At 39.4% G+C, this 144,179-nt stretch overlaps 1 protein-coding gene across 3 annotated transcripts; it reads left to right on the top strand.

The window, feature by feature from the left end:
• The first annotated feature begins 38,327 nt into the window (after positions 1-38,327).
• SI (sucrase-isomaltase) lies at positions 38,328-86,886 on the top strand. 3 transcript variants are annotated; one of them, XM_068405787.1, is made up of 47 exons: positions 38,328-38,451; positions 39,996-40,069; positions 44,304-44,424; positions 44,513-44,622; positions 45,237-45,388; positions 49,017-49,188; positions 50,560-50,659; positions 51,264-51,376; positions 52,151-52,276; positions 53,107-53,238; positions 53,417-53,536; positions 54,087-54,200; positions 54,774-54,858; positions 55,457-55,574; positions 55,956-56,127; positions 56,833-56,949; positions 57,508-57,662; positions 58,250-58,334; positions 58,654-58,710; positions 59,001-59,125; positions 59,506-59,594; positions 62,384-62,433; positions 63,761-63,931; positions 64,854-65,003; positions 66,327-66,533; positions 67,357-67,511; positions 68,772-68,940; positions 69,806-69,902; positions 70,013-70,125; positions 70,226-70,351; positions 71,161-71,289; positions 71,407-71,514; positions 71,797-71,859; positions 72,118-72,252; positions 72,759-72,843; positions 73,547-73,685; positions 77,088-77,221; positions 77,656-77,690; positions 77,783-77,899; positions 79,283-79,431; positions 80,525-80,609; positions 80,703-80,759; positions 81,403-81,527; positions 81,812-81,900; positions 83,343-83,392; positions 85,398-85,568; positions 86,824-86,886. In XM_068405787.1, the coding sequence occupies exons 1-47, from the start codon at positions 38,328-38,330 to the stop codon at positions 86,884-86,886; spliced, it is 5,433 nt and encodes a 1,810-aa protein (XP_068261888.1). The 3 variants fall into 3 exon arrangements, with proteins under 3 accessions (XP_068261888.1, XP_068261887.1, XP_068261886.1); XM_068405786.1 differs by having other exon boundaries at positions 66,324-66,533; XM_068405785.1 differs by having other exon boundaries at positions 38,328-38,457; positions 66,324-66,533.
• The last annotated feature ends 57,293 nt before the right edge of the window (positions 86,887-144,179 follow it).

The raw sequence follows: 144,179 nt of genomic DNA, 5'->3' as shown, positions 1-144,179 counted from the left end.
CCAGCATGTCCTTCACTGTGATTTGAAGGGTACTGATAGTGCTGGTGATTTCAGTGCTGTCCCTTAAGGAATATGTGAAGACTACTGTTGTATGGGGAAGAATTCTGGCATTCTAGGAACTTCTTTTAACAAAATCAAACAAAGACCCCCAAAAGGCTGATGTGTTCACTCCTAGGTGATCACCAGGCAAGTACAGGGATGGGGCTTGTTTGGTATAAACAATAAAACTGTCTTCAGACTCTTTTAAAATCACAGTCCACACCTGTGACAATCACATCTGGTTGGAAAAACCCCTCTGGGTCTTTGCTGTCAATGAAAATATTCTCCTACCTCAGTATTTGAATTGATTTGAAAGGTTAAGGGATATGTGGGCATCTCCCTAACTTAATAACCTTTTTTTACATAATTATGATCCAAATCACAATTTGAATGGGAAAGTTGTGCAGTAATTAACTCCTATTTGGTTATACTATGGATTTTTCTCCTTTAAAGCTATCCTGTATTTGTAGTAGAGGTACCAAAACCCTACCATATATAGCAAGCCTCTATTTAGAATGATGGTGTACCCGGTTGTATTTTTTTTTTCTTCGTGTGATTAGGATTTCCCTTCAATCCTATTTGTTTCACTATAACATCTCTCCTTGTATTTTCTTCGTGCAATTTGCCTTTCATATGTAGCTAAGTTTGACAACTTGGGTCTGGAGATTTTAAGCTTACAGCACAGGAATTAACAGATTGCAATGTTTGTCTGACCCTCACTAATCACCAGTTATGTCTTCCTCAAGATGCTCTCCACAGTGCAGACAGACAGGAAGCATTGAAGACTTTTGTCTTTACACTTCAATAAATTATTTTCAAACTGATTTATTTACTTTTTTTAATTGCAAAGGGATTGTTTCAAGAATGATAATAAACTACAACAACAAAAAAAAATAAGGTCAAGTGTTTAGCTTCCTGGGCACTAATAGAGACATAAAATGGTTGATGTATTTCTGTGTTACTGACATGTACAGGCAGGTCCAGTGGCTGTAGTTTCTATACCAAGCGGTACCTTACAAATTAAAAGGACTGAATAAAACAGCCTATGGTTTGCTGTCACAGAAATTTCATTTTAAAATATTGCAACTTTTTTCTTCTATCTATCCATGGACTTGAAAGTGTGACTTGGAGCGGAGAATGTGTTTTGTTTGGCTTTTCTTTTTCATGCAAAAAGAGTGCAATTGCTAATTTATTCTGAATAACCCATAAAACTGAATGAAAGAATTTATTTTTCAAGTGAGGACTGGAATATGTTTGTACTGAACCAAGACAGGATCTAGTTTTTTTCATGACTCTTTCTGCTTGAGGCCCAAAGCAGGACATGGCCCTCACAGAAAATATCATGTAGCTTGAAGTGTCAACATGCCCTTCATTCTCCTTTTAGTAATAATGACGAGACAAAGTAACTGATATTATGGATCCAACCCACGAAAATAGAAGTAGCACATCTGAAAGTACAGAAATAGCAGACAAATACAGAAAATGTACAGTGAAGTGTATTTGAAATAGTCAATGCCATTGGGCAAATATACTGATGACACCTTTTCTTTCAAAAGTCAGTTGATTTTACACTGCTTGGGCAAAGCCTGCAGCTTAATCAAAGGTTCAGACAATACAGAGGGGTCTTTTTTTCCCAGCCACCGTGCTTTCAGAGCAAGTACAACGCTGATGCTATGTAAGAGTCTTCATTCCCATAAATGATGCTTTAAATCTCCTTTATGGTTTTTGTGTTAAAGTTGGGCAGAGGGATATCTGAGGATTTCTGTTCAATGCTTGGTTCAAGGGTTAGGTCTCACTGGCTTACTATCAGTTTCAGTGTGAATGGAATGAATGAAAATATGGTCAGTGTTTGGTTTTGATAAAGCTATAAATAGGCTAATTTAAATGGTGATTTACTAATTTTTAATTATTATGATTTTTTTAAAATCATTGTAACCTGAAGGGCTTCTAGGATCTTTTGGAAGTTCTGCTGAAAACAGATAGCAGTTCAAAGGAAAAAATGAATATATAGTCATACATTTCCTGAAATATAGTCCTTAGGGAATTTAGGCAATATTCTAGGACCATTTTACAGAAATATGTCTCTTCAGATATTAGCATAATATTTCATTGGGAGCAGGCTGATATCTGGCATGAAAACAAGCTTTTTGAGTAGTGCCACCATTCAAACAAAGGATACTGTAATATCCTCCACTTTCTAAAGGGATCTTAGTTCATATGTTCAAGAGTAATTTATCTAATGGTAGCAAGAGTGTCTCCACAACAAGGTTACACCAGCAGTAAAGCTATTCCTTCCTTGGAGCAAAGTTTTCTGTGAATGTGAGAGATGCATTGTTAAATCTGTAGAGTTAGTAAAAGATTGAACCACAGTTTTAATAAAGTATTGATAAAGAGGCAGTATTAACTGTAAGGATAACTAAATTCCTGCAGAGGTGCTGCTGTTGTTTTGGTAATTTAAGGGGTATTTCTTAGGGTGCTTCCTGTACACTGGTCAGTGTGACAGTAATTGCCAGCTCACCTTGGCTCTAACATAACCCATAGCTTTCCTGCTCACTCAAGGATGTTGCAGACACCCCTTTCTTCTGCTGGCAGCGTAGCAACCTGGGCTCCTTATGGCAGCCACATAAGCACTTACCATAAAAGTTATCCTGCTCTCAGGAGAAAACATTATCAGTATGCTCCATGGCCACTTCTGCATCCTGTAGAGACACCGATTCAACAAAAATGTTGACATTAAGTTTTTTTCCTCAGTTTCACTAGTTCCCTGCTCCTGTCTTCCCATTCTCTCTTCGTGTCTCCCCTGCCTTTTTCTCTTTCAAGAGCCATTGTCTACTGCTGATCTTGTGGGACACGTGTGTGTCTGATTCTCCGCAGATCATGACTCTGTCCAGACCCTCCTGTGCACCGTGGGGTCACTCAAGAGCAAGATCATTTAACTGCAGGCTGCACTGGGACCTTTGCTCTCCCAGCAGCCATCAAAGAGCAGAGGATTGCCTGGTGCTAGTAGCTTTCTACCCCAGTCTGAGTCACTAAGGAATTTTCCTCCCTATTTGATTCTATTAAGTAATGGCAAGAGCTTGAGTCAAGAATTTTGTGGTGGTGTTTAAAGGAGAGGAGACTGTACGAGAGAGCGTCTTAGAATGGAAATAAAGTGGCCACAAGGTAATATACTTGTGCTGGGAGATTTGTCATGTGGAGAACGTAAACACATCTGAAGAACAAGGTAAAAAACAACTTATATTAATGGGATAGAGCAATGCAAAAATTTATGGTGCTGAGCCTTGCGGTGACAGTGGTATTAAAGAACCTCAAATGAGCTGCAAGATACATGAGTCTTCTGGTTAATGAATGATGGTGTTAATACCTCAAGATGAAGAGGGAAGGGGTGTTTGTGTCTTCCTTGAACAGGTGAAAACTGTACCTGCTGATTTTTGGAGCTGCTTTTAACAATTTTCAGCTACTGTTCCTTGTCTGGATTTTTGTGGTGTTTGCTGTACCCATGATGTGACCAGAGTGTCAAGAAATAAACATTACCAAGAGCGAACGGCAGCCCAGCAAATGCTCTGCACCAGGTACCTTGGTATTATTTGCTGCTTCTGTCTCTGAACTCACTTAGGACTCAAGGAAGGATAAGCGTACCTGTGGAGCTTGCAGAGGAAGATCCACTGAGCTGAAGAAATTCTAATCCAGACATGTGGAAGAGGGAAAATGAGTTGTGAACCTTCAACTGAGCACACCAGATCCTCAGCGAGGAGAAAGCAGTTCAGTTAAGCCAAGTCAGTTGATGCATAGAGATTTGCACAAGAGGAAGGCTGAGTTTTCTTTGCAGTGGGTGTAAATACAACTCCCCCTATAAGTGACTGTAAAAATATCAGGTGGTGGTTTTTTTAAAAAAAAATCTTCCCCCTGTTGTGTTTAGAGAGGAAATCTTGAAACCAGTATGACCAGAATCTTTAAGGATTTGTGAGGAATGCATGTGTAAACCAGAAGTGTCTAAGGGGATTATTTAACATTTCAGGATTTTAATCCTTCATAGTAGCAATGCAAACATTAGCACTAGGTGCAAGGCTACAGGTGAGAGGTCACTGTGTAGGTTAAATGACATGGAGGGGGCTATGCTAATGGGGATGGCATATGTAGTTATTCTATACCTATGCTTTGGAAAATAAATATTTATTTTTAAGATTAGATCTGGGGTGAGGAAAAGACAAAACCCAGTTACATATCAAGATTTCATATTTCATTTATTACTGAAACCTCTTTCCTGTAAACTCTCTTCCACAGTAATCTTTCATCTTTTTCTTATACTTTTGACATTAATTTTTAGAATACCATTAAATCTGTTTTTATATGTATTAAAATTAATAACTCATCGTTCATTCCTTTGTCATAAATTTGTCTTACAACAATTTTAATAGCTCTTTTCCTCATTTGGGTACGTTTAGTGACGTCTTATATCTGTCCCGTGATGAGGGAAGGTCAGGCCGGGGCTTGGGGGAGGCCCAGGCAGGAGCCATCCCCCCAGTGCCGCAGGCTGTGCAGACTGGGGGGGTCCTCAGCGGGGTTCGTACCACCATGAACTGCCTCGGCTTTGGGGGCAATGTGCCACAAAGAAGTTTGCCATGAGGATGGCTTTAAACTGGGAGTGACGGGGAGGGAGGGAGCAGGCAGCAGCCCTGTGAGGGAGTGACAGGCGGGGTGGGCCGCGAGCAAAGGCCTGGGGTGACGTGGGATCACAGCAGCAACAAAATGGGGCTCTCGCTGTGGAGAAGTGCCCAAAGACTGGAGAAAAGCAAATGTCACCCCTATCTTCAGAAAGGGCAAGAAGGGAGAAGCAAGGAACTACAGGCCAGTCGGCCTCAACTCAAGCTCTGGGAAGGCAGCTGGCCTGTGATCACACATGTGCCTCCCATTGTAGCAAACAGTGCCATGAACTGATAACAGCAGGGGATAAAGCATCGGTTTTGGTGTTGAGCTTTACAATCAAGAGCAGCAGATGAAGGAAGCAGAGGGGCTTTAAGGTATGTCACTCATTTTATTGCATCCAAGTTACCTTTTTAAGGCTCCTAGTCGACATGTATTCAGGCAATGTTAAAGGGAACTCAGGAGAGGAACTGCTGGAGTATAATTTCCTCATCATAAAGAACAGGCCTTAAAATAGATGCTTTTCAATATACAGTGTAGTTGCAGACTTCAAGTACAATATTCCCTGGGGGAGTAACAATAAACATAAAATTAAAAATGGCTACAAATTTTCATATTAATGGAGAAAATATGAATAGCACTATGCTATTTATAAAAGCTTCTTTATTAATCACCACATTAATCATGGAATTTCCATGAGTAGGGGCGCAGGTGGGGTGATGGGTTACACTTTATTGACCTGTGTGTCTGCAGGGTTGTTTCTCTCACATTTTTTTCCTCACACCTCTCTCTCTCAGCTGCTGTGCAGTAGTGTTTTGTCCTTTCTTAAGTGTTATCACTGAGATGCCACCAGCATTGCTGGTGGGCTCATCTTTGGCCAACAGTGGGTCTCCATTCTGGAGCTGCCTGGAACTGACTCTGCCTGACATGAGGCACCCCTGGTCTCTTCTCATAGAAGATGTCCCTGCAGCCTCCTGCTGCAAACACCTTGCTATGTAAACCCAATAAAATGCGTGAATGAGTTTTGATATGCCAGTGAAATGCACATGTATGCCCACCCTTTCTTGCTTTAACTAAAAAGAACCAATTTCTCTGTATTTAAAGCTGTTTTATAGGGTTAAATGTTCTTAAGCAAATGTAAAATGCAATAGCTGCTGCCAGTGTATATTGATCTGGATGCTGGAGATTAGTTTTAATTAGTTTTATGGCTGGTGCGCAGTTCAATGTTAATGGTACCGTGTTGTTCTTCGCACGGGGCTGAGCAGCTGCTCTGCAGCCAGCACAGCCCCCTTGGAGCAGCACGCCTTGCTCCACTGTGCCTCACAAAAAGCAACACTGGGAAAAACATGGCTCTTACACAGCATTTTAAGGCACTGACTCCACCTACATCCTCTCCCTCATTTCAGTTGTGATTTCAGCAGCAACCAGTGTACCTCTCATGGCAGTTTCTTCTGCTTTCATGATCAGCAGCACCTGTAAAATCCCATGAGCTTATACGCATGATCTGTTCTTCCTCCTTACAAATAAGTAACTTACCCTGTCACCTATGTCTTGCCTTTCCCACGTGTCACAAGCATGCTATCAGAGCTCATTAGAGGTTTTGTCAAGCGTGTTTTTAACACGCCAGATTCCTGCTTTATAAAACAGGACATAGTTTGTGTTTGTTCTAAAGAAGGAAAGAAAATTTCCAAAAAAAAAAAAAAAAGAAAAGGATTTTGTTTGTTTTCCATTTCAGTAACATGAGAAACACCATAGTTAATCTCAGGAGAGAACTGTTCTTTGTGTGTAAAGTTGTTTGCAGGGAACAAAAGATATTTCTCAGTGATTGCCCACTAGTGTAATGCAGTAATCTGCGCTGTGTGAATTATCCTGACTAGGATATTTATTGCACATAGTCCTTAAGGAGTGTTTTGTTTAAAACCTGGGACTAGGGGACATGGTTTAAAACCTGAATTGTTTATAAATGTTGCTAATTTAATACATTAAAAATGTAATTTATAGAGTTTTCAAAGCTGCTACTTGTGTTTTCCTTTTACCAATGTTATTTCTCTGGGTCTATATGGGCAAGAGGAACTTCAGTGGGCTGGAAATCACCCTGATTGTCCTCCTCTGACTGTGTCCTCGTTGGGCTTTTAACATCAGGACAATCAGGAGTCAAAACTGCAGGTAAGTGCTTCCCCTTGCTGCTGTAGGACCAGAGCAAAAACCCTGAGTGGGAACTGCTCAGCTCTGCTTGCTGAGACTATTGTAAATGCCACAGAGCTTCAGGAACTAACGGTTGGCATCATTTCTGTCACTGTTGGATTCAGACTTTTCAAGAACATGGATACTCAAGTAAAGACAGAAGAAGAAAATCTAAAGAAAAGCTAAGTTTGCCAAGAGGTCACCTTAAATTCGGTCCACAAACTTGAAATGTAATAGAGCATCTTAATGGAGCTTTATGGTGCTTTCACTTGATGCTCTAATTCAAGCTCCTGCAGGAGTAGAGTATCTCAGGGGAAGGACCACCTATGAGAGCAGCAGCAGAGTACCGTTTAAGCTAAAGAAAAGTCCTTCCAATTTTAATTTGGCATGTATTTTCACAAGAAGAAATGCATAGTGAGCTACAGGGCTGGGAATATCAGAACTGGACATTGACGCTGGAAAATGTTTGAATTAGACATTAGTTTTTAAAAGCCCAGTACTTATGTTGTTTAAATATGTACACATCACTGATCCTAAACCACACATATTTGAAGCCCCCCATGAACACATGGGATCTTTCGGAGGATCCGCAGCCTCCAATTTAAACTACAAAGTGGACGTGAAGCAGAACCCCTTTGGCATCGTGGTGACCAGAGTGAGCAATGGCAGAGTGCTGTAAGTAGCATTGGTGCTTTTTCTGAATAACATGGATGTCATTGGTTTTTCTCTGAAAGACCATGTTGCCATGCAAGCAATGTATGTTCAAGGTGCCATGTGTGATGTGCCCTCTTGGACATGTAATCTACTTCTTTTGACTGATGGATGTTCTTCAAGGACCCTTGCGAGGCCTTTGGAAGTAAATTCTGTGATATGGAGAGCTCTGTCTACAAGTTTTTCAGTCTGGCTCTCTCTTCACTTTCTCTCAATAATAGGGAAACCTTTACAGCTACTTTGTTCCATCAATTGAGGGAAGTTTTATTGTCTGAAGAACTCCTGGCCAGTGTTTCAGGTTGCATGGGAACAGTCTTCATTGTATCTTTTATCTTATTTGTCGCAATCATGCTGAAGCTCTGAATCACCAAAACCAGGTTGCCCTTTAGACCTATGATATCCAAGAATAGCTGGTTCAAGCCACTGATAAGCTGATTGTGTAATGCTGTGAGTAAAATATTTGACACACTTCTATATTGAATGCTTTAATCCCATTTAAGTTCTAAAAATAAACAAAAAAACAAACCTACAAACCTAACGGCATGGCTTTAAGACCCATTAGAAGGGGGAAATGTCACGATGAACATGCTTATTAAATCAGTCCAAGAATGATTACCTGTCAGAGTGCTAGGCCAGTTGGATTATCAGTGCTTCAAGTTTAATTAATTAGCGATTACTTTTGTGCTCTTATTACTATTGTTTTCTTGCTTAGAATCCTCTATAATGATTGATTTGCAATTATAGAGAGCACAAAAGATGGACTTGGTATTCAGAGGTCCATGGCTGATTGAACAGGTATATGGAGGGCGAATAAGAAGCCTAGTCCAACAGAACCATGTTGAAGCAGTGCTCTGGAAGATTGTCTGTATTTTCCTTCGGCTTTTGTTTAATTTGGTAAAAGTGGTTGCATTTCTGTCTCTAAAGAAAAAAATGACAATGATGCTTGACTCTGAGTTCGAGTATCTTAAAGAAAGCTGTTGTTAGCATGGGATCAGGGCAGCCCCTCACAGATAAATCCTTGATAAGTTTGTTTACACAAGATGAGTGCTTTCCCTCAACTTTTAAGCAAAACAGTTCATTACAAAAATCCTCATTATCCAGATAGTTATAAAGCCTATGACCTTCCATCACCATTTGTTGTATCTGAGCCCCCCAAAAGAGTTAGAGTTCTGATAGACTGTTTGTCTGTAATGAAAGAGAATGGTGAAAGGTGCAAAATTAAATTAACAGATGAAACTTTACTAATGAAGTTGACTTTTACTGCATGTTTTGCTAATAGATGTAAAGGAGAAATATTGATCAAATTGTTTGATCAGGTTTGATACTACCATAGGACCGGTGCAGTATGCTGACCAGTTTTTACAGCTATCAATCAAACTACCCAGCAGCAACGTTTACGGTGTGGGAGAGCACGTGCATAAGCAGTACCGGCACGATGTTAACTGGAAAACCTGGCCCATATTCAGCAGGGATATTGGCCCCTCTGGAGTAAGGATGGGTTTTATTATGCTTCATTCTTTGCAGATGACTTCTGTGATCCAAGCCTATTATGCAGTAGACACATTAATAACATCCATTGAGTTTTTCCCCAAAGACTTTTCAGGCACTGCATGTTATTACTAAAAGCTGGATGGTACTGATGAAAGTTCCCTGAGGAATTGCAAATATATAAATATTTTGATTTTTGTGTTGACATGCAGTTGAAAACTGGTTGATAAACATTAATATATGAGATTCTTACATTTCTACTGATAGAGAAAATAAATAACAATATGTCCTAGTGCATTGCTGTGTGCAACATTCAGGACAGATGACACATGCTGCTTCTGTTAACATCCTTGTAGCTCAGCAAGTGATGGAGAAGTTCTCTTTAACAGCTGTCTCTATACAAGATAAAATAAATCTGCTCGCTTGTTCCTATAGTTTGTATGGCTGTCTCTTTCCAAAATGATTTCCAGGGCACCCATTTTTCGATAATTATAAGAGAAGGCTCCTTCATCTGCACGGAGACTTCCTTAGGCTTTGATCCAAGCTCTCTTAACAGTGGTACACAGAGGTACACAGCGTCACTCTGTCAGTTCCTCACTGCAGTGATTTGCTAACAGAGATACTCTGAGTATATGTGGGTTAAAATTAGCTGAGGTGCTGATTCAAACAATGACACTCCTTGTCTGCTTGCTGCTTTTTCCGACTTCGTATTCCCAGAGATAGTCTGTTCTGTACTTTGGGGATGTAAACTCTGAAACCTTCTTGCTATGTTCATGAATATCTTTGCTTTGACTAGGGAAATATTTGCTAAAACTTGTAAGCCCTCACTTGAGCTAATGCTATGAAAAAATCATTGAAAACCCTGAATGTCTAGTACATAATCAACACATTATGGACATTTTGGAGAATGAAATCAATGTAGAGCATGAATGAAGGAATATTTGTCAACAGGAATATTTTTTGTTTGTTTTTTATTGGAGTTCCTGAAGTAATTTATTTATAACTAGCTAATGAGCCTCGAATAAACACTGTTTGTCACTATTACCTGAGCTTCATAAAGCAGCAATCCATTCGCTTTACTTTGAGAGAGCACTTCAGTGTTTTGCTGAAATAGAAGCTTATACTAACAGAAAATAGGGGTAGAGACCACTGTATGTAATTAATTAATAATTTAGAATTCGTACACCTTACCTTGAGACACCTTCTCTGGGGGTTTTTCCTGAGAAGGGATTGCAGTGTTGGGTTGATGTGTGGCAAGGTGAGCACTGTCTGACTGAACTCACTGGGGATGACAATGCTCTAGCGTTGGACATCGTTCTGAGCTAAGGTGCTAAAATTAATTAGGCATCTAAAGATGCAGGCAGATACTTCTGCAAGCAAGCCATGGAGATTTCTGTCTCCTTAAGCTGTCCCTCCTATATTTGTGGTACCTGTCTGTCCTCCTCCATTAGCTAGCAAGGAGGGGTTGCAGAGAGGAAGGTCCCAGCTAAGAGAGGGGGAGCATTAGAGCAGGCCTGTAGGAGAAGTGTTAAAATTGCTGCTCCTCAGCCTCCTCCTCTGTTTTTGTTTTCAGAACCAAAATATAAATTAGCTCACATTTGTCTCACTATAAACAAGCTCTGTTATAGAAATAATCCCATTTCTTTTCTCTCTCTACTAAATACTCTTCTTATAAACTGCCTCTTCTTAATAATTAGTACATTGAGGTTTGAAGATAGTTGTTACCTGAATGGCTCTATTGAGTGTAGACTCATTAAGTTAAACTAACAGTGAACAGAATCACGTTAGGCTAATTTCAAATTGCTCAAGTTCTGTTTCTCGTTAATTTGTTCTGAGTTTTCTTTTGCAGGGGAAGAAGTACAACTATTACAATTGTTAAAATTTCTAAGGTTTTTGTTGCTAATAATAACAGAAAAAAACATTAGAAAGGAAATAAAAAAGCAGCAAGGCACTCTCTTGTTTCCATAGAGTAGACATTAAAATGATTACCTTGCAGGATTAATAGAAATATTGATTAGATATAAAATCTAATCTGTGGTGAAGTGTGATGAAAACAACCTTCAAGTTCTATTGTTCGCCTGATGTGCATATATATTACCCAGAAATAGTACTGCAATATGTGCAGATTTGCCTGAAGATCCATCATATCTGCTTGCTTATGTTACCTATATATTTGGGGAAACTTTTGTTTTAATGGAAAATGTTCTCATAAAGGAGAAGAATGCCAGGAAAGGGAAAACAGAACTGTAGGAAAGTGTCAGGATTTTTATTTTTGTTGTTTGCTGTATTTTGAGAACTTTCAAGTTCTACCTGTGATATATTTTGAAATATCCCCGAACAGATACTGTTATTAGATTTTAATCAGCTTACAGTTTCTTTTTATCCTTTAAGGAAATGCATAACTTATATGGAGTTCAAACTTTCTTCTTGTGTTTGGAAGACAGCAGTGGAGCCTCCTTTGGTGTTTTCCTAATGAACAGCAATGCCATGGGTAAGAAAGCTTTCTCTGTAGCTCTGAGCCTTGCAGGTAAATATCTTTTTAAATGATCTGTGCGCTTGGGATCAAAACTGTAGTGTTTAGTGTATGTGACTCAAGGAGACACAGTTGTACGGCCAGTTTTGCATGAGTAAGTTTATTCATCAGCATTCGTGATAGTTTTATGAGGAATAAAAAGATCAGATACATTAAATGTTGTTAGGGACTTTCTAAACACTGAAGTAGTCTATAGAAATGCACGTTGGGATATATATAGACAACTTCTCAATTCATGAAATACCATTCTGGAGTAATCAGAAGAGTAATCAGAAACCATCTGTAATTTCTGCATATACGCATATATTATTGTCAGTCACTCTTAGGAGTTGCTGTGAGCTGTTACTGTCAGCTAATCAAATTATTCTCCACCATCATATATATATATATATATATATATTAGAATATATGTCTCCTTGCCTGGAAACTCTTGAATAAGCTATGTCAAGGACACACGCACACTAGACTTTCACACATGTGTAGAAAATACTAACTAAACTAGTAAGACCTTACCTTCTTGTCTTTAGATTCCGTCAGATTAAAAAAAAAAGAACAATTTTACTATGCCACTCTTCAGTCATGACTCTAAACAATCAGTACCTGAAATATTGTGATCGCTAACAATGGTATAGTTCATAAAAAAACGGTTACTGCCATATCCTTCCCATGTGCCCAGGTTCTACTCTGATGAAGTGACGTGGAGTGTCGATGGGCAGTTCCTGTGGGATCCTGGGCAGCTTATTTCCCCTGTACTTGACCCGGTAGGTTTGGCTGTTTTGGTATCTATCTCATAACCACTTCACGGGGTGCAGGGACACATTGAGTCACCAGTTCCAGCTTTTTTCTCTGCTGCAGAGGACTGCAGCATAAAATCCCCAAGTTACATTATTTGTGTCACTCGTTTATTGCTCTGATTAGAAACCACCTTGCAGTTCTGAACCTTTGTTGTTCAGTCTTGTGACAATTCTGTTATTCAGCTTAAAGTTTATAGCTCCCCTATTATATATGCATTTCCTTCTGAAATCATGCCCCTCCTCCTTTGTTACGCTGAACAAGCTGCACTGCAAAAGTACGCTCCGCCATTTCCCTGAGGACCCCAGGAAATTTGCTCTGGTCCAATTCTGGTCTGAACTCTTCTGCCTTGACCAGACCTGTAAATGCTATTGGCAAAGCAGTTGTGAAGGGCCCTGTTTATCAGCATTAACACAGCTCTATCTCTAATGCAAACATGATGGTTGCTAGATCCTTAGATTATATTTGTTTTTTTCATGGGTACATCACATTACTGGCTTATGGCTCTTGATGGATTCCCAACAAGCCTAGGTTTTGCTTCTTTTTTTTTTCCCCCTTTGTTTATTGCTTCCAGTGAGAAAGCCCACAGCATATTTTTATCACTGACGAAATGGAGAATCTTGCACTTTGTGCTATTAAATCCCACTCCTATATTCCAGTCCTCTAGGGAGTCAAAGTCATCTGGTCTGATATTCTGTTTCACCTCAACTTTGTATTATCTCTGCCTTTCCTTCAGAATCAGCTCCTCTTGCTGCATTTCAGCTGGTCTGTGATGCAACAAGAAAACAAATAGATCATGCCTTATTCTGTGGTAGAATCTTGTAAATAATGACTGTTAATGCCAGTAACACATATGCCATGGAGAAACAAAAAAAATTGGTTAAATGCATAAAATGAAAGCAAGAATCTGAAAGATGCCAGCCTAGAAAAATGTGAAAATAAAGAAGACCTAGAGATACTTGTGGACATGATCTGAGCCACTGGATTTGGAGCATTGTGTCTTTGGGTTGCATACAATGAGTTGGCACTTGTAGAGCAGTGATTCAGTTGTCTCTCAGTAGCTTTGCAGAAATTGCACTCAGATTGCTGTCTTCCTTTCTGGGCATCACCATAAAAACCATTAAAGAAAACTGAAGAGTAGAAGCATCAGTGATTTTCTCAATCTGAACTTTAGTGTTATTGGAAAATCTAGTTTATTCAATTAAGTTGCCTCCAAATATGAAAGTCTTTTCTTGGTTCACCTTTCAGGGTGTGGATGTAATTCAAGCATATATTCCTGATGCAGTGTGGTATGAGTATGATACGGTAAGTAAATGCAGAAGATACTATGGGGAGATTTTCTAAATGGCTTTGTGACAAAATAAGATTGTCATCCCCGCTTTGGTGACAGAGACCTAAAGTAAAGCCTGCAGGAAAGAAATGGTGAGGCAGGGAATGGAGGGTGGTGGGGTAAGTGCACAAACCAACGCCTCAAGAAAGGACACAGAGGTGTGGAATATGGCACAGGAGATGGGAAGGCAGTTTGAGTGCAAACTTGAACAAATACCATATTTGAAAAAAAATAAAATAGAGTAATTCTAATTATAATACACGAGAGTTGGCAATTATTATTTACTAATCTCATTTCTGCACATAAGTTTCCTGCTGCTGTGATAATCTTTTTGATGGGTAAAAAAGGACACTGTTCATGTCAGATTCCCGTATTCACGTCAGAGTCCCAACAGGACTTGCTTTCTGCATTGACTGATCCAAAATCAAGCAGTGAGAGATGTTGATTTATAACATTAGTCATATTTGTTTTTATAACATTAGTCATAGTTGTTTTATCTTTATGTGCCTATTGGCACATATTTACGTAACTTAAGCCTTTTCTAAAAGGAAGCATTAAGATGAAACTCAGGACTTAAGAAAAAAATTCACAGCAGCAAGTAATGCAACGTACCCGTTCTCTTTTACGTCCCTGTCAATAAGGGGGCAAAAATCTCGATGAGAAAACAGTGGACCAGTATGTACCTGCCAGCAGACAAACTGAGACTCCATCTGGGAGGAGGCTATATTCGCCCTACTCGACAACCAGCTAAAACAACAGTATGGTTCAAAACAGAATACTTTTATGATTACATTAGTATGAAGTATAATTCAAGACTGGGCTGAGGACTTTCAGGTTACAAATCAGTAGCAGCCTATTGCATTTAGCATTTTCACCTTGAAATAAGGGAACAAGTGAGCCACACCTCACTTCCACAACTATTTACATTACATTCAATGATTATTTACAGGTTTGTTTGCACAGGATTCTTTGCAACCTTGACATGTATTTTAATCTATTTACATGAAAGTGAAAGGCAACCAAGGGCTAATCAAAGGCAATTCTCAAAGTATTGCAACCCTGTTGGGTGTCACATTCTGAACATGAACATGAAGGATGTACTAAGACTGATTAGATATTTGTTATATATAAGACAGAAAGTCCCTCTTTCCACAGCTGCAAGAATCCAATGGGACTTATAATTGCCCTGGATGACAACAATGCTGCTTCTGGGGACTTGTTCTGGGATGATGGAGAATCTACAGGTGAGCAGTTATCAATAGTGAAGTATGATTAACAAAGCATTAATACATGCAAGTTGCAATCTTTCTGCTGATTTCATGGAGCAAGGATAAGGCAGTGTTGTAACATGCTATTAATACTTGCTTGTATGTCAGTAGTTTTTCATCACTTTTAAGTGGAAAACTGTAACTATGATTAGTTTACTTTTTTCTTGTTCAGGTTTCAATACAGACTTAAATATGTAAAGGTTTGGTGCATTAGCATGCTGACTGTTAAACCATGCTGTCAAGATTGATATATATTCTGGTATATATCCAAATTAGTTTCAACGGGCACAAGAACACACATAATTAGTGTTCGACACTAAGAATCGGTAGAAGCTGAAAAACTAGCACTGTTAGTAACTCTCTGATATTATCTAAATTGCTTGTGAAAACAGCAGAAATTTTGTTAACTCAAAAGTACTGTATTGGAGCCAACATTTTTCATGCCATCTGGTTTCCACAGCATACTGGTGCATAAGCACACGAGTAAGTGTGTACAGGCTGTGTTTGTCATGTTGCCAACTTTGCCTTCAGTAAAGCTGCCGGAGAACATGTTTCCCCCTGGGACAGTCACTATGTCTGTGCCAAGGCCTGTCAGCCTCATCTCTTGTGATGAACTGGCATCAATGCTACTTACCTCACCAGGTTTTTTCTGTCAAACAATTTTCAACATACATACTTTTTTGCTTAGTGTAAGATTAAGGTCACAATTTAATTCAACTGAAGTTAAAATTTAAAAAAAAAAACAAAACCAACAGACAACTACAACACAAACCTTTAATATAAGGTTAAATTTATTTTGGCTTTCAGTAAAGTTAATGCATTTGGAATATATGCATGTCTAAGGAAAGCAGAGTTCATTCTAGAGCAATGGAAAGAACCTTTCCATTATGTATCCGTAGATATATTCTTCATTTTAATTTTGAGATGAAGGAAATTTTGAAAAATGCAATATCTTGACCTGTGGGATTTTCTGTGGGATTTCTGAGGATTTAGTTAGGCATCCTGTTTCCATTAAACTAAAAGGATTTGGGGTACTTAAATCCTTCAGACTGCTTTTGCAGCCTTTGTCCTTTATTATATACTTTTTAGAAAAGTCAGCGAGCAGTTCAAAGGGTTATTCTGAAAAGATTTTTTGGAGAACTTTTATAAAAGTCCGTCCACAGGCGGTATCTGAATTACTGCTTTCTTTCCTCTGTCTTCTGATACAACTAACCATCTTCTAGATACTTCAGCAGTCCAATTTCTCTGGTTTATCCTCCAGTAGTTAAAAGCCTCCTTCATCCTTACTCACAATCTGTTTGTCTCATTTGTGCAGGGCCCGGGGTCTGACTAAACTTCCATTAAAGCAACCAGCTCCTGGGATTCCAAACTCCATCCCCCCTTTCCTAATTGCACAGCTACCTTGTCCTCTACTGGAGGTCACTGTCCTTCGAACAAAAGCAGCAGAAGGGAGAACGTGATTATGTTTCACTTCCCATGCTGCAGCTGACACTGCGATGTTTCACCCTGGGAGAAGTTCAGAACAGGCAGCTGGAGGGGGCAAGGCTAGGAAACACTTGACTGTTGACTGGAGCACCTCTGTCAAAGCCTTCAGCTTCACTCACCGGTCTCCTTAAAGTACCAAACTCACCATCAGATATTTCCTAGTAGGACGTGTACATCAGAAATCTCAGCTCAGAAGTCTGTAGTCTGAAGAGTTTCTGCACTCTGCAGGAGAAGATGCTGGTGGAGGTTAGTGTGCAGTCTGCTAGCAGGACAACTACAGAAAATGCTAAAAAAGTAACATACTTGTTCTCCAGAAGTGGTGGCAATATTAGAAAATTAATAGAAAAGAAAAAAATTAGAAAACTTTATGCATTTGACCTGCATAGCTCCCTTTTGTTATTTTAAATACACCGAACATATCTACCAGAAAAACTTTCAAGCCGCTGCTTTTTTAAATTTTTTGAAAGTTAGGGATGCTTTTAAGAAATAAAGCTGTGATTTGGCTGATTATTGCTGCCATAAATATTGAAGGCCTTGGGTGGTTGCTATATGTATGGGTGACAGCTATATGTACTCCTTTGCCAAGGCCTAAAATAACAAAGCTATTATTGTACTCACTGCTGTTGAGAAACAAAACAATCTTATGATTTTCTTTCCCTCCCAAAACTTACAGGTTGCAGTCTTTTCAGGGAAACCATTTACAATTTGCTTGTGATTACAGTATTTTTCTTTTCATACATGGAAAAAAAATGCAAGATTGCTTGACTCAACTTTTGCATTTCTTTTTCCCCGTGGTCTGTTATTTCCTCTGTTATGTTTCCATGGCATAGATTATTAATATTATTGTCATTTTTGCATGAAAAGTGATTATTTAGGGTATTTTAAAGGATTAACTTCAAACCATACATCTACATTTAAGAGAAGCTAAGAAGGAATAACAGTAAAATAAAAATGAGTATATTTTAGTAAAGCTGATTTTAATTAATTTTTGGAAAAATTTGGAAAATTTGGATCACCTGTGAGACTGGCCTAAGAAAAAAGAAGTATAAGAGAACTGTCAGTTTCTCAAAGAAACAATGGTAAGAACAAAACTGAAAACTTTTGGATGGAAATTGAAGTGAATGCTTAATGTGGCTAAATCATGAGCTTGTCTTTGGCTTGAAGAAGAAAACGTACAGAGAGAGCAAACCAGCTCAAGTTACTATATACTTAACCTTAATATACATAAATCTATGTGTAATTTACATTCCTTCCTTCCTGTGGAAAGTGGGTTTCTGGCCAGAAAATCTGTTCTTAAGGTTATAGCAGGAAAGGGAAAAGTAATCATTCCTCTTAACTTTGGTGGACCTTAGCCAGAGAGACCAATCTGCTTACAGAGATACCATATGGCAAGGATTCCAAGTAATATGATAACGTATTTTTGGTATAAATATCAATGAAAAGTTTAATTGTTATCCCAGTCCTGATCCAACACAAGAAAAATGTGAACAACTTGGCTGTGTCTGGAATGATTTCTTTAAACTAATGAGAAAGAAACATTTCCAGAATCACAGCCTTCTCTTTATAGCTGTTACAGTGGAAAAGGTAGTCTGGCAGATTTGTCAGATTCAAAGAAAACAGGGGCACAAACATCAGCTGGCCTGTACTAGTAGATTTTATTTACCTCATTAAAATAAGGTAGTTGGCAACTGTGTAAGCTATTCCAGAGTATATCAGAAATCGAGGAAAAATGTGGTATTTTTTGAAAGATGGAAAGAAACAATATTAGAGTTAAGAAAAAATAGGATAAACCTGAGATCAGCATCTTCAGCTGCCATTTCTGCTTCACTGGCACCATGGCCTGCAAGGCTTGTCCCCTTTGTCTCACCTTCGTAGTCACTGAAGCACATTTTAAGTCAAACCGATTCTTCTGGATGTCAATTTGAGAAGAAATACTTGAATCCCCTAGGAATTTTGGTTTAAATGTCAACTTAGTTGTTTATATCCATGTCGAGGAGGTATTTCCAAACCATAATTCCCAACATGCAGTTCTTTACCACTTAGTTGCATATCTGAATATCCCATGACTATAAACATACTAGGAGCAGCGTGGCCTGGCAGGATTGAACTTAAGACGGTCCCTCCAACTAAATTACTCCATGCCTCTCTAAATCTAAAATTTACAGCCTGCACATATATCCTAGGCATGAAGACCAAGATTTTCTGTCAGCTACTCTTGAACCAGTAACAGCTGCAGTGGTTGATGGACTGTCCTGTTTTTGTTGCACTATTAGGAGTATTTTTTGTAATTTTGGACATTTGGAAATGGCTTTTCCTGTGAAATCGAACTCTGGTCCTGTTATGGACTGGGTATGTTCTGAACACTTGCTCAAGTTGAAAGTAGCTTTGAATTTGATGACAACACATGAATAAATATTCATTAGCAATTAAGATGTGCAGAGCAGGCATAGTTCCATTTGATCAACTAGACAGGATTGATGGTAAGTATCCAGAGGTGGAAGGCTAATGCATTGAACTGCATCAGCTCATCTAACCTCAGAATACCTAGTTTGAGTGTTTATGTTCAAGTGTAGCAGGAAACTGGAAGTAATTTTGATCTTGCTGTCAGGAGACCTTAGATAAATAGGATGTAATTCTCAGTGGATATTTTAAGGATAATTTGTGTGAATAAATCTGATGGAAAGGTCTCATTTGGTGTTGTCTGATATGTAACGGGTTTTGAGTGCATCCCTTTATTATACTCTCATTAGCATTTATCTATACAGTAAAATACTTGAAATACTCAGCTTTCTTAGCTTGGCTTTATATAAGTACTGCTGTAAAGTAGTACTAATTAGTAATTACTTATTAATAGCTTATTAGCATATTCCTGTTGGTTACTGTTGTATTCAGTTATTGTGAATAGTTTCTCAGGAATTGTCAGGAAGTTACTATTCAGATACGGACCTTCCCCGCACCCCACCCAGTTCTTTGTTTATATGGATGATGTGGCATTGTTTAGAAAGGTTTGCAGTATCTTCTAAATTGGCATATACTGTTTATACAGTCTTGGTATTTTCAAAATATGTAGCAAATGAATGTTCTGTGTCTTCATTCTTATGGCCAAAACTTTCACCAGTTTATTTAACATGCCTGAGAAATCTTTCTTTTCATCCTGATGTCTTCATTTCTTCAATTCAGCTAGAAGTGGAGTTTGGTGTTCAGACGTTTGAGCAGCAGTGCTATAGCTCTTGCAGTTGGTATTATTTCAGTCATGTTACCACTCGGTGCAGTGATCTCGCCCATGGTGCAAGCAGGGTGAGCCCAGGTACGAACCTGAGCTGCTGGAAAGGATGTGCAGGAGAAGGTGAGGTGAGTCTGCACAGGTCTGAGCTGAAGCTGTGCTTCCACAGCTCACTGTGATAAATACCTTCTGCCACTGGAGACAGCTAGAAGAAAAAAACCCACCCGCTCAAGCATGTCTACTGATGCAGCTGCATCACTGACTGTCTCAGGACAAGCAGGCAAAGTCTTTATTTTGAGTTTAGCAGCTTTAAAATCACTGACCCTGAGCAGACACAATTTTCAAGGTATGTTTTAAAGACAGTTTACCCAAGTCAGATACTAAAGAAACTTATGGCCCACCGAGCTGGGGAGCAATTCTTGGTATACCAGCTCTAAGGACTTCATCCATATAAATGTTACGTTGTGCAAGCTTAATTGCTGACCTGTATTATCAAATAAGATGGCCATGGTGCTGTTTCTCATATAGTTTAATTTGGATGTAATTAACTCACCATCGAATGTTTTCTCGTGCCAACACAGTCAAACACAACGTGTTGCCTTTTCAGCAGAGATTTCTATTCTGAGCCAGGCACCGAGGCCGTCCCGGGGCTATGCTCTGCATTGTAAGCGAGAGGAGTCAATCAAGACACTGCTCGGGTATTCATTCACAAGGCAGAATGGAGAATAGGTCTGAACATTTTCATCAGCTGTTGGGAACAGTAATTACTCAATGACAGTCGCACATAATTACTGTAATTAAAATATAAACTACTTTGTGTTTCTAGGTTTTGCTGGGATAGCCTGGTTTACTCCTAACGGTGATATTGGTTTTGCCTTACACTACACATCTAGTGAGGGAAAATGAATATAATTTTTTAACAATGTTAATTTAAGAAAGGCTCACTTGTGTCATCTATTTAAAACAAATTTAGTGTGGTGAAAAGGGAAAACAGTGACTTTTAAAACGCAAACTGTGTGCATAAGGCTTTACTTTTAAGAATTTATTTTCTCAGTTCCAAGGCAAACGTCGTTATCTGTTCCCTTCTGAATAGTATCCCAGCCTGCTTTAGATAACGTCTGATCTAATGATAATATCTGTGCTGTTTCATTTCCAATTCAATGAGTAAGAAAGGAACAGTGTTTCTTTATAGATCTTAACGACCTTAAAGCCCTTGGTAACTTTGATATTACCATAAAGAAAGGAAATACCAAGGCTGCTTGAATTTTTGACTGAGTGGATGTTCTATTTGGCCGCGTGCCCTTGCAGCGCTGCCAGTCAAGGCAGGAGTGAAATTGCTGACAGGGCAGGAAGGGATGGCTGATACCTCTGCTGTCAGCCAAATCACATGCGATTGGGCATTGTAAGTAGACAATAATTTAACACTAGGAGGAATATTACCATCGTTTCTGTGTATTAAGTATGAACTGAAATGTACTGAAATATTTCCTTCTGTTTTGAGAGGTACCATAACAGAAATGCTACGATAAATTACACAGCTTATACAGATATTCTCGCACTTGAAATTTATAGAAAAATGTGAGTTGAAAAAAAAATATATGCATATGTATCAGCTCCCAATTTATTCTTTGGTATTAACTGAACGAGTAATTGGGCAACTGAATACATGTTGTAACAATAATTCATTCTAATATTAAACCATCCAAACAGGAAGATCGCTTGCATGCAAAACTCACAAAAGCCTGTAACTTCAAAGTGAACAGCAATTTTTAACGTAACTTGATGTCATTTCAGTTCTCCATCCATTAGACAGAGGGAGCTTCTGGATATTGGCTTAATGCTGTTCTTTCATAATGCGGCTTTTGCATAGACTTGAAAGCCAGAACCCTTAGTAGTGACTACAGGAACCATGGGGAGGTAAATTTGGGCTTTGTGACATGAGTAAGTGCTTTTCATGGACACAGCTGTGGCTCAGTCCTGAAGCAGAGCTGGCACCTCGCGTCAGCAAAACACTCGGGCCACGCTCGTCCTTGAGCACTTCTATGTGTGACGGCCACTTCTTTACATTTGAAATTTTAGCTGCAATTTCCAAAGCATTGTTGAAGTCGGGTAAACCAAGCAGAGGCTGAAAATGTTTGATAGTACGTTACAAAGAAAGGAAAGACACTAGAAAACTTACTGCTTGTCTTGGAAGAAATAATTACAGCACATTAGTCTAGTTTAATTACTGTGGTAATTTAAGTGACTTGTGTATTTTTGCTGTAATTATAGTGTCAGTAAAGCTGCAAATCCTGTAGAAAAATAAATAAATAGTGCCTTATTGAAGCAGCTGTTTAGGCAGCTACTGTGGAGCTGGCGGTGGAGAGCAGCGCGATTCCATCAGTGTCGCTTTCTCACTAGTGTTGTGGGTCAGTATCTGCTGCAACGATTCACAGTACGTGCGCACGGCTGCGAAGGGTGCTTCTGAGAGAGGGGAGCTGTGATGCAGCCGTGCCAGTCACACAGTGCAAACCAACAGCATAACTGCAGAGAAAGGTCCTTGTATCCTTGGTGGAACAACTACAAAGCATAAATTCCTCTCAACTCAGCTAGTTTTATTTTTTTTCCCTAAAGCTTACTTGGTTACCTTTGCAGGAACTTTGTGGCAATGGCCAAGGCTTTATTTAAGAAAATTAATTTTTTTTTTAATTATTTGAGGAATAGGGTTAATTTTTTTGAATACTTATTACCTATGTAACCCTTAGCATATTTATATGCTAGCTCTGCTGTAAGCCTCCCCCTCACCTGGGAGGTTGTATGCCCACAGAGGGGCTGCTCTGGGATTTAGACCACATGAAGGAAGCATATTCTAAGTTTGCTTTGACTGAATTGAACTCCTACGTATTTTTCCCCATGTGCTATTTTTATTTAAATGCACTACACCATCAAGACTGAAATAGAAAGCTTTTATGGCAAACACACTGAAAGGAGCAAAACTGACCTTGGTGCTCTCAGCCCTAATTGTCCATAATTATACAACAAATGGGAAATGGAACAGTGTAATAAGATTCTGGAGTAAGACTCGGCAATTTCTGTGCTTTGCACATTTGCCACCATTAGATATTGTATTTCTTTTAAGAGTAAAGGAAAAGAATTGCCTAAATGTAGGTCTGTGCTGGCTAAGGACTATATTGTAGAAAGCTGTAAAACAAGATAACTGGAAAAATAAAAAAAAACAAACCACGGAAACAGCACTTCTATGGCAGTTAAAGCTTCAGGTCTAGCAGAGTAGAGCGATTTATATGTCAAATATCTAATGGATTAAAGTCTCCTTTTCAAAAACTGTGTACTTTATCTTGCAGCAGCACACCTTTCGATAGGACTTTTAAAGCCTTTAAAAATGCAGATTCAGGGTTATCATGTTGCTTCCAGTCTTACCCAATTTGCCAAGGTATTGTTCAATACATTTAATAAAGATTGGAAGTGCTCCCTGACATCAGTCATTAGTGCTTTGGTCTCTTCTTGCAAGTCCTGAGTGCTGCCCTGCAGAAAAGAGGGATAATAAATTATGTACACTGAGATGTGTCGTGCCTTCAGGACACTTTGCATTAAACATTTTTTACAGTACTCCCCCTCAGGTTTTTCTCACCTTCCCTCTTTCTAGTTCCTCTCTTAGGGCTGACAGCGATACCAGCTGTTTTTAGTGCCACTTACTCCCTAATTCAAGAATAAATAAACGAAGGTGCTCTAGTTCGGCAGAGAAATTTCCTCGGCTTTGTCTTGCTGTGTTGATTTTGATGCACGTTGGTAACGACTGATACTAACAGGTTATGTGAAGTCTGGGGAGAAACGTAAAATGAAAGAAAAGAGATGCTAAATGTGAAGCCTCCTGTAAACATCAGCAAATTCTTTGACCTTTCTTTTTTAGCTTTTCTGAATGAAGCAATTCAGCTTGACTGTTTCCTGGAACTCAACATTTGAAGAAGAGATTTCCAGGAACGTGCTGAATATCAGACACACCCTGTTACCCGATTTCTACACATTAATGTATGACGCCCAGGTCCACAGCAGTACTGTGATCCACCCCATACTCCATGAGTAAGTGCAACACCTCTGCTTGCTTTATCAGGAATTTCCACTAAACTTCTGTAGTTACAACCCTCCTAACAATAGTTTTCTCTTAGTTACAGCAATTTTCCTTTCAACAAAAAAAGTGTGAGATTGAGAATATGAGCTTTCAATATCAAGTCTCACTTGAACAGCACTCTTAAAACCATTAGGTAGTTACTCCTGCAGTAAAAAGAGGATTTGCAGTTACAGCTCCTAATTAATCTGTCTAGCAAAAAAAAAGATAACTTCAGTCTAAAAGAACCTGCAAAGCAAAGGCAATTCAGTAGAAGACTTTTTTATTTTTTCTTAAATATGATGAAGATATTGGCTCCTTTCTTCTCCACTTTCAAAAGAGAACTTGGTTCAAATGTTCAAGAGTGGTTTGTCTCATGGTAGTGAGAGTGTCTCCATAAACCTCTATAACATTCCTGAGGTAGTTTTACCCTTTTCTGATTTGTTGCACAAGTTTCTAGACTTTCAGTTTTGAGAGTTTACCTCATTCTAATTGCAATAATCACCTAGGTAGTAATATTGATTTGACAATACCTCAAGTTTTTGACTCAGACAGTAAAAGTTATGTTATGCAATATTGTTTTAAAGTGGCTAACATGGTATTTCTTCAACCTGGTACAAATACATATACCAGACAACTATTATATTTTAAATTAGTGCTCTAAATAAAGTAGATCTTTTCTAGCAGGAGGGGACTGAAAATTCCTTATATCCGTGAGCCATCATTGTCTAACAGTATCCGATTGCCCTTTGCTTTATTATTTTTCCACTTTTTAATGGCATTACATAACCCTCTTCAGCAACTCTTTGAGACACTTATGTCAAGACATTTTTTTTTGACACAATATTCTTTTCCTGTCTTTCTCTCTCATATTTATCACCTCTATATCTCCACCTGAACACTTGTGGCCACAAATGCTCAGCTCATTTTCCATGATCCTGAGATGTTTTCTTGTGGGTGAACAATAATTTTTCTGTCAGTAATATCACATCAGTCTGGGCATTTTACTTACTATTTTGCCATTGAGATTGCCTTCCATTCCCTTTGGACATGTGTCACCAGCTGCACTTCTTCCAATTCACGCAGAAAAACCTTTCATTTAACAAGGTCCTTATTTAATACTAATTTAGATCTAACAGTCTGTAATGCATATCCCTCCATCACTACTGGACATGCATTCCCGTCATAACTACACTTTTATCCACCTGCAATCTCAGTTGTATATATCCTTTCCAGGTGAAATATCAGTAAGGCTACAGAGAGGATGCATTCCTGACCTTCTAGTCTTTTATAATTGAGAGAGACTAGACATGAGCTGGTGTTTACAGCAATGAGACTGGAAGGAGTTTGGTAGTGATCATTGGATTGGAATAAAAGGGAAGGAGTCAGAGGTGGAAGAGCATCCCGGTAGGAATCTGGGGAGAAAAGAAAGCCTAACTGAGGTGCAGCACCATCTGCAGGTCCCAGTAGAGTGGGATTTTGAGGAATTTCTGGATTTCATGGATTTATAAAATAATATATTTGGAGAGCTTGAGGTTTTTTCTACTGTTATTTGTTATTAAACTGTTAATAAACTAGGTACACTTTTATATGACCTTGTGCAAACTGACTTTTTTTTTTAAGTTGTTATGCGGGTTTTTAATAATCTACGGATTATTTAACAGGTCGAACCATTTTCAATGGATATGATCTGTCTTTCAAAAGCATTATCTTACAGAATTCAGAATTAACATGATAAGTCCAAGTAGTACTTTCCTTTAGGAGCAGTCCTTCCTTTCTTAAAATAGTTCCTTTCAGAGATCCGTGTTCTCCTTTGCCTTGTGTCTGTCAATGTCACGTAAGACAATGGCAAAGCTATTATAGTGCAAGGAAGTGTCCTATGTTACAGTCAGGTGTTTGATTTGAGATAAATTGGAATACAGCTTTGGGTAATAGTGCTGTACAGAAGTTGAACCAAAAGAAGTACTAGAAGTTATATAAAAAGTGACCCCATGTATTCTGAAGCTTATATTTTTTCCTCCATACTTAAAAAGATGTTGAAAAAAAATTTACAGAAGACTTGATTCATTCTACGCTACACATAGCTATGACCCCATACCTATTTTAAAAGACTATACTTATTTTTAAAGACCACCTTACCTTTGCTTTTCATACTTCTTATGACACAGCAATACCATGAAACTACTAGATATGACAAAATATAAACACATTAGCATTGGGAGATCTTCTTGGTGATGCTTCAGGGAGAAAAATGTCATATCGTATTCGTAATTTTGAAAATCTTTCTCATAAAATTTGCCACCAGAGGGGCATCCAGGAAATAGGATTTCAATAAGTGTTACAAAAAAGCCTTCTCAGGCTAAAATTAGGTCAAGTTACTCCTTTGTGAAAAGATGTCATGTACTGAATTCATTAGCTTTCATATTTCCTTCATGATAAATCAAGGAGTGTTATGCGAAGTCTCATATTACTATAGTAAAAATTTCATTTGCTTTAATTTCCCAAATCTTTATTAATTTAAAAATTAATTTGCGTTAATTATGTATGTTCACAAAACTGTATTATCCACTGAAATGAAATTCTTTATTCAACTCTAGTAAACTTTGTAGACAGTACAAGGTCACACAGGTAATAAAGCTACTCCTTCCTTGGAGCAAGTTTTCCTCGAGTGAGTGTTGCATTGTTAAATCTGTAGAGTTAGCAAAAGATTGCTTCTTTATCAATACTGCCTTAATAACACAGTTCAATATTAACTGTAAAGATAACTATTTACCAAGGACCTGCAGAGGTGCTGCTGTTGTTTTGGTAATTTAAGGGGTATTTCTTAGGGTGCTTCCTGTACACTGGTCAGTGTGACAGTAATTGCCAGCTCACCTTGGCTCTAGCATAACCCATAGCTTTCCTGCTCACACGAGGATGTTGCAGACACCCCTTTCTTCTGCTGGCAGCGTAGCAACCTGGGCTCCTTATGGCAGCCACATAAGCACTTAACATAAAAGTTATCCTGCTCTCAGGAGAAAACATTATCGGTATGCTCCATGGCCACTTCTGCATCCTCTACAGACATCGATTCAACAAAAATGTTGAAATTAAGTTTTTTTCCTCAGTTTCACTAGTTCCCTGCTCCTGTCTTCCCATTCTCTCCCCTGCCTATTTCTCTTTCAAGAGCCATTGTCTACTGCTGATCTTGTGGGACACGTGTGTGTCTGATTCTCTGCAGATCATGACTCTGTCCAGACCCTCCTGTGCACCGTGGGGTCACTCAAGAGCAAGATCATTTAGCTGCAGGCTGCACTGGGACCTTTGCTCTCCCAGCAGCCATCAAAGAGGAGAGGATTGCCTGGTGCTAGTAGCTTTCTACCCCAGACTGGGTCACTAAGGTATTTTCCTCCCTATTTGATTCTATTAAGTAATGGCAAGAGCTTGAGTCAAGGATTTTGTGGTGGTGTTTAAAGGAGAGGAGACCGTATGAGAGAGCGTCTTAGAATGGAAATAAAGTGGCCACAAGGTAATATACTTGTGCTGGGAGATTTGTCATGTGGAGAGCGTAAACACATCTGAAGAACAAGGTAAAAAACAACTTATATTAATGGGATAGAGCAATGCAAAAATTTATGGTGCTGAGCCTTGCGGTGACAGTGGTATTAAAGAACCTCAAATGAGCTGCAAGATACATGAGTCTTCTGGTTAATGAATGATGGTGTTAACACCTCAAGATGTAGAGGGAAGGGGTGTTTGTGTCTTCCTGGAACATGAAAAAACTGTACCTGCTGATGTTTAGAGCAGCTTTTAACAATTTTCAGCTACTGTTCCTTGTCTGGATTTTTGTGGTGTTTGCTGTACCCATGATGTGACCAGTGTCAAGAAATAAACATTACCAAGAGCGAACGGCAGCCCAGCAAATGCTCTGCACCAAGTACCTTGGTATCATTTGCTGCTTCTGTCTCTGAACTCACTTAGGACTCAAGGAAGGATGAGCGTACCTGTGGAGCTTGCAGAGGAAGATCCACTGAGCTGAAGAAATTCTAATCCAGACATGTGGAAGAGGGAAAATGAGTTGTGAACCTTCAACTGAGCACACCAGATCCTCAGTGAGGAGAAAGCAGTTCAGTTAAGCCAAGTCAGTTGACGCATAGAGATTTGTACAAGAGGAAGGCTGAGTTTTCTTTGCAGTGGGTGTAAATACAACTCCCCCTATAAGTGACTGTAAAAATATCAGGTGGTGTTTTTTTTCTGAAAAATTTTCCCCCTGTTGTGTTTAGAGAGGAAATCTTGAAACCAGTATGACCAGAATCTTTAAGGATTTGTGAGGAATGCATGTGTAAAACAGAAGTGTCTAAGGGGATTATTTAACATTTCAGGATTTTAATCCTTCATAGTAGCAATGCAAACATTAGCACTAGGTGCAAGGCTACAGGTGAGAGGTCGCTGTGTAGGTTAAATGACATGGAGGGGACTATGCTAATGGAGATCATATGTCTTTGAACTTTGAGGTTTCCCACATCTTGAATGGTATGAGCTGATCCATACTGCCTGCATGAGCCCTCCTGTCACTTATGCAGACCAGCCTACCTGCTGAGTGGTTACTAATTTACCATATAGAAACAGAGGCATAAGAAAATTAGATTCTTGGCACTGATTTTATTCACATCTTTCAGTTATTATTACAAACATGTGAATATTAAATATTCACCCTTTCTTAAAAAAGCTCCCAAGCCTTTAAGCCTTTTGTTTTCTTACAATGAACATCTATTATTTTTACTGGGAGAAAATGCAAAGCTGAATAATACCCTGTAATAAAACGCCTAAATAAGTAAAAAGCTGGCGAGGAATCAGTATGTAATAATGGTCGCTTTGCTTTGTTTCCTGCTCAGTAGCAGCAAGAAGCAGAGGCACTGGCTGGAGAACCATCTGCAGCAAGGACAAGGAAAGTCACAGAAACAGTCAGCAGACAAGCTTTGACAAAAAAAATGCAAAGGGTCAAAACAGTGATTTCATTTAGCAGCTACTTTCAGAATTATCTTTTCCTCACTCCAAAAGCTGGGAGACAATCTGTCATTTCAGCTTTTGTTCAATAATGACCTGAAAAAAAAATGTAATAGGTTAGGAATTGTGGATAATGAAGTTAAGACTTAATAAGGTACATTTTGAGTGTTATTTTCTAACTGGAGTTTTTTATTGCTTTTAGGTTAATGTCAGTATTACAGGTTCATAATTTCACCTTAAAATACTTGGTATCTTTTTTTTTATTCTTCTAATGAAGTGAAGATACTAGCCTTCATTTAAAAAGAATAACTAAAGTTTCTGGCCTTCTTGGTTGCCAAAAAAGACTAAAATTGTGTGTTTGCCACTTCACAGGCCAAGAAAGTTAGAGAGAGTCCCCAGTTATATATATATATATTTTTCTAAATGGCATTAGAAAATATATCAGTCACTATTTTGGATCTGCCTGGTGTATGACTCAAGAATCGTTGGAGTTGGCAGACTCTTGGGCTTCCTAATGGTCTGTGCATATGTGTCTTCAAACTGGCACAAGTAGGTAGTTGTATAAGTATTTATTTTATGTTAGTGTGCATTTTGACAGCCTAAATACAGACTGGAGTGATTTGGGCTCTTAAATCCAAGACTCTCTTATGCTTATGCTTGAATTATTAGACTGTACGTGCTTTAGTTAAGCACATATGTGAATTTATCAGTTTCTAGAAGGCAGAAAACTAATGACATGCTTTGGGAGGTTTAAGAGACAGTTTTCCTTTTTGGTAAGAACTCAAAAGATGGGGGGGGAACTCTCTTTTTGAAGAGATTTAATACCTGATACATGTATTTCTGTTCCGTGAAACCAGTTCTTCAATTTTTCACCAATTAGGTTTCCTATGAAGGGATACACTTTTTACTCAAAGCAATGAACTGTAACTTGAATGTTAACCTTCACGTGTCCATGTTCAGAAAATGTCTCTGATGTCTCTAGATCTGCTTAGCAGAAGTGCAGATTCCTTTCTCATGGTACATTTCAGATAGGAAGGAACACAAAAAAAAAATATCACATGAGGCTGAAGAACTTGAGAGAATGAAGACTTGAGAGTAAAACCTAACAGCTGTTCCCAGCAATAAGACTCCAAAACAAGCACCCGCAAGGGGCTCGCTCTGTCAGCTTACAACATGCCTCGTGAACAATTCAGATTTAACACACTGCCCTGTTCCACCCTTCAATAACGCCTTCATCTTCTGAAAAAGTCAGCACTTCTTGAAAAAGCATCTGAGCTCCGTTAAAATAATTTTGCTAGCTGACTCCAACTGTGAATTCAGGTATCTGAGGAGGAATAAGTACTAATGAATTAAACTTCTCTCTGTTTATTTGGGGTTTTTTTCAGCTTTGCTATGATGGGTGTTTTCATCAAACTGCAAATCAAGAATGCCTTTCCATGCTCTGCATATTGCCTGAAGCAGAGCAGAAAGATCAAGGTCGCTGCTGAAGACACTTTTTGACTCTTAAGAAGGTCAAGGTGGAGGAGGGGAGACATGAAGTTTAAGGGGGGATGGCATGGAGGCAGCTGTTGAACCTCATAGGCCTGCAAACGCTTTCAGTAGGCTTCAGTGTGAATGTGCTGCAGCAGCCCAAAGTTTCCTTAAGGGCATGGACAATGCTGTCCCCTTTGGAGCATCCTTGAGATGGCAGAGCAGAGCTGTGAGGACATAGCTGAGAGTTACTGGTGGTATACTTTTGAACTTCATGTACTATCAGGAGCCAGCAATTAGCTGGAAGCAAATATTAATTCTCCTTTTTTCCCCTTTGTTTATAGGCAGTGAAGTCTATCCTAAAGTTAACAGTCAGCTACAAATGACAGGATCAAATCGCTTGCTTGTAGGACACTTTACATTTTTGAATATCCCTAATGCTATCTCATTACAGCTTAAAAAATAAGAAAGCAGACAATAGATTTTGATCAAGTAATGCTGTCAAATACATTTTGATATTTCCACATCTTGATGCATGAATGGTCAAAGAAAAAATACACGTTTTTCAAGCAATCTTGTCATTCCTTTCTCAACTGAAAGGATAGATAATAAATATTGGCAATATATAAGATTTGCCTCTACAAAGACCTACCATTTGCTATCTCGAAGAACAGAAGTTCTTCAAGACATAATTTACAGACATAATCAAGTGATTTATATTCATGATTATGGTTCAAACCATCATAGCACTTGTTCCTTCTATATCAGATGCCTTCTCAGTTTCTGCTTTTTGTGTTCACTAGCTGTAAAAAAAAAGAATGAGAGACTTTGGGGTTTTTTAGAAGCTTTATTATAACATTTTTGCTCTGATTTCAGGTCTTAACAACTGAATCATCACAAGCACCTGAGAAACGCGTACTGCACTAACTCCAGTAAGACTTTCAGCAATGATTGCTATATTTTAGAGATTCACAACAAGTAATTTCCTCATTTGCAGTAAGAGCTGCAAAATTTCTTCTTTCTATATACTGTATGTTCAGTTGGAATTCTTATCTTTGTAATCACTATCATGGCTTGTACTGGTCTCTAACTTGACCTAATAAAAATTCATACATAACACTGGGGTTAAATTTTAGACTATGGTCAATGCCTCTGCCATACTTACCATACTGCCATACTTATTGGCTCCAATGTGTTATTGGAATGAGAATAAAGGCCCATGGTTTAGACACACAGAAACTTATTTGTCTACAAAAAGACAGAGTTTATACAATGTCTAATTGTATTTCTTTTAGAAGAACTACACATACTTTGAAAATGAACTTCAAACATGCTCCACTTTTCCATGACAATGAAATTATTCAATTGATGTTATTTCTGTATCTGGTTAGTAAAAAAAATCAAAATCTTTTGCCTGTCAATTGCTATAAAAAGAAAACTACATTTGTCTGAGACCAAGCTCACAGTATCTGATCTTGAATTGTGAGGTGCTTTGGGAAAACGAGACAACTTTGAATGAAATCAAATACATTCTCTCTAGTCTCTTTGAGGGAAAAAATATTTGCAATGAATTTGTGAGGCTTTCCCAGTTCTTTGTCTTGCTTGGCCAGATTTGCATTAATCTCAGTTTGGTGTCTGAAGGAGACTCCAGAGCAGGTATGTATTGTTTATTCCTATTTTTTTTCATGAGGCGTTTTCTTGCTCAGTTTCTCCTTAAAATTGATTCACAGTTGTTTTTTTTTTCCTAAATATAGGAATCTTCTGTGTCCTCTTCAGCAGCCTATAACATGTCGCAAAGCTGAGCAACAGTGTGCCTTCACACTCAGAGTTGGAACTGCAATAAAAATTTCCAAGGGAGCTCTGGTAAGGCTTCTGTCTAGAAATTTCTATAAAAAAGCTACCTCACACTGGTTTTCAAAGCTCTGTTCTAAACACTGGTTATTGAAGTTTGAGAGAGGAAAAAGATGTCTATGGTGTGGCAAGCATTTACTCTTCTATAACCATTAATGAACTTCCCGAAGGTGTTTTCTTCACAGTCCATCCCCTTACCAAGCTCTCCGGTGCTGGTAGAGTCCTGGAGGATGGTGGTACAACAGACAAAGCTGTGCTGTGAACCACATTGCTCATTCCAGATGTTCACAGCACTCTTAGAAGAGTGCTAAAGAACTGGTTAAAGTGTATGCTGAACCTTCTTCATGTTGAGTTCCACCAAACTCATCAAACCTTACGTTGCTTGGCGGTGTTCTGCAAAGGTCTGAGGGCTTTATCCAGGTTTACATTTACTCGTGTGATAAAGAAAATAAGGTACAATCGATAAAAAATGAAGAGGAAGAGGTATCAACCTAAATTTTCCTTTGCTCCTGTTTAGCAGTGCCAGGGTAGTTTAATAATTCAATGCTGATCAAGCCAGAAAGAACATGCAATGACTTCAGCTGAAAGGCTAAGACACTCTTTTCAGATTAAGGAGTCCTAGTCTCCAACCTCTGCTTCAGCATTACGTATTTTATTCACTGTTTATGTAAAATAGAGAAATAACCCTGAAAGCACACAGTCTTCTCTCCAGATGAATACAAGAATGGGAAAAGTGCAGTTATAGTTACTCTTAGCTCTCTCTTTGGTCTGGGATTGTTCTAACGGAGTTTCTAAAACCTGATCCTTTTCAGTATGAAGAGGAGCTGTGCTTCTATTTTTGAAAGTTTTTTTTTTTTTAGTTGAACACTGGAACAAATCTGTGATTTCAGTGTCAAAGAGGAAGATTTTGGGGGCAGGAGTAACATCCATGCGATCTGCTTGTTATTTGATGGTGGAATTTTATCGAGGGGTTCCCAGGAGCCCTCTAAGAGCAGTGCTGAATTTGGAGCAGTTTTCTGCTTGCATGGATCTGCCTCATTAGTTTGCCAACATGTCCTGATATTCTTGGGAGCAAATTCATCACCAGTATAAACTGACTTACAGCAGCAGAGTTACAGCAGGAACAGACTGGATCTCCTGCCAACAACCTGTTCGATTGTATCACATAGAATCTGAGACTTGTGCCAAAATGCTGATTTGACCCAGTTATTTAACTTTTGACATAGGATATTTGTTTTGTCTCAGGAAAAGTAAGTTATTACTCAATGTATGCAGGGTCTGTAATGTTCATATGTATGCAGATATATTTAGATATAAACTGTAATACAACTGTGCCCACGCCGCCAGGGAGACAATTGTGCATGGTCCCCCTGTCCCCATACCTGGGAGAGGAGCCCGAGTGCGGGGGTGCCATGGGATGCTCCTGCCAGAGCAGGTGACTGAGGACCAGCACCTCAGGGCACAGACCACAAGGCATTTGTTCAGCAGGGCACAGCAGCCAGAAACTTCAGGGGCTGTAAGGCTCCTTGGGATAAGAACCCGGTGGCTCCTTGGAGAGGCTGGACCCTCTTTTGTTCTCTAGGTAAAAAGCTCTATACATTCCTAATCGAACCATAATTTACTTCATGTGACCTCACAGTGACATATATGTTTCGTTGAGGCCCTGCAATATTCTATTCACACCGAACTAAAGCAAACCTGTTCAGGTCTGAACTATATAAGAGGTTAAAGCAGAATCTTCTCACAGCTCTCACTGAAGCTTTCCCATCTTTGCCTGGTTTTGTTTCAAGATGTGACTTGGTAAGACCGTTATCCTGCTTTCATGCAGTGCCTTTTTATCTAAAGACTTCAGAAGCATTCACAGAAATATTATCAACTTCATTACCCATATGGAAAAATCATGAAGCAAGCAGATGATGAGTGCATGATGATTGACAGCTGACACTCAGCTAATGAGTAGCTGATGTGGGAGTGAACTGCAGACCTATGGCTCTTTGCACTGAACAGTCACTTGTGTTTCAGTACACAGGAAGGTGATAAGGGCTGATATCTCCTCCTTCTTCTGAAGGAACAAGGGCTGCAGCTAGTATTTCAGAGAAGGAGGAGACCTCAGTTGGCATCTGCCTTGCCCTGTGCAGAAGGTAAATCAAGAGACTTTCTTTTTCCTAGGCTTGAGGGATGAGCCTTTGAGCACAGAGTTCCCCATTGCTGCCTCTAAAAACTGCTCAGCCCTCTTCCTTCCTTGAATATGACCATAGCTGCACTGAAGTGCTCTCAATTTGCTGAAATGTGATCGCAGAGTGGTTTCAGCCATGCAAACATTGCACGTGGGGAATGCAGCAGTGTGCTCCTGTTGGCTCTGTGATAGATGTCTTTCCATGACAGTTAATGATTATGTTCCCGACTGAACTGGTAATCTGCAAGCAGCTTCTTGCTGGAATTAAGGGCTCCAAACTGTAACTTAAAGTAAATGGTTGATACCAGAACAGTGAAAAAACAAATCTCAAGAAACTGTGGAAGTGTAAGCTATTTCTTTTTCCTAACTTGGTCCCTTAGCTGAAAACTCAAGTGTCAGCGTAACTGTCTGAATGAATACAACTGGGGAGCTAACTATGACCAGCTAACACGCTTTTCAAGTTGTATATGATTTAATTAAGAATGGACCTGCTAAAAACTAAGAGATAAATGTCTCTTTTTAAATTACTACATTTTTAACAGTGCCTGATTTCCTAGCTTATTTTCCTATGCTATTCTCTACAGTCTAGTCAATACTCCTGGGCTTCCAGTTATTCTGCTTACCAGCTGTCAGAAACGAATCAGATCTTAATTCCTGGAAACTAAAGAAGGGCACAGCAGAGACCATGCTGTTCCAGCCCTTGATTTAATAGAGTTCTTGGTTGTCTTTATGGTCTCTCAGTGTCCCCAGATGAAGAGCCTTCCCCGTTCCTCCTTCCTGGAGTTCAATACCACATCTTCACCTGAAAGCCCTGTTGTTGCTATCCTTTGTAGACTAATGAAAATATACTCAGCTAGGAAACCTGCTGGTTAACCCTCTTGTGAGACCTTTTTGTTCAGTGCTTTTACGCTCTCAAGTTGCATAGAAAATGTTCTCTAGGTGACTGATATATAACTTCGTAGCACTGTGAATTCAGGAAAGCACTTAAGCAAATGGTTATATTGATGGCAGGGTGATTGCAGACACGTTTAAATGAAACACATGGCCATATGCTTTGCCGGACTGAGTACTTTCCTGGAACAGTTAAATGAAGATATAAACCTTGGAAAACAAGTATACATCAAACAAAACCCCCAGGACTCCCAAACCATTGATATCTTCATAATCCATGTGAAACAGTTATTTCTCATTACGCACTCTTAAAGCAGCACATTTAGCAATACTGAGAGGGATGTTAGAATTACATTTCCAGAGCTTGCTAGCACCGATGCGGACATGCATGATATTACAAAGAAAGGGAGAGGGTGAGATAGCTAAATAACGGGCTGCATTTCAAAAACAGAGTCATTGAGAGTGGTGGCATTGATTTGTGTAAAGATGGATGGTTACAGGAGAGCCCCAGCGCTCTGTATGTATGATTGATTTTCTTTCTTTTAAGTGCTGACTAAGGAAAAGAGGACCATTCCCTTTGTGCTCAGAGAGGACACGTCTCATTCCTGCACTTCACAGTCGGAGGTGAGATACTGAGGAAATTGAACAAATTTGTGAACAGTTCAAAAAATACAAGTGGCACTTCTCAGCCATTTCTACATTGCTGAAAAATAACTTGTAAATACTTTAATAGTATGAACTGAAATCTTTCCTTTGGAAAATAAAGATTTAATGTTAAGATTCTATCTATTTGTTGTGAGAAAAAGACAAAACCCAGTTACTTATGAAAGTTTCATATTAAGATTATGATTGAAGCTTCTTCCCTATAAACTCTTTTCTACATTAATCTTTCATCTTTTTCTTCTGCTTTTGACATTTATTGTTAGTATCCCATGAAATCTGTTTATATTAATATTAAAATTGATACTTTCAAATTCATTCCTAAAAAAGTTTTGATGGTCATAAATTAAGTTCTCTCCTGCACCTATTTTAATAGCTCTTTTCCTCATTTGGGAACATTTAATGACTTCTTGTTGTCTGTTTAGTCATGCAACATGGATAAGCTTATTGGCATTTTATGGCTGCTTTTCTCTCATTTGCAGAATCTGATATGTCATATTGAACCAAAATATTATTAATTAACCAGCCATCACTTGGCTGCAATAATCACAGTAACTACGTTTAGTCCAAAGAGTTTCTGCAATCTGCCTGTAATCATGTATGTGCCTGCCATTGGTAGGTGGATTAGCAAACAGTGCCATGAACTGATAACAGCAGGGGATAAAGCATCGGTTTTGATGTTGAGCTTTACAATCAAGAGCAGCAGATGAAGGAAGCAGAGGGGCTTTAAGGTATGTCACTCATTTAATTGCATCCAAGTTTCTGGAGACCTTTACCTCACTGCTGAGTATACATCACACAACAGAACTTACATTTATAAATTATAAAGCCTCATTTCCAGCATCTCAGGTCTTGGGGGAGACCATGAGAAGGAAAGAACTGAAATGTAATGTTAGAGTTGAAGGTGGGGAGGGGGGATGGGGAGGGCTTGATGACAAGAACTTTAATAAAATTCTAGTTTTCAGAAAAAAGACTTTTTAGGACTCCTAGTCGCCCTATATTGAGGCAATGTTAAAGGGAACTCAGGAATGGAACTGCTGTAGTATCATTTCCTCATCATAAGGAACAGGCCTTAAAATGCATACTTTTAATATACAGTGTAGTTGCAGACTCCAAGTACAATGTTCCCTGGGGGAGTAACAATAAATATATTAAAAATGGCTACAAATTTTATATTAATGGAGAAAATATGAATAGCACTATGTTATTTACAAAAGCTTCTTTATTAATCACCACACTGAAAAGCACTTAGTTATCTAAGTACTGGCTTTACTCTTCTGGGGACTGTTGATGGGCCAGTATTGCTTTTATGCTTTGTTGTTCCTATGGCTGTAGGATTTCCATGAGTAGGGGTGAAGGTGGGTGATGGGTTATACTTGGAAGAAATGAGAGGCAAGAATATATAATACACTTAAACAGTTAATTCACACACAAAAAAAGCTTCTTCTAAAGTATTTTTTGTTCCTTTGGGTCATCACTAAAACATGTAAAAGTGTTTTGATATGCCAGTGCAATGCACATGTATGCCCACCCTTTCTTGCTTTAACTAAAAAGAACCAATTTCTCTGTATTTAAAGCTGTTTTATAGGGTTAAATGCTCTTAAGCAAATGTAAAATGCAGTAGCTGCTGCCAATGTATATTGATCTGGATGCTGGAGATTAGTTTTAATTAGTTTTATGGCTGGTGCGCAGTTCAATGTTAATGGTACCGTGTTGTTCTTCGCACGGGGCTGAGCAGCTGCTCTGCAGCCAGCACAGCCCCCTTGGCGCAGCACGCCTTGCTCCACTGTGCCTCACAGAAAAGCAATACTGGGAAAAACATGGCTTTTACACAGCATTTTAAGGCACTGACTCCATCAACAGACGCTCCTTCATTTCAGTTGCGATTTCCAAAGCTACCAATGTCCCATGAGCTTATACGCATGATCTATTCTTCCTCCTTACAAATAAGTAACTTACCCTGTCACCTATGTCTTCCTTTCCCACGTGTCACAAGCATGCTGTCAGAGCTCATTAGAGGTTTTTGTCAAGTACGCTTTTAACAAATCAACATCCTGCTTTATAAAACAGGACATAGTTTGGGTTTGTTCTAAAGAAGGAAAGAAAACTTAAAAAAAAAACAAAACAAAAAGAAAAGGATTTTGTTTGTTTTCCATTTCAGAAATTTCAGTAACATGAGAAACTCCATAGTCAATCTCAGGAGAGAATTGTTCTTTGTGTGTAAAGTGGTTTGCAGGGAACAAAAGATATTTCTCAGTGATTGCCCACGAGTGTAATGCAGTAATCTGCGCTGTGTGAATTATCCTGACTAGGAGATTTATTGCACATAGTCCTTAAGGAGTGTTTTGTTTAAAACCTGGGATCGGAGGACATGGTTTAAAACCTGAATTGTTTATAAATTTTGCTAACTTAATAAATTAGAAATGTATTTTATAGAGTTTTCAAAGCTGTTACTTGCGTTTTCATTTTACCAACGGTGTTTTTCTGTCTCTAGATGGGCAAGAGGAACTTCAGTGGGCTGGAAATCACCCTGATCGTCCTCTTCTGCCTGGTGGCGATCATACTCTGTGTCCTCATTGGGCTTTTGGCATCAGGACAATCAGGAGTCAAAACTGCAGGTAAGTGCTTCCCCTTGCTGCTGTAGGACCAGAGCAAAAACCCTGAGTGGGAACTGCTCAGCTCTGCTTGCTGAGACAATTTTAAATGCCACAGAGCTTCAGGAACTAACTGTTGGCATCATTTCCATCACTGTTGGATTCAGACTTTTCCAGAATGTGGACATTCAAGTGGGAAAAACAAATCACTGAGCGCTGTAAAAAAAAAAAAATGGTACTGTAAAGTACTGACGGTGTTACTGTTATGTTCTTATCGCTACCCAAAGGTGAATCATGGTCAATCCTTTCTGCGGATAATATGAGTAAAATTATCAGTTATGAACATAATAAACAGCACGACTCAGAATTTATTGCCATGAATAAAACTTTTATCCCTCCTTCACAAGACTGGACTTGTTTTGTAAACATAGAACTAGTATGATTTCAAAATTTTTGAATATAAAAAAGCGCTGAAAAAAAGAAAAGGGATCAAGGAGACTATGTGGGAGCAGCCAAATTGTGTGGAGCATACATTATAACCATAGAAACCTATAGTGTTTCCTGCTAATGTATTGGTACAATAGAAACCACTTGTCTTACAGGGATGTGACATAGAATACGCTGCTTTACACACAGTTCCATTTTGTGTGAGTACACAAAATTTACAGTATTTACACATGGGGATTGAAAAAAAAGCTTGGAGGTGAAAATGGTAGTAAAATAAAAATACTTTCTTATACAAAACAAACATCTTAGTGTTTTAGTAAAACTGCCCATGCAGACTAATATTTGCATATTTTCTGCCTGTTTCTGTTACAAGATGAGTATGAATCCGCCTGAGCATAAAGTGTGTATATTGCAGATAATGCAAACAGGCAAGTCTGCCTATTTGTGTGCATCTCAGCCTGAGACAAGATTTCTACACTTCATAGTGCTCATTCCAAGCATATACAGTGTTCCAAAATACATAAAGTAACTTTCAGTGTTGGGAGAAACTGAAAACAACAATCAGGTACCCTTTTGTCAGCTAAAGTTGCCAAGAGTTCACCTTAAATTTGGTCCCACAAACCTGAAATCTAATGGTGCATCTTAATGGAGCTTTAAGGTGCTTTCACCTGATGCTCTAATTCAAGTTCCTGTGGAAGGAGAGTATTTCAGGGGAAGGAGCAGCTATGAGAGCAGCAGCAGAGCACCATTTAAGGAAAAGTCTTTCCAATTTTAATTTGGCATGTATTTTCACAAGAAGCAATGCATAGTGAGCTGCAGACTTACTGAAAACTGGATTAATGTATAGCTTAAGAAATAAAATTATCAATGTCACCCATATGTTCAAAAACTTTAAAGTGAAGTTGTCCTACCTTTATCTGAAATAGTTGCATGGAATTTTTCAAGGGTAAAAATAAATCACACTAGCAATAGTTTACACTCATTTCAATCTATGTTAATGGTTAGAACTTCATGATGGTGAGAAACAACCAGCAGAAGCAATTAGTAAGTTAAGAGGTAATCAAGTTATTCCTACATTTTGGAAATCCTGGTAATAACCCATTAATTTATTTTCCTAACAGTATTTTTGCCAGAATGTCCGAACATATTAACAGCGGAGAGAATTGACTGCATCCCGGATCAAGTAGCAACAAAGGTTGGAAAATGTGCTAGAAATAATTAGAAAATAGACTTTATCCCATAAAGCCTCATGCTTAATTACAATAATTTAACTTGCCTCTACTATATCAGTTATTTTCTTAACCTTTTTTAATCTGTGATTACCTGAACACTTTGCAGGGAAGCGTAACTCCTGTATAACCCATCTCAGCCCATGACAGAAGGTTTGATTTTTCTAACCACTGTAGCATTTGCTGTCAATGGTTGAAGACCACTGCCAAAGTACTCCCCAGCAGCTTGGTTTTGGGATAAGTGGAAACAAAATTAGTCAGACATCAAGCAGTTAAAAAAAGTCACTCTGCTTTTAGCAGCTTTTCCTAAACAGTTTCTTTTTGTCTGATGGTCATGTACTAGCATTTATAATAGCTCAGAAATAGCAGGTGAAGATGCACTTTACCCAGATGCACAAGACTCTTATAAGAGACATGGTCACAGTTTCCTTTCAGAACCAATTTGAATCTCAGTGTCTTCCTTTCTTGGTTGTGGTGCCTCTTACCTGGGAGATCGCAGAGTTTAGAAATGACCTTTTGGCTTCAGCATCTATGAGATAAGATTCCCAGTGAAAAGTAGCATCTTAACTTTTCAGTGCTCTCACATTCAGACCATTTTTGTAGTGGTTTGTCTTGAAAGGCTATTATTATTTTTATTATCATTATTATTTTTCATCTTTATGGATGTTCTCATTTTCTGATGGAAGCTGGTGGATGCCTGGCATCTGTCTTTGGTTTGGGGGGGCAGTTTAGGAGAAAAAATAGTTAATATATTATGATGTGTGATGTTTATGTCATTCACAAAGGTATAAAAAATTATTAACCAGCTGTCTCAGTCCCTGAGGACATTCCCAGTCTAATTTCAGAAATGACAGTTGTTAAAGCTTCTGTCATGCCATGGGTTTTGTTATGATATATAGTTCAATACAGTCCTGTGGGCAAACAGGTTAGTAAAGGCTCAGCTCACAGCCTGTTCCTCTACTCTTTCGGTTCCTTCACCCCCGCCAGGAGCATGCACACCATGGTAGGAGCAGCCATGCAGATCACTTTAATCTTTAATTTCTACCTTTGAAGCAGTCAGCCCACATTAAGTGCTGCACTCATCATACAGTGAGGGAAATAGTTTTGCTCTGGTTGCAACTCTAAGCCTTATTGTAAGTCTGTCCCTTGCTTTTCACCATCACTGATTAGAAAGAATTAAAAATAATCAAATTGTAGATATCAGCAGAAAAGCAGGGCCAGATGCAGATTAGAACATTGGTATACCTGCTTTGGAATTAGAGGTAAAATAAGTGATTCCTGAATCTGTTCTTTCCTTAGTGAAGACCAGGCAGCAGATTTCACAGGGTTAGAGATAAGTATCACCTTTAACCTGTGCCCTGATGAGAGCTGGCAGGGGCACGCCTGACACAAGCCAGAGTCCCACCCCAGTGTGCCCCCTATTCCTGTATAGGTTTTCTCCTGGAAGCATTTTCGTGGTCCTTCTTTAGGCAATTCTAACACAGCAACCAGCAGAGCTGTAAAACTACAGGTACCTGCTTAGAATAACATAACTCTTCTGTAGTGGTTTCATCTAGTGGTTTTTAGAATAAACAGCAGCTGGGAAAATTCTGATTTGCCTAAGCTCCTACCGCAGGTTAGTGTCTGTCTTGATTTCTTTATTCACTGAAGATGTCCTAGATGAAGCCAGAAAATGAGTAGGATTGCAGAGGATAGAACTATAGAAAGCAAATAGATCTTTATTAACCGATCACAGGGCTGATGAAGATAGACATGCTGAAAGAAAGCAGGTATTTATTAACTGTTCACTGCTGTGGAAAATTGCTATAAAGTTTGATTAGACAAGAAGAACCCACCAGTGAAAAATAAACTACCACGAGCAGAGCTAGTGGTACTCTGACAGCTTGGGGGAAGGGTGTATTGTGGTTTTTGTTTTGATTTGTGTGTTTTTTTCCCAAAATATCTTGCTGGCAGAGGTTTGTTTGGGTACACATAAGAGAAACATTTTAGTTCAGCACATAGACAAGCTATTCTTTTAATCCTTGGTGCTCAGTTCAATGTTCAGAAGCCATCTCATACTGTATCCCAGCGTAAACTGTTTCCTCGTATCCAGGATTATTTCTAAATAAGCTTTGACTTTCTCTTCGGCTTTATTGGGTATTGGTATGTGTTATGCTGGTTTTATAGCTCAGAGGCTGTGATCAGCTCACATCTTTATTTACACTAAATGATACCTTTTATAACTGCCTCTCCAGTGTCTTTGGATGAACTCTGCTCCTTTCCCTGTGTCAGGCGTAACCGATCTTGCACTTCTCTATTTAATTCCTCATGCACCAAGCTCAATGTGCCACAAAAATACAGAGCTCTAGTTTACAAATCCACTAGAATAAGATCTAGCTAGAAGAATATCACTGGACTGTAAGGTAACTGCTGAAAATAGTCAACAAGTATTCATGAGGAGTAGCTGGGGAAAAAGAAAAGCATGCTTATGAACTTGGGAACAGAGATGCCTGAACTACCAGGCTTTAGGAAACATCTGTTGTTCAAGCTACTCTGTGTTGCATGGGATAGTAACTGGCCTAGGAAGGGATAAGAGGATGGAGGTAGCAACTCTGTTCTTAGGTATTTAGGATATTCCCCTATGTATGAAGGAAATGAGGGAAATGAAGTAAGGGAGCAAAACTGTGATTTCTGCACTCTTGGAGGGGATTGGTGCTTCTTCTCATTTACTCTGAAATAGTTTATAAAATGGGAAATAGGGAGCTCTCGTGGTGGGAGCTGGGAAGGTGGAAAGTGAGCATGGGTTTTCCACAGCCTTAGAAAGTGCATTGATTTGTGGATCAATGGCAGGGGGGGAAATGAGTCTCCTCCAACTGTGGTTTTTTGCTTGGAACCTAATGAAAATGACAGCAGACATGTTTTCTGAAGTGATGAGTCCATGTCAGAGAGACAAAGCTTTATCTGGTGAATGTGGGTTTTATCTTGGGTGGTTTTGCAGAGATTTCTGTACCCCATGCAATCGCTACCAAATAAACACACTAATACCTCCCAAGCCAGTGGTTCTGTGAGCTCCCTCTGTGCTTTCCATCAGCACTTGCATGACTTCTGGGCTGGAGCTGGCTTATCTTTGCTCTGTTCAGAGGCTGAGAAAAGCATTTGACCTGCACTGACCAGGTTGGGCTCTATAACACAAAAACAAGTGCCAGCAAGGACAGCAGCAATAGAGATTTTTGGACCATCTCCACTTGTTTCAAGCTGCAGAATATTCTAAATAAACATGACACAAACACCAAAAACATTTGAGAACAATCAGATGAAGGCAGAAAGAGCTTCTGTTAGTGGGCAGGTGGAGGGAAAGGTCTTGAAGATCTGCATGTTGGATTTGGATACCTGAGATCACTTATGTACACCGCCCTTTGCCCTCAGTGAAGCCTGTTGTATTACTACTGCCCTTTGCACTAAGAAATGAGTTGGGTTTTTAATGTGAGAAAATGTGTGGAAACTTGGTGATATATTACCCAAATCTTATCTTCAAACATAAAACTCATGCAAACAGCACGTGAATAAGTTGATTTCTAACAGCAAAGCAAAGGTACTGCAGCTTATTACACTACGGAAAGGTAGTGTAAAGGTTAGTGCCACTACACTGAGACATATGCTTTAAACAACAGGTTTATTTGCTTGGGGTTTTTTGAAAAAAAAAAGTTGAGTTATCTCAATTTGAGGTTCTGCAGAAGCAATCTGAATATTTCTGATATCGGAAAATTACATTGAAATGTCAATATTATACATGATAATCAATTATGCATATGTAGATGTTTAACCAGATGTTTACCAGATGTTAAGCCAACTATAACTTTTACCCCCTCTCCAGTGGGTGACTTTTGGTCAGACTATACTGCATCTGTCACAGATCAAATGTTTCAATAATTCTTTTTAAATGTTCATTTTGCTTGTAGATCTTGTGGTTTTAAGCAAGAATGAATGTCTAATAAGCAAGTTACTACTCTGCATCCAGGAAAAAATCCTTTGTATTTAATGTATTCTGTGCCATTGAATTCACTCAGTAGAGTTTCAGAGAAGGGGTTGATCTGACTGCAGGTATTATTAAGGTTTCTGGTGTTTGGGTAAAATACACTCCATGTGCATTTTAACTTTTTAGTATAGAGGATTTATTTGTGTAAAAACAGCTCATTTTTGCTGCTCGTATCCTTGAATCAGAGCACCTGCACCTTGCGTGGCTGCTGCTGGAGTCCTGAGAGCGATACCAGTGTGCCCTGGTGTTTTTTCTCTTCAGACCATGGGTACAAAGTGGATGGGTCAACAAGATCAACTCAGGCAGGTAAGCTGTGGGTTGAGCTCCCCAATTTATGCACGTGCCAATGTCCAATTCAACACAATAACATTGCAACATGGGTTTTTTTCCCAAGGATTCGAGACTACATTAACAAGGCTGCCATCACCTTCCCTCTTTGGAAATGACATCAACACTGTCCTCCTCACAGGAGAGTATCAGACGCCAAATCGCTTCCGGTTCAAGGTTCATCTTTTTTCTATGTTGATTTGAGGTTCATGTTCTGTGCAAGATTTTAGGCTGGCTGTTACTGTGCAGGAGGTTAGGAGAGCTGAATTAATCCCTCTGATGCACTCTCATGACTCTCAGTGAAGGGCTTGGCTCCTTTCTTTGTCCTCTCTGCTGTTGCAATGCATCAGGTTAACGAGGGTTTAGCACAGTGGAATTTCTGCATGAAAAATTACTTTATATTATCTACCTTTTTACCATATCTCTTAATCATTTTGAGAGACAACATTAGCTCTTCCAATGATTTCTGTTTTCTATGGAAAACTCAACAGTTTGTGCCATGAATGTGGGGTATTGATGGGTTCTGGGGTTGAGCAGGGCTTCTTCTGTGGGAGACCTTCCTCTTGTGGTGGGTACCTGATGAGCCAGGGAAACACAGGGTCAAGTATTATGAGAGAAATGGCTGAAAATGAGTGATGAAAGTTGGAAGGGAATAACAATGAAGGCAGAAGGAGGAGATTGAGACAGGGTGGGAATATCCTAAGTCTGAACTATGTGTGAATGCCAGAAAATATTTGAATTAGACATTAGTTTTGAAAGGCCCAGAACTTCTGTTGTTTACATATGTGCAGATCACTGATCCTAAAACACAAAGATTTGAAGTCCCTCATGAACATGTGCGATCTTTCACTGGATCTGCAGCCTCCAATTTAAACTACAAAGTGGACGTGAAGCAGAACCCCTTTGGCATTGTGGTGACCAGAATGAGCAATGGTAGAGTGCTGTAAGTAGCATTGGTGCTTTTTCTGAATAACATGGATGTCATTGGTTTTTCTCTAAAAGCCCATGTTGCCATGCAAGCAATGTAAGTTCAAGATGCCATGTGTGATGTGCCCTCTTGGACATGTAATCTACTTTTCTCTTCTTTTGACTGATGGATGTTCTGCAAGGACCCTTGCGAGGCCTTTGGAAATAAACTCTGTGATATGGAGAGCTCTGTCTACAAGGTTTTTAGTCTGTCTCTCTCTTCACTTTCCCCCGGAAATCTTTACAGCTGCTTTGGTCCAGGGAAGTTTTATTGTCTGAAGAACTCCTGGCCAGTGTTTCAGGTTGCATGGGAACAGTCTTCATTGTATCTTTTATCTTATTTGTCGCAATCATGCTGAAGCTCTGAATCACCAAAACCAGGTTGCCCTTTAGACCTATGATATCCAAGAATAGCTGGTGCAAACCACTGATAAGCTGATTGTGTAATGCTGTGAGTAAAATATTTGACACACTTCTATATTGAATGCTTTAATCCCATTTCAGTTCTAAAAAACAAACTTACAAACCTAACGGCATGGTTTTAAGACCCATTAGAAGGGGGAAATGTCACGATGAACATGCTTATTAAATCAGTCCAAGAATGATTACCTGTCAGAGTGATAGACCAGTTGGATTATCAGTGCTTCAAGTTTAATTAATTAGCGATTACTTTTGTGCTCTTATTACTATTGTTTTCTTGCTTAGAATCCTCTATAATGATTGATTTGCAATTATAGAGAGCACAAAAGATGGATTTGGTATTCGGAGGTGCATGGCTGATTGAACAGGTATATGGAGGGTGAATAAGAAACCTAATCCAACAGAACCATGTTGAAGCAGTGCTCTGGAAGATTGACTGTATTTTCCTTCGGCTTTTGTTTAATTTGGTAAAAGTGGTTGCATTTCTGTCTCTAAAGAAAAAAATGACAATGATGCTTGACTCTGAGTTTTGGTATCTTAAAGAAAGCTGTTGTTAGCATGGGATCAGGGCAGCCCCTCACAGATAAATCCTTGCTAAATTTGTTTACACAAGATGAGTGCTTTCCCCCAACTTTTAAGCAAAACAGTTCATTGCAAAAATCCTCATTATCCAGATAGTTATAAAGCCTATGACCTTCCATCACCATTTGTTATATCTGAGCCCCCCAAAAGAGTTAGAGTTCTGATAGACCTATTACCATCCTTATTTGCAAGACAACCTGAAATATTGCCACACTTTTATTGGAAATACAAACTTCTCCCCTCAAAAAAGCTAGTTCCAGTACAGTTTGTGAGCAGATGGGCAAGATATTCCTTGGAATCATTAAAATGGGACAGAAATATGTCGGATGAGGATTTACCTATGGAGCCTCTCTCAAGTGATAGGTTTTTTAACTTTAAAAAAAGAGGTAAATGACAGATTAAAATTGTAGCAAGCCCAAACTCCCCTGTTTTTGTTACTTGTTTCTGCAGTGTCTGTAGTTGCTAATGCACTGTTTATTTATTTAAGAGTTTAAGGACCTCTTTATGCATAAAAGAATTTACTGATAATGACATACTCATAGTGAGAAATGTAGTTATAGTGTACTAATACATCTGAAGTGATAAAGTCCCTTAACATTAATGTGGCTGTGTTTGCGTAAAGTCGAGATAAAGTTGTGTTACTCTCCTATATATGAATATCGTGACTGTCAAATGTCATAAATATCACATGAAAATACAGTTGTAAAAAGCATTTCTAATTAAAACTACATGAAGTGAGTAGATAAAAGCATATTCCTTTGAAATTGTGTATGATGTTAATACACACCGAGGTAATTTGCTGTCTCTAAGTAATTTTCTCTGCTTTGGGGGAAAGACTGTGCTTCTGCAGATCCCTTTAAGCTCTTGGTTTAATGAAGCTGAAGATAACCTTCAAATCTCAGGATCAGCTTCATTCCAATTGCTCTCTGCTTTAAATCTGGTTTAACTCACAATTACATTCTATTTATGATTGTTTCATTTAAAAAGTGATGAATGATGGAAACTCAAAGTACTTCTGGGTAGGGGTCAATTATGACACATTTGCCAATTGGAAATGTTCAAAACTTTAGAGGAATGAAAGAGGAAAATGAACACAATTAAGTACAAAAGGAATTAAATTTAATGTTTTTATCGATTCCATGAGTTGGGGGAGACCGTGACCCAGGATGATATTTGGTGTTGCTGAGGAAATGCAAAGCACTTCAACCATTCCTGTGCACTTGGCTTCTTAGGGAGATATTTAGTTGTATAGCTAAGATAAACATGACCAAAATCCAAGCATTCTTGTCACACGATAGAAAGTGACCACATTTTGAGGGTGTTGGGGCACATACCTGGTTGTATAAAAAAAAAAGATCCCTATGGATGGTGCCCTCCATCCATCAGGAGAGAGGATGCCTAAGATGCCCAATTAAACCTTTTTGGTACTATCAGGGACCTCAGATGGGGTCACAACCTGAAGCTTTGCTGGTCAAGGGAGTCCAGAGTCTGGTTCACCGTTACAGCTGTGACAGCTCAGCAGAGTTAAAGGAAGGAGAGCGAGTCGGTGAGTCCGTTGCCTTGCAGCGAGCTGCTCCTTGGTGCACCCCGTGGCAGGAATCGGGCTGCCTCCCACTGCTCTGTGCCTCAGCACCGCTCAGGTTTCCCCACTGTTTCCCAAGTCACAGAATCACAGAATCAAGTCTTTCCATAGAAGTCCTTCCCATAGAAACAAGGAGTGAAATTAGGTTTTGCCTAAGTTTTTAAAGCTCTCGTAATCCTAGTTTGGAAGTGGAACTGTTTGTCTGTAATGAAATGGAATAGCGAAAGGTGCAAAACTAACTTAACAGACGAAACTTTACTAATGAAATTGACTTTTACTGCCTGTTTTGCTAATAGATATAAATGAGGAATATTAATCTCTGGCTTGCTCTCTACAGATATATACAGTAGACTGTATCTATTTTCAAGACCACCAACTTCCATTCCTTAAAAAGCTTAGCAGTTGCCGTATGCAGAATTTGCTACAGGACATGGATAGCCATCAAATGGCATTTGAACCATACTGAGGATCACACTATCACTTTTATCTGTGCTCATCTATGCTTGGTGTATTCGAGAGCTAGCACGTAGCCATAGTCTGCCTTTCCCTGTAGTGACTGGCCTGGCAGAACTCAAGAGTGGGTCTTGTTTATTTTTCTGGCAAGCAAAAGCTGCAATTGATTTGCAAAATCTGATGGAGTGGATTATTTTTGTGTTTCTGTCCACCCATGGAAATTCTCCATCTGCCCCGTTACTGTGAGTGGCCACAGAGAGTGGACTCAAGACTAAGTGGAACAGATCCAGGGTAGGAAGCTTTGGTGGAAGAGGGAAGTGCAAATGTACCCCTGGAAATAGATGGGCCACTTGTATGAGAGGTTTCTATAGGATCAATAGGCACCGCTTATCTACTCGTCTGTGCGAGGGTTGCTCTGCTCCAGCCCCACACCATCCCGCCTCCCTCTCCTTCAGCTCTCTGGGTGGAGACCTGAACCTGCTATCCAGCTCTAACCAGGAGTAGAAACAATTATTGCAATGATTCTTGGTAAAATACTTCTTTTTTTTTTTTTAAATTGTCTCATCAGGTTTGATACTACCATAGGACCGCTGCAGTATGCTGACCAGTTTTTACAGCTGTCAATCAAACTACCCAGCAGCAACATTTACGGTGTGGGAGAGCACGTGCATAAGCAGTACCAGCACAATGTTAACTGGAAAACCTGGCCCATATTCAGCAGGGATATTGGCCCCTCTGGAGTAAGGACTGGTTTTATTATGCTTCATTCTTTGCAGATGACTTCTGTGATCCAAGCCTATTATGCAGTAGACACATTAATAACATCCATTGAGTTTTTCCCCAAAGACTTTTCAGGCACTGCATGTTATTACTAAAAGCTGGATGGTACTGATGAAAGTTCCCTGAGGAATTGCAAATATATAAATATTTTGATTTTTGTGTTGACATGCAGTTGAAAACTGGTTGATAAACATTAATATATGAGATTCTTACATTTCTACTGATAGAGAAAATAAATAACAATATGTCCTAGTGCATTGCTGTGTGCAACATTCAGGACAGATGACACATGCTGCTTCTGTTAACATCCTTGTAGCTCAGCAAGTGATGGAGAAGTTCTCTTTAACAGCTGTCTCTATACAAGATAAAATATGTCTGTCAGCAGTTATTTGTTGCTATAGTTTGTATGGCTGTCATGTTATGAAACAATTTCCAGGGCACCCATTTTCTGGTAATTGTAAGACTACGTCGCTATTACCTCAGTTTTGTAAACCAAAACCCCATATGCTTTCCTTTGAGAGAGCATTCAGTGTTTTGCTGAAATATGAGACATACTAACAGAAACTAGAGGGTGAAACCACTGTATGTAATGAATTAATCATTTGGAATTTGTCTTACCTTGACACACCTTCTCACTAGCTTCTCTGGTTTGAAGATAGTTGTTGCCTGAATGGCTCTGTTGAGTGTGGACTCATTAAGTTAAACTAACAATGAACAGAATCACGTTGGGCTAATTTCAAATTGCTCAAGTTCTGTTTCTCATTAATTCGTTCTCAGTTTTCTTTCGCAGGGGAAGAAGCACAACTGTTACAACAATTGTTAAAATTTCTAAGGTTTTTGTTGCTAATAATAACAGCAAAAAAAAGATTAGAAAGGAAATAAAAAAGAAGCAAGGCACTCTCTTTTCCATAGAGTAGACATTAAAATGATTACCTTGCAGGATTAATAGAAATATCGATTAGATGTAAAATCTAATCTGTGGTGAAGTGTGATGAAAACAACCTTCAAGTTCTATTGTTCGCCTGATGTGCATATATATTACCCAGAAATAGTACTGCAATATGTGCAGATTTGCCTGAAGATCCATCATATCTGCTTATGTTACCTATATATTTGGGGAAACTTTTGTTTTAATGGAAAATGTTCTCATAAAGGAGAAGAATGCCAGGAAAGGGAAAACAGAACTGTAGGAAAGAGTCAGGATTTTTATTTTTGTTGTTTGCTGTATTTTGAGAAGTTTCAAGTTCTACCTGTGATATATTTTGAAATATCCCCGAACAGATACTGTTATTAGATTTTAATCAGCTTACAGTTTCTTTTTATCCTTTAAGGAAATGCATAACTTATATGGAGTTCAAACTTTCTTCCTGTGTTTGGAAGACAGCACTGGAGCCTCCTTTGGTGTTTTCCTAATGAACAGCAATGCCATGGGTAAGAAAGCTTTCTCTGTAGCTCTGAGCATTGCAGGTAAATATCTTTTTAAATGATCTGTGCGCTTGGGATCAAAACTGTAGTGTTTAGTGTATGTGACGTAAACAATAAGTAGTGCACAGTTAACATTAAGATTGTGCTGGAAACCTGAGGGTCAGAAACCTATCTGAAGCCTGAGCAGCTCTGTGCAGATGTGTAGGACACTGGAATCAGAGCCTAAATCTGGAGTGAGCAGTACTTGAAAGTAAATGCCCTTTAGTCTCTTTAGATAAGCATGCATAATTGTATGCTTTACAGAGCTCTTTACATCTCTTGAGACTGGAAAGTTGTACTAAAAAATTAAAGATAAAAGGTTGAGCCATTGGATTTCTTCTTATTCTCTTCTCTGTAGGACGTAAAGGAATGGAAATAAAGATATTTAAAAGAGTCGTGTGAATACATTTCCCCTTCATTGCAAGTTCAATTAATGGTTTTAGGTTTCTTAGGTATTTTTGGTTTGTGTGTGTTTCTTAAGTAAATTTTCTAATAATCAATCAGAAAATTACAAAGTCTTTTTAGAATTAACTGGTATTCAGAATTGCTTTTGTGCACTCTTGTCCGGCAGAGTTTGTGGTGCAGCCTGCTCCAGCAGTGACCTACAGAACCATTGGTGGCATCCTTGATTTCTATATCTTCTTGGGGAACACTCCAGAGCAAGTAGTCCAGGAGTACCTGAAGGTACCTTTAGCTAGAGAGATTATGCATTGAACAGATTTTTAAAAGTGCTTGGGGTTTTTTGGTGTGGGGGGGTTTTTTGTCTCTTTATATGACAGTATGTTTTCACTATGTTATCTATTAACTGAAAATATGACTCAGTATACATTTAACTAAGAATAATTGTTAGTATGTCCCTAATGTGACTGCTGTCATCAGTAATACCTAGCTGGGGTTAAGCTGGTTGGCTTGTAGTTGGCCTGTTACAGGCAGCTGAAACTTAAGCACTACTTTTGCTGGAGATGCTGGAGCAGAGACCATGCAGCAGCTCAAGGCCCAAGAACTCCATAGCTGCTAAATCCATCAGTCTGTATGGCCTGACTGGTTTACACAGTGGTCACTGGAGCTAGAGGTGGTCTACGTGGAATAACTTATGCTTCCTTGCTGGGGCTCACTCTTGTTATAAAGACAAATTCCTGTTCATATGGCAATATTATAGGGTAGATAATCTGCTTACAGGTATGTCATGATTTTATGCTCATAAGATATGACTGAGATCTTTTGTACTTCTTGAGATCCGCTTTGGTTTCAGTGACACTTTAAAGGATGGGCATTGTCCCAAAATATTTGTATTTCTTAAAATAAAAAAAAAAAAATTGCATTTGGGGGTGGACTGTTCACTTCACACGCTCAAGCTTAGTGTATATTATTCAAATAGTTTTGAGAAGTATGGATCTAGGGAAATGGGCACCGAGGTGTCCACTGACGGTGCATGGGATTTTTGCTCTCAATTTGCAGCTCGTGGGACTGCCAGCACTGCCCTCCTACTGGAGCCTGGGCTTCCAGCTCAGCAAATGGAATTATGGGTCTCTGGATGAGGTGAAGAGAGTTGTGGAGAGGAACAGGGCAATTGGACTCCCTTATGTAAGTATGGGGTTTGAAGAGGGCAGCAACCCCATGACGGCAGAGCTCTGTGGGGTAACAACCCAGAGATCCTGACCATGGTGTTCTGCAACTGGTTCATTTCACATCAGTTTGAATTAGTAGATTTCTAATACACAGGCTTCTGTTGTCGAAGGGTTTTGTGCATTTTAATGGTAGACCCATCATCAGAATGTGGGACATGGTGGGGATTAATTACAGCAAGTTTTTTTTGAGCACTTTCTTGTAATACTTTTTCAGTTATACTTTCCATTTATCTTCTCATGTTACCTAATCCATGAAATTCTTTTTTTTAATTGTCCTCTGGACAATTATGGAACCATATGTTATTCTTAATTGACGGCCAAAAGTAAAGTACAATTAGCTTTTAAAATTAGTTTTCAGATTATATTAGCCTGTTGGCTTAAATAGAATAAAAAGACCCTAATGTTAAGCTAAGAACTGAGGAAGAACTGTTTGGATTTAAGGGGATAGCTCTTGAAGGTGGGCAACTGCAATGAAATAGCCACATGCCCAAGGACTATTTGAAAAGATGCCAATATACATATTCATTTAAATTCTGTTAATGTTGAATGCAGGGGTTTTTAGGCACAAAAGGTGTGTCAGTACCATTAATTAGGTCTGTAAGCATGAAATGAGATGCACATTGTTTGCAAGTGGTCCTGACAGCATACTTTCGGCCAGGCTGCGGTAAAGTCCCAACAGTGAAGTCACTATAGGACAAATGGGAATTGTCAGAAGAAACTGTGTTGGACTAATATACAAAATCTTCACGTATCACTTCTCCTGTTAAAGCTGAACTCCTCTTTCAGGACGCTCAGATCACTGATATTGACTATATGGAGGAAAAGAAAGATTTTACTTACGACAAAGTGAAGTTTCAAGATCTCCCTAATTTTGCAGCTTATATGCATGACTATGGACAAAAATATATTATCATATTGGTAAGCACTTAACTGTTTCTTTTTCCATTGTACATACTATCATTGTAACTATTTATTATTATACTTTGCTTATTCTATGTAATTATCCCATTTATTGCCTAACATTCTACTAGTCTGTAATAACTGATGGAATGTATCCTGGTTTCTTCTTATTTTTTGTTTTCCAATTTTTTTTTAGGATCCTGCTATTAGCACACAAAATCTAGTTGATGGTAGTCCATATGCAAGCTACGTCAGAGGAGAGAACAAAAAAGTCTGGATTAATGAATCAGATGGAGTAACAACATTGGTTGGGGAGGTAATTGCATTTTTATGAATTTGAACTTGGTCTGTTGTCACTGTTATGGTTTAATTTAGGTCAGGGACTCCTCTTAAACTCTCATTTTCTAAGTTACTTCTTTCAGTAAAATTATCTGCCAGTGAGAACTAAGTTTATAAGGTCTCATGTGGGATATGATACTTCTCAACCTTTCTTGAATTCTTTTTTTTGCAATTTTTTACATTAAACAAAAAGGAAAACTAAAGAGAACAGAGGCTCTCTCTTCACACAGAGCCATATCGAGAATACAAGTGGCAAACAGTACAAGTTGCACCAGAAATTTTTTACAGGGAAAACAATCAATCGCTGGAACAACCTCCCCAGGGACACGGTAGACTCCCCATCATTGGAGGTTTTCAAGATGCGATTGGACAGGGTGCAGAATGATCTCATCTGGGTTCCCTTTCCCATGAAAGGTGGGACCAGATGATCTTTCAAGGTTCCTTCCAGCCTGGGCTGTTCTATGATTGTAGGAACTCTTTTAAATATCATTAAAAGTTTAACTAATTATTCCCTTTTAATATTGCAGGTTTGGCCAGGGGAAACTGTGTTCCCAGACTTCACCAACCCAGACTGCACTAGCTGGTGGGTGGAGGAATGTAAACTGTTTTATGATGCAGTGCCATATGATGGGATCTGGATTGTAAGTAATTTAGAACTTACATTTTTATTTTTATTTTTAAAAATAAGCAAAGAGAGATGTTTATTAAATTCAATTTGCATTGAATTTGAAAGGGATGTTTACTATTACTAACCTGAAATCAGTGCAGGATGTGTATATCTTCTGGTGTTGAATTTGCAATTCAAATTTGAATTTTAAATTTTAATTTGACTCATTAATCATGGCATTTAAATGATCAGTGTGCTGTTTTTTGGATGTTCGGTGACACTTTAAAATGCTTCAATTGATGAACCACTGCTAAAGGCAAATGCTAGCACACTCCTGTACTCAGAATGGCAATATTTGGACACCTGCATACCTGATCAGTGAATGTGTGCTAAATGGGTCCTGAATACAGGGTATAATATATATAATCCATATATCTATGCTCCAAGTAGCTCATGGACCAGGTCAGTGTCTGAGTTATATCATTCTTGCCTAATGATCCTAGTTCTAAGTTATTATTCCTTAAAGGGTAAGAGTATAGAACACAAGGCTTTCTCAGGAAAACACACTTGAGGAAACTTTATTACATTCTGCATGTTATCTTTTCAGGATATGAATGAAGTATCCAGCTTCATTAAAGGCTCAAAAAAGGGTTGTGAGCAGAATGACTTAAACTATCCTCCTTTCACTCCCAGTAAGTCTTTAACCAGAAAGCAAAATATCAAAAAGTTTGAGTTACCGTGCAATTGGCTACAAGGATGCAAAGTGGTTTTAGTGTAGTTCTTATGGGTGGGGTTTGAATGTTACTATTGACAGAAAATACCAGTATATTTTGGCCCCTGACAAAGCATTTATATAACTGGCTTTTTTTCCCTTTTCAAATTATTACTGAATATTGTCATTGCCTTAAGTATGTCTGATAATATAACTCTCTTCTTTCGCTATCAGTAGTTTTTGAGATGTATGGAGAACTAAAATGGAGTTCATATTTTGTATCAAGCAGTAGGTCTAAGTAACCATTGCTAACGTGTAGTCAGATAAATATTCAGAAATTTAGAGCGTAGGTCTCAGTTATTCCTGCATGAAAAGCTCAAGAGTAGAAAAGGTCACAGAGCAAAGATGAATCGAACCAGCAGCCAAGAGTAGCATTTTGTTTTTGTAGGAGTAATACTGGCCTTAGTGCAAACGTTAAGGAGAAAAAAGGGCTTGAATGTCATGAATGTGCATTAAAGAGAAAATTGGAAATATTCATAATAAAAAATAAAAGTGATATTTGTGTTTCTTTATTGAAGATATTCTTGACAGGCTCATGTTCTCCAAGACACTTTGTATGGATGCAGTGCAGAAGTGGGGGAAACATTATGATGTCCACAGTCTTTATGGATATTCCATGATCATATCAACACAGAAGTAAGGAATGCGTCTTAAAATCTTTACAAAAAGGTTTCAGAGTAGTACCTGGCCTGCATTTTCCAAAACAGCAAGAGACTTCATTTCTAACGGAACCCAATTCCTGGAAAATAGTGTATTATATTTAAGCTAAGGCAAAATCTGCTAGCTAAAGTTGGTAGTAAAAGCCACAGATTGGTTGTCAAAGCTGTATAGAATTATTATTTATAATTAATGTCTTGAACTTTGCTAAAAGACACCTGGTTAACTGTAAAGGAGTCCACATCCCTGGGATGAGTAATTATTGTAAATCAATCAGTGTAAATTCTGCCTTATATAAAACTATTGATGTCCAAGTCGTCTTTTTTCCTTTGCATAATTCCAGTCTCGTTTCCTTTTAAGAGCCATCGAAGCACTGTTCCCTGGAAAACGAAGCTTCCTTATTTCAAGGTCTACTTTTATGGGATCAGGAAAGCACACAGGACACTGGCTGGGAGATAATGCAGCAATATGGGATCACTTAAGATGGTCAATACCTGGAATGCTGGACTTTAACCTCTTTGGAATTCCTTATGTATGACATTAGTTTGTGAAATCCTTTCAAAACTTATGGATAAACCGTAACTCTACCTCTGTGATAACACATTATCTAATCAAGTGCTATCTAAATAACCATTTTACTTTTTCAACTCCAAATTAAGCCCCTTTAGGAATCTGGTTTTAACATTTTTTTCCAATTACTGATTTTTGGTTTAGGCCACTTATTTTGATTATGTGGCCATGTGTGTATGGTGAGATAAATGTGTGCAACAAACATTTTATCTTATATATCCCAAACTACCTGTTAATTTTAGTATTTTTTAAACACTTGATCGATTTTTAAACACAATGATTGATGGGAAACACTTCACTGTTTTTCTTATCATTTCAAATTAAATAGATATATCCTTTTACAAGGGAAATAATAGCCAAATTCCTTTCCATTATTTAAATTTGTATGACTCTTGAGCTTTTTCCTAATGTATGCATGTTAGCACCAAACAGGAAGGTAAAGTTTTGGAAGAAATAGAATGATGGGCAGTGTTAGCTAGTAATCAGTTTAATTTTTTGTACAACACAGTTGAATTTGAAAGAAGAAAGGTACAAATGTGTTGAATGGCTCGGTCACTCTGGCTAGCAATTAAGGCTGAATTAATGCATCTCTGAAAACGACAAGTTTTATGTAGAGATTAGAGGTGTAGAGTACTGTACATCCAATGCATTCTGTTTTTATTTAAAGATTGGAGCAGATATTTGTGGTTTCTTTGACAACACCACGGAAGAACTTTGCAGACGATGGATGCAAGTGGGAGCATTTTACCCATTTTCCAGGAATCACAATGCTGAAGGATTAATAGTAAGCTGAACTTTCTCTTACAAAATGCTTTGTGTTACACAGCACATTCCCTTTAATAGTATCACTAGTAATCATTACTATCAATGACAATTATGTAGCTGACTGGTTTGAAAATGGCAGAACCTTAAGCAGTCTTTATGAAATCTTAGATCTAAGAGGTTCAGCTTCACAAGGGTTAATTGCATGTACTTGAGACTATGCTTCTTTGGCAACAGTTTCATGACCATTGGTTGTACCTACCACTAAGGGCAAGCATTGGCTGCTGTGTGACGCATCAGCCTGACTCTTGGGAGCCCTTTAGCATGCACCTGACTGCATGCCAGCATGAAACCCGGGCTAACCCTGATGTGCCCTCCCTGCAGGTGAGCAAGCAAGGATGTGCAGTGCAAAACACGGGGAACATGGAGGAGTAGGACCTCAGGTGACACCACCAGAAGGCAAACACTGTGCAGATGTGCACCATTGAATTTCAGCCTCTCTGAAACAGCAGCCACTCTTCACATGTTTGGCAGAGTGTTTTCTGCATGATGAAAATAATAATCTGATACTTGTTTTCAGCCTCAGGATCCGGCTGCGTTTGGACCTGATTCCATTTTGGTGAAAACCTCCAAGTATTACTTGAACATTCGCTACACTTTGCTGCCCTACCTGTATACACTCTTTTATAAAGCTCATACTCAAGGAGACACAGTTGTACGGCCAGTTTTGCATGAGTAAGTTTATTCATCAGCATTCGTGATAGTTTTATGAGGAATAAAAAGATCAGATACATTAAATGTTGTTAGGGACTTTCTAAATACTGATGTAGTCTATAGAAATGCACGTTGGGATATATATAGACAACTTCTCAATTCATGAAATACCATTTTGGAGTAATCAGAAGAGTAATCAGAAACCATCTGTAATTTCTGCATATACGCGTATATTACTGTCAGTCACTCTTAGGAGTTGCTGTGAGCTGTTACTGTCAGCTAATCAAATTATTCTCCACCATCATATATATATATAAATATATATATATATTAGAATAAATGTTTCCTTGCCTTGAAACTCTTGAATAAGCTATGTCAAGAACACATGCACACCTAGACTTTCACACATGTGTAGAGAATACTAACTAAACTAGTAAGACCTTACCTTCTTGTCTTTAGATTCCGTCAGATTAAAAAAAAAAGAACAATTTTGCTATGCTACTCTTCAGTCATGACTCTAAACAATCGGTACCTGAAATATTGTGATCGCTAACAATGGTATAGTTCATAAAAAAACGGTTACTGCTATATCCTTCCCACGTGCCCAGGTTCTACTCTGATGAAGTGACGTGGAGCGTCGATAGGCAGTTCCTGTGGGGTCCTGGGCTGCTTATTTCCCCTGTACTTGACCCGGTAGGTTTGGCTGTTTTGGTGTCTATCTCATAACCACTTCACGGGGCGCAGGGACACATTGACACCACCAGTTCCAGTTCTTTTCTCTACTGGCACTTTGTAGAGCAGTGATTCAGTTGTCTCTCAGTAGCTTTGCAGAAATTGTACTCAGATTCCTGTCTTCCTTTCTGGGCATCACCATAAAAACCATTAAAGAAAACAGTGAAGAGTAGAAGTATCAGTGATTTTCTCAATCTGAACTTTAGTGTTATTGGAAAATTTAGTTTATTCATTTAAGTTGCCTCCAAATATGAAAGTCTTTTCTTGGTTCACCTTTCAGGGTGTGGATGTAATTCAAGCATATATTCCTGATGCAGTGTGGTATGAGTACGATACGGTAAGTAAATGCAGAAGATACTATGGGGAGAGTTTCTAAATGGCTTTGTGACAATATAAGATTGTCATCCCCGCTTTGGTGACAGAGACCTATAAATAAAGCCCACAGGAAGGAAAAGGTGAAACAAGGGATGAAGGGTGGTGGGGTAAGTGCACAAATCAACACCTCAGGATAAGCCACAGAGGTGTGGAATATAGCGCAGGAAATGAAAATAGAAATTGAGTGTCACAAATGTTCACAGCAGTCAGTAATGCAATGTACCAATTCTCTTTTACATCCCTGTCAATAAGGGGGTAAAAATCTCAGTGAGAAAACAATGGACCAGTATGTACCTGCCAGCAGACAAACTGGGACTCCATTTGAGAGGAGGCTATATTTATCCTACTCAACAACCAGCTAACACGACAGTTGCCAGGTATGCTTCAAAACTGAATGCTCTGATGGGTGTTTTTTTCAAGAATGGGCTGAGGACTTTCAGGTTACAAATCAGTAGCAGACCATTGTATTTAGCCCATATTTCACACCAACTCTGAGCCACACCTCACTTCCACAACTGTTTACTTTACAGGTTCAATGATTATTTACAGGTTGGTTTGCACAGGATTCTTTGCAACCTTGCCATGTATTTTAATCTATTTACATGAAAGTGAAAGGCAACCAAGGGCTAATCAAAGGCAATTCTCAAAGTATTGCAGTCCTGTTGAGTGTCACATTCTGAACATGAACATGAAGGATGTATTAAGACTGTTTAGATATTTGTTATATATGTAAGACAGAGTGTCTCTCTTTCCACAGCCGCAAGAATCCAATGGGACTTATAATTGCCCTGGATGACAACAATGCTGCTTCTGGGGACTTGTTCTGGGATGATGGAGAATCTACAGGTGAGCAGTTATCAATAGTGAAGTATGATTAACAAAGCATTAATACATTCAAGTTACAATCTTCCTGCTGATTTCATGGAGCAAGGATATGACATTGTGAATGTTGTAACATGCTATTAATACTTGATCATTACTTTTTAACCACTTTTAAGTGGAAATCTGTAACTATTAGTAATTTAGCTTTTTCTTGTTCAGGTTTCACTATAGCCTTAAATATGTAAAGGTTTGGTGCATTAGCATGCTGACTGTTAAACCATGCTGTCAAGATTGATACATATTCTGGTATATATCCAAATTAGTTTCAACGGGCACAAGAACACACATAATTAGTGTTTGACACTAAGAATCGGTAGAAGCTGAAAAACTAGCACTGTTAGTAACTCTCTGATATTATATATATATATAAATTGCTTGTGAAAACAGTAGAAATTTTGTTAACTCAAAAGTACTGTATTGGAGACAACATTTTTCATGCCATCTGGTTTCCACAGCATACTGGTGCATAAGCACACGAGTAAGTGTGTACGGGCTGTGTTTGTCATGTTGCCAACTTTGCCTTTAATAAAGCTGCCGGAGAACATGTTTCCCCCTGGGACAGTCACTATGTCTGTGCCAAGGCCTGTCAACCTCATCTCTTGTGATGAACTGGCATCAATGCTACTTACCTCACCAGGTTTTTTCTGTCAAACAGTTTACAACACACACACCTTTTAGCTTAGTGTAAGATTAACTTCTCAATTTAATTCAACTGAAGTTAAAATTTAAAAAAAAAATAAAACAAAAAACAACAGACAACCACAACACAAACCTTTAATATAAGGTTAAATTTATTTTGGCTTTCAGTAAAGTTAATGCATTTGGAATATATGCATGTCTAAGGAAAATAGAGTTCATTCTAGAGCAATGGAAAGAACCTTTCCATTATCTATCCATAGATATATTCTTCATTTTAATTTTGAGATGAAGGAAATTTTGAAAAATGAAATATCTTGAACTTTGGGATTTCTGGGGATTTAGTTAGGCATCCTTTTTCCATTAAACTAAAAGGATTTGGGGTACTTAAATCCCTTAAGCTGTTTTTGCAGCCTTTGTCCTTTATTATATCTTTTTTATAAAAGTCAGCAAGCAGTTTAAAGGGTTATTCTGAAATGATTTTTTCAAGAACTTTTACAAAATACTCAAGCTTGTATTAAAATGATTTAAGGACTCGTACTTGAAAGATTATTGTTGTATTTGCAACAAACCATAACATTCAGAGCTAAGGACTTTGATTTATGGTGTTTGCCAGTTAATACTGTTGCATTTCAAGTAGACCCGATCTTCTCTAATTCATGTCCTAGTGTACCCATAGACTGCTCTCAGTGGTACAAGTGTCAGGGCTTTCTTTAGCTATGCTGGAATGAAACATAATTTCAAAAATAGGCAAAACTGCAACAGTGAGAATATACAGATAAGAATGAAGTTGAAGTAATATTACCATCGAGGTAAAAAATAAGTAACACTACAATATTATGTGCATATGTAATTTATACTCCTGAAAATCAGGTAGAGATCCTGCAGACAGTGATTCATGGACGTATTTTATACACGAGGTGTCTAACTATGCACGCATGTTTTCAGGAGAGCTCTTTAGATGTTCAGGAGATGACAGATTTTCCCCTGTGAGTTAACCTCAGCACTGTCCATCCACTGGCAGTAGCTGAATTGGTGCATTCTTACCTCTGTCTTCTGATACAACTAACCACCTTCTAGGTATTTAAGCGGTCCAGTTTCTCTGACTTATCCTCCAGCTGCTAAAAGCTACCTTTGTCCTTAGTCACAATCTGTTTCACTCGTGCAGGGCCCGGGGCTCTGACTCAACCTCCACGAAAGCAACTAGCTCTTGGGGTTCAAAATTGCATTCCCCTTTCCTAATTGCACAGCTGCCTTGTCCTCTCTGTTATGCATTCGACCTGTATAAATCCCTTTTGTTATTTTAAATACACAGAACGTATCTACCAGAAAAACTTTCAAGCCTCTACTTTTATTAAATTTTGTGGAAGTTTGGGATGCTTTTAAGAAATAAAGCTGCGATTTGGCTGATTATTGCTGCCATAAATATTGAAGGCCTTGGGTGGTTGCTGATATGACAGCTATATGTACTCCTTTGTCAAGGTCTAAAATAACAAAGTTATTATTGTACTCGCTTCTGTTGAGAAACAAAACAATAAAACATCTTATGATTTTATTTCCTGCCCAAACCTTACAGGTTGCAGTCTTTTCACAGAACCATTGACAATTTGCTTGCGATGACAGTATTTTTCTTTTCGTACATGGAAAAAATGCCAGATTGCTTGACTCAACTTTTGTATTTCTTTTTCCTGATAGCCTGTTTTCTCCTCTTATTGTCCTGGGGCATAAATTATTAATATTATTGTAATTTTTGCATGAAAAGTGCTTATTTAGGGTATCTTAAAGGATTAACCTGGAGCCATACATTTACATTCAAGAGAAGCTATGAAGGAATAAGAGTGAAGTAAAAAATGAGTACATTTTAGAAAAGCTGATTTCAATGAATTTTTGGAAAAATTTGGAAAATTAGATCTCCTGGGAGACCGGCCTAAGGAAAAAAGAAAAAGAGACATTTCAGTTCCTCAGAGAAACATTAGTAAATATTTGAACTGCTCAATGCAGCTTCTGAATGCAGTAATGATAATTAGCACTTTATTGGTCTCCAGCAGTGGCACAGTCCTGTTTTTAATGCCAATCCTTTCTGTACTGCAAATATAATTTCCTTCTTTACCTTTCAGGTACAGTTGAGAGTAAAGCCTATATTTACTACGTATTTACAGTCTCCAATGTAAGTATTTTATTTTAAATGATCTTATTTTCATTTTCTATTTTTATCAATAGTATCTTCAAAGGGCATTCTTTTCTCCCTCCTTATTCTCCTAAAAAATTAACAGAAAAGCAAAATATTAACAAAGTCAAAGCAGAGTCATGTTCAAATTACTGTAATTTAATTGGGATGAAAATCTGCTATTTGTCTTTTCTTCTTCTGGTTAATACAAGTATCCAAAGAACTCCTGTTTCCTTCCACATAACAAACTCAGCAGCAATATTTATTGAGGAAGAGAACTGTAAAGCATCTGTGGCAATTAAAAGAGTCAGAAAGGAGGCGAGTGTAGTGTTTGGGAAAAATATTGGAAATTTGAAAAAAATCTTTGTACACTGTACAAAATATAGCTGATTGTTTCCAAAGAGTGCAAGGAAGACCTACGCCTTGTCTGAACTCACAGAAACTACTTGATGACTAAGTTTTCATTTTTAAATTTTTTTAAACTGAAACTGCCTGGGCAGGGTTAATTTACGGCAGAGTGAAGTCCAGATAGTTTTTCTATTCAATATTGACCAGAGATACCATATGACAAGGATTCCAAGGAATATGATAATGTATTTATTGTATAATAATAATATCTGCTAAAGGTATTCATTCCCTTACCATGGTGAAACAGCAGGGCAACAGCTGAGAGAGAATGAATAGAAACATGGGAGTGGAAGCAAAGGAATAGAAAGTGGAAGCACATGCATTAATTTTTTTAATTATATGTAATCATACAATCATTTGTAGATAAGAAACCTGAGTTGCTATTGGAGTTTGAAACTCTTTTAGCCAGATCATCAGTTGACTGTAATGATGTTGAATTAAAAATTAACACAAACTTTCACATGGAGATTAATAAGAAAGTTATACACTGGCACACACGATAGGCATGGTACAGTTCTGCTCTTTGGACTCTTAATCTAATAATAACTAATGCAATTGAAGAGGAACTGGTATTTTTATATCAGGAAAAGTGAATGTGAACCTTCACTTGTTAGATCCCAGTGAGATCACAGTTGAGCAGAGGTTATCTGCCCTGTCACAGACACGTGTCAGCCTTTTCTTATGTCTGAAACAAGTGAAAAAAGGAAGCTGAAACACAACTATGAAGCATATGGTATATATGTTAGAAAAGCATTATTGAGAGAACAACGAGCAGGACAAAAATTAATATGTTAGGAAAAAGGTATTGGCTTACTTTATGCTGCAGTATGAAGATCCAATTAGAAAAAAAATGGTTAAATCAGGAGGATTTTTTGGCAGGTTTTTTTTATAAGAATATGATCCCTATATTATTTTTCAGAATGTTCTACAAATGAATGCTACAAACAGCAATTATGCTGATCCAAACAACTTGAAATTTGAAGAAATCAAGATATTGGGAGCGGTCCAGGAAATAACCACAGTTACTGTATCTCAGAACAACGTTGTGGAAAATTCTCCAGTTAATATCACCTATTATCCTCTAGAAAAGGTAAAACAATAACAGGAAAATGGGAAGTAAACATCATTGAAATTGCTTCACCTTTATTTTATATATTCCTAAGGACAGCACTCAGTACTAATGTTTCAACAGAATACATTGTGTATTTTATTACAGAACAAAAGGACAATTGCATTCACCTCAGCTGCATAGAAAGTGCATCTAAGTTTTGCTCTCAGACCCTCAGTGCAACAGAAAGTTTAGTTAGGCAGTTATCCACACAGCAAAATTTAATTCCTAAGAGGAGGAATAGCTTTGTAATTTTGTTTGCTATTGGAGAAGGATATAAAATATTTATGGTTTAGATGAGTATTTGTGCATTGATTTTTAAAAACAAAATCAAGCACACTGTTTAAACGTCCTTTATCACTTTCTACAGAGTTTTTCACAGGATGAATACAGGAAAGCAACAACACAGTGCATTTATGTGCAAAGCAAGTGAACATGCTGCTGCTAGAGAGAAGCTTTCATGAAAGTGCTTTCCCACACTAAGGATAGTGCTGACATTGCTTTGAACTTGCATTGTACACCCTCTTCAATTATTACAAGCACCTGATTACCTGTTATCTCCATTACTGAATCAACAATATTTTAACTTTTTCTTACCTCTTGCATTCGTATTTCGAAACATGAAAGAGCTGTGCCCTTATCTTCATTCCTGTTTGCTTCCAAGGAAGCCATGGGATTGACTCAATTTTTTTTTTAGATTCTTAATTTTTCAGATCTTATCTGCAAGAATATCAGTTGTGTGTATTTGTAAAAGTGAGACTATATCAAATGCTACAGGACAGGGTTTTTTGTGAGTTGTCATGTACCAAAACGTATTGTTCCCAACGACCAACATCTCTGCTGATTGATGGACAGATGGATGTGATGTGGGATTTAATAACTGTTTATTGTTTAATATTTATAGGTTGCTCATATAAGAGGACTTCAGCTTGAACTGGGAAAATCTTACACAGTAAAATGGACTCAACAACCGAGTTTCAATGGAAGGTTTGACTGTTATCCCAGTCCCAATCCAACACAAGAAAAATGTGAGCAACTTGGCTGTGTCTGGGAAGTAAGCAAAAATTATTTCTCTAAACAGAAATTTGAGACACAAACATTTCCAGAATCACAGCCTTCTCTTTATAGTTGTTACAGTGGAAAAAGTAGTCTGGCAGATTTGTCAGATTCAAAGAAAACGGGGGCACAGACATCAGCTGGCCTGTACTAGTAGATTTTCTCTACCTGACTAAAACTAAGGTAGTTGGCAACTGTGTAAGCTATTCCAGAGTATATCATAAATCGAGGAAAAACGTGGTATTTTTTGAAAGATGGAAAGAAACAATATTAGAGTTAAGAAAAAATAGGATAAGCCTGAGATCAGCATCTTCAGCTGCCATTTCTGCTTCACTGGCACCATGGTCTGCAAGGCTTGTCCCCTTTGTCTCACCTTCATAGTCACTGAAGCACATTTTAAGTCAAACAGAATCCTCTGGATCTCAGCTTGAGAAAAAATCCTTGAATTCCCCCGAGATTTTGATTCTTATTAGGAATATTTTTTTTGTAATTTTGGACATTTGGAAATGGCTTTTCCTGTGAAATCGAACTCTGGTCTTGTTATGGACTGGGTATGTTCTGAACACTTGCTCAAGTTGAAAGGTGCTTTGAATTTGATGACAACACATGAATAAATATTCATTAGCAATTAAGATGTGCAGAGCAGGCATAGTTCCATTTGATCAACTAGACAGGATTGATGGTAAGTATCCAGAGGTGGAAGGCTAATGCATTGACCTGCATCAGCTCATCTAACCTCAGAATACCTAGTTTGAGTGTTTATGTTCAAGTGTAGCAGGAAACTGGAAGTAATTTTGATCTTGCTGTCAGGAGACCTTAGATAAATAGGATGTAATTCTCAGTGGATATTTTAAGGATAATTTGTGTGAATAAAGCCAATGGAAAGGTCTCATCTGATGTTGCCTGAATATGTAATGGGGTTTGGGTACATCCCCTTGTGTGAGCCAGAGACCAATGGGATCAAAAGGGAGGAAGCTTTTGGAATTTCAACAGGCAAAGACTAAACCATGTTGTGGGATTGAGCTGAAGACCACAGACATAAGGAAATTTAATCCCCCTCCATTGTGCAAGGATTCAGTTTCCTGACTGAAGCAGTTGTACAGCCTTGACTATATCGTTTGATTATATCTGGTTTAGTGTAGAGATCAACTGGTTCTGTATTACTTCTTCATTGTTCACCAGTTGCATTAAGTTTTTCCCAAATTCTACATTTGACAGATATCCGATAAAAATGGAAGCTTTGGATTCCATGCTAATAACTAAGAAAATAAAGCAGGCCAGTGTAGCTCACTAACCTGTAACTTATTTCTGTTTGCAGCAGGTAACATCAAACTCAGATATTCCACCCTGCTATTACAGCTCCGACAATGCTTACTCTGTAGACAAAGTAGAATACACCTCGTCAGGTTTGGCAGCCAACCTCACCTTAGACAGTACCAAGACCAGAGCTAATGAGGATTTCACTACACCAATTAGCACACTACGCTTGGAGGTGAAATATCATCTCAACCACATGCTGCAATTTAAGGTAATGTCAGAATTTCTGTGAGTGTGCAATGACCCATTGTTAGAAATGGTCTTATTCATGGAAATTATAAGAGCTTTGGATAGTGAATTTTATATTATACAGACAGTAGCTCCCTTACCTTAATATGTTTTTCCTTCTAACCAAGTGGTTGTTATTGCTTTTAGCTTACGTCTTTTTTTTTGTTCTATAATTCTGTACTTGGTTATACAATGAAATTGTATAAATCAAAGGTATAATGTCAGTGTATATATGTAATGTCAGCTAGAAACTCTGGAACTAAAGACATTTTATTAGTACACAGGTAAATTTATCTATAAGCGGTATCATGACTATACAGTTTATTTTTGCATTAATCATTCTACTTCTATTCTAAAATATTTAATACACTTGTTTAGACTATAATTTATTACTGTGCATTTAGTAATACTGAAATAAGGGTGATGCCTTAAAATGGTCAGGTATCAAAAACTAGCTTCTGTCAGCTTTCAGAATACAGAAAACTTTAAAAAGAATCTCTCAAAGTTGGCTAAAAGGTGAATCAGAAAGATATTTACCATACATATAGATATACAAATTAAATTAATATATAAATAATTAGACAAGCCATTCCTGATCCAAAATAAATACTTAAGGTTTGGGTTTTTTCCCCAAACCAAATACTGTGAAGGAATTGGTTAAAGAATACATATTGAAAGAAAATACTCATCTCAGCAAGTGTTCTGAACAATTTTCTGTATTCATTTTAACTAATTCAGATTTCTAGCACTATAGGTAAGATTTCAAACAACTCATTAATTGAAATGAATTGATTCTTACCTCATAGATTTATGATTATCAAAATGCACGATACGAGGTTCCAGTACCACTAAATCTCCCGAGCTCCCCATCGAGCATGGACAAGGAACGACTTTATGAAGTATCAGTTCAGAAAAAACCCTTTGGTATCCAGGTTCGGCGCAAAAGCACAGGAACAGTCATGTAAGCCACAGTCATTTGATTTTATTTCACTTGGTTTTGTTAGCTCTTTCCAAGCCAAACCATTTTCTTGTGTATTACATTTTAAATACCTCTAGACTGGCTTTTGTATCCTTCCCCCTAAATGGCTCTGTCTGCCAAATGCCAGATGCTGCTCCAGCAGACATGGCTTCGCCATTGCATTGTATGAGAGCACTGACCAGGGAGAGGACGGAGAAGGTGCCCTGAGCAATATCCTGTTTTTTCCTGTAATTATCTAAGGTTTCTCCCCTGTCACTTCATAGTCTGACACTTGCTAAGAGTCCTCTATGACATATTGAAGTGTGGAACACAGACCACTTCAAAGGCCGTTTCTTGTGTAGTTCCCAAGTCTCTGGGAGGCACAACGACTTCCTACACTTCCTAAAATTTTCCTTAGGTGACCACAGCACGGATCATTAAGGACTGATCATTTGCTTCCGTTTTGGGGAATGGTTAGGGAAAAAAAAATAGAAGAAAGTAGTGTCTCAACTAACTTACAGATGGATATTGATAACTTGACAGATAATAAGTCTGACAGGAGCTTCATTTCTTTCCCTGGTTAAGCTTAAGTCAGAGCTAGAAGACAGAGAACAATGATGTTAGCAGTTGTGTGCGTTATATTTTTTTAATCAGAAAAACATTCTTATGTCATTTTTTAAAGTACTCAAAAACTTAATTGCAAGCTGAGTTCCTTTTTGCCAACCAGAGTAATCATTCAAACTGCAATTCAGCCTCCTAGAACGATGTAATTCTTTGGCAGAGCACCACCAGGTTGCAGTTTTGTTTCTGACTGTAAAGATGCTGGTTTACAACAAATGAGACCTATGAATACAGTTTCAGTGTAATCTGGACAAAAAGTCCAGTGAACTGTAAAAAAACACCTTATTTACTATATTCCATGTGGCACCAACAAGTCTGGGAGGAAAATATGACCATACTCTCCTGAAACATGTTTTCTCACTAAATTGCCAAAATATGATTTAACTTGCCGTGCATGATGCCTGTGCATAATATATGTATCTCTCAGAGACACAGAGGACTTTGTGTCTCTAAACTGTGTTATCGAATTCTTAGACATCCCCATTTCGTGTGCTTTAAGTTTTCTCGACAACCATAACAGTTTTATTCCACCTTTACTGAAGAGTGAGATTTTCAGCGAGAGAGAGTAGCCTAAAAAAAGTGTCTGCCAGTGAAACACAGCACTGAAGATACTATATTCTTATTTTCCTCTTTCCATTTTAGCTGGGATTCGCAGCTGCCCACCTTCACGTTCAGTGACATGTTCATTCAGATTTCTACCCGCTTAGCATCCCAGTATATATATGGATTTGGAGAAACTGAGCACACCATGTTTCGACGTAACATGAGCTGGCACACCTGGGGCATGTTCACAAGGGACCAGGCTCCTACTGTAAGTAGAAGCAAATGCGGCTTTTGGACCAATGAGCCTAATGTGCAGAGGTGTTCAGCAGGACTTTAAAGTCCAGTGGATGTCTGCTGGTACTGGACACACCTATTAGCTTTGATTGTGTTTATCATGGCTTAAAAATTAGATGATGCCTCAATGGCAATGGTCTTCTCTAGATCTATTCTTTGTGACCAGTACGACCAATGTGTGGAGCTCAGGCCTTGAGTCAGATGTTGGAAGACAACAAATGGCTTAGAAATAAGAGCACATTCCTGTTTTTAATTCTTCTCAGCTAATTATTCTGAAAGCTAGACATGAGTCAGGACAACTCCTACTACTTTGGAATTCAATTAGTAATTACAGAGGTAAAGCAGAAATCTTATGTCTGTGTGTATACTTGTGTTATTTTTCTAGGAGATAGCACAATGTTTGCTATTTGCAGGGAATGACCAATGAAATAGTGGTGGTTAATTATAGCTCTAATTTCCAGTTCAGGTTTCAATATATTTTTGAGTAAATGAAAGATAACAGAATGTCACCAGCATCTCCTGATCATATAGACACCTGCTACTATTTGAAAAGAAGGGAAAGTTTTGCCCTGGGGAAGCACTTTCTCATTAGCAAGCCTTAAAAGCAGTAATACCTTTGTTTTCCTTCTTGCCTGGCCAGTCTGGAAAAGACTCACTCAAATTGTGAAGTTGAAAGTGATCTTCTGTAGGTATGTTTTGTAGGGTTTAAGTATATCATTTTGGAGTTTATTTGTTGTATGTTTGGCAGTCATGTGTCTTGTCTTCTATTAAATTTATTAGTAAATGTAAATAAGTGAATGCTTGTGATGTTTCCCCAGTAAAATGTATTTTTTTTGTAGTACAAGTTGAATTCCTATGGTTATCAGCCATTTTACATGGCTCTTGAAGAAGATGGCAATGCCCACGGAGTTCTCTTGCTTAACAGCAATGCAATGGGTAAGAAACCCTTCACTTTAATTCTCAATATGTTCTGTTTCTATGGTCAGTCTTTTGCACTAGTAGCAAATCCAGGCATCCTTTTCTCATTTCACTTCCTCCATTTCCAGATGTGACGTTCCAGCCAACCCCTGCCCTGACATATCGCACCACTGGAGGAATCCTCGACTTCTACATGGTTTTGGGCCCAACGCCAGAACTTGTTGTTCAGCAGTACACTGCAGTAGGAGTCTTACTCTATCACAAACTAATGCTGGTTTTTGGTTGGTTGGTTGGTTTGTTTCATTTCCACCTACTCACCACAAATATTCTTTCATTTTTAGCTGATTGGACGACCGGTCATGCCACCCTACTGGTCTTTGGGATTCCAGTTGTGCCGCTATGGATACAGGAACGACTCGGAAATAGCCCAGCTGGTGGAGGGCATGAAGGCAGCTGGGATTCCCTACGTATGCTGGTGGCAGTTAACATTTGAGCTCATGCCTGAACTTTTGGCTTCATAGTATTACTAAGACCATTTAAACACAAAATCAAAAACCAACCAAAAAAAACCACCCCCATGGTAGAGCAGACTATGTTTTATGCAAGAGCTGAACAGCTCTGCACACTCCGGGCTGTGGTAAAAGTAGGCCTTAGGCTGCTTTATTTTCCTTATCATTCATACCAAAGAAGCACCCAGATGCCCATGTCAGTCATGGGCTCTCACCATGCTGGCTATGAAGGAGCAGTGATTAACAAGAAAAACAAGCAGAAAAGAAAATGAAGCAGCATCATTTCAATGGTGTATTGCCCTGGGTCAAGTCAGCTATGATTTGACACAGGTTGTTGTTGGGAAAGTTGGAATAGCACACAGATCTGACAAAATTATACTGTAAATTGAACGTGACTCTTCATTTTAAATGTAATTAACATCACTATTTCAATACAGAACAACTGTTTCCACTGTTACCTTATAGATATGGTAACGTGTGCAGTTTCTCTGTACATACACATACGTACAAATCCAGGACTTTTCTCTCTGTCATGTATTAATTTCTACCCTCAGACTAGATGCAGTAGTTAAAGGTTTATTTTGTATTGGACTTGCTGATATGTTGTCTAATATTCATTTAATAGCTGTAGCTTAAAGTTCCAGCTGCTTCCAATTTTACAGTTCAAAAGTTCAGCAGTTTAGTTATTTTGGCAGATTTTCAATAAATACATATTTGGGAAAAAAGAAAAAAAATTATTTTACGTTAATTGTTTTTGTGAACTGCAGGATGTCCAATATGCAGATATTGACCATATGGAAAGGCAACTGGACTTCACCATTGGCACACGCTTTGCTGGATTACCGGCTCTGATTAACAGAATAAAAGAAGAAGGAATGAGATTTATCATTATCCTGGTCAGTACTGAATACTGGATTTACATTTCAATATATCATTGCAGAATGCAGAATATATTCAACAGCATTTCTCAACTTGTTTTTTGAGCATAAGGGTAAAAGTATTTTTAATTGTAGGATCCAGCCATCTCTGGAAATGAAACCAATTATCCTACCTTCTCAAGAGGTGTCCAGGATGATGTCTTCATAAAATGGCCCAATACCGACGACATTATATATTCCAAGGTACTGTTCTCAAACCATTGATGACAGTGGGGGCATGCTGTATCCAAGTGAGCAACACGTCAGCCTAGACTCCAGTGCTAGCTACAGGGGAAAGTTTGCTAACGGTATACTCATGCCTGGCTGTAAATGACACGTTGAATAAATACCACAAACTGAATTGTCTTCAGTTTGTGTTGTCATTCACACAGGTATCAGGGAAGAATGGCTATAGCTGTCTGTTGTAGATGCTCAGTTTATATACAGTGTGGTTTGATTATTTTAAAATGTCCTTTGTCCTACTAGGTCTGGCCATTTCTTCCCAATGTACAAGTCAATGAGTCACTGCCTGAGCAAACCCAAATACAGGTAAGTGTTGATATGGTTTGGTTATGGACTCAAATATAGACAGAGCAGCACATTAACTAAGGAAAATAACAGCGAACTAGTTGATAAACATAGTGGGAGGAATAAGGTGCAGAAACTGCCTAGCCTTCCTAGCAGAGCCAAAAAAGTTAGTGAACACGTAATTTTTTTTATTTTTAATTTTTTTTAAAAAAAATTCCAACATTTTAACAGCAGGATGCTTTCAGTCCTGTATGTTTTGTTTTCCTATTATTTTTACAGATCTACGGAGCACACGCTGCTTTCCCAGACTTCTTCCGCAATTCCACAGTGGAGTGGTGGAAGAGAGAAATCCTGGAGTTCTACAACAATCCCACCAACTCCGCGAGAAGCATCAAGTTTGATGGTCTGTGGATTGTAAGTGTAGAAATGCATTTGATTTCTGGATTTTTTTCTCTGCCAGACACTAGCAGAGAGCACATTTCACAGTATCTGTACTGCTGCTGAAGCTCAGAGGGTACCTGGCATTAAATTGCCATTAAACAAAATTAAAAAACTAGGCTGGAGGGAAAGCGAGCAGAGCACCCAGCAGAACGTGAGCCCCCCCGCCAAAGGTGCCTCCTTGGCTCTAGGCTGTACACTTGCACTGCCTCGATGTATCGTGACTTTCTTCCTCCACTGTGACGCTCTTTGCACAGGGAAAAGGGAGTCTGGATTCACTGTTCTTCCCTTGAAACACTGCGGCTCCCGGTCCCTGCCCCATGCCACACGTGAACGTGCCAAGAACCCATAGAAAGGCAGACTGAAACTGCAGCTGGAAGGGCTCTTGAGGACTTGTACAATGCTGCTTGTTTGTAATGTAGAATTTAGTGTGTTTTGTAGGTTTGAAGCCAATACAATCAGATTTTGCTCCATGTTTTCAGGACATGAACGAACCAGCAGCTTTTCTGAATGGCGCCATCGGCGGCTGTAGAAATGACCTCCTAAATATGCCACCATATGTACCTCGTAAGTCTCATCACTCCTTAACACAGTTTTAGTTCATACTGGTTACTACATGAGTTCTGAGCTAGTATATATGTGGCATAAATGCCTAAAGTTAGGTATATAAAACCACAAGTCCTAACTGAACGTGGCCCTTTTTTTTTCGGAGATTATGGGCACACTTCCACTCCATCTATTTCAGCAGGAGCAGTAACTGTATGGCACTTTTTAAAAAATAAAGTTATTTTCAGCTACTTGCCTGCATATGGATTTTGATAGGTATTTTATATCTAGGTGCTTTGCTTTAGGCATAGTAGAGAATGTAGTTCTCTGCTTTGCCGTTTTCTCAGATGAATAATGAAATTAATTAAAAATTTAGAAAATATCCTTGTGTCTCCTCTCATTATCATTTATCTGTACAGTCAAATACTTGAAATACTTTCTTAACTTGGCTAAGATATACTCTGTTTACTCTTCAAGCCTCTGCAGTAGGAGCATCTGTGACCGAGCTATTAACACACTTACAGACCCAGATGCCTACATGGGAATATTAGAAATATTCCATTTTGGAAATGCTATTTTTGTAATTATAGATAAATAACTGACAGTGTACATGCCCAAAAGAGAGTGAACACCGAAGAGATTATGAAAATTAAGAAAAAGTAACTCAAAACATTTTTGAATGTTCATTATTAAAAAAGAAATACTTTTGTTCCCTTTCCATTAGATCTGGGATACCGGTCAGATGGATTAACTGTCAAAACTCCATGCATGGAAGGTCAACAATATCTTCCAGACGGTACCCCAGTTAGACACTACGATGTCCACAGTCTTTATGGATGGTCACAAACAAAACCCACCCTAGAGTAAGTGAAGTTTGCATACTTTCTTGTTGTCTCCAAAATATGTTACAAATGAACATTCTGTGTCTACATTCTTATGGCCAAAACTTTCATCAGTTTATTTAACGTGGTACTGACTGTCTCAGGACAAGCAGGCAAAGTCTGTATTTTGAGTTTAGTGGCTTTTAAGGACTTTTAAGCTTTTACCAGCTCTAAGGACTTCATCCATATCAATGTTATGTTGCGCAAGCTTAATTGCTGACCTGTATTATCAAATAAGATGGCCATGGTGCTGTTTCTCATATAGTTTAATTTGGATGTAATTAACTCACCATTGAATGTTTTCTCGTGCCAACACATTCAAACACAACGTGTTGCCTTTGCAGCAGAGATTTCTATTCTGAGCCAGGCACCGAGGCCGTCCCGGGGCGATGCTCTGCATTGTAAGCGAGAGCAGTCAATCAAGACACTGCTCGGGTATTCATTCACGAGGCAGAATGGAGAACAGGTCTGAACATTTTCATCAGCTGTTGGGAACAGTAATTACTCAATGACAGTCGCACATAATTACTGTAATTAAAATACGAAATACTTTGTGTTTCTAGGTTTTGCTGGGATAGCCTGGTTTACTCCTAACGGTGATATTGTTTTCGCCTTACACTACACACCTAGTGAGGGAAAATGAAGCTTTTTAACAACGCTAACTTAAGAAAGGCTCGTGTCATCTATTTAAAACATGTTTAGTAGTGCTGAAAAGGGAAAACAGTGACTTTTAAAATGCAAACTGTGTGCATAAGGCTTTAAGAATTTCTCAATTCCAAGGCAAACGTCGTTATCTGTTCCCTTCTGAATAGTACCCCAGCCTGCTTTAGATAACGTCTCATCTAATGATAATATCTGTGCTGTTTCATTTCCAATTCAATGAGTAAGCAAGGAACAGTGTTTCTTTATAGGTCTTAACGACCTTAAAGCCCTTGGTAACTTTGATATTACCATAAATATCAGTATATTACACAGTACTTTTTAATGTCATCAGTGACATAGACAGTGGGATCATGTGCACCCTCAGCAAGTTTGCTGATGACAACTTGAGTGGAGCAGTTGATGTGCCTGAAGGAAGGGATGTCATCCAGAGGGACCTGGCCAAGCTTGAGAAGCAGACTTCATGAGGCCCAGTGCAAAGTCAAGTGCAAGGTCCTGCACCTCGGTCGGGGCAACCCCCAGTACCAATACAGGCTGCGGCATGAAGAGATTGAGAGCAGCCCTGCAGAGAAGGACTTGGGGTTACTGGTGGATGAAAAGCTGGACAATGAAAAGCCAGCAATGTGCACTTGCAGCCCAGAAGGTCAACCGTATCCTGGGCTGAATCGCCAGCAGCGTGGCCAGCAGGAGGGAGGGGATTCTGCCCCTCTACTCCCCTCTCGTGAGACCCCCTCTGCAGTGCTGCATCCAGCTCTGGGGCCCCCAGCATAAGAAGGACATGGAGCTGTTGGAGCGAGTCCAGAGGAGGCCACGAAGATGCTCAGAGGGCTGGAGCACCTCTGCTGTGGAGACAGGCTGAGAGAGCTGGGGCTGTTCAGCCTGGAGAAGAGAAGGCTCTGGGGAGACCTTCTAGCAGCCTTCCAGTGCCTGAAGGGGGCTACAGGAAAGCAGAAGAGGGGCTTTTTACAAGGGCATGGAGTGATGGGACGAGGGGTAATGGTTTTAAACTAAAAGACGGTAGCACTTCTATGTGTGACGGCCACTTTCTTTACATTTGAAATTCTAGCTGCAATTTCCAAAGCATTGTTGAAGTAGGGTAAACCAAGCAGAGGCTGAAAATGCTTGATAGTACATTACAAAGAAAGGAAAGATACTAGAAAACTTACTGCTTGTCTTGGAAGAAATAATTACAGCACATTAGTCTAGTTTAATTACTATGGTAATTTAAGTGACTTGTGTATTTTTGCTGTAATTATAGTGTCACTAAAGCTGCAAATCCTGTGGAAAAATAAATAAATAGTGCCTTATTGAAGCAGCTGTTTAGGCAGCTACTGTGGAGCTGGCGGTGGAGAGCAGCGCGATTCCATCAGTGTCGCTTTCTCACTGGGGTTGTGGGTCAGTATCTGCTGCAACGATTCACAGTACGTGCGCACGGCTGCGAAGGGTGCTTCTGAGAGAGGGGAGCTGTGATGCAGCCGTGCGTCACAAGCGTAAACCAACAGCATAACTGCAGAGAAAGGTCCTTGTATCCTTGGTGGAACAACTAGAAACCATAAATTCCTCCCAACTCAGCTAGTTTTATTTTTTTTCCCTAAAGCTTACTTGGTTACCTTTGCAGGCACTTTGTGACAATGGCCAAGGCTTTATTTAAGAAAATGAAAATTTTTTTTTAATTATTTGAGGAATAGGGTTAACTGATGAATCGGTTCTCCATCCACCTCATTCACACCCACACCTCCAGGGCCTCGAGCTATTCTAAGTCACTGGCAAGCCGCAGTCTGCCCTCCCAATAGCAATGATCCTGAGCAAGGCCACAGGGTTTCAGTGCCAGAACATCTGGAAAAGTCCTTGACAGTCCTTGCCTGGTGGTAGGTGTTTCCTTCCAGCCCCCAAAACCCAAGCGCCTGTATGTTTCTCGCCTTGTAGATCTTTGTCTCTAATTTGGGAAAGAGAAATAAGTCCCACCATCCTCAAAAGGTTACTGATCTCTGGTCGAAATCTCTTCTGCTTATGAGGAAGCCAAATGTGATCAGACCAAGAGGTCAGGTAGCGCCAAGGTAATCACACGCATTGGTAGTCACTCCTTAGCTGTGAGGCCTGTTACCTGCCCCGAGCTGAAAAACTGCTGATTTAATACATTTGCTTTTAAACAAGCCCATGTTGGTCATTTCATATTGACATCATGTCATCTTGGTGTTTCTGAAGCAACTACAGATCTACAACTTATTTTTTTTTTTCAATACCTTTTTGGCAACTAGAGTCCAATATTCCTGGCACCTCTATTTTCCCCCTTATGATATTTTTGGTATGAGGGTTTTTTTAATTATTTTCAATTGTTGCTGCATGTTTTCAGGTACTTCAAGGAAGGAATGATGTGCCCCAGACCACATCGTGAAGCCCTTAGAAAATGTGCAAGCTGGGCTGCATTCGTATTTTCCCACACAGCCTGAGCTGGAAATCTATATTTTAGCACCTCGTTGTTTTGCTAGTTCTCTTTCCAGCTACAGGTTGGCTGACACTGCTGAGTTCCTGTGTATGTGTGAATCATAGTGAATTGCCCTACAAAGCACATCTGGATTGGATGTAGGCATATTCATGTAGACAACAATGCTGTCCTTCTCTACGAAAATACAAACCCTCATGTTTATTTTCAAAGCAGATCTTACATAATAAGTCTCATGTAGTATTTCTCATGTAATTTTTTGTGTCTATTTTCAATACCAGTGGTTTGCAGAGTGCCACCAAGGAGCGTGGGATCGTTATCACCCGTTCCACATATCCCAGTAGTGGAAGATGGGCAGGACACTGGCTTGGTGATAACACCGCAGCATGGGATCAGCTAGCTAAATCCGTTATTGGTATGTAGAAGGAAAACAATCTGTATTCAAGTTACCATGTACAGGTATTTCTTTTCCTTCATCTCCTGGCTTATAGTATCCATGTGGTTTAGCTGAAATAAGCCCTTTAGTTCAGCAACCAGAATTCGTGGTCAATTCCTTTTTTACTACTTGGCTTCTGCACCGGGTGCTGGGAGCTTTTGTTTATTCCTTTGGGATCAGCCACCTTCATGCCCTGTGTTCTGCTACTCATTTCTTTCTTTGCTCCTGACCAACCAGCTCCCATCTCTTTCTGTAGCACAAAAACATGACACATTAGAGAAATCATAGAGTTTGTGTTTGTTTTTTTTTTTTCTTCTCATTCAGCATTACAATACATATTTCTATGTAACTATTAGCATAGCAAAGGGGGGAAAAAAGCCCAGCTAGTAATGTTGAATTATTTTTCCTTTCAGGCATGATGGAGTTCAGTCTCTTTGGAATCTCTTACGTAAGCTAATGACTTATTACCTTTACATTTACTTATCTTGATGCTGTACAAGAATTTATAGTATTTCAATCGGTTCATTGTTAAACTTTCAGACAGGAGCCGATATCTGTGGCTTCTTCAAAGACTCAGAGTATGAGCTGTGTCTTCGCTGGATGCAGCTGGGCGCGTTTTACCCATATTCGAGGAATCACAATGAGAAAGGAACAAGGGTGAGTCGCAGTTTTGTAACAGTTGTGAATGTCTGGGTCTTTGCAACACACACGTAGAGACCAGCCAGAACATCGCACAAGCTGGCCTGCCTCAAAAAAAACACATACCAAGCAAAAAGGATGAGAAAAGAACATGTTTGGCTCTTTACCAAATAAATAATTGTCTTTATTTACATGCTAGCTCTGCTGTAAGCCTCCCCCTCACCTGGAGGTTTTATGCCCACAGAGGGGCTGCTCTGGGGTTTAGACCACGTAAAGGGAGCTTATTCTAAGTTTGCTTTGACTGAATCGAACTCCTACGTCTTTTTCCCTGTGTGCTGTTTTTATTTAAATGCACTACACCATCAAGACTGAAATAGAAAGCTTTTATGGCAAACACACTGAAAGGAGCAAAACTGACCTTGGTGCTCTCAGCCCTAATTATCCATAATTATACAACAAATGGGAAAATGGAACAGTGTAATAAGATTCTGGAGTAAGACTCGGCAATTTCTGTGCTTTGCACATTTGCCACCATCAGATATTGTATTTCTTTTAAGAGTAAAGGAAAAGAATTGCCTAAATGTAGGTCTGTGCTGGCTAAGGACTATATTGTAGAAAGCTGTAAAACAAGATAACTGGAAAAATAAAAAAAAACAAACCACGGAAACAGCACTTCTATGGCAGTTAAAGCTTCAGGTCTAGCAGAGTAGAGCGATTTATATGTCAAATATCTAATGGATTAAAGTCTCTCTTTCAAAAACTGTGTGCTTCATCTTGCAGCGGCACACCTTTCGATAGGACTTTTAAAGCCTTTAAAAATGCAGATTCAGGGTTATCATGTTGCTTCCAGTCTTACCCAATTTGCCAAGGTATTGTTCAATACATTTAATAAAGACTGGAAGTGCTCCCTGACATCAGTCATTAGTGCTTTGGTCTCTTCTTGCAAGTCCTGAGTGCTGCCCTGCAGAAAAGAGGGATAATAAATTATGTACACTGAGATGTGTCGTGCCTTCAGGACACTTTGCATTAAACATTTTTTACAGTACTCCCCCTCAGGTTTTTCTCACCTTCCCTCTTTCTAGTTCCTCTCTTAGGGCTGACAGCGATACCAGCTGTTTTTAGTGCCACTTACTCCTTAATTCAAGAATAAATAAATGAAGGTGCTCTAGTTCAGCAGAGAAATTTCCTCGGCTTTGTCTTGCTGTGCTGATTTTGATGCACATTTGGTAACGACTGATACTAACAGGTTATGTGAAGTCTGGGGAGAAACGTAAAATGAAAGAAAAGAGATGCTAAATGTGGAGTCTCTTGTAAACATCAGCAAACTCTTTGACATTTCTTTTTTTAGGTTTTCTGAATGAAACAATCCAGCTTGACTAACAATGGTCTGTTCTCTTTCAGAGGCAAGATCCTGTTTCCTGGAACTCAACATTTGAGGAGATTTCCAGGAACGTGCTGAATATCAGATACACCCTGTTACCCTATTTCTACACATTAATGTATGACGCCCATGCCCATGGCAGCACTGTGATCCGCCCCATGCTCCATGAGTAAGTGTGATTCCTTTGCTCTCCTTATCAGGAATCTCCACTAAAAATTCTGTACTTCCAACCCTCCTAACAATAAAGTTTTCTCTTAGTTAAAGCAATTTTTATTTTAAAAAAGAGAAGCACGAGACTGAGTATATGAGCTTTCAATATCAAGTCTCACTTGAACAGCACTAGTTCTCCATTTTTCACTACGTAAAATTGAACATTAGCTTCTCCAAGAGTAATATTTAAATTTTAAAGCTCACCCTTAACCTGTTTAGGAGCAAGCAACAAAAAAGTTTCATCTGAAGAAAAGGCTAGATATGGCACTTAGTGCCATGGTCTAGTTGACACAGTGGTGTTAGGTCAAAGGTTGGACTGGATGATCCCAGAGGTCTCTTCCAACCTAGTTGATTCTGTGATCCTTGGCATACATAGAATCAAAAAAAAAACAAATATTGCAAAATAAGCTGGACAAAAACTTTAAGCAAAAAAGAGGGAATTCTGCCACAAATTATGTGAGTTTTGCAGGGAAAAATGGCTTTTTTTGTGTGTGTGTCCAAGCTGCTATAGCAGATTTTTTTAAAGAAATGCTGTTAGACACACAAAGCCTTCTTTGTTCCTGGTCAGGAGGAGTAATACCTGCAAAAGCTTTAACTCCTTCTATTAAAAGATGTAGTGTGGTACCTACGTGCATAGATTGGCTGAGGAATACAGAGTTGTTTGCATGTATTGACTTGCTTTCTTCAAATCAACTCTCTAAGAAAAAAGTGGTGCAATTTAGAAAGTGGTTCTCGGTCTGTCCACTACCTAATCTTACTATGGCTAATACTGGCCAAGCACAATGAGTTTTGTGATCTAAATACACCAGAAAGCAAATGCGAAGAAATGGAAAAAAAGAAAGCTAAGTAAGAGCTTGCATTTCTCTTGCCTTCATTTATGCATTCTTGGCAAGCATTAATTGATCTAGGAATTATTAATACTAGAATAAAGATGAGAAAATAGTAGATACTATGAACAGTAGATTCAATTACTGACAAAAATATCCTAAAGAAGGAACATTTTTGGAAAGGTTGGGCACCCAATGGCTAATCATCATTCTCTTAACTTGCAGGTTTGTGGAAGACAGAACGACCTGGGAAATATATGAACAGTTCCTCTGGGGACCTGCACTGCTCATCAGCCCTGTGATGCACCAGGTACGTTTTTAAGTACTTATGAAAACATTAGTCACTCTAGCTAAACTTCACTTTTGGATTCAAGGTTCCTAAAACACGTATGTTTAATTCCAGAATGCTGTAACAGTGAATGCTTACTTACCCAATGCCCGCTGGTATGATTACTACACAGTAAGTCATTTTAAAAATTAGATTTTATATGTCTTTTTCACAGTGCTGTTCAGACAGCAGCAGGGTGTGCTCAGAGTGGTGGTGAGGTGTGATCCCTCTCTCTGTCTTTTAGAAACTGCCATTCAGTATCAGTTCTTAGCAATGTAACATCTTAGCTGATAAAAAAATCCTCAATTCCTGTATAATAATGTAGAATAACACGACCATAGCTAAGGTAAATTAAAAGGGGAAATAATACCTCTAATCTGAAGTCCTTCTATTGACTTTTTTAACCCACAAACGATATACATAATGTCTTTGTAAGGAATGCTGGAATTTAAAAACAAAAAACAGGTTTAGCTGCATCAGCTTTCAGAGAAAATAAGAAAAGATCTGGTAACAGGAAAATCAAAAATCACTTCATTCATCACAAGTTCGTATGTCACCTGACTGATCCCTTTGCTTTATCTGCTGTCACCTATGGCGAAGACAGACTTTTATAGATATAGAATTTCAGAGTTTCTCTTAAAAAAACACATTATGTAGCTACTCCTGTAGTAACAACCCTTAATTAATGTGTGTAGCAAAAAATTACCTGTTCATTCTAAAAAAAAACCTATAAAGTGAGAGCAATTTGGGAGAAGACTTATTTTTTCATAAATAGGATGAAGATATTGGCTTTAGGGGACAATTCAGAGTTTTACCAGCTCCTTTGGAACACATCAACCTGCACATTCGAGGCGGATATATCCTTGCTTGGCAAACGCCTGCTAATACAACTTTTTACAGGTAAGATTAACTGAAAATTTAAATTTAATTTTGCACAATTACCTATCAATACTACCAGTCCTCAGAGAAGCTACCTGTATGATAGCACTGGGGCTTTACGGCTGGTTTTTGTTTTTGGTTTCCTCCTAATGGGCTCCTTTAAATTTAATTGTATGGGCTTGAGAAGATGGGTATGGGAGATCAAATGAGTGGCATACAGTATTTCTTAAAAACTTCTAACATTTTAGAAATAAGAAATGTGATTAGCTGAAGAAATTGAGGAAACATTATTCTATTTTTCATAGCCGAAAAAACCCGATGGGCCTCACTGTCGCTTTGAGTGACACTCTGCATGCAGAAGGACAGCTTTATTGGGATGATGGGGTTCGCATTGGTATGTATGATGCTTCTTGCCCTCATAAAATCCTTTTTTGCTGTGAGGATGGTCAAACACTGCAACAGGTTGCCCAGAGAGGCTGTGGAGCCTCCACCCTTGGAGATATTCAAAGCCCAAATTAAAACAGACAAAACAAAACCCAAGGATATGAACTGGGGAGGAATGAAACAAACTTGAACACCAAATAATGCTCAGTAGCTGACAAGAGCTTTTCCACCTGCAGTTTTTAACAATAACACAGCTGTCAAAGTGGAAACTCCACCAGAAGTGCTGGTGGTTGCTTCTGCCTTAGAAGTCCTCAAGTGTATCGTGGGAAGTTCAAGGAGGAGCATTAGGAGCAGATGGAAATGGTGGACTCTGGCCAAAGCAATCATATTTCTGGAGGACATATCTGAACATGCCTTCAGAGACAAAACTCAAATTAAACCTTCAGATTAGCATTATAGCAAAATGATTTGTCCTGATTCAAACTGCATAATGCTATGATTTATGGAATTAATATGTTGTATAAATGAAATCATGCCCTGGGCCTAAGGCAACACAGATAACAAAGATTTATCCTCAAACCCACGGGAACCATAACCATAGATTATGTGGGAAGCTTTAACTAATTTCCTCAACATTACTACATTTAAATCGTCTTCAGATAAGAGATACTTAAATGTCATTTATCCCTTCCATCCAGAGTGTATCACCCATGTAATAAAAATAAGCTATCACCCGAGATTACTGCAAGTAATGCAGAAAATGGTGGTGTTTTGCATAATGATGGAAGGTTGCAGGATGGTGCTAGTGTATTTTGAGGTGCTTCACACACAGCACTGCCTGTTAGCACCGGAATTCAGAAGGGATGGCTATGTTTATGGAAGTCTGATGATAAACGAAATTAGCATAGATTACAAGGTGCATCTCACCAGGATGCCTGTGATCTGTTTGCAGTAGTGTAGAAAGGCAAGAACCCACAATGCTCATCATTATCAGCCCTACTTTGAGTGCATTTAGTGCTGAATAATAGGATTGATAAAATATACAACAGTGATTTCAGAGAAGTATCAACATCTGTCATGGTCATGTGTAACTGGACAGGGAACAGAGATGGATGTGGGAAATGACTCCCATGCCTTCTTCAGTGAGAAACACTTTTCTCTTGCTGGTCTTAACACCCTTGATCTTCCTAATGCTGTTCGTTTGTCTTCTTTTGTACCTTACCTCTAAAAACGTTCATATTTTGGCCTCATTTAAACAGTATACAGTCCAACAAGAAAGTATTTTATGCCTAAAAGCATATGTCTTCTAGAAATACATAACTTAATTTATGTGCAATTCGACATACCATATATTTGTGTATAGTATATGGACACAATCCTTGAACTGAAATTTTGATAGTGTTAACTAAGGTGAAGAGCGAATACATTCTATTTTATTCTTTTTTTTAACAGATGCATATGAAGATGGTGTGTATCTGCTAACGTCATTTACTGCTAATCAGGTATGTAATGCTATCAGTTTCTGAATAATCACTTTAGGTGATTATTATTATTTTTTTAACTATAGGTATTTTAATTTGGGACTTCCTCATGTCTAGGTATCCCACCCTAACATGAATTTGTGCTCATAATCAAATAGATTACAAGTAATAGGATAAAAATGTGTTAAGAACAAATTCAAGAATGATTCTGAAGACACCAATTTTAGCACATTGTTAAATACAGTGTACCTTTATGGCACTGTAATTTCTGACATAATTCTGAAAGTACAAGTTTATTTCATAAATGACTTCTATAAAGTGAAAGCACATATTAATGCAGAACATCTGGAGCATGTTGATGGGTCAGACCAGCCATGCCGGGAAAACCAGCCCTTGCTGGTGAGAAGGAAGCTGGAGGTTGCACATAGGAAGATTTAAGGACAAAAGGCTTTGACCTGGGCTTACAGCTACAGAGAAATACCTCTGCCCAGCAACGAATTTGCATTTCTTCTCAAGAATGGGCACCTAAAATTGTTCCTAATCCTTTTTGCAAGTTCAGGTCCTCCTTGCTGTTCTCTACCCTGTTGTTCAAGCTATGTCACTGCTCCAAGAAAACAGAAAGAGAAGTTCACAGGGCCAAAAGGCGGGCATCTGTGTTAGCAGTGCATTTGCCCATGTTCAGTGTAGAATGTATTTATTGTGTGCACTCGGTTCTGGAAGGAAGCAGCAGGATACACAGTCACTGGCAACCACGAAAGAAATCACTTTCTAAAACAACAAAGAGGGGGAACAGGACCTGCCCCATTCATGAGCCCTACTCGTGCCCTCCCATCGATGTCAAACCAGAGATGTATTTGCACAAGCCCAGCCACAGCTTTGCGCAGCAGCTGGTGCAGAGTCACCGTCCCAGTTCAGGAATGCTTTTTCTCTTTATTCTTCAACACAGAAAATCTGGCATGCAATCCCGGGTAACAAAGTCAATGAACAGGAGTGTTTATTTTAGGTACTGGCATTTCTAGGATGCCAAGTTTCAATTTGTATCATAACAAGTTGAATACCTGGAATTAGATTAGTTGTAATTATGTGGACTTTGCTTTAAAAGAAATGCTTTTTCTATTGTAACAGAAAACACACTTTGTTATGTCATTCGTTTTCCAGGGTGCCAGACCATCTTCTAATTTTATCCACACTATTCATTCTTCCCACTTAATTCTGTCTTTGTAAAGTAATTGGATGTTAATTGCTCAGGAAGAGAAGTTTGTTTTGCTAATATTCAGTATTTGCAGTTGCAAGGAGATTATAAAATAACTGCACCTTTTTCTGCTCTTACAAAAAGTTGGTAAGGAAGAGCCTAGTTAAAGAGGTCTTGAATCAACCAACAGTGAAAAATATATTAAAAGTAATACCCTCTAAGCACTAAATATGCAGCATTATATCACAGCACATTTGCATGGGATCACACTTGGCCTGTGAAGCAGCAGGCACCATCTCTGGGCTGCTTAACGTGGCATCTACTGTCTGGAGACCTGCTGGACCTAGGTACCTCCTAAAGAAACTGTGTGCCCATGGTCTACGTGAAATCACAGCAACTGGAAAGGAGAGGGGACCTGCGAGTGCTGAGGGAGATGATGGGGGCAGAGGAGCTGCTCTGGGAAGGCATAAAACAGGGAAAGCAGAGCCCAGATCAGGCCTCACAGAGGCCAGCAGACGAGGCTGTGACAGCGGAGGAAGGGTTTGTCCATGCAGCACTTGCTGCCCACGTCAGGGGTTAAGAGCTTCTGGTTGCTTTGCTCCTCACATCTATTAGCCGAGTGGCAATTAAAGACACAGCAGAGCCCAGGTGCTAGCCAGAGTAACTGTGAAGAAAACTGAAGCCTTCAACATTTAGAAAGTAAATAACAACATAAGGTATTTTAAAAAATAATTTGGAAAAAAATAGGAAGAGAGGAAAGCAATTTGGAAAGCGCAAGTGGACTTGCACCAGTCTAATGACAATCTCTGATATTTTTTTTCCTTTTCCTTTCAGAATGTGTTAGATATAATGGTTTTGCATCACGGTTACACTGATCCAAACAACTTAATGTTTACTGAAATCAAAGTCCTGGGGGTGCCCACCAGCGTTAACCAGGTGACCGTATCGCAGAACGGGGGGACAATCGCATCGCCTCACGCTGTGGACTACAATAACGCCAAGAAGGTGAGATGCCATTTGCAGGGTAATGCCACCTTCACAACTGCACATGTGCTCTTAAACTTCCAGAGATTCAGCTCTCAGCTGTAACACCACATTTAAAATATATTTCAGCAAGACACATAAGGTACCCATCAGGTAATGATTATATAATGCACTGTTTAATATATAGTAAATATTGTGCAGTAAGCATGGTAGAGCTTTTAAGTACAGAAATTACTGTCAAGGAACCCAAGATGCTTCTGACAGTGGAAAAGTGGTGGTTGTGCTTGGTATCTACTCTTCCTAATAGCTTGCTTACAACCTGTGAGATCTGAAGGAAAGAAAAGCAACTACAAGTATTTTCATAGTCTCTACATGACCCCATTGCTGTCAGTCTTGTCTGACATTTTCATTTCCCAGCCCCGTTTCCCTGCCACCATTTCTTATTCTGTCATATCACATTTTGGCTGTAGGCATTGCAGCACAGGGTTCCTACAGGTACAAGTCAAATCCCACTTCTACAGTTGTCAGCATCCCTTCCACCAACTTCAGAGCACCGGGGTTTCCATCTGCGTGGGTCGTGCTGTCCAGGGCATTTCCCCTCTCCCACCTCCCTGGACAATCAAGTCAAGCACCCCTAAAGGCAGCTGAAATAAATGTGTGTAACTGAATTGCCACTCGAGATGGCACTCCTGTGGAGCACCTTTCAAATATGAACAGAACTGCTGAGGCGTTCAGTCTTGCCAGTTTTCTGGTAGAGGGAGACGGCCTCACCTCTTCTGTTACTGGGATCTTACCACCCTTCCCTGGGAATTCAATATCCCGTTAAGTCTTAGCTCTTCCTCTCTTTCATGGAAAGCCAGAACTATATAAGTTTTGTACATAATCGAAAAGATAACTTAAAAATGTAAAAAAGAATGGAAGTATTTTGTTCTGCTGTTGACTTTTTTCATGGAAAAAAGGGAAATTCATATGCACAGTTGAATTACAATATGTTCCAAGTTTTGCTGCCTTTTTAAATTTCCTTTTTTCTTAAAATAACTGCAACCTCAGCTCTAAAAGAGCCTCTGAATGAAGGGAAGGGACTAGAGCCTCATAATCAGACATCTCAAATCTATGCTGGTTAAACTACATTTACAGTGATACAAACACAAAAGGAAGAGGAATAAATTCCTGTAACCTAAGAGAATGAGAAGCCACTATCTCTATCGAACACAGAAAAAGCAGTGGGTCTCCAGGGCAGAGTTACTAATTGTTTGTTTTGTCTGTTTTTTCACAGCTCCTGACAATCACCAAGCTTCAACTTGAATTAGGCAAAGAATACACTGTGCAATGGAGCTAAAATGCCTGTAAAATAGCAGTGGCCACACGGCTGAATTTTCTCATTGTTTCAAAACTATTTTTTAATTTTTTCAATTTTCAAAGTGCCTCTTTGTCAGCTCAGAATACTTGTATAAAACCATACTAGTTACAGTCAGTTCACGTTAAGGTGCGAGGTGTATAAAGCCGTCACGTCCCAGTGTTGTTGAAGGTTACAAGGTCTCCATGTGATGCAAAATCTGTATTTTAAGCAGTATGGCACTGCAGTTAACTTCGTCTTTTAAAACTGAGAACTGAATGTAAAACTCCGTGTTTTCTCAGAGCAGAATTGCTGGCTGACTTCATGTGTGCCAAATTCTGTAAAAAAGATACAGTTGGTGCTACCTGCATGGATTTGGGGCCATAATTCTGCCTATATTTAACTTTCATCTTAATTTTTTTATTATGCCTGTGTAAATCACTACAACGCAGAAGTATTTAAGGCCAAAGTAAGTGTTTTCAGATTACTGATTTAGAACGAAGCGGTTTCAAGTTGTTGATCTATAAAATACTAAGGTACTTGCAAAAGTCATTTGAAGTTTTTTTTTTGTATGACTTTAGCCAGACATTTGTGTTCCTCAGTGTTTTGATCTAAAGTTGTAAAATTAAACCTCAAGTTTCAAGGTTAACTAATGGATTTTGGTCTCTGTTTATTTCACTGAAGGAAATGTTGTTGTATGTTTACTATAATAGTAATTCATGTTAAAGACTCTTTGTATCCCAAGAGTGCAGCTTATTACCTAACAAATTGGTAAAGCGTGTTTACAATTAAATTTGATAATGAACTGCTGCCAGAGGTAGTAGTAAACTCTAGTGCGTGTGCTTAAGTTTCATTTAAAGGCTTCTCTCTGCTTTAAAATTTTGTAGCAAAACAGCAAAGTAGCCAACATCTCATAGGTGGATCAGTGCAATTATAGGGCTGAGTTTACTGAAACTTCCCCGTAAAGTAAGAACAACATTGGCAATCCAGAGAAAATTATCAATTAGGACTAAAGTTAACCATTTTAACAAATATTTTTGTCTGAAGGAACAAACTACACCGCTCCTCCAGAGCCAGCAATGACCAGCTGCAGAAGTAAGCAGATGCAAGGACATGTCCCATCGCTGCGGAGAGGGGAGGTGCAGGTGACCAAGCCTTCAACCCATTCCTTGTCACGTTATGTCCTACCACTCTGCGCCCACCCAAGTGACGTGTGAAATACTAGGTACAGCCAAAGGCTTCCAAGAGCTTATTTTCATAATTTTTCTTATTATTAGTTTTACTTGGGGCACCTCACTGTTCTGTTCTCTCGGCTTTGAGAGGCTCAGCATATCAGCTGAACTACCTGTGTTTCAGCCACAGGGGAAGGCTTTTACTGAGTCCCCAAGATGATAATTCATGAGGAACTCGTACAGACTGTACGAGAAATCACGGCTTCAAACATGTCGGCCACCTTAGGGAGGTGCTCCCTTCTGGAGACCAAAGCAGCTACATGCTGAACTTGGGGGCATCTTTTTGCAGGTCAGTAGTAGCTCTTCATGCAATGCTTCTCTTTGGGTCAGATACGTACACATGTTGTGATACATTTCCCGCTGCAGGAAGTCCCATCAAACAAAAATAGTGTAACAACACCCAGAGGTTTGACGTAATGCTGCTGCCCATTGCACTAGAAAAGTCTCACTGAAGGCACATCTTCCCTGAAAGCCATAATGTTCTGCTTTTGCTATCCTTTTTCTGAACTTTATTGGCTGCTGTCATAATAATGTTCAGGTTTCAGGGGTCCTACACCTGAGAACAGCCAGATGCAAACAGGACCTTAGCAGTACACTTCTTTTTTTTTTTGAAAAAAATGTTCAAGTTTTAAGTAGCTCATCCCAGAGACAATCCAAACCTCACAGGAATCAGTGAGTTTCTCTCTGTGGGCTTTGGATCAACTCCTGAAAGATTAGGTCTGGTTTTTAAACCCTGTGTCTCCTGGCCCTGGCATGGGTCCCAGCATGGGTACAGCTTCATTTACCAGAGCACAAATGGCCTCTGAATCCATTGTTGCAGACCAAGAACACAGACTGGAAATTAAATCAAGGTCAAGTAAGAGGTTAATGAACTTTATGAAACTGTCTCTCCAAGCTGTGTAATTAGGAGCTGTAATCAAACAAAACCTTTGGCACTCCAGTTGCTCTAACCTCGGCATGCAAAGGACTTGGGAAACTTAGTGACGTAGAGAGATGGCACTTCCAAGAGAACGGTAGTTGTGCAGATCTCTCCAGCTTTGGCTTACATCCTCCTGCAAGATGAACAAACGTGTTATCGCTGTGAGAGCAGCAGAGACAGAGGCAATGATGTCCAATGAATCCCCCCCCAGGTGACAGCTTCTCAGGTACCAACGGATAATCCCGACTTTTAAAGAAAATCAAATATTCTTTATCCACATAGCGAATGGTTATGCTGTTTTTTATCACTGCACCAGCAAAGGTGCCGTACAAGGCTGAGCTGTGCTCCAGCTCCCCAAATCAGCCGGAGTGCAAGGCCACGGGCCAGCCAGCGATGGGGGTGCTGGAAGCCAGGTCCGTAACCCCTCCACGAATCGAGAGGAAATTACACTTCCAATGACAGGTAGCACAACCTTCTATACCTCGCAGTACACAGAATCACAGATCAATGAGGTTGGAAGAGCCCTCTGGGATCATCGAGTCCAACCATTGCCCTGACACCACCATGGCAACTAGACCAGGGCACTAAGTGCCATGTCCAGTCTTTTCTTAAACCCCTCCAGAGATGGTGACTCCACCACCTCCCTGGGCAGCCCCTTCCAATGGCTAATGACCCTTGCTGAGAAGAAATGCTTCCTAATGTCCAACCTGAACCTCCCCTGGCAAAGCCTGAGGCTGTGTCCTCTTGTCCTATCGCTAGTTGCCTGGGAGAAGCATTTCATATCCAATTATTATTAATTCATCAGCCAGCCAAGCAACTGCTGTGTTTGCCCTTGTGCACTGAGCCCACGCAGCCGACCCGAAGGAGAACGTGCTCTGACGAAACGTGGCATGTTCAGGGTTTAAGGCCAAGGTGGGTTGTTTTGTGAATTCCCACCTGGCCTCTGTGTCCCCTGCTAAGAGAGCTCTGCTTCTGGTCCTAAAGAGACAGAAAGCAGAGAAACTGAAGAACTGGGGTTTAATTTCACTCCTTTTCCTTCCTATTTCTCAAAGAGCAAGTGTGTCAGAGCTCTCTGCAGTCTCCTGCACAATTAAGGAGTTTATCTTCAGATTTTAAACATGGTCATGTGGTTGTAGCAATGCGTAGTATTCAGATCTAATTACCTTCTTCATGCTTGGAAAGTGGAAGAATCCAAGAATCCTTCAATAACACAACACATGAAGGCTGGAAATAGCCGGGAGCTTTCTTTCTAGCAGCCGTGACGTGATGAGCACCATCGAGGTGACAGCTCTGTAAATTACATCCTTGCCAGATGAGTAGCTGGAGGACATTTTCAGAGGAGTGCCCTGTAACAACCAGAGGGTGACTTACCTTAAACAGATTCTGACTCAAAAACCTATGGAAACGATAATGAAATACCAGTGTTTCCAGGATGCTTCTGGGTCAGAACCCAGGTCTCCAGGCTGCAGGGTTAACTCCTGCAGTATCACACCTGATATTACTCCTGTCTGGGAAGATGACAGAAGCTACACATTTCAGCAATGGCTTTGTTATAGCATATGCTACACAAATAGTAGGTTTTATAAATCCTTCTGCTTCTCATGGACTAAAATGAGGTCGGGATGCTCACATTTTTGCCTTCTGGAAGATGCTGCTGTGTGGCTGTCCTTCCTCCCGTCTCATGCTGTGGCTGAAGGATACTAGCAGCGAGCTGTTCAATACCAGATCTCCTCCCTTAGCTTACATCTTCCTCCATGAAACTATTGCATTTTGAAATCAGCTCTTTTTTGCTGCTAAAAAGAAGTGCCCACTTACTCCAACTTACAGGAAAACTGCCCCTAATTGGTGCAGGAAGGAAATTATAAAGAATCAGCTCACATTTGCCTTCAGTGTCACTCCAAAGGGTTTTCAAATAATGCACTTACTCACTCTGAAGGACTTCTCTTGGGTACAACGTATACGAGTGAGTGGATGGGCTGTCTGGGGGTAGAGTATCTCTGCTGAACAGGAGCAGATATTGTTGTGCTAAAGAGACATTGAAGGTCCTGAAATTACTATTCCACCAATGTAAAAGACAAAACCATGTCACACTTGGCTGTGCTTGTTCTAATGAAGCTGCCACACACGCAACTAATTGGATTTCTCCTTGGAGCCTGGGAGTAGCAGCTGGATGGCAACATCTGGCAACACGGCGGGAACGTGGTCTGCCTTGTGAAAAGCAAGTGGTATTTCACCACTCTGGATAGTACGGTGGGGATTAAGTCAAGCTTGATGGTGTTATCCCTGCTATTAGTAATATGAATATATTGCAATACAAATTGTTATGAATATTTTGAATTATGATGAATTGAAATTGAAACTTTAAAAATCAATCCAGTGGGACATAACACCTCAAATTATCCTATGTGGAAAGGTTAAGTGTTCAAATACACATTTGGTATATGCTACATATATATAGTTAATAAGTGCATGTATAAGTGTATACACTTACACACACTATATATATTCTTTAAATTATTAATATTTTAAATTCTATTATGTAAAATACTTTTTTTAACTTATTATGCAGTTATTCTCAAATTCAGTCATTTCAGTTGAATTTCTAATGCATATGAGGCATTATGCACATTATAATAATTATGTAATAAGCAATTTAGAAATGCTCTCTGACCAGTGGTTCCCTTTTAATAATCTCAAGAGACCTTTCAGACGGATATAGTGCACCATTTACTCCCACTGATATAAGCCCTACATTCAGGGTGAGGCCATAAAGCAGCTGATACTAATATATTCCAGATATTTTTAAAAACTGAAGCAATTTGCATTGAGCACTTGATGCAAGAAAGGCAAGTAGAAGTGACAGCTCATCCAAGATGGCCAAAAAGTATTCGTTAAAAACATTATTTGCCATAAATTGCCTCTTAAACATACCATGGGATAGAGGAGAGCAAATAATCTGGTCCAGATGAGTCCCTCCAGGTCCGTGGCTTTCTTTGCTGGCATGGGAAGAGCCAAGCTGGAGAATTTGCTGTGTAAGGTAGAAAATGTCCAACTTCTACGTAGAGGTGAATACCCAAACCTAGGGCTCGTCAGGACACAGCCACGGGAGCTGGAATTAAATCAGACGTGCACAGGAGTTGATGCAGCAGCCTTCCAGTTCCCTGCCTTTGGGGATTGTTCCTGTGCCAGGTGTCACGAGGACAGTTTGATTCACTTTGAAACACACGGTTAAAAAAATAACCTCACATCTGTTTTTGATATTTGGAGAAAAGTCTAGGACTGACGAGTACAATCTGACATTCTGAATCCAGAAGAGCTGCTGCCTAAAAATTATGGAGCTTGGCTTGTGTTATTTTGTCATGAATATGAATGTAATGGAGAGTAACACCCTGTGACTTGCGACTGTCATGTCTGACATAAAGCCAGCAAATGGAAATATGAGAAAGAGTTGGGCTCGCTCTCAAGCCCAACCATTGTACTTCATTCACTAATACATTTAATTCTATTGCTTATTTTTTTTAACAGATTCATCAGAAAATAAGCAGCATTTCTTAACAATATCTACACTGACAGATATATATTTAATAAATTTTATCTGTAACTTTCTGCCTCCTCTGAGAAGACCGCACAACTCAGTACATTCATTTAAAATAACAGCTCCAGCATCTCTTGTGTCCTCTCTGTTGTCTCCTGGTTGATCTACAACTCCTCGCAACATCCCGACACCTGTATCTTATCATTTGTGCTGGGACATTTGGATTAGGACAGGAAAAAAAAATCTCTGGGAGGATCTGTCCTGTTAGGAAACACTGTTGGGTTTGTTGCTTAATGGTGACACTGTTATTCACCATGCTGGGATTAATGCACTCCATTCCCTGCCCCTTGTCATCTCTTGGGGACGAGTGATGCCGACCAGGGACTTGGCCAGCGTTTGCTGACTCAGACGTGACCAGAGGGTAAAGCTAATTCACCAGAGACAGGTAAAGGGAAAGGTTTTCCTCCTGTATTAATACCACTAAATAGTATCTCCTTGGGTAATAACATCATAGCACTGTTTGCAAATCCTAGGAGAACTAGTAACCCTCACTAAAATGATTCTCCAGCAACTCAGTGAATTTGGAAACTGCTCTTGATCCGCAGATTTCTGTGCCATCGTGTGCCTTAACTCCGTGGCACAGGGAGGGGTGCACGCCTCCACACTCCCCTCTGCTTCTGCCTCTTGGCTTCAGACCATTTCTGCTCGTTGGCTTCAGATGGCAGCGGATTCTGAACTCCTCAAAGCCACGACCCAAGGCTGCAGAGTGGGATATTTTTCTGTCGCCTGCTGATGATTCATTCTTTTAAAAAAGGAAAGCAGTCTGTGGGCCACCCTACCTGAGACCCTTTGCTGGCAAGCAACAGGAAAGCTTTCCCCTCTCCTCCTCCTCCTGCGCCATCGCACCCCTGCCAACTCTTCCTCCCAGCTCCCGGCGGTCCCTTGCAGCCCCGCTCCCCAGCGGTCCCCTGGCTCCCCCCACCTCCGCAGAGGCCGAGAGGGTGAGACACGGGTTTGGCAGATGCCTCGTGTTTGGACAGGCCGGGCAGCCCCGTCCCCGGGCTGGCAGAAGGACTGACCTCCAAAGGCTAAACCACAGGGAAACGCTTCTTACGGCAGGGCATCAAAGGTTTTTCTGGTGTTTCAAAACTACACATTTCCCTTGTACTAAACAATGAATGAAAAGAGAATTTCCTGCATACACAAGCTCTCAGATTAATTTATCGCTACCCAGCATTCCCAGATTCATTTTCCGTTGCAGCAGGCAGGGACGCTCAGGAAGCACGTTGGGTTATTTTTCATACCAAGCAGCTCTTGCTTCCTCTCTACAAGTTTCCATCTGATTCCTTTAATGAAATACCTCTCACAATTGAGCTAATCTCTCCCTCAGCTCCTCCTTCGCTCATTTTCACTGCCAGCCTCTGCCTTCTGTTCACTCTGTGCTGCTATCAGGGTTCTACCTATTCTATCTAACTTTAGGAAACGACATATTTTCATGCCACCTCTACATACTGCAATTTTAAACGGATCTAATCGGTTCTGCCCTCTACCTTTTACAACTAGAAACATTTTCAGATGAAAATTGAGATATCCTTCAGTGAGAGCCTAATCTCTCACTCTCTTCCCATATAACATTTCAAGCAATAAAAAGAAAGTTTGCCTGACTTTGAGAACTTACCTACAGCACAAAAGCCTTTTACAAGACTTTTAATTGAAGCTAGACATCAACTTAGGTTACAACGTCCTATCTTCAACTTCAATAGAATAATTGCTTTTCTTGTACGTAACCTTTGATCAGCTACCTACCTTTGAACTCTTGGATACCTCTTGTTATCCTTGTCCCATTTCTCCCATAACTCTTGCGTAACTGCACCCTATAAATCAAAATAGAATTCTCTTCGGTGAAATAACTAATTTTTTTTATTTCAGTTCCAGTCACTTTGTTCATCCTTTTGTTTTTGAACGTAACCACTACAGAGATCTGGAATATAATACTGGAGAATGTTTGAACAGTTTTAAATTAAAATCAGTATTGAAAAAAAAACCAAACCCCATAAACCCTGAATCTAACGTTGAAATTCCAGATTACGTCTGAAAAGACAACTTGACTGCGCTGGACTTTGCCCAGCCGACTCTATGGTCACTGACTGGACTCACCTCCCTCCTCCACTCACCCACTGCCCTCGGAGATGGACCCCAGCCGCAATACCAACCCACCGGGCAGGACACTGGGATGGGGCAAGAGGGATCACTCTCTCCGTCGTGAGCAGAGGGATCAAGCGTCCCGCTACTGCCTGTGCTCATGGGTTGCTCCCTCCAGGTGACAGACACCCTTAAGGATGCTCCACTTCCCTGCTGGGATTCAGAAACCTCAAGAGAAAATAAACCAGCAATAACAACTAAAAAGAAAACGATGACTTACTGTTCAGCTTGACTGGTACTTGTTTTGGAATTACACCTGCTTATGTCTCGCTCTTCTGCCTCCCTCTGATCATGCAAACGATCCCTGGTGACGCACAAGTGACACACGGGTTGTTTTGGGTTGCAGCAGCCTTTACGTACACAGCTGAAGCAAGCTGCTCCTACACATGTGGCTGGATGGCGGCTGTCGCAGCGAGGGGGAAAAACAGCTCTTGAATTGCTCAAACAGAACTGCTGGGGTAAGGCAACACGCAGCTCGGTTTGTCACTTAGTCACCTCACTTCTGATGTAGGCACCAACCCCAAGCTACTCGTGTCCAGCACTTATAGAGAGCCTGAGTTCCATTTCAGAATATATATATACTTGCAAATATATAATCAAATCCTCCCAAGTTCATAGTATCACTCAAAAGAACATGTGGTTACACAAGTAATAATAATAATTTAGAAATTTAATATAAATGAAAAATTAGCATGTTAAGAATTGTGGCATGGTCTGAGTTTTTTTTCCTATCAGCAGTGCATGACTTAGAATGTTCTAAACTATTAATTACCTTGTTTTAAGTGCTTGCATTAAATGATTTCTTGCTTCAGGATAGACGCAGGTAACAATCTTCCTTATTAATACACGTCTGCAAATGAATTCAGAACAGAGAATTGAATTTCCGTATTCATAAAGCACGGATCAGTAAACAGGCATCAATCCCCTTTCCCCAAATAGTTTCAAACTCTACAGATCTGCGTGATTTATGATTCATACAGCACTTACAGACTTGGCACACATACAAAGGGTTTTTTTTCCTTTTTCTTTTGAAATATCCTTTTTCATCACATACCCCACCCCATTTCTTTCACTATCGTATCCCGAATGAAGAGAAAATATTTTCTTACCTAGTGTGCACAGAAAAATAAATAAAAAGCTGATTATAAAATTGCTCATTAATCCTTCCACATTGGGAATGGTCTCCCAGAAAATCAGAGGTACAGTCGCACGTAAGGGCAGGATACCCAGAAGGACGAAACGATGTGGAATGAAACTACTGATGAGAGTCTTGGTACACAGTGTATTTTGACACTGAAGTTATTACAGGCAAGGCTAAATATTTAATTTCAAAAGGTACACTGAATATAGCTGGAGATACCACCATTCCCTCTGTGCCTATCTGCCTTTTCCCCCGCTTACGTGAACGTGTATCAGCCTCTGAAACACTCCCAAGGACAATTTCTTCCCTGTACATGTCTTCGTTAATGCAGCATTCACACACAGAGCTTCCAAACTTTGAAATAGGAACATGGAGAAGTTCTGCTACTGAAGTGAAGTGGGAGTTGGCCTCTTCTCCCAGGCAACTAGCACTAGGACAAGAGGACACAGCCTCAAGCTTCGCCAAGGGAGGTTCAGGTTGGACATCAGGAAGCATTTCTTCTCAGAAAGGGTCATTAGACACTGGGAGGGGCTGCCCAGGGAGGTGGTGGAGTCACCATCTCTGGAGGGGTTTAAGAAAAGACTGGACATGGCACTTAGTGCCATGGTCTAGTTGACATGGTGGTGTCATGGCAATGGTTGGACTCGATGATCCCAGAGGGCTCTTCCAACCTGATTGATTGATTCTGAAATAACCCAACAGCCTCGTTCATTTTGAGAGCTACTGCTCCATAGATCAACCTAATTTTCCTTCTATTGAGGGGCAAGTTCACAAGGAAACTGTAGCATTAATGAACGACGGTGATAGAGACGGCACTAGGCTGAGGTTATTCGCCATCCAGGAGAGCTGTGCTGGTCCCTCACTGTCAGGGTTCCTCAGGATGCTCAGCTCCTCGCAGGCTCTCTTCATCTCAGCATGTTCTGCATGGCAGCACCCAGCGAATAAAGCAAAAATAAATGGTTTTAATAGAATAATCTGAAATTAAATTATTTCTGAAACTAAGAGACATTACCGAGACGATCACAGAGGAGGATCATCTTATTGAAACTAAAAATACATGATAAATAATACTGCTGAGAGGGTAAGTGAGGTGAGACTCGGGAGAGTCTGGGGCTGCAAAGTTCAATTAAATCCTTTTTTTGAGCATCTTTATGCTGGTTCTATTGTGCATGAAAACCTCAAGAGACTGCTAGTTCACGGGCCTTATTTCACCGGGGCAACACCTCCGTGCTCAGGCAGTATTTTACAGTGTGCTTTAAATATGAACGCAGTATACTACCATCGCTGAAGTACGGTAGTGCTGGGTGACGTTTCAGTCAGAAAAACCTGCCTGTACAACCGAAGGCTGTAAAAAGTGCAGGAGAGTGTGAGGAATGTTCATTTGCAGTTATAAAAACACCCATAGTTAAAATATTTTACCTGACCCAGTGATTTTTACACCTGCAGACACGCTTGCAAACGTGACTTAGCCAGGCTCACTTTAGACAAAAGTTACGTGCTCAGGTGAACCAGGCTGGGAGCCCCCGTGTAGTGTTTTATAACACAGAGCTTGAAGAATACCTCAGATTTTTTTCTTTATTCTCCAAGATGCAAAACAGGCAATGTAATGCTTTTTCTCCCAACCATGTGAACACCCCAGGAACAGGACAGCACAAGCATGTTGACAAGTGGATCTCCTGGACCTTTATATCACTACGAGGCAGCCAAACCAGTAAAGATGTAGATGATTCTGGCATGGATCCTCTGGCCATGGACAATGAACTAACCCCAAAACAAACTGCAGCACATTCAACACACTGGAATAATTCATAGCACTGGATATTATGTCCATGAGAGAAAACAAACATTTGCGTAGTTCAAACTAACGAGACAATCGAAGTCTCAGCGCATTTTATTTTGCTTTGATGGTTCCATTAAAAACTAATTTGCAAATAATTTAAAAATATTATGCATATATATACAAACACACACGCCTATGCCACACTGATACACAAATACATCAGTATTATCACTCCCCACAACTATGCTGACATGACATTATATACCTGTTGCCGTGGCAAACGACTGAATATTGGGGAGATCATTTTCCTTTGCGTCCCTGCACTGGCAGAGGTGGAGGCAGGGCCCCGGGACACGGCGCTGCAAAGAGGGGTTCAGAAAGGCTGGTGGGAAAAGGCACCAAAAGTCATTCCCCAAAGCCTCAGCACGTTGTATTTCCCTGGTGTTCATAAAAGAGCAGCTAAATGCACGTCTGTCACGGGATCAGTAAAAGTATCTTCGCTTTTTCTCAGCATTTTTTGGACGTGGATTTTCTCGTGGGGTGTAAGTCAGGCAGGACTTCACTGAAATCTCTGGAATCACACTAAAAGCCCCCCCAGAAGCAGCTGCCCACGTCTTCTCTAGCAGGGGGCTGTTCTGCCCGTTTCTCAGTCTGTTGTTTCCCATCTGCACCCTGACAGCACTTTCCAGATCAGCATTCCCCTTACGGGGTGCACCTAACGCCCCGTTATACCAGCTCCCAACAAGCTTAAGCTTTTGATATTTCTTCAGACATTTTTATGCTTTTATGACTTTCAAAAAATGAATATTGCCACCAGTCAGCGCAGGCTTTTGCTGGCAGCACCACATGCATGGCCACAGCGATTATTTCAAAAAGACCCATTCATTAATATCTTATGAGCAGAATTTTGGGTCAGGCTTTTTGCCTCTCCATAATGCATTTTAATGCATTTCTTATTGAGTCTTCCATTACAGCTCTGGAGAGGTAATTCATACTTTCCTTCTGTTCAATATTTCCTTGCAAGAGAAGAACAAAAGCTGGAATTCTCTACCTACCCCATGGTAACTCCTGTGAGTTTTTTTATTTATTACTAACAGGTGTTAGATAGGGAATATATTTTCAGGGAATATACTTTCCACCATAACATAAAGCATATTTATGAGAATACAAATACATATATGGGTCAAAAAGGAAATTATTTTTTCCTAAAATAAAGGGGGAGCAAAACCAAAAGAAGCTTTTTTTTAATGACTACACATTGAAAATGTCAAACTTTGAGGCTATGTATTTCCAACACAGATGGATTCAAAGCTCCTTTACATATTGAGCAATGAATCATAATATTCTTTTTGTTGTTGTGTAGAAACAACACCCTAGAAAGGAAATATTTTCAGCTGCTAGAAATGTGTTTTTCACATTCATGTATAGCATATACCTACATAGAATGTACCTATTATGAGAAATATTTACACACGTAGACATGCATCTACATATTCTGCAGAACCGATTATGTCTACAGGAAAATACTTAGTTACTTGACACAAGATATTGTTTTTCTCTTTTTTAATATAAAATGTGTACAATAAAAATATAGCACACTGTGATGTGCTTTCCAGCATCTATGAAGAACATTGTTTTCATACTACAGTGACTCTGTAGGAAGTTAACACGTTTAGAGATTGTGCATATTTGTTTTTATGGATATTTATGCTTAGAAAATCCACAGCTACCTCTGTGCCCTGTATCCACATACATATCTTTCCAGCTATCTGTTCAGCTGTGTAGATGTATGGATATAAGCCATGTTCTTCCCTTGGGTTTTTTGAGATAATTTTAAATAATCATGAAATTGAATCAATCAATACATCTGTAGTAGCAAGGCTTAAAATAACACATTCTTAATATTTTGGTAATTATCGTCAAGAACGATAACAAAATAAATACTTCATTTCCTATAGCCAGATATTTTACAATTTAATCCCTCAGTCCCTTTACTGCAGGTATCATGCTTTTATTCTTATTTACTTTGTAGGTACCTTATAAATATTTAATTTTCACAGGATCCGCGGAATAAAATGAGCTTTTAGTAGAAGGTGAGCGAGAAGTCATTTGGTTTAGCTTTCAGGTACAACTAAAGCTTTTATTGCCATCCCACTGGAAAAGCCAAGACACAGTAAAATGTGCGAGACGAGGCGGTTGAGCCCAGGAGGAGCCTCCTGAAATCCCGAGGGCAGCCAGGAGGGATGTGGCTGGGAAAGGGAGCAGCACCGCCCTGCGCCCCGACAGCTGCGAACGGGGAGGGGGGAAGTTTGCATGTAGTACTGTGGAAAAGTGGGAAAACCAGTAAAACTTTTTTTCTTTAATTCCAAGTCATATATTTTAACAATAGGAAAAACCCCATCCTTGTTGAAACCAAAGAATTTCAACTTCCCAGTCATCTTTTTTGTTGTCACCTTCAGAAGTTCCCAAAGACTAACAGCATTACTTCAAAAGCTGCATGATATTACAATTATAATGTTTACAAATATATTACTTTTCTTGTTTAGACAGTATTAAAATAGCCCTCAAAGTCAGGAGCCCTGGTTTATTTATGGACTGGTGAACACCTTCCACTCCCTTCAGCAACCACCTTCACCGTGATACTGCAACATCTGATACATCTTAAAAAGAAAAGTCTTCTCTTGACTTTCATGCGTGTTTACACAAGTTAACGGTGATCTGCTCATCAAACAGAGCATTAAAGTATTCCCATTCTCTTGTGGGAATTTTCCACTTTTAGTTTCATGGTATTTTCCGCTGGCAAAGGAGGAGGAAAAAAATCATTCCACCGCTGTCCCTTAATAGCTTCTGAGCACTGGCTAAGCAGCAGCCTGCCTTGAGATACTCTAGCCCTTTCTCACTTTTCTTTTCCAAATAACTTCTACAGAGTTAATAAATAACTGCAAACATCAGTGACCACTAAAAATAGGAAAAAAAAAAAGAAAAAGCCACACATAAGCCCACCAAACAGCAACAAACCCCAACAGTTTTCACATATTACTGCAGAAGAGCTCCAAATCCCTTATGTACACAAGTGAGGACCTGCGCTCAGCCCCTATAGCAAAATCCATCACACAGCCTAGCTGTCCCCCAGGCATTTCTAATATGTGCAGGTAAATATTGATAAAACATCACTCGGAGGGCCAAGATCCTCTGTCAATCCCCTCTAACTCTTGCAGAAAGGCTTCCTGGGCAGTCGCTAGTGCGAAGAGTTGAGCAGCTCTCCTGGCCTGTTGGTGAGGGACAAGTTAGCAGCCAAGTGACTTGAGGGGGGTAGAAAATCGGTGAACAAATTAGTGATACAAACCTCAATTCCATCTCACAAAAAGGTTGAACTTGCACTTCGAAGTAGCATCACGAGAAGAGACGCAGACCTTGGAGTACACATCTATTTACAGGAACACTGGATTATGTGATCAAGAGACCTGCGCAGGCTTGTTACGCTGAGTCATTGGTTTTGGTAGTAATAAATCCTACTGCTTTTCTCCTAAATATGGTGATTTTTTTTTCTTTGCCTCAGTATTGTGGAATCAGCAATTATTTGATATGCTCGCTAGTGAGCTCTTTCATCATTCCACTATTACAGCTGCCAAAAGATTTTGTCTTCTGTAAATGACACAAAGTCTGAAAAATATTGGGTATTTTACTAACCCTCTTCTGATGCGTTCTCTATGCAATCATGAAACAGCCTTAGGTTTTATACGCTGCACTAGAGGTTTTGGTCAAAATGACTACCAATCAGATTAAAAGAAATTTAAGATTAAAGGCAGTCTCCTACTAGATATTCTGAAATAATAATGAGAAAAGACATTGAAGAGGTGACCCTCCGGGGAAACCAAATCTGGGAGAAAATAATGTTTTTACAAGTAAATTTGAATTTTTATCCATGCTACAGACCTTGTATGTACAAACCCCGTCAACAGACTGCTTCATGAGGACACTTGTGTTCCTGCTCTGCTGCCTGACTTGCTTCTGCCCCAAGTTGGTCAGCCCACTTGGCAAATTGAGAGACGGCTGAAATAATTCTCCTGGGGAAAGGCGCGACATTTATTAGTCTGAGTGGAGAAAACCTACAAGCAAAAAGCCCTTTTCCGAGCAGGAACGTTGCACAAGGTGTGATGTTACTCTCACGATAGCAACAGGGACTACTCCTCCTCCCTCCCAGCCTCTCGCCACCGGGCAGTGGCGTGTCCGCGCAGACGCCTGCATACAGACCTCTCTGAATTGGGTTCTATCTTCTGCTCTAACTTTTTGCATTTTCTCTCTTCAAACTTTTTAGTGAGGTAGATTTGTACAACTTTCTCTTACAAGTAAGTGTCCTTGTGCTCTCCTACGTGTTTTCCTTGAACTTAGCAGTAATACCTTGTCTATCTGTTTGAGAGAGTTCTTAAAATTTGTACCTTTTACATGAAAGAACACTGGTCCAGCAGCTTTTTTTTCCCCACTTTTATTTCTTTCTACCATAAAACCAATCCTCCACAAACTTATCACCACTGAAGACAATAACAGAGAACAAAATGCGCTGATGGCAACTTTAGTGCTAAGTTTCCAGCTACAACCAACCCTTATGGCTATGTCAGAAATCACAGAATCAACCAGGTTGGAAGAGCCCTCTGGGATCATCAAGTCCAACCATTGCCCTGACACCACCATGTCAACTAGACCATGGCACTAAGTGCCATGTCCAGTCTTGTCTTAAACCCCTCCAGAGATGGTGACTCCACCACCTCCCTGGGCAGCCCATTCTAATGTCTAATGACCCTTTCTGAGAAGAAATGCTATGAAATACACCTTGTTTATGGGAAAGCTGACACATACTATTTGTGCCTGTAATCTCTGTAGACCACAGCTGCCTTGAGCAGTTTTGATGATTTTGTCATGAGAAACTTGAAGGAAAAGGCCACCAGATCATATATTTTGCATCCAAAAATGACATATGGAGCATTCAAGTTTGCCATGTGCATTATTTGCTATAGTGATCACACAATTTAACAAATTATTACAAATAAGACAGTTACACACTGACTTCAGGGCATTTCCTTTCCAGGCTCAGCTATTATGCATTTTATTTCACTTTGCAGAGAATTGTTTGGTCTACTGCAGAAATATTATCATCAAGTATTAATAGTGTTTCCCTATTCATAGTCATAACAGGCTAAGTGTTTGACTGTTTTCCATCATTCTAATGAACTATTCTGAAAGGAAAGAATTATGATTTGTCTTAGACGATGAAGCAATATTACACTCACAGTCGAAAACTAAGTTCTGCATTTCTGAAAAGCACAATAGAGAGCAAGTCTACACGACTGATGAAGAAATGTTAGGGCTCTCGATGTACAAATGCAATTTGTCAATCATTTTTTTTTTTACATACCAGAACACTTCAGATATTCTTGTACCTTCTTCACACAATACAAAATCCACTTGAACTTCTGTGGGAGGCAATTAACAATAATGAAAGCTAACTTCAGTTTTGAGTACATTGTTTTTAAATGCCACCCACAGAAGTTCAGGTAGACCTTGAACACTTTAAGTGGATAAAAACTTCTCTTTCAAAAAGGAGATGGACAGAGTCTGTCATACACCAAGGACTTTTGTTTGCCTTCATTGCAAATTCAAAAAATTGCTCTCATAGCAGAAATCACAGTTGACTTTGAGAAGGTGAACGCATTTTACTTACAAAGACTAACTAGAACATGGATAGGAAGGAACTCAACCTCCAGATTCACCTCAAATTCTGGAGTATCCATCTAGATCGCATCTAGATTTCATGGCCTCTTTTCTTTTTTAAGTGGATGCCTCTAAAGACAACCAGCAGAAGACAGCTTTCATTTGCAGAGTGATGTTCTAATTTCTCACAAGTGGGTAAGTATTTCCTTTCTGAAATGCTTTTAAACAAAAGGTCCCTACAGAGAAAAACACAAAGACTTTGTAAAATGAAGACATTCTTTGTGTAATATTTTAGATTAAATTCATGATTTAGTAAGTGCGACTACTGCTGATACTACACTTCCACAGCATTTCAAAAAAAGTAGATAGCTAGAAAAAATGTGAAGAATTATGGCTAACAAAGACATGGTGTAACACATTTAAAGCTCTTGCCAACTACAAAAGTAATAAAGTTTGAAGAAGATAATACAACAAATGCAATGGTTTGCTTTGCATCTTAAACAGATAATGAAGCAACTGGACGTGATATATCTAGCAGTTAATGTACTCAGTACTGTATAAATAACTGGTTAAGGCAGTATTATTTAGTACACTAATAAAACTAACAGATGACCAAATTATGGCTCTTTCTCACCCCATTGGTTCCACTGGGTGACATTCTCCCACTGAAGTTAGTGGGGCTACTACCATTCATAAGACAACAGCAAACTTTGGACCATTAGAGCCAAACAGAAGCCCAAACGCTATTACTCCCCTTCACGCAGAACAGCTGATTTGGTGAATGAGGAGAGGGGGTCAGATCTTCAGGAAGGGTGCACCACATGTTCCCAGAGCCCGGCAGCATTCCCAGGTCCCATGGGAGCCTCGCTCCTCAGCCAGGGCAGCTCCGGCCCTGCAAGAACTGAACAGGGCGAAGATAAAGTCATCTAACAGGAGCAGTTAAGGCTTAGGCTGAAATTAAACAATCTGGTACCTAAATGCTCTGTTTCTGTTCACACTAAGAAAATCCTCTTGACATAATTTAATTATACCTAAGAGGACAGTATACCACAGCATAAGCAAGGAATTTTGAGAATGCTGTGTCATAGCTGATGACATTATCTGAGTCACTTTTGATGGGATTAATGCTGTTTAAGTAAGCTGAAGAGAATTTCACTGCACGAAACAGAACAGCAACAGAACAACAGGTCCAGAGGGTGAACAATGCTGTTACAGGCAAAGGCGGATAATTATGAAATGTAATTATACTTTGAGTTTCTCAGGGAAAAGAGCAAGACTCGATAAACATTTTAGTACATTCTTGCTGTGAGGAAAAAAAAAAGGACATCTCAAGGAAATTAAAACCATAAGCCAGCAGTTTTTGCAGCAAGAGTCTGAAATGCTGAATCCTGGGATTAGACAGGCCATTTAAATATAAGAAAAGATTATTTATTTGATGTAACCTAAACCTGTACAAATAAAAGCAAATAAAAGGTAATGTGAATATCATACATCTGTGTGCATATACATGTATGATGAGAATTTTAGGATCTAGAACTAACCATGGGCTACATCTAACACGGAGCCCCCTCTCTTTGCTGGTGGCTTATCTTCTCCACATCGCTCAGAGGAGATCCCACCACTGCTCTAGCAGCAGTAGGCAGAGACTGGATCTAGTCTGGATACGACGTGCTAAAGTTTGTATAATATTCTGAACAATTTTATATGAAAAAACTCATAAGAGAAAGGAATAGAAGTAAGGAATCCCATGTATTCTATTTCCCTATACCTTTGTACTAAAACGTGTGACATTGAGTAGTTCACACTGACATTGCCACTGAAATGGATTTAACTTGCCTTTTCTATTATAAATCGTGAAAAATAAGAGAATAATAGGATGACAGTGGCTGTGACTGCCAAAATAACCAAACACGTTACTGGATAAAGCAGCAAAATTTTTGTTCACTCGTTACAATTCATTGTGAATTAAACTTTTCCCACAGAGCAAATCATACATAATTTTAATGATCTGCTCCCCCTCCTTTTCTACATGCACAAAAAGTGGGATGTGCTTCGCTGAGGACCCTGAAAGTACAAAAAAGATGTGAATGGCAATATTTTAATGGAAATCTTTTTACATAAGTCTACTAATTGGATATGTAGTTTGGATTAAAAAAAAAACCAAACAACTCTCTATGGTGTTGCAAGATGTGGCCTCAGATGAACTAAAATTTTGCTATTTGGAGTTACTTGTGCAAAACTGTCATTCAACCTTATGTTTATCCAGTTTAGGACAGGTATTATGGGGCCAGAAACTTGTGATGGCTGCAGAAACAGATGTGCTACAAAATGGGAACATCTGTAGCTGCGTTAACTGGGATCCCTTGCCTTCTGTCAGTTCACATCAAGATTTTTGTGCATAGTTATGCATGGTTTTGGCTATTTTGATGAATCAATTTTTAAAATAATTTTGAATACATAGAAAAAAATCCAGCAGATCAAAATCTTCTAATACAATCAGTAACAGATTAAAAATCTGCTTTGTGAGGTTAATAGGGAGTGAGTAGAAGATACACTGAAGTGTGTATTTTTGTCATTTGGTGTCCCTCTTAACAATACAACCCCATAAGCTGTCAAAATGTTGAGGTGTGTTGGCTTCACAACAAGCAAGGAAATGAAAAACCTTATGAAATAGCACAAGAATAGAAATGCTGTAAGAGAAAAGAAAACTTTGGCTTACAGTACTTTTTTCAACATTTACTCAGATCAAGCATCTAGAAATAAAAATGTCTGCCTTGCCCACTAAATTAATCTCAGCCAAAGGATTTTGTCGGATGCATACATTATATAAAACCAAAAGAAAAGGGTATTAAAAATAGAAGAAAATATACAAATCAAAAAATAGAAAGCAAGCAAATATCTTGCTTTGAAATAAGAGATTTGCTTTCATATACATAAATACAAATGATTCTTTTATCATGGCATGTGTATCCTTAATTAGATGTATATGTACACCACTTTCAAAAACTACAGAGGATCTGTCAATGTAGTACATAACACACATCTGAACAGTCACGCTGCACGGAACTCCTGTGTGCAGCAATTTCTTTTGCAGAGCAACGTGGAGGCTTGTTTACAGCAATGCATTTATAAATGTGGTTTTGAAAAACAAACTAAAAAAAAAATCAAAAAGCAATCAATTCTGCACTATGTATTGCCTGAAGAGACCATCTAAATGAGTATGTTCACTATCTGATGAATTTTTTTTCCATAAATTTATTTCTGTATCTACCAAAAATCATTTTGAAACCTATTTGACTTAGTGCAGCATCTAAGTGGAAGAAATTGTTACCATCCTGGTAGACTCCTGTCCTCTGGTACACTCACATCCTCATTATCCATGAAGCTGGTTGGTTCTTTTGACCCAGGAAAACTCATGCACATATTGCACACTCTGGCACTGATCTCCCAATGGGACTGGTAGAAGGGAAAGGGAGAAAAAAGGCAGGGAGAAAGGGAAGGACAGACAGACGGAAGCATTGCTACACGTCTTGATTTGAGAACTCGGTCAACGGGGTCACAACCAGAAGACTTGCAGAGCGCTGCAGAACACGCAGAGATGTAACATCTCTAATTTCAGCTACAGTGCTATTTTAGAGGATCCAGAAAGGAGAAAAAAAAAAAAAAAAGAGAAGGAAAAGGGAAATGCAGGAACTCAAGCACCTTGGATTACTCAGAGCTCCCGCGATTTCAAATTCATAAGGCTGACAGCACTGGGTGCCTACGTCAGAGGGGAAACCACAGCGGGAGAAAACCCACAGGTCTGACTCAATCATTTTCCTGCCTTCCTGAGACATTTTTTCAAGTAAAACTGAACATCCCACACTGCACATCCACTGACCGCTTTAAAAACTCAGGATTAAATCTAATGATCATCTAATGATCAGTGACTAATACAACTATGAACATGTGAGTTGCTTCAGTATAAAATCACAAAAAAATTGCCATTAGAGCTCAGCGGGTGGCCTTGTAAGAAATCAATCAATCAGGCAAGAACGGAAATCACTAGCAGTGAGAAAGAAATATTTGGGCACAAAATAAGATGGAAAATTATTTTCTTAGAAGTTCTGTATTAGAAATCCAACAGTTTGCTTGCAGTAATTGAAAAATAATGGAAAAATGGAATTAACTTTCTATACTGATGCTGGAATGAAGAGGTTTTTTTGGACATTCAGGAGTTTTCAGGATTCTAGTTGCCTATTGATATGTCTTCAAAATAACTTCTAATGTAAAGCAAACAAAGAAACAGTAGCAAACCAATTCACTAGCAGCGAACATGAAGATTCAGTGGTTCAGCTCTATTTAGAATAACAAATATTAAAAGATTTGATCCTTTAACAGTAATATGTATGGTCTTAGAAACTTATGTGCCGTTCCCTATGTGCTAGATGGTGTTCTTAACATTGCTAACAATGGACACAGTGTTGGTCTAAGAATGTATTTGTGGAAAAAATGCAGATTCAGGTCAACAGAACTATTTATATCTAATTCACACGATATAATCTTGTGATTATCTGAGGGAAAAAGTTTGAGTTAGACATCAAAGTGTTTTGTTTCAACATTTCAAAGCAAAACTGTTTCTATTTTTTACTTTCAATGCTTCATTTCAAAGTGCTTCTTTTTTAAAGAGTAAAACATAAAGACATTTTTAAGATTTTTGTTTTGTTAGAGAAGCTAATGAAAATAGTTTAGATGAACATAAAGCAAGCCACTAGCTGTCTGAGGTGGTTTTGGCTCACCTAGCAAAACACATATCAGTCAAACATACTGTTTCATAACTTCATAATTCAATTGATATTAAAAACTATGAGAAACTATATTCCATCACTTGATAAATAAAGTACAAATGGTCATATTATAATATGTGTGTATCCCCATTCCTCAATGTGTACTTTTAATAAAGTTTCATTTTCCTTTTCTTATTTTTCACAGAGTTGATATCAAATAACTCCATGCAAACAACAGCCTGATGGCATATGCTGAAAGTTCAGAGCTTCTGGTATGCTTGTGTGTGTGCATTTATATGTGGTACTCGTCTACTGTATATTTCTTATTAGGTATATGTATTGTAATTACATATATATTTACATATACTTCATACAAACATTTTTATACAAAGACACTACAGCTTTGAGAATGAGCATGCATTTTTGAAGCTTCTGCTTCTCCTCTGGCTTGGTCACAGAAAAGTAGATAGAATAGTTTAAGAGTTGAAATGGTGTTTGTTTCTTTATTACTTCCTTTCCTTTCTTTCATGTATTTTTTTCTCCTTTTAAGATTCTGTGACCTATTTGCTAAGGAAAGAGCTCACCTGTTTGTTGGGAAGGAGTCTGTCTGCCTGCCTCGAACAAAGCCATCAGCTTGATCATAGGAGACGCAGCCGCTTTCCCCAGCTAGACAGCACACAAGAAACTACATTGCATCATTTCTAAACCTTTACCTTGAAGGTACAAATCCCCTAATTCTTTACTTCTAAGACAGACCACAAACCAAGAATACTTGGGAAATGTATCAGATTTTAGCATTATTATTTTTCATATAAGAGATACAAACCATTCAATCAGTCACCTCCATTAAGAGAATTCCTCAAGCAATGTTGTAAGAATTTACAGGGTACTACTAACAACCACTGCAACGTGTGGAGTTTGTTTGAAGAGTTTACAAACCCTGTAAAACACTGGGACAAAATCTGGAAGAAGACATCACTTTGCCTGCACTCTAGCTAGCGACCAGGAGAAAAGCTGCTTGGATAAAACCTCTGTTTTCAACAGCGAAGCGTTTCAAAATTATAGCAAACGTCATCAGACTCATCATCATGACTTCTGCCTAGCGATAGATATAATCCCAAACCGTCTCTCCAAACCTCAAAAATTTACTCCATTGGCATAGCTACTCTTTGAAAAAAGCCTGAGACCAAAACGACCCCCAAAAGATGTTCTTGTGCTTGCAGTGCTGGATCAGGAACAAACAGCAACTTTGTGTAACAAACTCTTCTATTTATGGGCCACAAGTCAAACAGAGAGAAAAAGGCGTTCCTGCTTCTCAGTGGTAGGGAAAGATAAATGCATTAAGTAGTGAGAACTCCACCCTCATTAAAAAAAAACACCACAAGTTTAAAAAACCTAAGAATGAGATAAATACCTTTCACCAAATCTAGGAAACAGAAAACAAATTCCAGAATGCTTTGATTGCTTTTAAAGCATAAAATAAAACAAAAATTCACAGTAGAGTGCACTAGAGATTCAGTCTAATATGTGACTTAGACCTTAAAAAAAATAACTGGGTCTTTACAACAGGTCAAAGCTTCAAACTGTACTTCAGGCATTTGTACGGAGAGTTCCTCAAAGCTCACTGGGAAAAGCAGCACTTCAATCAAAAAAAAGAAATAAAACTGAAGCTCTCAATCGTATTTACACTGAGAACGGGAAACCAGGCCAGCAAGAGAGCTCTCTGGGAAGGATGTATTACCACAGCGCTACCAACTTCTCGAGGCAACACAATAAATCCTGTAACAGATCACAATCGGATTTCCATAGCAGAATCTTCACATTCTGATATTATTCTGATTCAATTTCTCAAGTCACCGCGACATTTTTCTCCGAGGGTCTCACCAAGACCATTTTTCTTAACTGCTGTGGGACTCCAGCGGACAGAAGAGCGCTGGGTAACAGATGGCACGCTTACTGCTCTGTGATATCAAAAGAATGCTTGTGCTGGTTTTGTTTTCCAATTTGTTTAATTTTACATATCTGCAGATATGCAAAATTAAATTAAACCTTCTCTTCCCTCTGCCTAATGCACAGTTATGATTTATGTTCTAAACAGCCCCCCAAAATGTTCAACAGGAGCAACTGTTCAAACACATAACGAATGACAGTCTTTGTTCCAAATAGTCTGCAATTTGAACAGAAAGAAAAAAATGAATGAAAAAATGAAATGAAAAAAAATGAAAAACTGGAATTGCTATTTTCTCATCTTTAAAGTGGCAAAAGATGCTTCTGGTTGAGCAAAAGATGAAACGGAGAGTGTTGAGTGTGGGTCTGACAGCTCAACGAAGCGATCCTTCTCCCTTTCTTTCAGCCGTTCTACATAGAGGTAGCTGCAGAAGACAGTTAAATAACAGTGAACTAATTGTACACATCTGATTGTGTATTTAAGCCTAAGAGGGTAAAAAAACCCAGATAACCTGCAAGCCTCACGCAGCCCCAGTGCCACCACGCTATGGAGGTGGATGGGGCAGGCAGGGCCGCGGGGCTTTCAGGGGTGCCCAGGGGCTGGGTGGGCAGAGCAGGGGCTTGCTGAAACCCCTCCCCTGCCCCTTCTGAAACCGGGCTTTACCATGTAAAAAAGTGGAGATTGGAGTAAGGCCTCCGAGTAAGTCAGTTGTAACTGAGATCCATCAGCCCCTGACTGCTGACAGGCTTGAGGACACGCACAGGCCTCGGGGTTTGCAGTATTGCCCTCGCTGGCCAACGCTCTGCAGCAGAAGTTTAAAATCTCTCTGTTGAGATGCAAACTCCCAGTTAAGCCATGCTTTTCTGTGTTGGGGTAACGCAAAGGAACATCTCCTTTCTGAAGGAGAATGGCCATTCGGCCTTTGCTCCTCCCAGCCCTACAAGGACCATGCCAGCGATGGCCGCTGCGGTGCAGCCCATGAAGTGGCACCTCACGAGGAGGCAGAAGTACTGCAGGCACACCAAACATCAGCCAGTGCCTCTCGGAGCCTCCCTGGATGGCAAAGCCAGAGCTTGGAGCGGTGGTTTGTGCTCTGCAACGTCTGGGTAACAGAGATGACCGCTTTGCTCCATCAGGGACCTCATCCCCCACCATTTAAAGCAGTGAGAGCCCTGCAAATATCAGCTACCTAAGAGGCAAACACTGGCCTTAGCAACACAGTGTGTAAATCAGAGTAAACTTTGTGGGTGTGGGAAGTCAGGACCCCAGTACTACCGTGGGGTGAACTTCCCTTGCTCTGCAAGCACACAGCAGTGGGCCTTGGCTGTCTCAGAGGTGTTCCACCAGCTTTCTGAACAGACCAGCAGCACCTCAAAACAAGGGTTTTTTTTTACCATTTTACACCCTGTGATGCAGATGAAGAATAATAACAAAAATTGAAGAAGCTAGATTATATATATGTGTGTATATATATAAATATCACACTTCAGCTCTCTCCCAAATGTTGTGAGAACTGAAATAATTATGCTGTTCACAACTTTAATTAAAAGACTCTGGTTTTGCTACTTTTCAGGAGCCTTTTCTTTTTTAAATGTTGTGGGAAAAGTACAGCATCTGATGTAACAAACTCCTGTGACTTATGCAGTTCTGGAAGTTTCAAGAATATATTTGGATTTGCTATTTATGTTTTCTGTAAGTTGCTCCAAATCATGGGCAAACTTGTAATGAAAATCTAGACTGTGTATTTCACAGGAACCATTTACTGAAACCTCCTGCTCCACTGCCTTGGCAGTAAATCACACTTCTTGTGCAGAACTACAAGGAACTTTTCCCTTTTCAATACCCACCTAGGAAAGCCAGTTGCTTTTTTTCTGCAAAACTCAGCCCCTCAACTTTTAAACTTCTCTCAAAGATACACCGTGATACCACAAGTCATCCAGAAGTCTATTTGGATTTAGGAAATGAATTTTGCCTGGACTGTCCTCAAATCCAGGCAATCCACATCAGGCTTACGGGGTATCTGCTCTGTGGAAAGCACAGAATTATATTTACCACGTAAGTTATTCCTCTTGCAGAGCAAGTTGAAGGAAACAGAACCAAACAGAAATTGTTCAAAAGAAATATCCTTATAGCTACAGTCCCTCCAAAACTTATTCCTACAGTTAAAAAAAAACCCTTCTTATAATAACTGTGTTCACAGGGGAAACTGCTTTCCTAATTATCAGATTCTTTATGTATCAGTGACATCAGGAGTCATTTTCTGTGAGCTTACAGATGTACATATTTGCAAAGGAAATGGCAAATTTCTAACCAGGATTCACCTGCTGCCAGACACAGTGTGAGAATATACCAGTGACTGTCAACAAGGTGTCTAATGAAATCATGCAATGTGCAAAGTAAAGGTAGGGACAGATCATTTGGGAGACATTACTGATCATGTTAAATACACACAGCAAAACTACAAGCCTGAATTTCAAAGGCCTGGAGGTGCCTAATGAGATTTTTTAAAACTGCCTTTTCAGCAGGAGTGGTGGCCTTGGCAGTGCTGGGTTAACAGTTGGACTCTATGATCTTCAAGGTCTTTTCCAACCAAACCGATTCTGTGATTCTATGGAGGGAAGGGCCTTGCTGCACCCACCTACCTTCAAAATTAGCATTTTACGTTTTTGTCTTCAAATCAAAAAAGACCCTTCTGAAGCTGCGGAATGACCCGAGGAGCAATGCCATCTCTGCGTATTTGAGATTAAAGCAGCACTCAAAGGAGATCTCTGACTTCAGCTGCCTTCAGACCAGCCCTAATAAGAGGCAGAAATGGAATTTCTACGAATCCACCTGCACCCCCACTTTGTGCTGGCTCCTGGCGCACACGTTTCCTGGGCTGAGAGAAGGCACGTACCTGTAGGATTCATGCTACATCATGCACATATTACCTTCTTTCCCATTTAAAGTAAGAACAGTGAACGCCTTCAGCAACACGTACATGGGTATCTGGATTACGTATACAGAGAGGTTTCTGCTCCAGGCAGCCATCAGTGGCCAGCAGGCAGAGGGAGGTGGCCTCTGCTGAAGCTGCCTGCCATATCACAGCCCCCGACCCAGGCCATTGCTAGGGCTCACATATTCTCCCTGTGTTTCTAAGAAAAGGGTTCTGTGATTTTTTCAGCTTGATCTGAGACAAGGGGACTGGGCTGCAGCTGGGCAGAGTGGCTCAGAACATGGGTCAAACAGCACAGAGTGTCGTCGAGGAACCTCGGACAGCTTTGGAGCACCGTGCAGAGTGGAGTCAATGAAAAAACCAACCAACCAACCAAACAAAAAAACAACAACAAAAAAAAACACAGAAGGGAAAAAATCCTGGATTATATTTTGCTTTGAGACAAGCCAAGCCTTGCTGAGCAAAATCATGACTATTAACAGATTAAGTGTGGAGGACTGAGGCTTGGGACCAAACCAGGGAGCTAAGCTTTTGACAGCGCAGATATGCTCGCAATTTCAAACAACGCTATTTTTTTTTTTCCTTTTAAATTTGCTGTTTCCCTCTTCATTCATAACAGAAACACACCCTCTTAAAGACGAAGGGTAAACACTGCATTTGAAAAATGCATTTGAAAAATGCAATAAAAATCCATTTGCCATTTTTCCCCCTACAAAAAGCAAACTATTTGCATAGCGATGCCCAGGCCATCCTTTTCCTCCCCATGGGCAGGCTCTGATGCTTCAGAAACACAAAGAGCAGAATACAAATCAGTTCCTACTTCCATGACATCCCATGATTTCAGCTGAGAGCAATTTACTTAAGATGTATTTCTTCGGCTGGTAATAGGCAGCACCAGTTCTCCTTATTGTCCTGGACATTTCACCCACTAAACCATTAGTCTCCTCTGAGGACAGAGGTAAATAGCACAATTTGTTCTCACAGAAGACTAGCTGTTTCTGAAATGTGAAGAAGCTCGTGGCAAATGGGCAGAATGCTAGGAATAAATAAGAAAAATGGGGCAGCAGAAATAAATCTTCTACGATGACTTCTCTCATTCATTTAAATGAGAAACATTCTTTGCTGTCGCTTGCAGGAATCAAGAAACGGCAAAGTTCACAAGTTCCAGAGAAAATCTCTTTAGCTCATCGGTAATTTTCTACGCAGATTTGAAATATAAACTTCAAAGAAAAATGTGAAGACCCACGCTTCCAAAAACAGCTAGCAATTTAAGAAAATTATATCAGCAAGGGGAGAAAAGATGTATGCTATAGCCATTTAAACAATAAATTGCTTTAAACATGTAAGTAAACCAATGAAAACACTAAATCTTAGCCTATTTTTCAGAAAGCTAGTGCTACACCAAGGAATTAAATAGTACATATTGTACCTGATCTTACAAAAAGTTTAATCTCCGTCCCACTTCATAAGTCTCTGAAACTCCATCTGCCATAAGATTCACCTTCTCCAGATACTATTTCATGCTCTTCCCTTGCCTATAGCAGAGCTTTCCCTCAGCAGTTTTATCCATGCCTCTTCAGATGCTCAAGAGACTTAGATGAAGATGGGAAGTCATCTCTCTTGATGCTTCCCAAATTACCAGGAAGATTCGGAACAACTGCAGGTGACAAACCTGCCCCAGCCAGACTTCATTGAGCATTTCCTGAGCTAAACCAGAAGCAAGATATCCCACTTGTCTGAATGATTCCTGAATTTTCAGATGATACAGTGATCTAGACAGTTTTTCCCCCAAAGACTTTCAAATGATCATACTTACTGGGGCAACATGAAGAGGGGTTATCACCAAAGCTTCACAATCAGAGAGAAAAGGAACTACCTGAAAGGAGGTTGTAGCGAGGCGGGTGTTGGTCTCTTCTTCCAAGTAACAAATGATAGGATGAGAGGAAATGGCCTCAAGTTTCACCATGGGAGGTTTAGATTGGATATCGGGAAAAATTTCTTCACTGAAAGGGTTGTCAAGCACTGGAACAGGCTGCCCAGGGCAGTGGTGGAGTCACCATCCCTGGTGGGATTTAAAAGCCATGTAGGTGTGGTGCTGAGGGACATGGGTTAGTGGTGGGCTTGGCAGTGCTGGGTTAACGGTTGGACTTGATGATCTTAAAGGTCCTTTCCAACCAAAAGGCTTGTATGATTCTATCAGGCAAACAAAACTTCGTCTGGAAACACTGGTTTCTAAGTATTTCTGGATTTTAGCTGTTGCCAGGTAGAAGATGTTTCAAGTGAATTAGGATCACAAATGTATCAAAGAAGTCGTCAAAACCCAATCTCCCGCCCCAAGTCAAAAGCTCCGGTGCCCTTCCCTGTGCTGCTGCTTCCTACCACCCCCAGCAGCTCCCTCATCCCTACTTTCCCCTCATCCCTGTGAGCAGCAAACACAGCGGGACCTGCAACACACAATTCTGCTCTCCAAACCAAATGTCTTATCCAAAAGGGTCTTTTAATTCAGGTTTTTCCTATCCTTTTGGGCCAGAAAGGAATGAAAAGAAACTTCCATAGCCAAACATGTCCAAGAAGGTGGTCCCTCAGAAATATTTTACTTCAGTAACAAAAGTCCAGGAGTTTGTTCAATAATTTCTAATTTGTTCTGCTCAATATACACTGTGATTTCACTTCCCAAACTGCATTTGCATTCCCAACCTGACAAACTGATTGATCATTCTTGTTATCTGTCTCAGAGCTTCTTCACTGAATTCTGAAGAGAAGTTATAGGGTGAAATAAATTTAGAAGATAAAGTGGTTGAAATCAGAAACCTTCAGATTTCTAAGACCAAATGACAACATTTCACCTTTTTCTCTAACTTTAAGCCAGCGGAAATGCGAGCATCCCACAGGTGCTAAAGTGCCATGACTTGTATGTTGCAGAGCAGAGCAACGCACGAGTTACATGAAAAATAATCATTTTAAACTTTCAAAACATTTCACGCTCATATTAAATGCCTTAGCAACTACGCTCCTTCCTTTTATATTCAAGCAGAGTCAAATTTAGATTCTTTTAGCATAAGGGGGCAAAATAGGTGACTGTAAATATGATTATGTCCACACCTATTTATGAAAATGGAAGCTGACATCTCGTACGCACGAGGGGATTAGCAGGAGGCAGGAGCTACGACCTGCTTCTGTTTAGTTTCCACCTGAACAGGGACACATTTAGGAATTTGGTCCACAAACTTTAACAATAATTAATTTTTCTGTTCACGTGTGCGCCTGGCACAAGCTCCGTTAACCCTTTTGTCGGTACTAATGTCACCAGCCAATAAAATATCACTGAGCACAGGCTTCCCAGTGCCAGCACTGGTACCAGTACATAGGAGACCTATGCATCAGGCATGGAAGTGGGGCATGATGTACAGCTTAGCAACTGGTTGTCCACCTGCAGTCACAGACTCAGACAACAGCACGGCAAGGAAGCCCTCGGACAACTCCGGGAAGAGACAGGGCAAGAATGAGATCATTTGCTTTTTAAATCACAGAATCAATCAGGCTGGAAGAGACCTCTGGGATCATTGAGTCCAACCATTGCCCTGACACCACCCTGTCAACTAGACCAGGGCACTAAGTGCCATGTCCAGTCTTTTCTTAAACCCCTCCAGAGATGGTGACTCCACCACCTCCCTGGGCAGCCCCTTCCAATGGCTAATGACCCTTTCTGAGAAGAAATGTGAATAAATGCAGTTTTTAAGAAGCTACAGGCAGAGTAATACAGTATTAAATCAGCCTACAAAAATCTTTCACTTACCTCTCTACCAAGTATAGTCCTTAGTAAGGACTTCTATGGTAAGAAGGAAGCAGAAGTAGCTCTGTGATGTGATCCCAGCTGAAGACATAAGATATGCGAGGCTGGGCTAGGCTGAAGCTCAGATAAGCCATTTCAAACCAAAACGCCTAGTTTGGCAGCGAGTTTTGTGGTGGTGGAGGTCATGGTGCTCGTGTGGAGCCCATGGGTTCAGAAATTGGTAAGAATCTGAAAATCTGTCCACAGAAACAGCTTCAGACATGTTTGCCAAGCCACACATCAACACTGCCCACATAATTACCAGGAAGGGTTGCTCTCAAACTCAGCCTTGGGGCTGAACAGTAAACTGGGCTTTCTCCCTCCTCTATCAAACAAAAAACACTGAAGAGAGGATGTATTAGACAAATGCAAGATGAATTAAGCTTCACAATAAATTTTTCTCCATATTAATAAAAATTCTTTCCACACAGAATGGTGCCAGTGTTTTACGTTAGCTTACAGCACTTAGATCTGGAAGACTTGGCAAGCTCAAAAATAGCTGCACGTAAACTACAATCTCCTTTCTAGATATATGTTTTTATTAGGATACTGTGGTTTCCAAAGCAGATGCCTCATAGCCAAACAGGAACAGATTTTATTCAGCACTTTTATTCAGGAATGCATGCTGCAAGTAGTTTATATTAATATAAACGTCAGCTAGGGAGAGGATTTCACCTCACCAATATTCAAAGGTTGGGACAATAGGTCAATGGAGATACTTTGTTAATGCCGGCACAATGGCCATGTAAACACCCACAACAGAGAATCATGAAAAGCAACTTTAATAAATTGAAAACTCAGTTAGAAGGTGTTTATAAAATGTATTAAATGTCTCTGTGAGTTATTCAGCAAAGAGAAGGAATCTGTTGTTGGAGTGGAACGACCACTGAGTTGTTGAAAACAGCTATTTTGAAATGGCAGCCAACACCCAGGCTCCACGCAAAGTCTCCACTATAGGGAATTTCTGTCTTGATCCTTCATTTCCATCCCTGAAAATAGTCTTGCATATTTTATTCTCAACTAGAATACGTGAGAACAATAAATGCCAAAAAAAAGGAATGGATGCTTTGTAAATTCACCCAAAGTGATTAATACCTCTTAACTTCAGTGCAACAATAGGACATGTCTGACCTACACCACTGAAAGCAATGATGAACAGACATGTAAATCTTCCTTAATTACCCCTCTTTGTAACGCGGGAAAAAATGGGTGGTAACTTAAAGAAGAAGTAATCAGTCAGTCAAATCACAGAGCAGTGGAAAGGTCAGATTCTTCCAGCCTAAACATCATGAATTACAAGAAACATAAAGCATTAAAATTCCAACCGGCTTCTTTTTGACAGAGGTTTTAATGAGAATGGAAAAAGAGATAGCAATCTGTCCTCACGACAAAAATTGTAATGAGAATATTCTCCTCCTCTTTAAAATCTCTTCAATGAGGGAAAATATGCTTCTGTACCAGGACCATGAAGGATTCGATTCATGTTTGCACATTACACATTTCAAGAAATTTGCATAATCAACTAATTTGCCTGTCATTTCTCCATTATGAAAACAACTGTGCTGAATCATCTGGCATGGCTTCCCTCTGCTGTGACTCCCGTTTCCCACTTGGTTTGTAAAACACACATCCAGATTCTCTAGTGGGCAAGGAGTAATTAGGCAAGAAGCACGAACAATTACCAATAAAAGCTAAGCACGCCTGTCTGAACTACGAGATTTTGAGCCCACCATTAAAAGCACCGTTACTGAAACCAGAAGAACAAGATTTTCTTCTTCCCCTGTAACACTCCAAAATGCAGATCACCCTTGGACCACGATCCCTGGGGGTCACTCCCATCCCTTCCCACGCAGGCACCGCAGAGCCACGGACAGGCTGTGCCGGAGCATGGCTCCATCCTGCTCCGGCCGTCACCCAACGGTGCTCAGCTGCCACCTATCCACCCCGCAAGCACCAACGTGCCTTCTGCAGCCTCCTTGCCCAGCTTTCAACGAGCTCCACTAAGGACCTCCCCAGTCCCAGATGGCATTTCTGTACTGAACGACCCTTGTTAGAAACGTGTAAAACTAAGTTTGGTTTTCCATAAGAACTAGAAAATACACTTTTTTGTGCTTTTTTTTTTTTTGAATATATCACTAACCATGATCAGTTTTTGGTAAGTGGCAGACAAATAACGTGCATGACTTCAAGGTGATTACAGCTGAGGCTATCTTTAAAGGAGCCTCATACTGACACCATCATTACCACTACAAGTGGGCATAACAAGTCCTCCTTTCTATGTTTAAAAAATAATCACAGTTATCATGGTGTTTTACCATTGCAGCTCTTCTTTCTCTTGCTCTCTTTCTCCATCAAGCCCCACAGGAAGCAATCATTTCTATGCAAATGCTGCGTAATAGAAATATAACTTCTCCGTAACCTGCCTTTCCTTGGGGAAACCAATCTGCTGTCTGTGTTTGGATACATACGAAATAAAACCACTGTGGTTTCCAAGCAAAGCACTAAGCTGCAAAATCTTCGGATATTAATGGCCTTCTGCATCATTTACATATTCATGTATCGCTTCTGGCTTGTGCACACTTCATTATTTTTGGAGGAGCAATAATAATCTCATTTACACAGTACCTGGCATGGGCCACATTCAATAATCTGCGGTAACTGGTACAAACACCACGCAGACCTTAGCAGCCGTGCCACCTCCTACAGTACTATTTCATAAACCACTCAGAAAAAAAAGAAACAAACATTTAAAAGACGATGTTAGCTAGAAGGGAGACCGTTGGCAGGAACAGTTAATTGCAAAGTGCTTCATATTCCCTGATCTCAATGGAGAATGTCAAGGTTGTAGTGCTCAGTGACCATTTGGGGCTAAAACATGAGAAACTGGCCTGTTCACAGCGAGGTATGCAAGAGGCCACTTTGCATATGGACTGCTTGTCCCCCTCCTGCTCAGAAGTGAAAAAATAGCAGATATGGATAATAACAGAAAGGAATTATTAGCAGAGAGCACTTCTGTCACCTCCATCAACTGCAAAGCAGCTAGTAATCTCTTGGGTAGGTACAGTCTTGCTGATGAAGCAAATAACCCAGTCCCTCTGGAATGCAGCTGGTTTGGGCTAAAAGGGCCAGACTTGTCCTTTTTGCCTGGGGTCTAAAATGCCACACTCAGGGCCCCACTGTGGGGAGGAAGAAGAGGCTCTGCCCAGCATTACACAAAGCCTTCAACACTCCTCCCAAATGCACAAGCTGTGCTATATTCATTTCAGTCCAGACGCCAAAAATCTCTTTGCATTTCTAAAAAAATTAAACTTCCAGGGAAAATTATAAACATGCAGGAAATTTATTACTGAGAATCTCTGAATTAATTAAAATGCTGATCTCAGCAGCACTGCTAATGCTCTCCAGAGTGTAAGACTTTAGAAGCAAGTTGTACGATGCAGCCTTTTCATATGTGTGCCCAATTACCTAAAGCAAACAAATAAACAATGTGAAGCCTTTCTATGCATAACACTAAGAACAAATGTATCAACAGCTGTTTGCAGGGAGCCTGCACTGTTTGCTCTGGCACATATTAGGGTCACAAGGTGGGTTTGATCTCTCCTGATCTTAAAAGAAAGCAGGCCCCTAAGAGCTTCTTCTCTCTGAACACTACTAGCGTGTGTAACACCACCAATGTGTCTCTTCTCTTTCATGACAGTCCAAGGACGTGGGAGTTAGCCCTTACAGCAATCGCTGCAAGGAGATGCAGAGCAGGTTCTCAAGCGTATTTGTGCAGCAGGTATTTGGGTCAATTTCACAGAATCACAGAATCAATCAGGTTGGAAGAGACCTCTGGGATCATCGAGTCCAACCATTGCCCTGACACCACCATGGCAACTAGACCATGGCACTAAGTGCCATGTCCAGTCTTTCCTTAAACCCCTCCAGAGATTGTGACTCCACCACCTCCCTGGGCAGCCCATTCCAATGGCTAATGACCCTTGCTGAGAAGAAATGCTTACTAATGTCCAACCTGAACCTCCCCTGGCGAAGCTTGAGGCTGTGTCCTCTTGTCCTATCACCAGTTGCCTGGGAGAAGAGGCCGACTCCCACCTGCTACAACCTCCCTTCAGGTAGTTGTAGACTGCAATAAGGTAGACTGCAATTTGCAGTCACTTGGAGGCACCACAAATTGCCACGTTGCTTTCCCCCATCTCCTTTTTGTACTTTGGAGAAAATAATGCCTGGAGAAAGGATTTCTTCATGCAAGCAGCCATGGCTCCAAAGCAGGCTTTGGATGGAGAGAGGTGCTGAAGCGCACAGCAGTGAAAGAGCTTCTGTCTAGCAAAGGTTAATCCAGAGAGGAATTTATGCTGTGAAACCTTAGTTACACAATTGCCATCTCACTTCCTGACATGGAAAATGTTTTTGAACATGGACAGAATATCAGATTTCCTTTAACAGCACCTTTCTGGCCAGGAGGTGCAGCTGCTGCCAGACACACACTTTCAAAACCAGAGATCCAATTCATTTTCATACCAAACAGATACCGACAAGAGCATTTGTGTTCACCATTACTGTGGACATCTTAAGCAAACAAACACATCTCCATCCTTACCTCCAGTGGCAGGGTTCATCCTCCTGAACACCCATCTGCTCATCTCAGTGGTTAGGGACCCAACCACTTCTGACCACCAGCATCTCTCTTGCCTCAGTTCTCCATCTGAAAATAAAAAAAAAGGATAGCTGCACTTCCCTGATTAACATGGAGAGAAGGTGCAGGAGAAGGTAGGAAACCTTGCAGACCATTAGATATAGGGGGTATGTAAGATTAAATACAGCTACAAAACAAGCACTAGCCAGAGACTACGGCAGATTCTGAGCATCAAGATGTTCTAAGTGTAAAAGGAAGACATGGTGAACTGTTAACTCAGAAATAAACAAGTCAAATCTTCCACTCTTTAAGAAAATGCACACAATTGGGAAAAAATAATCTGTCTGAAATATAAAATTTCTTTCAAACAAGAACTGCCCCAAGGTAGTTGCATAGAAATTCCAATTTTCTACAGTTTCAATGTGAAAACTGATAACTGCACAAAAATTAATAAGTTTAAAAAATAGCTCATCAAGTAGCTCATAAAGATCTAAAAAATGTTCATATTAAATTTAGCAGATTTTTTTTTCTTTCTTCTCATCAAAGACCTTGGTTGTACTTCACCTGAACTTGTTCATCTCTCTAATCTCATCCATGGGGAGATAAATGAAACCAGACGCATTGTTTCTGGTTGATGAAGCATTTTAGCCTCCCTCAACAGGCTCATCTTTCCATTAATAACACAGTCCTACCTCCAACAAAAGACTGTATTTTCAAAAGGGAAAACAAAGAGGAGAAAAATCAATGCATAGCTGACATTATTTGAGGAAGTAAATAGCAAAAACCTTTCCGCTGATGGAACAGAAATAAAGCAAATCAACGTGAGAGTCAGCAGCTTGGAGCCAAATCTCCGTCCCTGATCCATTTGTGTTTGAAATGGCTGGAAGTGTACTTTTATAACCTTGTGGGAATTCAAAAACATTAGCCCAATTAAAATTGTTGTTGTGTTTGTTTTGCCAGGCTCTGCCTTTTATCTGCATGATAATGATTTTGCCTCATCCGTTCAAGAAGTGTCTGTAGGTGGAAACAGTGAGTGATAGATTCGTATAATGAGGCTCTAAATGACTACAAAAGACTTTACATGGCTGTGAATCATCCATCTCCAGTGCTGCATTATTCAGAAATTAATGCAACCCTATAAATGAATAATGATTTAAATGTACTTTTAAAAATTGTTAATGCTCCAGCATTTTTTCCTTCTCTACATAATCAGAAAATTGATTACGACTATGACTAGACCTAATGTTCTTAATTTAACTTATGTAATGGTAATGTAGAAAAAGTCTTGTGACAACAATGAAAATGGAAAGATTTCCAGGAGACTAAAAATGGATTTATAACCTCCAGAATTCCCTAGCCAAATTCAGTCGACTTCAGAGGGAATTAACACCAAAAATGCCTCCTGAAAGGCTGCAGGGTCTAGAGACAATAGAATTATTGCCGAAGTTGATGAAAAAGATCCAAAATAGATTAGAATATATGTCAAATAACTAAGAATAATATGACCCTAGAAAATATTTTGCTCATTATTTGTTTTCTCATATTACTCTTTTTAAAAAAAAATTAGTGATTAAGGGAATCATAAAGGACGGAGCTGTATGAGCAGTAGAAATAAACTAATTTCCCAAGTGTGTCCAAGGATGATCTCCCATGTACATTATCTGACGAACAAAATAGGGTGAACGCAACCATAGCCTTCATCACAGTGGGATCTCTAAAAGGATTTCACTCCTCTATCTAGATTTTTATTTTTAGAAAATACTGATAGCTCGCTCTCTTTGAGACATCATCGATTAACAGATTCAAAACTGCTGAAGGCAGGGAGTTAACATATAGATAAATAGAGACAATAAATTGTAAAGAACGGTCATATAAGTCTTCAGAAACCAGGATAAAACCAGGTGTGATGTTACAACGTTGGTTTCAGCACTTTGGAGACTCCATGCCGTGTACGCGCTCTATGCTCGGGTACTGTAATGCGGATCATGCTCCCAATTCTGGCCCTGGTATTATGTAAATCAATTAAATTACATAATTTTATTAATTATTAAATGCTTTTCTGTTCAAGTCATAACAGTAATTTTTCAGAAGCAGATCAACGACGACAATTTTTTCTCTTCACACTAAAACAAGTGAAATGTAATAACCCGCTTCACCAGAAGACTATTGAACAAGGTTTCTTTCTTGTGCAACAGTAAAAGTATAAAGGACGTGTATTTAGTGTTTCATTTAAACTAGATACTTAAAAGAATCTTCAGGCACAGAAGATGGTTTCAATAAAGTCATCTTCCACTAGGATATTTTATATTCTGCAAGTCCCTATTAAATTATCGTAAATTATTGATGCTATAAAGGACATGAACTCTACTAAGGATACAGTCACAGCTGTCCCTCTTATTAAAACCTTGTAAAAATCGCTACCACTCGAGCAGCAGAATTGAGTTTGTATCAAAGATGCGGTGAAATATTGCCACCCACCTATCAAACCGCTGCTCCCTCCAATTACTTGGAGTTTGATAAACTTACCAGTATGGACTTCTGTTATTACCTAATTCTACTGATAAATTGTGATCTCGACATTTTTGTCCACAGATGATTTACTAAGCTGAAAACAATATTGCCTGTCTTAATTCATCTTAGCCAGCGAGGCTTTGTTAAAGGGCTGGAGGAACATCAGGACCGTGCTGTTACCTGGTTCTTTGGTGTGGGACCACCCTGCCTGCTCTACACCGTATTTAACGCTACAAGCAAGATTTTGACAATATTCAGACACACTAATAACCACCAAAACCGTTTCCTTTTCTGTCAGCTGCCAAGCGGTATTTCTGTTTCTGCAATTTGATGACTTGTACTGAGTCAAACACAATTTCTCAAGCTTCACATCCAGGATTATACATGTTTCATAGGTGGTGAAGAAGAGAAGCTAAAGTTTTCTATTTTTTATAGGTTTAAAGGGAGACAGATCTCTGAATCTGTTTTTTTCCCCTTTCAAGAAGGAAAAATTTTGACCTCTATAATAAATATTAGCCAGCTATTGAAAAACAAGTGTCACATCTTAATATTGGATAGGATCTTCAGTGCCCCCTCTCACAGCTGACTAAACAGTTAAGCCAGTAACACCAAAATCAGGGTGGCTGCAATTTTCTAATTGGTTCAATTTAATTTTTTTTTTGCTTCCCCCTCCTCAATGTTTATTTGTCTCTTTAAAATTATTATCAGTCGTTTCTGACTTTAGCACTCTCTTGAGTGAACTCATTAATTAGGAAAAAAACAAGTTGCTGCCACTGTCTAGAAATTGTTTTGGGGTTTATTCCAAACCCAAAACATAGAATGATTCTTTTGGTATTTAGTATCAAGGAATTGAGTAAAAACATCCTAACCTACCTCACAAGTGCATATGTTTTCTCTGTTTAAAATAAACTCAGTATATGGATTAAACTAGGGGATGTTCCACTTTATACAGTTAACTTTGCTGATCTGTGTGGCACGCGTACAAATCCGGCTCTCCTCTATTTTCAGGACAGCTGGGAATGCAGCTATTACTTGTACAAACCTGCACAGGAAAAGCCATGATCAATAAGCAACGAATCCAACTCGGTCCTTCCTGGACACACACAGAAATGGAACATAACTCATCTGTCTTGTACTCTCCTGATCTTCATCGGTAAAAGCTGCCAACCCTAAAATGACTTTGTTTTACCTGTTTTTAAGAATTCCAAGACCCAGTTCTTGAAAGCTGATCTCAAAAGGTACAGGAAATGCTTTATCTGAAAATTGTAACATTGAACAGGGATTGCCATGTCATAAATTATTCTCTTTTTAATGTTTAAGACTGACAAATGTGCCAACTTTTCAATTTAATTAGGGAAATTCTCTGTAAAAGATACATTTTAGTTAAGTTTCACCTTAGGTTTAATCTTTTACATCAGCCAAAGAAATATACTCAACTTGTTCTCTCAGAAATCATCTCATGTAGATAAAACAAAATGTTTCATTTTACATATTTACATTATCTTGAAAGATGCCTTCAAACCCTCTGCTGGCAGGGAGACCCATCGCTCTTCTGAGCTTCGTAAAGGAAGAACTTCCCAACGCAGGGGAGTTAAAGGATGTGAATACAGCATTATGCAACTACCTTTCACAACCACTTCACCTTCCACCTCAGTCTGTGAATTCTGCCACTACACCCCATTCACAGAAATCTGCTTTGTGGAAAGGCCACTCAAAAGAGGGGCCGAGAAATAATCAGGGAGGAATAAATAAATGAATTATGCTGAATGTTTAAGGTAAAATATTCTATAGAGCATTTCTCTATTAATCAGAGGCTCTGAAAATAAATAGAAAATATCTTTTCATTGGAAGGATTTCAGACGTTAAGCCTCCATTACTCTTTCCCTGCATTTTTCAAGACCCTGACACATAGAAGTCATTGGATCCTTACACAATGGCTTGCAAGTTACAGTCTTCACTATGGATTTACCACTATCGATTCATAATATAGTAGCCTAGGAGAAATACATCAAGTTGATTAAAATTACCCATTTTTATCGAATTCTTTTGTAATGAATTTTCCTCTAGCTGAACAAAGAGCACGTTAATCCAATCTAAACTTCTCCTGCAGTGAAGGATCAGAAGCAGCAAAATGGACAAATGACTTTGAACTTCACATGCGTTGGGTGTTCTGATCTCAGCTATGATTGCAAAACCACTGTTCTCCAAATTACATCAGGTGCACAGTCTCGATGCATGTACTGCTGTTACTGCAACGCAGCAGCAGTATCCATGCCATACACAATAAAGTATATTATTCTAATATGATTAATTTTATAGTTATGGTTACAGCTGGAGAGTCTCTTTTAGTGAGTTGTGGAATATGCAGGGACTAGGATCCTTAGATATGAAGAGTGTTGCTTAAAACTAGTTTTAGAATTACAAAAAAAATTCAGAGAAATACCACAATTTTTTAACACAGAATGTGTAGAGAGGCTGTAATGAATGCACACATGAATGCTATTCCCTTTCTCGACTGTGAGAAATTGGGCAGATTAATTTCATTCCCAGGTACTGGACTTTTTCCTGACTTCCCTGTTTCTGGGTTTTTATAAATTATAATGCTTTGAAAATTTTTGGACTACTGTAGCTTATTTTTCTAAAACTTAGTGAGTGGTAAATGACATGACATTTAAAATATGATTGATTATATTCCTGAATTACACATGCATTACTTTTACAACTGGCAAACCCACAAAGATTTAACAGAGTTTTTTTGTCATCCCGGGTAACTGTTAAGCCAGCTCTATGAGCGTATTTTCTAGGACCTATAGATTTAAGTGAAATTCCTTTTTGACATATATATAATTCTGCAAACTTTAAACACCATTAGCTGACTGAATAGGTACATATGAGAAATTAATCAAAATCAGTCCTTACTAAAAATCCCTCCATTGAAGAAATTAATACAGTTACTTAAAATAAAGAATTACCAAACTGGAGATCAAGACGTCTTTAACCTCCTTCCTTCAATGAACAAAACTCGTGTAAGTATTCTGATAATGGCTTTGGAGCTTGTGGGCCAACCTGAACCAAATCTGACAGCTGAACAACATCCAGGAACTATTTTCCTACAAATTTTGTATTGTAGGTCGCTCAGAAATAAGAGAGCACCTATACTTGTCCCCTGTTCCTGAGCAATGTGACTTCAAATCCTACATTTAAGCACTATCATTTTCCAAAGGTTTGCAAAAGAACAGGTTTTATAAAACTAAAAATGTGGTTTTCTAGCCCAAATCCTTGATCTGACTTCCAACAATTTTGTCTCAGTCATAAGCATTTTCTTCCTAACACTCTTATCCTTTTGCCAGTTTTCAAGACTGCTCTGCAAAACATCCCTGGACTGTTTCTTGTTATTCTCACAGTCCTGTAAATTATATTGAAGGTCATACTCTTTATTTTACTTTTTTGGTCTTATTTATTTATTTCATGGTACCACAGTTTACTAAACTCGTGACTATGTCTGTGTGCTTTTTCCCAACAAAATGGAGCAACAAAAGATGCAAAGAAACAATTAAATTGTTCCAATTCTGTAAAACTAGGGAGTTAGCTAAAAGAGAAACCAGGTTTTGAACAATTTTGTCCTAATAACTATTGTCCTACTGGAGAATTTCTGCAGCAACCAGCATGTCACTGCCAAAGTATCCAGCAGAAAGGGATTACAGGTATATGCAGAGGTAACATAATCTTCATATAAATCAGTTAAACAGTCAATCAATCAAGAGATGGAAATCCATAGGAATCCTGGCTTCAGTAGCTTCAATGCTCACAGAACTACTTGGATTTTTTTTTAACGGTGCTTTAATCCTGTTAGATTTCAGAGGCAAAGCAGTTACGAGATCAAGCTAGAATCCATTCCTTCTTATGCATCATTAAACAACTCCAGAGTTAATTAATTACATCTGATCAACCCACTGAAGGCAATGAGGCCGTGAGAGGTGCAAGCCAAGGGCTGCAAAACATCTATTACTGATGACAGGGCACCAGAAAGCAAACTCTTTGACTTTCAGATCCAAGCATGAGCTGAAGATCTAAGCTTGAGTTAGTAGCGCTGGTTTTACTGAAATAACTCTTTTATACTATAAAGTGTTTGCATCTGAAGTGGAAAAATGGAATACGGAATGCTGTGACATTATTTTCATTTTTACAGAGCCGTTTTTGAGCATGATACTACAATTTCACTTTGATGCTTCAGGCTTTACCACTGACCTCAATTCCTGTAGGACTATATTCCACATACAAAAGAGCATACTGGGCAGGATCTCAGGAGCCCCCAGCCCATCTGGATGATGATCTAGGAATCTACTCATGAACAGCAGAGGTCACAGTGACAGTTGCTAATCCAAGCCTTTTCAGCTATGGGCAGGCTGTCACCACATCCCCTCTGGGAACTTAGTGGCTCTCACTCTCAGTACCAAAACCTCATGGATAACCACTGCAAGTCCTGTGAACTGCACAAGGGATGCTTCTGGAAGGAAAGACACACCACGGATGGGGCACTGTCAGGAGTGTTAACCATGTAGATGATAGCAGCGTTTTAGAGAGTTTCTCCCTTATTAACTGGACAAGGCTGTATCTTTTTTATATTTTTGTATATTTTTCCAAACCTTTTACCAAATACTGACATTGACAACATTTTTCTCAGTAATTTGAAAATGTCTATGAAAAAAGTTCATCTTTTTTTAACAAGATGTGTTACAGAATTAACAGATCCTTTCCCTTTTTCCCCCCCTCATCTTCTATATTCTGTCATAATGAAAAGAAATTTAACAAGCAGATATAGTTAAACATATTTAGCACAGGTACCTAAGGTAGATTTTAATAGTTTTAGTGTTCCTAAAATATCTCTTTTGAATAATGTGCAGCTGAAAGAAATAGATCAGCGTGTGGTGCAGTTTTCTTCGTCATGACTCTTCAGGAAGGTATGACCACAGGCCATCTCTGTTATGACGGATTATGAAGACCTTTTGAACCTGCTCAAGATGGTACTTCACATCATGTCACCTGGCACCAGCTGTGTGCAACACTCCCCAGAAGTCAGACCTCCCAAATCCTCGCCTTCACTTCCAATTGTAATAATTTTGGGAAGCCACCTTTCTGTTATCTTTATACACCTCCTGAATCCTTGTGGGAAAGATTAAAATTACTACACTGTTCAACGCCTTCACGTAGATAGAATCAGTCGGTTTTTTTGGTTCTCTGAAGTCCTGTGCATCCCCACCATGGCCATTCCCGTTTTACTCTGAATTCTAGAGGAGGAAAGTTTGTACAACTGATGTAAGAGCACTGAGAAAGACACCCAAACCCACGGCTTATTTCACACACGTGAGTAGTCTCACTGTGGAGTTGGGACAGGCGGAGTAGAAAGAGCTTTCCCTGTCTCACAGAACATCAGAGGTTGGTATGAAGAGATACTGGAAGGAATAAATGGCAGTTTCTTTATAAATGTTGGACTCACTGATAAAACTGTCCTTCAAATCTTTGCTCGTCAGTAAGAGTGACAAGACATGAACATTACTGCTAACTGCAATTCCAATTATTCAAAGACTTTTTCACCTCTTCAAATGTCAAGCACTATGAAGAATCCCACTGAAGTCAATGGTCCTCTTTTCATTTATAAAATTAAACATAATGCAAGCCTAGAGCTAACAACTCATCCATCAAACAGATTAACTTCTCCAGACCCTCCGCATGTCCCCAAGTTTGTCAGGGATGTTTAATCTACAGAATAATACTACAGTACTTGATACTGACACAGAATATTGAAAATAAGTTATTTTTGTGACACCGATTACAGCTGTGGGTGTTTTAAACTTGAACTCTTAATACAAATACATCAACAAACACATTTCCAGGTTTCACCCATTGTCAGGTAATTGTTAAATAATGGCACACTCACACAATTCAAAACTTCATAAACACCAGAATCGCGTAAAATTAAAAATTGTAACTTCTAACCAGAACTAGATAAAACTAACACTAACTACAGCTAGTTAGGGAAAAAAAAAAAAAGATCTGATTAAATCTAAGTTACCTAAGCTTTCATTGCAGAATGGAACTAGAAAAAATTTTATGAATAAGAAAGAACTGTAACTAACTCATCTTCTCAAATACTGCACTTGTAAAGGACTAATGTTCCTTTTAGCTCCCTTTCGCTGTAAACTCTGACTTCTTGCATTCATTTAACTCCTGTTTAACTTATATTTATTATTATCAGATCCTGATTTCCCTGTGAAGTTGCTCACTTCCATTTCTAGATCCGAACTTAGAAAAAAAATAGAAGCAGAGATACAAGTGTTCACTGGATTTTGTTTAGCTGATCTTGAATGTGTGTTGGCATGGTGTGAAGTTCATTGACTATTCAGACTTTTTCCTGAAACAGAAAATTGGATTTTTTTTCCCCTTAGGCTAGGAGTTTTATTTATGGGTGCTGGTGAAAAAAAAAAATTAACTGATGGTGGTTATTCTGTTTGTACTCACAGGGTCTCCTCTTACCAAAAAAAAGCAGCATTAATTAGTTAATCTTGGATAAATGACTTAGCTGTACCATTGCTGTCGTTGTCTAAATAGGTGTTAATGACAAGGCATTTCAGTATTTTCTTGGGAAATCAATAGTTTCAAAGTCAAAATTGCGATTTTCTGCCAAAATTAATGAATCTGCTGCTCTAGAGGTCAGGATGTCATTTGTAGTCGACTGTGCAGACTGTGAAAGAAATCATTTCTCAGTGCACTTATTCACATTGAATTGTAGCAGCGGTCCAGTGTGAATATTAATAGACGTATGAGCAAGAGGTTAGAAAGTATAGACTGAAATATAAGGCAGCAAAGAGCTGAAGTCAGGGAGATAGCTGAACTAAAAAAAGACATGATTTAAGTGTTTATTGTAACAAGAATACTGAAACAAAGCACGCCAAGTCCCCAGAGTGGTATTTTCTCCGTGGCTAGCTCCCTCGAAGGTAAAGGTGGTATGAAAACAGCTCATCTCCCCAGCTCATTTCAAATGAGGCACGTACCTAACTGCCGTGATTTCCAGAGTCACTGGCTGCTTTAACTCGGATTTTAAATACATTCCTCCATTTTAAAGTATTCTTCAAACTTTCCGTAAATAAAAAAAAGTTCCCCTCGTCCCCAGGCATATTTTCCCGAGGTTTCACAACTCTAATTATTATGAGCAATATCTTCATGGTCTCCTGCTACATCGCTCAAACATATAACGAAGAAAGATCTATTTTGAAAGTTTCTTTGAACTTCGTAAGTCGGTGATTTCTTATATAACCACAATGAAAACCTCTGGGAAAGAACCTATTACGAGTACTGTGTCAGCAATTTCAGCTTATTACAGATGGCTCGCTCCCCTTTCCACACAACTATTTAATGAATTTAAACTAAGGATTGTATAATTTCATTGCCGATAGCAGCCGTGAGTTTTTACCAGGAGAGTTTTAAGCTGAGATTATGGACCAATTTAGGAGAGGAATTTAATGAAGAAGGTAACTCCTAAATGCAGCTGAGCAGCGTTTGACTTCAGCCCCAGCAGTTACTGCTTTAGAAGGTCCTCTGTCCTCCCTTCTGTTATGAAGCAATTGTTACTGCTCCTTGTTACAACAGCTCTTATCAATAAAACTATTTATATCCTTACGGTGTGCCCATTCTCTGGTCAAAGTTTAATTGTGCTAAGAACTGTAAATAGGATAAAAATAAAACAAGGCAGCTCTCCATCTCCCTCCCCATAAAAAAATCCCAAACTGTTTCCCACAGAAATCTTATTTCTAGGATAATATAAAAAAGCTGATGAAAGAAGTACAAAGTGAGGACAGAATACAAGTGCAAAAATACTGTATCGACTAATTCTTTACTCACATTACAATACCATCAGAGCCTGAGGTATCTGTAAGGGGAGAATAAGGTCTTTTTACAACTGAATTGCAACCCTCTGCGCCTCTCAAAACAATTTTGATAACCAACAATAGCACAAAAGACAAAGTTTTGAAGGTTTAATGTAACTTTTTAGATTCTTTCCTTTCTCAGCGTGACTTTTGGATGATACTGTTTCTGTACAAAAGTTTTGTACCAATTGTTGAAGATTTAATATTTAGTGCAAAGTATAAATTTACTGTTGGCTAAAAATACAGGAAAACTCGCACGCTTAGGGTGACCTTATGCTTTTATGGATTTCATTTTTGTTTTTTTATGGCTTTGACATTTGTGGACCTGAAGGATCAAACCAGACGTTCCAGTCAGGAAGATTTTGGTTCACACCCTACACTGACAGGACTTACACCAACACAACGATCCTTTTGCTTCTGCAAAGTCATTAAAACCAAATTCACCCACCGTCCACTGACTCATTTTCTTCGATAAAGAAGAGTCACTTACGGAGCATCACTGTTGGCACATATGACACAAGACATACGTAGCACCAACTGTTGGCACTTACCATCTCAAATAATACCAGAAAGCAATTTAAAGGTGTGTTCCCTGACTTATAGTAGTGAGAGAGAATGTTCATTTGACCAGTACGTAGGCAAAAAAACCCTGAGCACTGCTGAGCTGGACTGGACTGCAGAGCTGCAGGAGACTATGCAAAATGTCTGTGTACTCCAGGTTTCTAGAAATTCCCCCTGATCAGGGCGGGATTTTAGAGAAGACAGAGGAACAAGTCATGCCAGACAAACACCTACGAACATACACTGGAAAAGAGATTAAAGAAGAGTACTCAGTACACACCAGTTGCTCAGTGGTGTGCAGAAGACTCGCTTCTCTGTGCGACACAGCTACCTTCCTAGGCAGAACGGTTGTCTTGAATACGTTGTGCTCACAGTATCAAGAGGAAAAAGTTATCTGTATTAGTCATAGCTAGCCAATTGCCATCTGTTAGCCAGCCTGAAAGTGAACATACCCCACAAATTCTTTCATGATTACCGTTTGCCTTCTGGAGGAGGTACTACTGGGGGTGAAGCCGTGCTACAGAAATTGTTAAGAGTTTTGCCATCCCCCATTGGTAAACTTGAGTTGTTTTACGTACTACAGATGCCCTTGTTAATGTTTTAATTATGTTGTTTAATTTTCTTTTGCATTGTATTGGGAAATCACAGTGCATTCCAAAAAACAGAACCAGAATATTGTGTTTTTCCAGCAAAAAAATGAAAACTCAATGCCAAATGGAAGAATTGCTTGATATCAATCAATCAGGTTGGAAGAGCCCTCTGGGATCATCGAGTCCAACCATTGCCCTGACACCACCATGGCAACTAGACCAGGGCACTAACTGCCATGTCCAGTCTCTTCTTAAACACCTCCAGAGACGGTGACTCCACCACCTCCCTGGGCAGCCCCTTCCAATATCTACTTGCCTTGTGAAGCTGTTTTCATCACTACCCAAAAAAAATATCCTATCGTAAATCACAATGTGGCAAAGAAATAAAGTTCCTTTTTACTGTCTGGTATCTTCCAAATGCCCCCATACACCACTAAATATCCACTACTAACCATATGAACACGTACTCGACATCATCTTAATTCTAGTACTTATTTCAACTATTGTCCTTTTGCAACCTAAGTGCTAGAACCTTGCCTTCAAGTAAAGTGAGGTTAAGTTATTAATACATAATTCAAAAAAGAAGCCTATGACACACATAAAAGCAACTTTTTTTTATTTCTAGGCTAATCTATGCAACAGCATCGGAACTAAACGGCCAAATCCAACATTTTTGCAAACAGATAACTAAAAGCAAACAAATAAATCCACGAACATTAACATTTTAATTACTTACATTCTAAACACTGTGATAACAACTAGATAAAAAGCACAAGAGATATTTCTTCAGCTTCAGTATTATTAGCTGCAAATATTGCTGCAGTAAGTCAACAAGCAAAGTTTTTATTGTTAAATATGTAATTCAAAAAGAAAACATCACATTCACCTAGGAAAACCTGAACTGACTGGAAACAGAAAATCTTATTTTGAATCAGCACTCCAGAATCCAAGAGGAAGCCCATACCACTAACAACTCAAGAATTTGGTTTATCTGGTTTTTATTACTCCACAATGAAAAAATAGATTAATATGAACTAAAAGAGTACATGCTTATTTGCATAACAGTAGCCCTGAAAAAAAACACCTTAGGACTACCATGTATCAGATGAAAACAAAAATTAAACTAACATATAAATTTTTGGCATTTCTTCAGCATTTTTGTGGCTAAGATTCTGACCTACTTTCCAGTATTCTGCTGAAGCTGGTGTAACTCTCTAGTAATCCCTAAACTAGAACTGAAAGAAACTTATGGTTTAAAATAAAGAATTCGTTTTGTAAGAACTCATTCTCCAGTACCAGGTAGGTCTCTACGACACCTGTATTTCTCATAAGTTAACGTGCACATCATTGTAACTTCATCTAGTTTCTGTACTGACAGCAGCATTTAGCAGTAGACTCATTACTAGGAAGATACTCTCAGGTCTGTCTTTTTCGTCTTTATGGTACCTTTTACATATTTGGTTAGTAGGTACCTCAGAACTTTAAAACCAACAGATCTCATTTAGGGATTTCTACTAAAATGAGGGGTTTACTTTGTATACACAAGTTAAGACATATCTGTACAAGAAAATTAGAGGGGGAAAAAAAAAAGTTATGCCAAGTTTTACTAATGAGCTGATCTTTATAAATGGCTTCTACCACTCGAACTGTTTTTATCATGTTCTTGACATGTTTAGACATACTAACTTCTTGCACTACACTACAATACAACATAAATTCATTTATCATCCAAGAAATTGTCTCCTGGGACATCAGTGATAACATTCAGGAACATATTAGGATGTGAGATCATCTCCATTCAGCCCACACCCAGGGCTAAACAACAACCAGTGGTTCTATCACCCAATGTCCCCTCCCCAACTGAGAAAGGGAATTGGGAAAAGGAGGGAGACTCGTGGGCTGAAATTTAAACAGATTTAATAAAATAAGGAAAATGCTACCAATGCTAATACAAAAGACACAAAATTATACTTAGCTCATAGAGTGGTGGCAAGTCCCTCCAGGGATCACAACTGTTGAGATGAGGAGGAGGAATAGGGAGGGGAGAAAAGAGCAGAGCAAAGAGCCCCCCATCCCCAGCAGCTTTCCCATTTATAGTGACCCTGAGGTTAATGTTACAGAACACACCTGGGCCAGCCTGGAGCAGCTGCCCTGGGTTTAACTGCTGATGGCCTTGATCACCAGCCCACAGCTGGCCACAAACTGAAATAAAACATCACAGAAACTTGATTCTATCCTCACAAAACCAGGACAAAGAGAGAAATTGCCTTATTTATTGAATGCTGAGTGCAACTATTAATATTAAAAAAGATCATACAGAAAGATGTTTCAGGAAGTATCTATCATTTTTCCAGAAATCTGCTTATGTTGAAAATCAGGTTGATATGATGCTTAACCTGTACCTGCATCATTGCAGCCATTAATCTTTTCCAGGTAAAGTGGCAGTTGAGTGCCCAGTTCTACAACGTTGCTTTCTTAATATTAAAAATTTATCTGCAAACACTATTTCTGTGTCTGTTCCTTGCCAGCCTGGGCAGAACTGCCTCTCCACAACCTCTGCTGGGATATCTCTTTGCTGTATCTCTCCCCACTGTGAAATTCTGCAGTTATTTCTCTCCTTGCATCTGATTCTGCTCCTCTGCCTTCCTTTTGTGAGATCTCATCTGGCTTCCTCCAGGGTTCAGCCGTGAGGACGCTGCACAACCAGCTCCCCCACTACGGCCACCTCCCTGCCTGCGGGGAAACCAGAGCTGTGCACGGGAAGGGATGCTCCAGCACAACCACTGTCATGAAAAGAAGTGGGCTGAACGGAAAAGAATCATGCTGAAAAAGAATCTAAGGATACCATCCGTGCCCAAAGACTCATGAAAATACATGAAGGATTTCCCATGATACACATCCAGCCACAGATTGTGTTTATCTCTTCAGGATGTGAAGCTGATTATTCATCATCAGCATCTCATCAGCAACAGGAGTTTCAGTTTCCACCCTCATGCAATGAAAATGATATTATGATCACATCAGCATATTTTATTATTATTGTTACATCAAATCATCCTCCCTAGGTACATGTAAACACTTTTTTTTCCTTCCGCTGAAATAGCTTACTGGGTGGCCTCTTAATAAAGTAATGAAGAATAAAGGTGTTCACATAGATTTGTGTCAAAAACTATTCATCCGTCCAAGGAATAGAATGAAACAGCATCTCTGTACATCTGTAATAAAATCTGCATGACTGTTTTGATAGCACCAAGTCCCTAACCAAGTAAAAGGGAGTTAGCACCATTAAACAGAAACATCCTGAGAGGCAGTGACAGAACTTATTCACCCTCTGTTCAACCCCCCCAGATACACAGAAACATAATTTTACACGATATCAAACAGAAGCTCAGACTGCCCAATATGAAACTTGAAAGGATCTACAAGACTAAGAAGCACCTTCAAACATGACAAAAATAAATACATTTTATGGAATTTAACACAGTGAATGAGACATGGCCATACGAATGTGCATTCAACACTGGAAACACCTTCTGCCAACTAGCACCCGTGTACCGTTCCCCTCCATGCACGTATATGCACGAATTCATAGGCACACACACAGCCTAGAGGCTAAAAAGAAAAGAAATCTCGTTTGATGAAGCACATCCTTGTGTTGAGACTGAGAACAATATTTCATGTTGAAATTCTAGGTAATTTGAAGAGCTCAGTTATGAACAAGTCTAATGCTACAATCCATGAGACTGGAGAAAGCAAAACTCATTAAATGCTCAATACTCTCACTGAGAAGCTGCCCCCACAAAACACACAAAAGCATGCCTGAGAAGTTTTCTGTTGGGACAGGAACATCAACTGGATGATCTACTGTAAATTTTTTCCCATAACATCTGTGATTTTTTTAATTACAGGTTTATTTCCAAATGCAAATTCATTATTACACCAGCTGTCATTCTAATGATAAAAGCAAATAAATAAAGCTGAATTTTTCAGACTGTAACACCTAAACTGTAGACTTGAAAATGTTACCCATCTATCAAGTAATAACAACTTTTCCCATCTACAGCTATTTAGATTTCCTGGGAATGACAGTTATTGGCATGTGAGTAAAGCTGAAAAAAACCCAAAATGAGGAGTAGTTTGTTTTGATTGATAGAAAGGACTTTTCACTGCCCATTTATCTGAGTCTTGAGTGTATATACGATAGTATATCTCTCAATGCCATTAATAAAATCCACTAAATATTAAAATAGAATTAAGTTTTCAGTCCAATTTTTAACTTGCTAAACCCATTTTTTTTACCCTATGTTTCCTTCCTTTAGTCAGCTGCTAGCCCATGAAAGTCCATTATGACCCACCCTGTGATCACTCTTAGTTTCCTTAATAGTCCCTCCAGCTTTTTAAAAGCCAAAATAAATTACACGTATCACTTCTCAGTTATCTGTTATTTTGCTGACACTCTGGAGGAAAGAAAATTTTCCTTTTGGGAGTGCTGCAATTTGTCCTTATAATACCACGCTCGTTATAACTCTATAGTTATTTTTCACCTAATTTACTAAATACTGAAGTAAGGCCCACTGGTTTATAACTCCGGAGCTCAATAGCACATCTTTTAAAGATAGAGAAAACGTAGTTTTCCCTCTGGCTGTCCAGATTTTAATAATAAGGTAGTTCAGGAAACTCATTCTTTAGTTTCTGGAGAAACCTGGAGGAAGAGTTGCCTCCATTTCAGGGCATATACATTAATAGTGTTGCCAGTTGTTTTTGGCAGTCTTAAACTACTGTATCCCTTGGCGTGTCAACAGCACATAGGCTGCAGGGCTATATTCCTATGAAGAAATGTAATTATCACAAAATGATGCAGAATAGATTATCTGCATCTTTAATCAATAGCTTAAATGTTAAAAACAATGTGTATCGAGCATTGAAACATGGTGTTTACTGCTTTATCCCTTGTGGAGTTTAACTATATCTTATAAACGTGAAAGCAATTTCATTTGTATGTATCAAGAGATACGCTTGTGTAATATTCAAAATAATAATAATGTGCAAAATGATCCAGACAGGATTTAAATTTTTTTAACAACTCTGTATTAAATAACACATCCTTTCGTTATTTTAGCAGATTATCTGCATTCAGTATTAAAAAAGAAAATCAGGAGCGAGCTCAAGCAGAAGTGAGATGCAGTTTGATTAAACCCATGTTACTCCAGTCTTCCTCTGGAGTAAATCTGTTCGTTTCAGTGGGGTTAAATAAATCAAATATACGATAAATCACGTATATCTCTCTCCCATCCTCTAAGTACAGGATTTAAACTCATCCTGACCCAAGAGTGCACGTTTACAGGGAGAACTGACTGTACCTGCTTGCCTCTGCACAGAAACCTGACACGTTTTGCTGCCTTTGTGGTTATTTTATATGTGTTACCCTTCGTAAGACTGGGGTACACAGAATCACAGACTGGTTTGGGTTGGAAGGGACCTTAAAGATCACCTAGTTCCAACCCCCCTGCCATGGGCAGGGACATATTTCGCTAGGTCAGGTTGCTCAAAGCCCCACCCAACCTGGCCTTGAACACTTCCATCTGGGACAAGGACATCAAATACCAGGAGATCCACCTTTCACTCCTTGTCCTCATGGACATCCACTGCGGTTCTGAGCCTCAGATCTTCTGCAGCAAAGAGGCAGAACAAAAAACAAATGTCACGGATGGCTGTAGTGGAATAAGACTACGCTGGATATTTTTTTTAGTCTTCTTCTTGTAGATTTTGTTATTGAAGTACACATAGGGAATGAAGATGTCCCATGTTCATATAAATGTCAAAGAAGAACACAGTGTTGCCCTCTCCTCCTCTCCCTTCCCCGCACGCCAGCGTTACCGGTTCCCTCCTGTGCCCATGCTCCCCAGCCACCCTGAGCAACCGCTGCTGAGCACTCGCTGCGTCCCTCCCCTGCTCCTATCGCCGCTGCCAGCATGGAAAACCAAGGGATAAAACCAGCCACTGTCTTTGTAGAATTGTGATAATAGCTCTATAATGACTAAGCGATCAGTTTTGACGTGCAATGCAAATCTGAAGTTAAAAATATCGTTTTCCTCCAAAGTTAATTATGAATCATTAGAAAGACTGAAATAGAATCTCCTACCGCTTTCCTTTTAGCTCTTCTCAGCGAAGATGGAAAACATAAATCACTTTAGAGAACTGTTACAATGTAGCAGACACTTGGTAACTTTCGTTTGTTTTTTTTTTTTCTAAACTAGTCTAGTGTCCCTAAATCATCCCATTTTGTTGTTGCATCTGAAAGTACTACAAGCTCACAGATGTAAATTACCTCAGTGGCTACTAATACCTTCTGCTGAAGTGTATTAAAACTAACAGGTACAGGAACAGACGCACATTCCACGAGTGTAATGAAAATTTGATACTTTAATTGAAAAAGCACTAATCAAGTTAAATTTCGCTGTGGATGAAGAAGAGGGAATTGAGAGAAAGACCAAGGGAAAGAAAGAAGGGGGAAGAAAAGTCAAAGGTATTTACACTTCCACGAACACACTAAAGGCAGAAATGGTGAATTGATACGTGTCTCCGTACATACAGCGGGACATCAATAACCCGCGACGTTCTCAGTCGCAAATATCAGAGAGGCTGAGAGTTAGGGAGCTTGGAGGGATAGAGACAGGTAAATAATTAATGAGCAGATCCACAAGTACAGGAGAAAGGATATAGTAAGAGCGACCCACGCTCCACCACCCACCAGCTGAGCCTGATCCCGTCCCACCAAGCACGCTGCTCCCCGGCAGCGCCGGCACTGCTCCGCTCCTTCCGGAAGGTTCTGCGAGAGGGCAATGGTGTTAGGGACGGGACTCTCTGGCCAGCACACACAGTCAGAAGCTCACGGAAACAAATCCACTGTATAAAGGTGGTATTTACGGCAAAAGACACCACTCCTTGCCTATATTAATGGCAAAAAGCACCACTCCTTGCCTATATTAATGGCAACAAACCTCACTACTTGCCTATATTAATGGCAAAAAACATCACTACTTGCCTATATTTACAAAAAAAAAAGCAGGATTTGCATGGGATCGTCCGCAAACTATCACCTTCACAGTCTACATATTAACGCAGGCAGAAGGGGCTGAGCCAGACAAACGTATTTTCACTCCCCAAACCCCCCTGTACTTCAGCAACAGCAGGTCAGACCCCAGGGGCTGCTCGAGAATCAGCTCCTACCTAAAATCCCCCGGTATCACAGCTTTTGGAGTGGGGAAGGTGTCCCGCAGCCAAGCGCCACAGCTCATGGAGCTGCTGCTCCACCGAGAGCTCCCAGAAGTCTGTCTCGGGGTGAGGCGGCTCCCCGGCACGTGGGGCGCAGTGTGGCCTTTGTGCTCTGGTGTTCCCACAGCCCCCCTGGGTAAGACTCCTGGGGCGACTGGCCTGGCAGAAAGCCTCCCTGCTGTGTAGCCTGGAGGAGGCTGAGGGGAGACCTTATCGCTCTCCACAACTACCTCAAAGGAGGGTGTAGTGAGGTGGGAGTCAGCCTCTTCTCCCAGGCAACTAGCAACAGGACAAGAGGACACAGCCTCAAGCTTCACCAGGGGAGTTCAGGTTAGACATTAGGAAGCATTTCTTCTCAGAAAGGGTCATTAGACATTGGAAGGGGCTGCCCAGGGAGGTGGTGGAGTCACCATCTCTGGAGGGGTTTAAGAAAAGCCTGGACATGGCACTTAGTGCCCTGGTCTAGTTGACACGGTGGTGTCAGGGCAATGGTTGGACTCCACGATCCTAGAGGTCTCTTCCAACCCGATTGATTCTGTGATTCTCCTTCCAGCATCACAAATGCACATCAACACTTAAAACATGCTGCTCCAAAAATACAACCTGCACCCCTCTCAGCAAAGCAATTAACATAACACGTTGACTGATTTCCCTCACTGTGTATCTAAAGCAACGTAACTCTATTAAATACGCTTCAGTAAGTACCTGTCTCACCTCCCAGGATAAAATATCATTGTAATAACCTCAGCAATAAACACGACACCTGCGAAACCCACGTGATGAGGAAAGCAGCGCAGGATGAAGGGGATGCTGCACGCTCCTCGGCAAGTGCAACCTCCACCAACCTCGGGATTTCCTTAGTTTCTCAGTCAGCTTCAAGTACAACACAAGTAGAGGATAAGTAAGACTGTCCTTTCCTTTCCCACTGTCGGTTCACGTCTACTAGTTTATAAGAAATAGTTTACCTTTATTTAAATGGAAATTACCTGCCACAAAAACTAACTTCAGTGTGAGCTAAAAGCTGCTGTATCCCCAGCAAAATTAAGATAACTTTATACACATTGCTGCTGCATTTTTTTCTTGGTGTGGTGGTCAAGTGCACTTTTATTTAAGAAAAGACAATCCAACCCTTAGCTGCCATGCTAACCACTGCGAACACAAGAGAGGCCTGAAATAGGAAACAGCTTTTTACTGAAATTCCATTTTATCATGTTGTAACACCTATTTGTTCTCCGGAGTAAATTACCTGCAGAGGTTGTATTAAAGAATTCCTGAAGAATAATAATAGCTATTTCAGAGTGATTTCACAGTATTAAGCATGCACCACACAAGAAAACTATCACAGCAAAATCCAATTTGTTACTTTTCCAACACTGAATTTTACTTCTCTTTGATTTGCAATTAGTTATTACAAAAGTTTAATCAAAGTCTCAGTTTCTTCTTCCTCTTTGCATGTAGCACAGTCATAATAAGATGTAACCAATAATTAAGTAAATTGGACTTAGCTTAGTACACAGGAAATTGAGGATAATTCAAAAACGTTACCCATTAGCAACGTGTATATTCATACAGTACTTTGGTTATTTTTAGAAGAGATAATATTTAAATACGTGATTAGAAAATAAACATATTTTTCAGGTCTATTAGAATGATAAATTCTTTTACCTGCCTGTAGAGATGGCTGCACTAGGATTCTAAGGGAAGCTGCTGTTCAAGTAAGTGGAGATTGATCTGAAAGAGAGAAATGTAAATGGGAAAGGGTCATCAGACATTGGAAGGGGCTGCCCAGGGAGGTGGTGGAGTCACCATCTCTGGAGGGGTTTAAGAAAAGACTGGACATGGCACTTAGTGCCCTGGTCTAGTTGACATGGTGGTGTCAGGGCAACAGTTGGACTCGATGATCCCAGAGAGCTCTTCCAACCTGGTTGATTCTGTGATTCTGTGAAAGCAGCACAAAAATCACAGTGTGAAAGAATGATACAGAATCTTTTCACAAGAAGAAAAAGCATCATGGATATAGTGAGAATGGAAAGAGAAATACCTAAAGCAATAGGGAAACTAAAGACAGGTTTGGGCCTATCAGACCCTAGAAGAGTGAACAGTAGGACTGAAAAGAACATTTCAAATAGAAATTACATAGAAAACACTACGGCAATGTTTGGCTGGTTGCAGTTCCAACCTTCCTTTGCAAAGAAGGCACCTAGTTCAGCACCCACATAATGATGCTCCAAGTGCTGTTCAATCAATTCAAACCCTGTTCTGCACGTAGAGAAGTTAAAAATTGAGGTGTAACTTTGAAATATGTTAAGACTTTTGTCAGAAGGGATGAGAGTTGGAAAACACAGAGTCACCGAGTTAGGTGTTCATCAGGAAAGGATGCCGGCAGCTGTCTGAACTGCTGCCACTTCCTCAAATGAAGGAACCCAGTACTCAGAAGGTAGATGTGGGACCTGGAAAGCTCTCCTGAAGATGGACACTGGCACACGTCCTACAAACTCAGCAAGTCTAACACTTTCATAATGTTTTCTCCAGAAGAAAAGAAAAATTAGAGGTGGAAGAGTTGTAATTTCTTCCAGTGTTCATCCTTTATTTTATACTGCAGGCCAGTGTGGTGGGACCAGGCACCAAGGAAACAGAGTGCTCAGATTCCAAGACTTCCCCAACCACAGGAGGTTTAAACATTTGTTTGACTGGAAATATATTGGTTTGTGTTTCACAGAACATTCACTCAATCATTGATGAATGGCATTCTGTGGATAAAAAATAGAAATATTTAATTAACATCTCCATAAAGAGAAAAAGTGTTCCATGTGCTCTGCTTTGCTGTGATGGTTGGTGAGTGAGAAGGCTACTCTTACATTTAGAGCTGCTAACTTTGATGTAGATTTACTCAATATGTATGAAACCAGACTGATCATTATGGTGTTCTGCTATTTCAGTCCAATTCATCCCCATTTTCTCTCTGATTTCTCCTCTTTCTGCAGTATATTAGTTTTTAGCTGAATGAGACTCAGTTGGCACTTGGAGTTTCAGTGCTACATCTTTGATTCATGTGATAGAACAGCAAGTGCAGCAGACAACATCAAGAACTGTCGGTAGAAATGCTGATTTAGTATTGCATTGCTTTGTTCTGAAAAAGACACTGAAATAATAAATCTATGGCACACAAAGAAATCCTGGACTAGATTTTCAAAATATTAGAGATTGGTTTACAATGTAGTTAACGAACTTACACCTTCAAGTAGATGAACACATAGGGTTTCTTTAAATAGAGTTCATATGCAAGCCACTGCTGTCCAAATTTAAAAAAATTGTATGATATTGTGGCTGTACTTCACCCCCTCTCCTTCCCTGGATAAATAATTTGGAAGGAACTGAGGACTGCTAGCTAAATTCCTGTATAAACATCTTCAATTAAAACCATGAACTAGATTTTGGGCATTCTGTGAACTTACAAACATCATAAATTAATCAGTATGCATCTTACATGTTATAGTTACCTATTTTAACATAAAAAATATAATTACATTATCCACCCTCAGTGCATAAGAATGACAAAGCTATATTTAAGCCTCTACACACCAAAGCTTCAACAACTGTAAGACAACAGTCAATTGTGCTGTTGCACAAAGTCACACCTCATGGCCACTTTACTATATTACCACTTTATTTGAAGGGTAAAAATTAGCTAATATGGCATTATATACACACCAAGCACATGAAAGATTAAGTGGACAGAATAATTTCATTAACAAATTCCAATGCAGTTTAAAATTACAGAAATAGGTAAGTTCATAAACAC

This window comes from Nyctibius grandis, chromosome 8 (genome assembly GCF_013368605.1).
Source record: "Nyctibius grandis isolate bNycGra1 chromosome 8, bNycGra1.pri, whole genome shotgun sequence".
NCBI lineage: Eukaryota > Metazoa > Chordata > Aves > Nyctibiiformes > Nyctibiidae > Nyctibius > Nyctibius grandis.
This window is presented reverse-complemented; position numbering and strand designations above follow the sequence as displayed.

Bases quoted from the DNA above. Each gene is read 5' to 3' on its own strand.
- SI (XM_068405785.1), top strand. From the start codon at position 38,328: ATGGGCAAGAGGAACTTCAGTGGGCTGGAAATCACCCTGATCGTCCTC. The intron at 55,575-55,955 runs GTAAGGAATGCG...TTTCCTTTTAAG, and splicing joins ATGATCATATCAACACAGAA to AGCCATCGAAGCACTGTTCC. The intron at 66,534-67,356 runs GTAATGTCAGAA...CTTACCTCATAG, and splicing joins ACCACATGCTGCAATTTAAG to ATTTATGATTATCAAAATGC.